This window comes from Sus scrofa, chromosome 9 (genome assembly GCF_054392235.1).
Source record: "Sus scrofa isolate SSC_HxYL_T2T_F1_AM1 chromosome 9, Sscrofa_HxYL_maternal_Yorkshire_Landrace_v2.0, whole genome shotgun sequence".
NCBI classification, from domain to species: Eukaryota; Metazoa; Chordata; class Mammalia; order Artiodactyla; family Suidae; genus Sus; species Sus scrofa.
This window is the reverse complement of record NC_139391.1, coordinates 86927869-87072047: the sequence shown is the minus strand read 5'-3', so window position 1 is coordinate 87072047 and position 144179 is coordinate 86927869. Positions and strand designations below refer to the sequence as shown.

General features: G+C 37.0%; 1 long non-coding RNA gene across 4 annotated transcripts; it reads right to left on the bottom strand.

Annotated features, from left to right (window-relative positions):
* Nucleotides 1-42172: 42172 nt before the first annotated feature.
* Nucleotides 42173-136087, bottom strand: LOC102165070 (uncharacterized). Of its 4 annotated transcripts, XR_014815889.1 has the most exons (6): nt 135894-136087; nt 129773-129876; nt 48470-48565; nt 46533-46625; nt 45454-46236; nt 43626-43903 (listed from the first exon to the last, which is right to left on the bottom strand). It is a non-coding gene; the product is annotated as an uncharacterized LOC102165070 (long non-coding RNA). The 4 variants fall into 4 exon arrangements; XR_014815890.1 differs by lacking the exons at nt 129773-129876; nt 135894-136087 and adding an exon at nt 80166-80264 and having other exon boundaries at nt 42173-43903; nt 45454-45532; XR_014815888.1 differs by lacking the exon at nt 129773-129876 and having other exon boundaries at nt 46153-46236; nt 135894-136032.
* Between the last annotated feature and the right edge of the window lie 8092 nt (nt 136088-144179).

Here is a 144179-nt window from a genome sequence, read left to right as displayed (position 1 = left end):
AAGCTGTAGCGTAGATTGCAGACGCACCTCAGATGCTGATGTTGCCATGGCTGTGGCATAAGTTACACCTGCAGACTCCAATTAGACCCCTGGCCTGGGAACTTCCATATGCCACAGGTGCAGCTATAAAAAGAAAAAAAATTAAATAAAAAAATAAATTCTTTAAATCCAGAAGATGAAACCAAAGTTTGTACAAAGAACAATCAAAGTAGAGTATGCATAGGCAATCTAGGGATCAGATAAGGCAGAACTGCAATGAAAGATATTTGGAAAGTAAGTATTATTTGGGCAACAAGTGAGTCTAGAGATTAGAATTGGCAGGTCAAAAACCAACCAACCAACCAACCAGCAACAACAATACAACAACAACAAAAAGCAGTGAAAAGGGGGTATCAGCATCTTAGCCTGAATTTTTTTTCAAAAATAAGACTTAATATGAATGCTTCTTATGGGTAGATTATTAGAAAATGCTATTCCAACCACAGAGGAGGAAAAAGAACAAATAAGTGAATAAATAACACATGGTTACCTAGTTAACCAGAGCTATAAGTAAGTGGTGATAAAATCTGGGGGACCCTTTGAGAACACACTTAGAAACATTATCTCAGAACTATCTGCCAAGGGCATGAAAACAAACCATCTATCCATTGAGTCCTTTTGCCATTAGTTCAAGGTAGCCACATGGGTATCAATTCACCTGGACTTCTGCAGTGCCCACACAGGGGCTGTCACAAGTTGCTGAGTACAGAAGTCCCTGAGGCCAGAAGTGAGAGAAGAGTATTCAGCAGAATCCAAGGCAAGGTGCTGTCCATTCACCTGCTCAAAGCTGGTTGAATCCTGGAAGGAACTGGCTAGGATGAGGGGTAGTGCCAACAGATTTCTGTGAGACACAAGAAGTGTTTGACAGAGCTAGAAACCCCAATCAGTAGCCACTGCCAGTTGGGAGATTCATCTGAAAGGACCTGATGGTTGAGTCTAGGTGAGACAAACACTGGGCTGGACCCAGCTGATGGCTAGCAGGTAACTGATCCTCACACTAAGAAAGGACCCACAGTTCTATGATACGCAGCTAACAAGGGTTGTATCCTCTGGGGAATCCACCTACAATGAAATATATGCTAATATGGAACCTCAAGTATGCCTGCTCTTAGATATTTAGAGTCTGGGGAAAAAACTGGGGCAAATAAGTATACAAAGAATATTCAAATAGAAAAATGCATGCATTAAATCAAATCAAGAATAGCTATACATTTGCATCATCATATGGATCTATGTAGCAATCCCAGAAACAGGAGAGAGCAAAGGACATTATAGAAAATAAACAGATGGTTCAAGTTCAGTGGGAAGGAGAAGAGAGGGGGAATACTTGGCTCATTTTTATTTTCTGCTTCAAATTGATGTTTAAGCCCTTGATCCAGGGACCAGTTAGGGTAACAACCTTGAGACTACGATGAAATTAACATCCAATTTACCTAATTAGAGCAATCCAACCAATTTGAATTATTAAAAACATTCTATGCTCAAGTTTTATAGGTGAGTATCAGGTATTAGCCAATTCCACAGGTAAGGTGACTTTTTTTTTTTTTTTTTTTTTAACATTTTCAGGGCCATACCCACAGCATATGTAGTTTCCCAAGCTAGAGGTCAAATCAGAACGGGGTAGCCACTGGCCTATGCCACCACCACAGCCATGCCAGATCTGAATTGCATCTGCGACCTACACCACAGCCCAACACCAAATCCTTAACCCACGGAGAGATGTCAGGGATCAAACCTGCCTCCTCATGGATGCTAATTAGATTTGTTTCGGCTGAGCCATGTCAGAAACTCTGAAGTGATTTTTTCTATTGTACTTTTGGTCAAAATGTCAACTGGCAGAAGACCAACATTAAGAGGCAATGGCAAAGGTGGGGCTGAGGAGCTTGGAGCAATCTGGGGACTTGCCAGAGCACTTGACTTCCCACTGCATCCCTCTGCTCTTGCTTGCCCCTGCAAACCCACAGGAGAGAGGCTTCTTAAACCAGAGCAGAGAGCTGGCAGGATTTTCCTCGGATCAGCCTTCTGACACTAGTTCTGCTTCCATGCAAACTTGCCTGCTTGCTCTGGTCTGCTTGTTTGAATGTCATGCCCTAACTGTTCCTTCATGCTAGGTTTGAGTGCCAAACCCTGCCTCATCCCCATGTTCTTGGAACTTGTTACTGTCTATGGTGGCTTTCCAACCTGCTGATGCCAAGCCAACTGAGCCCCTGCCTTACAACCTGGCTACACCTTTGTTTGTGCTGCATTCCTGGGTTGAACAGCTGGCAAATAAGGGGCATGATCATAATTAATACTTGTAACTGCTTTCAATTTTCTGCTTAAACTTGAAGAATTCAAGAGGAGTCTATTTGTTTCTACGATAAGAAAAACAAACAGAATTCAACACTACTCTGGTGCAGGAGCACTTACATACGAACAAAAAGTCCCTGTAGGATCTTAAACACCTACCATGACAAGAATTTAGAGCACCTTTAAATATGTACCTTAAGGTGTTGGATTTTACTTGTATTTGAGATATCTTAATGTTCCAAATGAGTTGGAATGTCAGTCCAACTTATTTATGAAGACAGAATTTGAATTATTTTCTTAGGAGAATGTCCTCTAAGTGGAAGCTTTTCAAAGCACTGTGATGTGTAAGGCCCCTAACTCTTGAGCTGGAACTCCAGACCTCTCTTTATATATTTTGCCCATTCTCTTTGCTGTAATTGTTGGTGGAAGTTGTCAGGGTTCCAAACTTTACTGCACATTGGTTTAAATCACCTGGGCCTCACCCTCGACTCCCACCCCAAGATACTGAATCAGTCCCAGGCGGCCAGGATTTTTCAAGCTCCATGGTGATCCTATGAAATAGCCAAGGTTACAAATCTCTATTTTAGCGCTTTTCCAAGTGTGTTCCCTTGGCCAGCATCACTGGCAACAGTGGGAATTCCCTACATGTGGAAATTCTCAGACGACCTTTCACGTAGCAATTGAGTCCATGAAGGTGAAATCAAGTCATCTGTGTTTATAAATGTGAACAGCTCAGATATAATTTACATGCCATACAATTCACCCATTTCAAGTACACAATGCAATGGCTTTTAGTATATTCACAAAGTTGTGCAATTATCACCACCATCTTAAAACATTTCCATCATCTGAAGAAGCAGCCTGCAGACTTTACCTCAAAATCCTTCAATCCCTTTATCCTCCTACCTGTAGGGAACCATACATCTATTTTCTGATTCTACAGATTTACATCTTCTGGACATTACGCATGGAATCAGACAATAGGTTGTCTTTTGCAGCTGACTTCTTTGCTTAAGCACCATGTTTTTAAAGTTCATTCATGCAGCAGCATGCATCAGGGCTTTATTTCTTTTTATGGCCAAAAAATAGTCCATTTTATGGATTACCACATTTATCAATTCATCAATTGATGGACAATTAGATTGCTCCCACTTTTGAGGTATTCTGAGTCAGGCTGCTATGAATGTTCATGTGCAAGTTTTTGTGAGGAGAAATATATTTATTCCCTTTTTTAAGTATACGTACCTAAGAATAGAAGGGCTATATCATTTAGTAACTGTTTTATCTTTTGAGGAACTGCACAACTCTTTCCCAAAGAAGCTGCACCATTTCACATTCCCACTAGATGTATAGGAGGGCTTTCATTTCTCCACATCCTTCCTGACAGTGCTAATCTTACTTTGTTTCTAGACATCCCCGTGGGCATCAAGTGCTATCTCATTGTGTTAACAATCAGCATTACCCTGATGGAAAATGGGGTTGAAAATTCTTTTCACATGCCTCGTGATTATTTTTGATGTAAAAAAACCTGTTTTTATTTGTATCTATTACCAATTAGATAAGCTTTTTAATAAAATAACTGAACCTTCTTTATGTTGATTTATTATGTACCAAGACAATTTATTAGCTATGATGGTTTTAATGTCACCTAAGATAATGAAAATACTTCCACTGGCATTTTTCATTAATTTTTTAAAATTTATTTTTGTTATTTCCCTCAACACATTTTTCCACTGTACAGCATGGGGACCCAGTTACACGTACATGTTCTTTGAAGAAACGTCTATTCAAGTTCTTTGTCCATTTATATGGATTGTCTTTTTATTGAGTTTCATTTATTTGTTATAGGCCTCTTATGTTTATTAGTTATTTTCAAAATGTTTACTATTTTGTGGGGTTATCTTTTCACTTTATAGTGTTGAGCCATAATTTTATTTTATTTTTTTGTTTGGTTGGTTTTGGCCATGCCTGCAGCCTATGGAAGTTCCCAGGACAGGGATCAAATCAGAGCTGCATCTGAGACCTATACCACAGCTGTGCCAGCACCAGATACTTAACCCACTGCACCACAGAGGGAACTCAGAAGCATAAATATTTTTAATTTTGGTAACATTCAGTTTCTTTTTTTTTTATTCCTTGTCCTTTTGGTACTTTGTCTATGGAACTATTGCTTAACACAAAGTCAAAAAGATAATGCTTTATTCCAAATGTTTTTATAATTTTACCACATATTTAGTTCATTTTGATTCCATCTTTATAAATGATGTCAAAGTAGAGGTCCAACTTGATTTTTTGCATGTGAATAATCAGTTGTCTTGGCAATATTTTTTGAACAATTTATGTTTCCATAAACCTTGTGGGTAATTCTGACACCTGCTCAAATTGGAGGGCCATTGTACTATGCATACTAAATCTTCTCTTTAATTACCATGAGACCCTTGTAAGCATAGCATGTAGAATGCTCTATTACAGAGAATGATCAATTCTCTCATGAAAACCATATAGGTCAATTATATGTAATGCTGTAATGCTATATTCATAGGTTGGAAAAGAAACAAAATATTTGAGCTATTAGTTCAGCATGTTTTCAAAGCTAGACCAAAAAATTGTACTTGGCCATATTCTTAGTATCATGTGTTTTCCAGATTTGAGTATCAATATGCATAGCAAGTCCCTGCCCAGCTGCCTCTGTTAAAAAATAGATTTAATACTCCTCAGCCAAATTGTCTTGTGAGACCACTGCAAGAGTGCTCATGCACGAAGACTGGACATGTGCAAAAATTCAGTTGTCTTCCACCCTACTCTTTCTTGTTACTTTTCAAAGAAAATGCTAAGTGTCTATTTTGTAATGCAAGATTGTTTTTGATATGAGAAAGATAATATATTTTCCCAAGCCAGCTCTAGTCTAGTTTCAATTCTGCCAAATTGAAAGTGAAATGTTTAAACTTAAACACTGCCAATGCCAAAGCCGTCTGTCAGGCAAGTGGGATTTTCTTGTAAAAACTGTTCCACATTTGCTGCAAACTTCAGCATGTTGGGGAAGCTTCATTTGGTGTATAGATCACTGAAGAATGTATCTTGTCCCATGTCTTTCAATACTGGTACCACCAAAGTAAAATTGTCACATTTAAACCTGAAAATTCTTTTAATCTAATAAAATTTTAGGCAAATTCCTTACTCAAAATTACTAAATATTGCTGCAGGTGCAGCCCTAGCAAAGACAAAAAGACAAAAAAAAGTATTAAATATGTGAATTGAATCTAAAATCAGTTACTATGAAGGGCTATATATTTCTGGCATTGAACTAATTTTGACACCATAGATATTTTTCTACCATTTTAAAAGTAAAGTACTGTAATTTATCTGGTAGTCACCCAGCTAGAAAATGATCAAGATTTGAACCCAGGTTCTTCAGACCCCCAAAGCCCAGATTTATTAAACTGCATAGTTTCATGTATGTATGTATACATAGGCAATCCAACTATATAAGTGTTGAAGCTAAAAAAAAGTCTAGTTTAGACAGCGTCTCCTTACAAATTCATTAGTTATTCAACACCATCCGCTCTGCAAATCTGGCTTCCATTCTAGACATATAATAAACACATATGGGAGTATACTTTTATTCCTTGAACTCAAAGTAATGATTAGAAAAGGAATTTACAATGATAAAATAAGAGAAATGTCTGGCTTCCATTTGGACAGAAGGTCAATATATATCCCATTTGTTTGCCTAGTTGCGGTTTACTTGTTTTGTCCAGCATAGTTATTAACAGCAGCATCTATACTCTCAAAAATGTCTCATTTATACTACAGATTACATGGTCACTTCTGATCATGGCTAGCATGAGCTACCCATCAAAGCACAGCCTCTCTCCCACATAACCCGGTAACTCTTTAGAACTATAATGCAGTGTATCCTAAGTACGTGCCTGCCTAATTCTTTCCCTCCTACCAGTTAACTGCACAAAGAAAGACATTAGAATTATTTCTTTAGGTGAAGACATTTTATCTTCAGATGACATGTACTGGACAGTAACATGGAATACCATCTGTTGCCAGGCCCTATTCCATCAGTATGAATTATTTATCTGAATATCAAACAACTGTGAAACTGATGAATAGGACTAGTGGCTGAAGTGACATGAAGCAAGGGGATCTGAGGGGAGCAAAGGGCTTTTCAGTAAAGCTCCCTGCTAATTCACAATTAGCTAAAGAAAACCTCTATTTCTGAAAGAAAGCATGATGACTGAAAGGGCAGGAAAAACATATGACTCTAGCTCATGAATGTCCAAGACTGTGGTATATTTTAAACTTAACATTGGGACCCAGCACCACCTCTACAATACTATAGTTCAATTGATAAACTAGTAATCAACTGACAATGCCTTTCTCCCAAAATATTCAATGAATTCGAATAGAAATGAATTTCCTTTTAGCAACCTGGTGACTTCTATTTGGATTCACTAATCTGGCTGTTTTCCCATTTCAATCTACCCTTTACAACCAATAGCTGACTTGGAGAACAGTTCCTGTATTTAGAAAATAGATTCCTTATATATTCCTAGCAACGTACTACACATTGTTCTCCACCATGGTGAAGGATTGTATATAATTATGCACACAGTATAAGAAAATAAATGTGATGGAGTTCCCGTAGTGGCTCAGTGGTTAACGAATCCAACTAGGAACCATGAGGTTGTGGGTTCCATCCCTGGCCTGCTCAGTGGGTTAAGGATCCAGGATTGTAGTGAGCTGTGGTGTAGGTTGCAGACGTGGCTCAGATCCTGAGTTGCTGTGGCTGTGGTGTAGGCCAGCGGCTACAGCTCTGATTTGACCCCTAGTCTGGGAACCTCCATGTGTCGCGGGAACAGCCCCAGAAATGGCAAAAAGACAAAAAAAAAAAAAGTGTGATAAATCTGTCTCTGCCCCGGTAGCCAAAAGAAATAATGATCTATCTTAACAGAGCTTTTACCACTAGAGAACAACTACTTTATGCATTATATACCTCGTAAAATTAGGTCAAGTTATCTCCTTTCCTACTTTGAAAGTCTAAGACTTCATTTGGGGGGTTTTTAGCTTAATTTTTTAGGGCCACACCTGCAGCATATGAAGTTCCCAGGCTAGGAGCTGAATTGGAGCTATAGCTGCTAGTCTAGCCACAGCCACACCGGATCTGAGCTACGTTTGTGAACTATACCACAGCTCATGGCAACGCTGGATCCTTGACCCACTGAGTGACACCAGGGATCCAACCCATGTCCTCAGGTATCCCAGTTGTTAACCCTAGAGCCACATTATTTTAATATATTCAAATACAAGTCTCACCACTAGAATTTTTTTATCCATCTTATCATTGGCTAATAAATAATAAATTTCATAAAATTATCTTACAAATCACAGTAGAAAAAGAGACATCATTTACCAGGGCTCAATGAATATGTCACTTTAATATTTAAGTACAAATAAAATACTAGTGTACAATTTTATTTAAATGTGTTTCGTGTAGCCAAGGAAAAGATTGTTCAGAAACAATGAAAATCTTCAAGAATTTTTACACCATGTCTTTCTTCTGCTCAACTCTGTGCCACGTACATTTTCCTTTTAACATTGTTTCCTCTGTCGTACTGTTACTAGCCAGTCTACTCATGCCTCATTCGAACAAAATGTTATCACTGAGAAAGCATATAGATATGCTTGATATAGAGAAAACATCAATAGTCCTTTATGTCATTTTAACAAACTTGAGAAAGAGTTGCTGTTCTTAATTTCAAGAATTTGTTTTGCTGATGAAATAATATATGGAAAATTGTTGTTGTTTTGTTTTTGTGTTTTTAGGGCCGCACCCATGGTATATGGAAGTTCTCAAGCTAGCAATCATATCGGAGCTACAGCTGCCAGCCTACACCACAGCCACGGCAATGCAAGATCCCAAGCCACATCTGTGAGCTATACCACAGCTCAGCAATGCTGGATCCCTAACCAACTGAGTGAGGCCAGGGATTGAACCCGCATCCTCATGAATACTGGTCAGATTTGTTTCTACTGTGCCACAATGGCAATTCCCTATGTAGAAAGTTTTTAATACTCTTTCAAATGTAGCATTTAAGCCTGAATTTGTAGTCAAACTGTAAAAGTAAAAAATGCAAATCATGGAAATAGTTTTATAAAGACAATAAAACATATTTCAGTAAAACTTTCTTAATATTTAACACCTGATTTCTCCCATTAGGTGTTTCATCTTCTAGTTGCGTATTGTTTTTCAGGAAACTTTATCACATGGTGACTTACTCTTAAGTAGAAATGAGTACATACCACCATAAAATTAATGCATTTTCATATTGTCATATGTACTGTTTGTATTTTTCAGAAAGTAAAAATCAGTAGTATAAAAATATTTTTTTTCAACTTTCCATCCGTGTAGTCACCTCAACGTATATTCCAGATATTTCTTAAATTAGTTTAATAATATAGATATGGTCTTTAGTTTCTCAAGATTTTCCTAACTAGATTATCTAAGTAGATTCAACATCAAGTTTAATGAGTGTGCTACACCATTATGTCATTTCAATGTTTACATTTAAATAATGACATAGCTCAAGTTCATGAGAGGTCTAGTTTCTCCAAAAAATGATAAATATAGAAATATTCCAGTCCTGAAGTTCCCGTCATGGCCCAGCAGTTAACAAACATGACTGGCATCCATGAGAACACAGCTTCAATCCCTGGCCTCGCTCAGTGGGTTAAGGATCCGGCATTGCAGTGAGCTGTGGTGTAGGTCGCAGACGTGGCTGGGATCCCACGTTGCCGTGGCTCTGGCATAGGCTAGTAGCTACAGCTCCAATTCAGCCCCTAGCCTGGGAACCTCCATATGCTGCGGGTGAGGCCTGAAAAAGAGAGAAAGACAAGAAAATAAATAAATAAAAAGAAAGAAATAGTCCAGTCCTGTGGACTTATCTCCCAAGCACCTTGCTTTCTTCTAGGAGCAAAACTGCCTTTCTTCTAGAGTCAAATACATTTCAGACTTTAATTCCTAAACAAGAAATGCCAAGTGATATTTTAGTAGCACTGGATCAAAATCCAATTATTATAAACTTTGTCACTCTATAAGACTGGGCTCAGATCTGTTTATTAATGTCACAGACATCAGTATTGCTGACAACAAGCATTTCTGCAGAAATAAGAATGCAGATCATTTATGTATGGTGTGCTTACTGGTCTCTACGTTTTCCAAGCTAGACTCACTTCTGGAGCATCAACCAAACACTCTTACAGAGTTTAGAATTCCACTGATCTTGCCTGCTTACAAATTAGCTCTCTACTTTGCCATCAAGAGAGATTAGAATTTTCTTTTTTCTTATCAAAATATCAGACATGCATGTCTAGCATTCTTTAATTGAATCAACAACCTCCATTTCTTCAATAAGTATTGCATTTTTTGAGCATGCATTCTGTGACAGACATTCCTACCACAGATAATCAAGATTAGTTCAGTTCTGAGAATTGTATTGAGCACCTCCTGTGCCAGATGTTGGTGAGGTACAGCCTACACAGAGGGAAGATGAGGAGTCCCTAGTCCCTGCACTGGGGGGTTATATCCAACTGTGGATTTCAGTGAGTAAAGCAGTGGTTCAAAGAGTGCTATGATATAAGCAGACTCAAAGTAGTGGGGGTTTACACAGCAGACTAGTAGAGGAGCTTGAAGTCATCTTCCTGGTCAGTGTGTATCTTTGAAGGAGTAAGAAAGAGAGAGGGTCTGGGAAAAGCAGTCAAGCAGATCAATGAGATAAGGAATTTGTGGTTAAGAAAAACACACGCATAAATGAAAGGAATGGCTTGTGTCACTCTAGGAAATAACAGCATGTTTCTTGGTAGCTGGAACTTCAGGAAGGTGGAGAAGGGAGGAGAGGAGAGATGTACCCCTGGAAAGGAGGGCAGAAACCATAAAGGGCTTCTGTTCACATGAGGTCATGTGAGGATCTGAAACAGGTCACTGAAATCATTCCATGTGAATTTGACATACTGGTAGTCATATGGAAAAAGGATTGGAGCAAGTGAGAGTGGGGAGGTGGTCACTGCTCTTAGCACCCCACATCCCACACTAGGTCTCACTTCAGAGCATGGCCTTGTATTACTTCTTCTATGGCACTTGTCCTAAGAGAAATTACATTTATAGACATTTGCCTAAATAGTTATCTAATGATGTGCTTCTCTGGGTTTTCTAAATCCTGTCCTTGAATTAAGATACATTAGAAACCATTAGTTGAACCCTCCCAGAAAAATCTCAACATTATAACAACAACAATGTACATTTGCTACTGAATTTCTTTTGGAGACCTGGTCATTATGCTGCCTCTGTCTTATACAAGAGCCCCTATTTTTTTAGGATTTAAAGTGAGGGGGTAAAAAAAAAAAAAAAATCATAGAAAGTTGAATTTCTCTTTTTGTTTGAAAATCTGTTTGTTTGAAAATTTGTTTATCAAGCCTAATTCTGTTGTGGTTACTTATACAGCTCAGAAGTACCAGTTTCATCCTCAAAGGACAGGTGCAGCATTTTTCCTATGTATATTTTAAGTACTTTCCAAATATATGTGGTTTTTACCGTAAATTAATTCATGTCCATTTTGGAAATAGCTATGTATAAACACAAAATAAATTATACCATCCTCACATTGATTAAACAAACAAAAAAGTTCTGTAGGAATTAAGATCTTTAACATGACAGCTTAAGTAATACAGCACAACAATCCAAAGAGATAGCTAGCTTCAAGAGCAAGTGGGCTACTATTTAAAAGATTTTCCTGCATGTACTTCCCAAGATGAAAGGTTTTGTCTGAAGCCTCAATGTTAGTGTCAGCAGCTATTTGTGGTCCCACTCCCAAAAAACTGAGAAATGGCTTCAAATGAATAGAGGTTTTGTTCTTTCAGCTTTAGGACTAATGTAAAAAGACGTTTAGTGAAAATGACACCAGACTTCCATTTGTCTATTACAATTAGATGATATTCCTAAGGATTTTTACATATTGTTTCATTTGGGGTTCAAAATAAACCTAGTGAGCTAAAACAGGCTATTATGATGCCCTTTGGGATGTGTAGTAAATGAAGGTTAAGTAACAGCTTGTTAGAAGCCAGTCATAGATGACTCTCATTTCATCACTTAAGGAAATGTATTAACTTGCTGTATTTACAACACTGGGTTTAGACTCATTTTAAGAATCAAAGAGATAAACAATGCTGCCCATCAATAAAACTGTAGTAATTGCCAGTTCACTTTGTTTTCTCTGAACGCCCCTCCCCCCCAGAAGCATTCACTGCTCTAAATGTGAATGGCACAAATAATTTAAGACATTCAACTTTTAATCAAGTTGTAATACTTCAATTACATTTGGATATAACAATATTTTTAAGTCAAAAGCATTTAAACATCGTGAAAACAGAGTTCTTGCCCACCTTTTATGTGCTAAAGAAACTGGAGAATATTCATGGAGATGATTATGGAGATTGGACCTTAAAAGATGTGAACTACACAATTAAGTGTCCTATAAACAAGACTCAAAGCCAGTAATTTACTATAGGACCTTCACATTTGATTCGAAGACTAGAGTTAGTAAGTCACTAAGTAGCATCATTTGGAAAATTGAAATCGTCCTTTGGTTCAATTTAATGTACTAGGAAATGGCCATATGTGACATCTCATTCTTGTAAACAATTTCATTTAGAAATCCTTGTAATCTCCTTCACAAATTCTACAATAGAACTATAGGTTATAAAAAGCCAAGTGAATAACCATGTAAAATTCAAGTCCTTTGACAAATTACATCATGTCTCTTCTTAGGAAATCTGTGCTGGGTTTCCTAATTTAATCATGATCAAAAGATTCCCAGTGGGTAAGCTTATTTTTAAGACTATGTCTCAAAAGTCAATTAACTATTTCCTCTGTAATATTAAGTAAATTAGATTACTATCATTTCATCACTGCCAGTCACCACATTCTTCAAAGTGGGAAAAAGTCTATCTCCATTCATAGACAACACAGAATGCTCTTTTATATTCCAAGAGATTTAAGAATATACTGAGGTGGAAACAGAATACTATAGCAAGGGGGAGGAACTGAAGCCAAATTGTTTCAACGTAACACAAGTTTGAAAAACACAACTTCTGAAGCTTATTTATACATGTCATTCACACTACGGGTGGTGACCCTTGACGGTACCCTTGTTAATGTACAAGAAGTTCACCATCATCCAGGAATGTGAGTTAATATCTTGTCATTAGGGAAGGCTAAAGAGAATTCCTTTCCACATGGCTGGTTGGCTACTGTAATTCCAAGAACAGAGATTTTTATCAACTATGTTCCTCTATTTATAGTAAACGTCCTGATATTTAGGTACTTGCAGGGGAGTTCTATATTCCTGAGGAATCATGACTTAGTTCTCTCATCACGAACTTCTAGTTCCAGTGTACATATATCTTAAGATTATCTTTACGCCTGGATAAGTAATGCAGTAATTCACTATTCACAAATCTCTACAGGTCACTTAAATGTTGGGGGATTCTTTAATGCTGTTAAAAAGAAAGCAGTAGTTACCTAGTTCCTGCAGCCATGTAGCGTACCCATCCTTAGTATTCAGATTGGTCAAGAAAAGGTTAACTACAAGACATTCACATCTGACATCCAGGATAGCACAGGAGCTTCCTCTCAGTTGCCTACTCCACCTGATAGGTAATGGTTGCCCAGAGACCCATGCTGAGAAGATTATGGGCTGCATCTAGGCTCAGCCTTAATGAGAATATATATACCCAATAGATGCATAGTAATCTTGTTTGTCAAGGTTTTCACAAACAAGGTTTTCAGCAGGTCCTATGGCAAGTACATGAAGATGTCTTAAATGATGTAGATTTATCACTTACATCAGTCAAACTCACTGAAAAACACAAAATCTTAATTTTCATATTTTTTTTGCTTATTTTGCAAGTTAGTCCACTGAAAGAAATACTTTTCCCTAAGTTTGCAACCTGCTTTGGAATATGTTCAAGAATCAAAGATAATGCTAAGGTTAATAATACAGAAAACATGTGAGTGGAAAAAACAGAATAAACTAAGTGTTATTTAAGGATTAAAAACAGAATGATATGGTACCATAGGTGGATTACTTCCCCCCCGAAATATTTAATAAAGTTTAGACTGCCAATAAAAAGTAATGTATGTATTCTAGGATTTACTCTTCAGCGGCAGTTATTGAACATGCTTTATTTTAAAAATTCCTAGAAGCTTCAAATATGTGAAATGATGCAACTCTGAAATTATTTTTTTAATTTAAATAATGCTATGTACTAATATGTCTGGGTTCAATGTCAATTTTATTTGCTTTTAAGTTCTTCTAATAAAAGTAGGACTACGAAGGCAAATTCTGGCTGTAGTCATCACTAGCTGAGACAGTGCGTAGAAAGATACAGGAGTAGAAGAGATGAGTGAGAGAACCTAGAAACAGAGTGAAGCGTCTTAAGTGTCTGTGTAGCTGGGTTATGAGGTAGTATTAACAGTAGCAGTGTTTATAATGTTCATGTTATGTTTAAGATATAGTGCTAAGTATTACTACATATTTCAATTATTTCTCGGACCAGCTCAGTATTAAGCTCGTTTCTTAGTACAATCTAATGGTTTTAATACATAGTGACAGTTATGACCAAACATCACAATGCTTTTAGGACATTTTTAATCACATCCAAAGAGAGGACATTCTAACAACTAGGACCACGACTTTCTCAAAGAATTCCTTTATACATTTTGCCTAACATATTACTTATGGCCTTTAGAATTCACCAGAAGGAGTTACTTAAAAAAATCAGTGAAAAGGAATTGTCCTGCTGGCAGGGCAAAGGTTAAACCAGACTATTCTACTGTGCAAAATCCAAGTATTGAGGCACTTTTAAATTGCTCCTGAATAGAAATGCTGTGTTCTCTTCTTAGAGCCAGGACTTCCAAAGTCAGTACAAAAAACAAAGAATGAACATATACTTAGAAGAAGAAATGAGGATCTGTCACTATAGAAATGCTAAGGCAATTCATTTATTCAATGGCATCAAAGACAAACAAATTGAACAAACATTTGTTGGGCATATTCTGCGTACTGTATTATCCATGTTACTAAGATACGGAAGTATTAAATGCATTGTACTAGATAGTGCACTATAATTGAGTCTTTGCAAGAGCACTATAATTGCGTCGTTGCGATGGAATCAATAGGGCTAGCCCAAAATAATTATAAAAGTTTCCGAATGAGACAAGTTGTGGGGTGAGGGGATGTACTGGGGGTTTGGGATGGAAATGCTATAAAATTTGGTTGTGATGATCATTGTACAACTATAAATGTAATAAAATTCATTGAGTAATAATAAAATAAACTGTTGGCACTAAAGAATTCAGTGGTGTTGCAGGTTGTAAAAAATCAACATTTTTATATACTAACAATGAAATGTTTGAAACAGAAATAAAAGAACATTACCCCATTTACAATAGCGTTAAAAACAGTGAAATGTTTAGAATAAATCTAACCAAGAGAAAGACTTTGTTCAATAAAAACTAAAAGATCTTCATGAAACAAAGTGAAGAAGATACACACGGAAAAATATCCCACATTCATGGATCAGAACACTATTAAAATGTCCAAATGCCACAAAGACATCTAAAAATTTAATGCAATTCCTATCAAAATTGTGACGGCATTTTTGAGATAACAAAATCAAACAATTCTAAAATATGTATGGAGCCACAAAGGACCTTGAATAAACGAAGTAGTCTTAAGAACAGCAAAGCCAGATGTATCACACTTCCTGATTTCCAGCTATACTGAAAAGCTATCAGATTTCAAACAATACGGTACTTGTATAAAAATGGACATAGATCCAAAGGACCAGAAGAGACTGTCAGAAATAAATCTCCACATATACGGTCAATAGAATTTGACAAGGGATCCACCAATACTTAATGGAAAAAGAATAATTTATTCAACATGGTATTGTAAAAACTACGTAACTACATACAGAAAAAAATGAATTTAGGGGAAGTTGTCTGGTAGCCCAGCAGTTAAGGATTCAGCCTTGTCACCACTGTGGCTGGGATTCTATCCCCTGTCTAGGGACTTCCACTTGCAGCAGGCATGACTAAAACAAACAAACAAACAAATGAACAAACAAAAAACCTGAAACCAGGCCTCTATCACACAGCATTTACAGAAATTAATTCAAAGTAAATCCAAGACTTAAAACAAGACCTGAGACCATAAAATTCCTAGAAAACAAATCAAGAAGCTTCTTGACATTGGACAAGGCAAGGATTTTTTTGGATATAAACATACAAAGCACAATCAACAAAAATAGAAAACAGGAGGGCTGAAATTAAACTAGAAAGCTTCTACGCAGTGAAGGAAACCAGCAACCAAATGAAAAGTCAATCTACTGAATGGTAGAAAGTATCTCCAGATCATTTAGCTCATGAGTGGTTAGTACTCAAAATATAGAAAATTTATGCAACTCAAAAAATCTGATGGAAAATGGGCAAAGGAACAGACTTTTTTTTTTTCCCTCAAGTAAGACATCCAAATAACCAATAGGTCTGTGAAAACATGTACTCAATCATGCAAGTTCAAACCAAAACCACAATTATGTAGCACATGACACCTGTTAGGGTGTCAAAAAGATAACTACCACCAAGCACAGAGACAAGGGGACCCTAGTATGGTGTTAGAGGAAGTGTAGATTGGTTCAGCCACCATGTGAAACAATATGGAGTTTCCTCAAAATTAAAAATATTAACTACTTTGTAAGCCAGCAACTCTACCTCTAGGTATACATCCAAAGGAAATAAAATCATTATCCCAAAGAGATATAAATGCCCCCATGCTTATTACAACATTCTTCACAATAGCCAATATATGGAAACAACCTATATGTTCATGTCTTGTATAAGAAGTTCAATAAGTGGATAAAGAAGTTGTGTATAAAGTTATTTATTTATTTATTTTTTTAAACAAGTGGCCGCACCTGCGGCATATGGAAGTTCCCAGGCTAGGGGTCGAGCCACAGCCACTGTAGAAGCAATGCCGAGTAGTTATGTTGTGAGCCACACGGGAAGTCCTAAAGTTATTTTATATGCATGCAACGGAGTATTTTTCAGCCATGAGAAAAAAAGGGAATCCTGCCATTTGTGACAACATAGACCTTGAAAGCATTATACGGAGACAAGTCAGACAGAAAGATTAAAAACTGCATGTCACTTACATATGGACTCTAAAAGAGCCAAGCTTGTAACAGCAGTAGAAGGATAACAACCAGGGTCTGGGAGGTAGGAGAGTTGGGGAGATGTTTAAGGGTACAAACTAGCAACCAGTATCTAAGAAAGTTCAAAAGATCAAATGCACAGCATAGTGTTTATGGACCATAGTGTTCTATTCTCAAGTTCAAAGTTGCTAAGAGACCAGATCTTAGTTGTTCCCACCACAAAAAATGAAATGATAATTATATGACAGAATTGAAGTGTTAGCTAACAGCACAGTTGCAATATATAAACATGTCAAATCATCATGCTGTACATTGTCAACTTACACAATGTGATACAATCATATTTCAATTAAAAATTGTGATTTGATAAAAACTACCCACAGTAATATAAGTATCAGACATGAGTAGAAAGAACTGAAGTGCCACGTGAATATCAGGGTTCCAAGACACTTTAAAATTCTACTTATTGTCATCCTACATTTTTCACATTGTTTTAAGTTTTTAGTCCAGCATACATTTTAGCATGATCTAAGATCCAAGCCCACTCATTTCTATTAATAAACCACACTCCTCTCTTGGATTTCTTACAATGCAAGCCACTAGCCATACAATGACTCAGTGGGTAAACATCTAATACCCAAGCACCTCTTGCGCTAAAGATCTTTTTTAGTAACATTTGTCTCACACATACAAACCTGTAGTTCTAGAAATAAAACGTAAGTTTTTTTTCCTGATGATTTTCTTTCACCTTGTTTATGTCTTGGCAGATTCATCATCTGAATTAATGGCTCCTAAAGTTAAGGTCAGAACCAATTTTCTCTTCCAAGGCTGTCCCCTACTTTACTCTCCAAGAACTTAATGTCAGTAACATTAACACCTCATCACCCTTGAAAAAGGTCAGATTGGGGATCAGTAAAAGTGAAACAAAATGACAAATAGGATACATTCTAGATCTTTGAAATGAAACCCAACATTAGGCTATTCTTAGACATTTACACAGAAAAAATTAAAACCAAAAGCCAAGAAAAGTCAGACACTTTTTTTTTTTTTTAACAAGAGGAGGAAACAGAAAGTGGTCTTTGCTCTGTAGTGCTAGCTGCCTAGAACATTCTCCCACACATCTTTCCTTCTTTTAACCATCTAGACCTTTCTTTTGCTTATGCTTCCTAAAGGTTCCCATGTCTAATACTTTAAAAATCAGAATGTAAAGTTGTCACAAAATAGTCCAATGAACTGTTATTTAGAATTTCTAACTTAATTCTAATTTATCACTTGTATTTATTATCCTGAGTTAATGTGTGTAACTACTTTTGTGTCGCTTTTGAGAATACAGTGTTATTTCTAGGGTCCCCCAAATATCCCAGGATTCCGAAGAATCTGAAATTTCTCATCTTTACCTACTACTGCTCAGTCATAATAACCCTTGGGAGTGGCAGTTTACATTCTTTAGTTTGTATCCTTACACAACAGAAGGAACATGAGAAAATACTTAATACCAGTCAGGAGAGAGGAAACATGGAATAGTAGACATTGAGAGAAAGCAGTCAGTGAGTTTTATGAAGTTTGCAATTATAGGGAGTTCCTGTCATGGTTCAGTGGAAACAAATCTGACTAGCATCTGTGAGGACACAGTTTCCATCCCTGGCCTCACTCAGCGGGTTAAGGATCTGGCATTGCCATGAGCTGTGGTGTAGGTCGAAGAGGGGGTTCAGATCTCATGTTGCTGTGGCTGTGGCGTAGGCCGGCAACTACAGCTCCAACTGGATCCCTAGCCTGGGATCCTCCATATGCCGCTGATGTGGCCCTAAAAAGACAAAAAATAAAAAAATTAAAAAAAAAAAGTTTGCAATTACAGAGAGATTCCAGGAAACATTACTTAGTATCCAGAATGTCAGTGACAGCAATTAGAGAAGACTGAAGTGTACCTGCTCAATTCCCAGTGGTGGGGGGCAGTGAAGGCTCCAAGTAGCTTTGGAGCAGCAGAGAAAAAAGTCTGTCACAGAGGCCGTCTCAAGAGAGGAAGTTAAAAAATAAAAAATCTAAAACTACACTCCCATTCTGTGAATACTCAATGAAGGGGACCCTCCAAAATACTGCATATAATTTCTGTTTAAGGAATACCATTAAAGAAATGTTCAGATATTGGAGCTCCCATCGTTGTGCAGTGGTTAATTAATCTGACTAGGAACCATGAGGTTGTGACTTCAATCCCTGGCCTTGCTCATTGGGTTAAGGATCTGGCGTTACGGTGAGCTGTGGTATGGGTCACAGATGCGGCTCAGGTCCAGTGTTGCCGTGGTTCTGGCATACGCCAGTGGCTACAGCTCCAATTAGACCCCTAGCCTGGGAACCTCCATATGCCTCAGGAGTGGCTCAAGAAACGGCAAAAAGACAAAAAAAAAAAAAAAAAAAAAAGAAAGAAATGTTCAGACATCAATATATTCTCCCCACAGTTCTCCACTTACTACAATTTTAACTAAAAACTTCTTACTACTTGAAATTTTCCATTAACTATAGGAAATTTAGCTACCAAAATTACAAAGAATCGTAACTCACCCTCAAATAAATTCACCCTAGAGCATGATTCCAAAATGGCAGCAACCATCTATTTTAATGTGTAAAATATAAAAAACCATTACTGTAGTAACTATATTTGACTATGTATGAGTGCTTCCTTAGCAGAATGGTGACTTTACAAGTGACTTTTTTAAAATTATTTTCTCTTTTAGAGAAATTATTTTCTTGGCATGAAAAAAAAAAAAAGACATTTGACCACTGAAGAGAGCAATTCAAGACTGATCGATCAGAGGTGGATTAAAATTTGCTGTAATATTTATCAATATGATGACAGGTCCCATATTTCCTCAATTATCTTTGAAATTTACTGATTTATCACAGAAAAAGTTAAATAGCACAATAATGAAAGTTAATATTAGATCTCTATTTCTAAGGCAAACATAGGTATAGGAAGTACAGCACATCCAATTAAAATTTGCTATATAATTTTAATGTATGTACAGGTTATTAATAAACACTATTCTACTTTTTACATTTTTGCTTTTATAACCTAAAAAAAAAAAAAATAGTAATACCTGGAGTTTTAAGCAAAGCAATTCCCTTTCTCTCACTCTCAAAAAAACTGGAGTAAAGATTTAGGAAAGGTAGCTTCTTCTAGGCTGAAGAAGTCTTTCAATTTCTATAGATTTAAATTGTGTTCTCTAAAATCCAAGGATTCCACAGGTGTGCCTCACAGTTTCTTTCTACTATTGTTTAATTTTTTCTAATATATTTATTTTTAACCTGTAATTCAAATTCTCAGTTAATATATTACAAGAAAATTTTAACATACCGGTGACCACTGTTCAATAATTTCTACTATCAGACTACTTGCCATTTCATATACATCTAAGTCTTATAAACATATTCTTTTTTGCAGTAATTATTGATTTGCAACAGGTGAGGGTTTTTTGTTGGTTAGTTTTGACTTTAACAATCAAGCCTGAGCTTATTTACACCCTAACTTAAAAAAACAAAGAACATGCCAAACAACTTCCACAGTGTTTCTTTACACGTCAAATATGTCTCAAGCAGAACTGTTCTTCCTATGTCTTTCTGATGTAGCAACAGCATGCAACATAAACATCCATCTTACTCCTTTATTATGAATAGTTTAGTACTTACTAGATTAAGGCATTTCTAGAGTGACTATAACTATTTTCTTCAATGAGATGAAATATTTCTTCAATTATTTTGTATTACTATACTCAAACAGCAATTGTTACCCAGAAAAGCACCAATTCTAGAAAGAGGTAACATTTCAAAAATGTTGGTACCAGTATATGATTTTATTAAGGCTAAGTCTTGAAAAGGAGGACTTTTCTGGGATAGTTATGGGCAATGAGTTTCAGAATTTATTTTACCATTTAAAAGTTGTTTATCTGAGAGCAAGCTGCCAGGGCAAGTGTTGTCAAATTAAATTAAGAACACTATTTTCTTTCTTTCTTCTTTTTTTTTAGTAGCAGTATTTTATTTAATTTTTTTAATTGTTATTTCCCCACTACAATTTTTTTCTACTGTACAGCATGATGACCCAGTTACACATACATGTACACATACATGTACACATTCTTTTTTCTCACATTATCATGGTCCATCATAAGTGACTAGACATAGTTCCCAGTGTTACACAGCAGGATCTCATTACTAATCCATTCCAAAGGCAATAGTTTGCATCTATTAACCCCAAGCTGTTTTCTGATAAAGAAGTACACCTCATGTTAGCTTAGTATCTCTCATTTTAACACTGCTCTGTTAGCTTCATTATCTTCCTATTAATTAGCATGTATTTTTTAAGACAAAGTCATAAAATCAATGTCACAGGTTAGACTTGTATATATTTTTTATACTTCCCAACTCAATTTGCAAGACAGAAAAAATTTTCAAATTTGTAAACATCTATTAGATGTAATGCTCATTTCACCACTAGGATGCAAAGTAATTTTTATTACTTGTTATGTCGTGTAAGTAGCTAGTTGTTTGACATTAGAAAAATTATGGGAAGCTTTAAGCTCAGTATGAAAGCAAAACAATTTGATTAGCTTGAAAATTAATGTTAAAATGATTAATAATTTATATATTATCTCACTCAGACTGCCCAATTCGTGAAGCCAAAGTTTTTTTGTTTTTGTTTTTGTTTTTTAAGAGTCAAGATGACTCTTTTTGAAGTGTAAGACTAGGCACCTTTGGACCTAAGCATTATATTCTGAAGGTTCACTTATTCATAGAAAAAAAAAGGTTGTGATCATGCCATTAGCTCGTTATTGTGGTGTTGGTTGATATTTGGGTCTACCTTCTTGGACAGAGATGCAATTTTGCAACAAACATTTTTTTCCCACTCTATTTCCTAAGTTTGTGATGGCACAGGATCTTATACCAAGGTTTTTTTATAATAGACTCACAGTACCAGTCTGTTGACGTTGGTAAATTCATGAAAAAGTTCTTCTTCAAAGGATTTCACGATGTACGTTTATTGCAAAACTTAATTCTGGAAGCAGCCAATCCATTTGCATGCTAAATATGCTGAAATTCATCATGTCTGTTTAGAATTCAGTTGTGTTTTCACAGATGGCAACAAGTAGTTATTTTATTCCTTACAAAAACCTTGTAAATGCTGGTGTTACTATCATTTAGCAAGGAGAGGCTCAGAACTGCCCAGCTCACAAAATGAAATAGCAAATGATGCATCTAGAACCCTGTAATCCTTGCTCAATTCCAATGCCATTTCTACTGTAATATACTGCTCACAGAGGCTTACATTCAGGTTTACAAAGAATTTTATCTAAATTCAAGTATGTTTTGCTAAGATCCTTTGTCTCCCCTTAAGAGATTCAAGCTATTAATACCATAAAAATGTCTGTGACATTAAGATACCTATTAGCCAAACTTAAAAGCATGGATATTGAATAACAGCAAAGATCCATGTGATTTTCAGATCTAGTGCCTATCATTAAAAACACATTCATTTCTGTAACATCTCTATGTTGATGAGTTTCAGGGAAAAAAAAAATTTAATGATAGAAGATTTCAAACATGGGAACTATCAAAAATTACCTTCCATGTATAACTAAAATGACAACTTTTTATCAAAAATTATGTGAAATACCACCCATTTCAGTTATTTTCTCCTAAGATTAATCTCATGCCATTTTTTAAAAAATTAGAATCTTTTTAACAAACGCATTTTATATAATGAATTCATTTTTCAGGTTAGTAATCATTATGTAACTTAAAACACCATTTTTAAAGCATTGTCTCTCTAAAGTAATATTCATGAAAAGAACATTTGCTCTATTGTACCAAACAGTGAATGAACTACTTATAAGTGATAAAAAGGGGAAAGAATGATTACTAGGGAGGCAACTCAATCTCAGATGGTTTGCTGTCTCTTATGATACATTTTTCTTCTCCTGAGGTTGATGATATTAGCATAATTCCTGTTACTAAGTATATATGTGAGTCTTCACATCCTCATTGGTCCCATATAAATGGGAGCATGGGGCGGGGGGGTACCTGCTCTTCCTGTGATATTAGATTTTTTACATCCTTTTACTCTTATTTGATAATCATTGTTTAAATTGGCATTGCACATCCATTATCATCTGGGCATAGCCCCTTATTTTAACCTGAAATCCTCGTCTTTTACTTTGGGGCACTTTATAGTCCTAACTGGAGAGCTTTCTTTCTTTAACATGTTCTATGCCTTTAAAAATGACTTTTCCACACACTAGGACTGTTCTACCTCCATCACTCCAGGCTGAGATTCTATTCCTCTTTCAAAGGTTATCACTTTTGACTCTGTACTAAGCCATCTCCACAGACATGCTAGCTAGAGAAAAAAAGGAGGCATGAGCAAGAATGGAGCATCTGTTGAGTAAGACATATTTGAAGCTATGATGCTGAACTTAGTGACTTATACTTATTAACTCAAAAAATAGCATTTTTTTTCTTTCTACGTTCTAGTTTAGTATGTTTTCCATCAGCCTTTAGGATTTCTCCTTATACATAGAATTCTGGGTCTAACTTTCAAGAGTTAACTAAGTTATCTCTACTCCTTGCAAACTATGCCCAGTTTCCAGGCAGATTTTCCTTCTCCCTGTTTGAACCCCATACCTTTATAATTAAAAACTCTGTTAAGAGTGGAATGTAAACATAATAGCTTCTATGAACTGAATCCTTTAAGTAGAAGCTCTAAGTGCTAATTTGGCCTTGGCCTAAAAAGGATTGTATGATATAGATATAATCTTTCCTCTTATTCTATACTTGGAGTAACTTAAGATAGATAGATAAACCCTTATCTAAGGTCACTTAGCCAACTAACCTGGTTTGTCTGGATCCTAAACATATGTGCTGAGAAAACACATTTGATACAAAGCCCTGGATTTGTCAGAGTTGGGAAGATCACAATGGCTGTGCACGGATCAGGGGCTCAGAAGCCCAGTGACATGATGACGACTCTCATGAGCCTGCTCACCCCTGACGGGCCTGACAGACAGTGCTCCTTGATCCCAGTGCTGGGTACAAATGAACCAATATTCCTCTTATATCCTAGTCATATCTTTCACTTGGTCAAAAAGATGGAACCAGTATACTTTTCTTCATCTTTTATTATATTGATTTAACCCAAATGCGAAACAGTTAAGTCTAGGAAAATCTATCTGAAAAGCAATGAAATGTTGCCTTATTTAATATTTAACTATTCTTTCAAAAATCTTGCTAAGATTATAAAGATTGATGAGATTGTGTTTCACAAAGAATTTTAATATTTCTAGATAAAAGCTTCAACTACAACTCATTTTCCCAGTATCAGGATATTGTTCTCATCTTCTAACATTTACAGAAAGCCTAGTGAGTGAAGGAAATTTGAATTTGTCAAAGACACCAACTCTACTCTTACTCTTGATTTTGTTTTTTGTGTTTGTGTGTGTGTGTGTGTGTGTGTGTGTTTTATCTTTTTAGGGTTGCACCTGGGCATATCGAGGCTCCCAAGCTAGAGATTAAATCAGACCTGTAGCTGCCAGCTTATACCACAGCCACAGCAATGCAGAGTCTTAGACACATCTGCAACCTACACCACAGCTTACGGCAATGCTGGATCCTTAACCCACACAGCAAGGTCAGGGATCAAACTCCTCACGGATACCAATCGAGTTTGTTAACTACTGAACCACTACAGGAATTCCAATTTTGTTTTTTTCACATGTATCATAGATGGTTATGGAAGGAGTTGATTACGTATTTCAAATTCATTCAAAAATACCTGGAAGCTGGGGCCTAGTCCTAAGGATGGTCTTTAAATACAATATCCATTTACTTTCAAGAGAAGAGATGTACAATTCAGAGTCACAAAGACTCGGTGTTTGAAAGAAAAAGTACTAAATCCACTGGTATGGTTGTAACCTACCTTCTGTATCTTGTCTGTAAGAATATGCATTCTGTTTATTGCTTTGTTTGCCCTCAAGCATGTCTTAGTGATTTTTATCATAGCCTTTAGTAAATCTGCCCAGGAATAAAGTGTTTGTTGCACCCCAGAAAAAAGTGGTATGTTTTTGCTACCCTGAATGCAATGAGAGTCAGGCTAGCCCTTGAGTTAAGTCTGGAGGTTGGAAATGTGGACACCTCACTTATCAGTGTTCCTCAGCTGAGGAAGAAGAGCAAAGCAGCTGGGATAGAAATAGGAAAGGAAGAATGATTATGCATGCATTTCATCCTAATTATGTAAAAGTTGATCAGTAGAATTTGTTAGTATATCAAGTTTTATTACTGCAAATAAGTTTTCCTCATGTATCTCACTGATTTTAATGCTGGGAAATTTAGAGAAACTTAAATGGATATATTATGATTATTATGGTTTTAATTCTCCTTTCAGAAATGACTGTCTATGCAACTCAAATTTATATAGAGGCTCCCCAAGTAGAAGGTATGAGTTCAACGTGAAGAGGCCTTTTCATTTAAGAAAAAAGCACAACTGCCAAGAAGGATGTATTATATTCAGAGAGATGGCTGTTTAGCACAATTAATACTTAAAATATTTCCTTCTTGTGTACCCTAACTGGCTTTATTCTCCAGGTTGATTTGACTAGTATGGTACTGTTTCAAAAATTAAAAATTTATATTTCATAGAGAATTGTATTTCAAAACTTGCTTCCTGAATTATGTCAGAACAGAGTCTATTGGACACTAAGAACTTTATTGCAAAGGATCTTATTTCTCCTTCACTTACCACAGCACCTACCATGTAATTACACTTAAATGTTGGCTGGAAAAACAAGTCATAGAACTATAAGCCTAACAGATAGAAGGATAATTAGGAGCCCATTCTGGGTGGCCTGTGTAGGAAACCATGTTGCATGTTGGAAAAGAGAAAGGTGCTTCCTTTCATACCCTAGTTGGAAGGTTGCAGCTAACTCAGCTTCCAAAGGGACCAGCAACTCCTCACCTCAGCATAAAAGGCCCCAACATCCCACTGGTACCAAGTCTCCTGCTCATAAGCAGCTAGGATTCCCAGATGACTTATTCAACAGCTGGTACCCCAAATCCCGACTGCCTATGTGTATTATCCCACAGATGAAATGATTCTCAGAACTGCACTGTAAGAAAGGTGAATAGCTCAAGCAGGAGTGAGGTTTAGCCATCAGAACAAATAGAACACACACCCACACAGCTGGGGCCCCATCCTCTATGTCTCTCAACCACATGATAGGAGGATCAAGGTAACTCGTGCTTTCCTTTCTCTGGATGAAATTTTCCTTTACCCCAGTAAAGCCTATTCCTTAACCTATACATTTTAACATAAGCCTATTCCTTAACCTACACACTATAACATAAATTAGTTCCCAACTCCTGAGATATGACAGATGAAGATCCATAGGCAAGGATTTTACAAGACAGATACCATCATCTCATTTTGTCATTTCAGTTCAATTAACATTTACTGAATATTTAATACGAAGCTGTGGATCAGACATTGTTTTGAATACAGCTATTAATACTTTATTTGGTAAGTTATTATCTTAATAAATTTAGCTGTGGAAAACTTTTGAAAAATCAATATTTAATTAGGTAGAAGAAAGACATTATCTATCAGAAGTACCATAGAGCAACAAGAAACTGATTATAAATAGTTGAGGAAGGATCTCTTGGAAGGCTTTGCCAAGGAAATGGATTTGAATTAAACATGAATTTTCAGACAAGAACTTCAGTCAAGTAAGAGCATTCTAGAAGTTATATACAACCTGAGCAGAAGCACAGAAGATAATTTTCCAGAATAGTTAGAAGTTGTGTGTGACTATAGATGAACATTTCTACAAAAATATCAAAGATCTGAGTGTGTAAATTGGGGTTATATGTTTTTATGTATATATGAGTTATTTATGTTTCATGTCAACAACGGTATTTTTGTATTTATCTCATTGAAAATGTGTTTACTCAGGAGGTTAATTGCTAGTATCTCATAGACTCTTAATACCAATGCAGCATCACCTAGTAACTAGAATGGAATCTTGATAAAAAAGGAACTTAACAGCATTTGGAAATAACACAGTGTTAAAGATTTTTTTCAGTACCAGAACTGTTAAGAAACAAACAATAGGCTCCATTCCCGAACTGGTATAGCTGGAATGTACTAAAATCCATTCTATACTGATTATTCAAGAATTTAGGAATTCCTGTTGTGACTCAGTGGTTAACGAACCCAACTAGGAACCACGAGGTTGTGGGTTCAATCCCTGTTCTTGCTCAGTGGGTTAAGGATCCGGCATTGCCGTGAGCTGTTGTGGTATAGGTCACAGATGCAGCTTGGATCCCACATTTCTGTGGCATAGGCCAGGGCTACAGCTCCAATTAGACCCCTAGCCTGGGAACCTCCATATGCCTCCAGTGCGGCCCTAGAAAAGACAAAACCAGACAAACAAAAAAAAAAAGAATTTTGCTAACAGTAGATCATCTCCGTGGAATGAACTTTATATAGAAGAAAAGACTGCTTATGTTTCTTATATTTGGGGTAAACCCGAATATGTCATTGTGGTATTTACTGCCACAACAGCCTGAGAGATAAGAATTTTGCATTGAATCTTAAGGTAATCGAACCCAAATTTAGAACGCTGAATCTAGATACAGGATTCCCTACAAAGCTGCCTCGTAGTACCTTATCGTATTACTCAAAATTGCTTAGCACTAAAACCATTAGCCACTTTTCACTGGACAGATTCTAAAATTGGAATCAGAGTCTAGTCAGAGTTTTGTGTTTGTTCCACCATCTATTTCAAAAATACACTATATACCTTTTTACATGTTCTCCAGTGAATTTATTTTCATGAAATATTGGTACATTGGTTTATGTTCTCCATGTTTCCCTGCCTGCACTCTTTTAAAAAAAAAAAAAAAATGTGAGAAGATGAATGGACTGCAAACCTGTTCAGTAGCATTAGTAACACATGGTTCTGAAATTTTACATTGTCATTACTTGAACTGACTGTTCCTCATTCATTATCGGAAAAGGCAGAGCCTCATTCCCTACTGGTTTCCATATGGAACACTACGTAACCATCCCCATCATTCACCTTCCATGCAGCAACAGGAAGATGTAGAATGAGATGTAGAATGACCTCCACTCCCCATCTAAGAAACTTACTATCACTGTTTCCAAAGCTGCCCGATTTATTGTAGCCTTAAGCCACTATCCACACAGGTACTAGATTTTACTGAGCCATTACAGTGGAAATATTATGGGAACTATTCCTGTCGATAGTATTTAAGTAAAAATTTGCAATTTATGTGTATCAGAGTCCTAAAATATATATAGATCGAATAGGCCACAAATACTTGACCAAATGAATTATTACTTGTATGCCCCCAAATAAAAGAAGTCACAGAACTTTTTTAAAGATAAAAATGGCCAAGTAAACAGTAAGAATATTATCAGTATATTACATAATTCCTTACAAAATGCTATTAAAAATTATGAATTATATTATAGCTGTTATAATGGTGTGTAGCATCCATTAGGCAAAAAGATTACAGGCACAAATCCATATAAATTTTTTAAAACACAAAGAAAAGGACATCCCAGTCATGGTAAACCCATCTCAAAAGGGCTTCCATGAATTGTATTTCAACTCAGATCTCTACTGTGTTGGAAATGGGTATTTGAACATCCCTATTTCCTCATGTTTACCTTTTCAGGTAATGGTTGGTATTTATCTCCACTGAATTAAAGTAACATCTAGAGAGCTATCTTATCCACGATGTCCCTATCAAATGTCAAGGAAATGAGCTGGCTGAGAAGATGGTACTCACCAGGATTCGTTGAACAGAGGTGAAGTCAACAAGCCAGCAAGACCTGCTAATTACCTTACTCTATCAGTTTTTAGAGCAGATTGCTCTGTGCCTTACCTGCCTCTCTGAAGACTTGATTAAAGAATTTTAAATTTTTTTTAAAAAGTGTTTTCATTACTATTCTTGATATTCACAAACTGTCACTCATTTTTTTACCATCAGAGTAAGTTTCTGCAGTGGAGCTAGACTGAGCTATGGCCATTATAATTTCAGTAAGATTTGTGCCAATTAAGGTCCATGAGGCCGATTGACCCTTGTAACATAAATAAGTTTATCTATTTGGAAAAATCTTTATGAAATGGTTTGAAATAGTAAACCCTAAAATATCTTTCTAGATTGAAAAGTTGACATTTTTCTAAAAGAAACCATAATACTGCAATTCTATTTCAACTACTGAAATCCTTACCACTTTTATATACATTAATGCTACAAAAAACAGCCCTTGACAGATTAAAAACATACATTTTTAAATTTTTATGCTATAGGACATAATTCTATAAAATGTTTACAGAAAATATTTTTCATTCCCTATCAAAGTATTAATGCTGCAAATTTATAGAGAATAAAACTTGAACTAAACCATAGATTGCCATGAATTAAAAAAAAAATTTTCTTGTGTGTGTGTGATCACACAGTGGAAACCTTTGTTAATCAAGAGTTTACACTGCATACCAATGCATCCCCTTCACACTGGCTATAGAAATATCTCTTTATCTAAGGGCACCCTCCATCATTTTCATATATTCGCATAATATAGTTTTTCCAATACTGTTAAGTTTTCAAAGTTTCGTTCCCATGTGGCACAAATTTCCCATTACACAGTTTATTTCCTACTTACCATATTATCAGTTGAGAACATAATAAAGAGAGACTTTGTATATGTAGGCTTTTAAAATTCCCATTCAGGGATTAAATGAAATTGAACCTATTTTAATGTATATGACCCATATTGAAATGTGTATTATTTTGAATATAATATTTTATGGAAGATGACTCTATGAAGTTGTCTCATTCATAAGATGAAAAAATGACATTTCATGATGTATTACTTCCTGACATTAAAGCTTTTATGTAACGGCTTAGCCTTTCGAATCTCCCAGTTATCAGGTTTCAACACATTGTACTGGTTGACATTCAAAGTCTCTACAAGCTCATGTGGCATTTCAAGCCCAACTGTCATTATCTGGTTGCCTGACAATAGATTTTCCTCTGGACTGAAACCCAGTGACCGAACTGACACCACCAAGAGAGAATGAATACATTACGTCCAAGTAGATCTAATAAACCTCATTAGCAATCCTTGAAAACATTTTGTTTCCCAGGAATTTTCTGTTCTTAATGATTTGGCTTTAATGTGAGATCATTCAGTTTCAGTTTCAATTCAACCGTTTCAAAGAAATCTAGTCCATTTAAAGCCATCTGCAACAATTCTATTCCTCCCTTCTCGGGAAAGCTTCTTAAGAAATTTGTTTTTCCCCTTATATCAGGGAACAAGTATTAAGGATGGCTTTATTACTAAATATCACCCAAGTTCCCTTTTCTTCATTCTGTACTACTACTGTTTACCCACTTCCATGTTTTTCTGACATTTCTGTACTTATCTCTTTCCCCAGCTCCATCCCAAATGACCTCCATTGTACCTCAGTTATTGCATTTAGTTCTTTCTTCTTCCTCCCACCCATGCTTTGTTTCTTTCTATCTACCTTAAACATGTCTTATAAAATCTTTCTTTCAGTGTCTCAAATATAGTCTTGTATGCAATTATTAGACTGAAGTTTATTCACATTTGGGTTTTGCTGACCTGTCAACTTAAGATTCTTAAAATCTTTGTCATAAGCAGTCAGGAAGTGATACCTAATAAAAACAACATACACTAAGTTCTTAATGGCAAGCTCTCTAATAATTGCTTTACATTTATTTTATGTTAAATGAACAGCAAGATAAGTGATTGATATAGGTACCTCAGATATGAATGGATAAATACAAAGATAGTTTTTTACACTACTATTACCTTGAATTATTTCACACCTGTTTGTTATTCACTTTTACTCCATAAACTTGGACAAGTTTTCCTATTATGAAAATTTTTTTGTATCACAACTCTTCTAGTTATGATAGGCATAGAATTAAACAGAGAAATCAATAATGTAAGATCAGCCTTTCTTCATTGAAAGGGAGCAAGAGAGCAAGAAATGCTTTTTGCCAAGTTATCTTTTTAAAGTATCTCCAACCTATTATGTTTGTATACCAACATCCTACAAAACCCCACATCCAAGGCCACAAAACAAGGCTCTGGGTCCCTGCACCCATGTCTCCTTCCATTCTGTGACCCAGGCTCTTCGGTCAAACAGAAAAGACCTAGAACTATGGAGGGAGAGAGTTCTTTTCTGGTGAAAATGGGAATCAAGTCTCTAATATGAGCCCGGAGATTCTTACTTTCTTTACTCAATGACTACTCACTGCAGCAAAGTATGTAACTGATACACCTCTCTTTAGTTAACTCAAAAACACTATAAGGTAGCTGACTAAATTTCTACCTCCCAATGCCCAGATCACTTTGTCAGCCATTGTCCTATGCAAGGAAATCGTAACTTCAAAGAGCAAATGGAAAAATGAGCTGCTAACCTAGTCATTTAAAGGAAGATTTCTGTTTCGCCTCATTTCCCCAATTCCTCCTGTATTTTTTAAGGGTGAAAGATTTTTCCATTTCCTCAAAAAAAAAGGTATGAAAAATGGTATTTAAAGAATATGGCACAGGTAAGATTTTACAGATAGGTTTTTAAAACTAACATTTAAAACCAACTTATATTTGACAGCTAATATTCTAATATACATCAATAGTCTCTACAACAGATAAACTGTATTTTTCTTACTTTAGAGCAAGGATTTTTAATCGTGGTTGATTTTGCTCCCTAGGGGACATTTGGCAATGTCTAGGAATATTTTTGTTATCTCAACTTCTCCAGGGCCTCAAGTAGGCTAAGGACAAGAGATGAAGAGTGCTGCTAATCTCCCACAATGCGCAGCAGAGTCTTCGACAACCAGAATTATCTGGTCCGAAGTTTCAACAGTGTGCAAGCTGAGAAAGCCTGCTACAGGAGGAAGTTTCTGGGACACGTTATTTTAATATTAGAACATGTGAAGAAAAATAAATGAATCCAGTGAGTAGTTCAACAAAAGATGTTAATACGTCCCCTTTTGTCTTTAAAAAAGATCTGAAGAAGCAAAGATAGAAGAGAGGAGGATAAATGGGAGAAGGCGTGGTTTATACACATCATGTTTATCTAATTAAATCCCCATGACAGCCCAATAAGAACGTAGGAATATCATTAAATGGTGGTTAAGGGCTTGAGCTTTGCAGGCAGCATTCTGGGTTCATCTTCCCATGCTCATGTTTTAGATATATAATGTCTGGCAGTTTAACCTCTGTTCACCTCTGTTCCTCACCTATAATACAAGGATAAGAAAAGTATCTAGGAGTTCCCATCATGGTGCAGTGGTTAATGAATCCAACTAAGAACCATGAGGTTGTGGGTTCAATCCCTGGCCTTGCTCAGAGGGTTAAGGATCCGGCATTGCCGGGAGCTGTGTTGCAGATGCAGCTCAGATCTGGCATTGCCATGGCTGTGGTGTAGACTGGTGGCTACAGGTCCGATTAGACCCCTAGCCTGGGAACCTCCATATGCCACAGGAGCAGCCCTAGAAAAGGCAAGAAAACAAAAAACAAAAAACAAAAAACAAAGAGCAAGTATATCATAATGTCGTCAGGATAAAATTACTTAATGTAAGTAGTATGTGTGGAGGAGGAGGCTCTAAAGCACTTACAGGTGTTTGCCTTTATTGGAATGATTATTTTGATTACCATAATTGCCATCATAACTGCATAGTTGAGAAAACTGGGGCGCAGAGTTCTTAACCTAATAGCTTATAGGTGGCACAGCGTGAACTGGACTGCACCCCCACCTTACTCCAAGCAGGGTGCATGAAATCACTCATCAGAGACTTGGCCAAAGCCAAGGCATTGCTCTCGTGTCTCTTGGAGGCTCTGTCTTGTCCAATTATTAGCCTGGTTGTGAAACTGTGTCTTTCCCTAAGCAATTCAGACTTCAGAACTTGATTATTTTTGTTTTCAAAACCCAAGTTTGTTTTGGATGCACTTGAGTTTATTTACCCATCAATTCAACATCTGAACAAAATAATGCTGGCGAAGAACCAGTGTGGCTTTAGCCCATGACAGTTAGTGCACTATCCTCTGAGCTTTCTGCTAACAGGAAGATTCACTTCACTTATTGCTAGCTGCTGCTTCGCCCTCCTGCTCTTCAAGTTTTCTCTATCCCTCTCCCTCTTTCAACTCCCACCCTTATTCTTCACACTCTGTAACTTCAAACATTCCGTAGGAAAAAATAAAGCACTAAAATTATTGGTCTCAAGTTACTAGGAGTTAATCAGTTCAATAATAAACAGAATAAGACCATTCCCACATATCTAACTTAGCTTTATCACTGTAAGAAAGTTTTTTTTTCCTGTATTTGGCATTTTCACCATCTTCTGCCTCAGAAACAAACACTGTATTATAAACTGTTAACCAATACTCAGTTTTTATCTATTTAGACAATTTGACACTTCCTTAACAGTCAGTCATTTCTGCATCCAGATATTCCTTAGTGATTGCACACCAGTTCCCACTATTTTGGTTACAGCAGCTGAATTGAGTTTCACTTCATGAATTGAGCATGTCCTTATTATGACATTATTGCCACTTTCAACTCCTAAACGTTCAACCCCTGAAAAGCCAACCAAGCCAACAAACCACACAATGCAACATTTCCAGGTCCTCATAAAATCATTTAGTCTTTTTCTTATCCTTAAGCCATAATGAAGATTTCTTTAACCTAGATTACTTTGTTTTCACTCTTCTATTAATGTTTTTAATTTTTACTTTTCTTTGCTTCCCTTTAACGTAATAATAGAATAACTCCTTACTGGCAACTATGAAAAAGTTTCAGGTTTTTAAAAATTAACTCTCTTGCACTATTTTCCATTCTTGCCAATCCATCACTTGATAGTATCCATTCTATTTTTTCTCCTAGGTTTACATGTAAATCAAATTCTTGCTCCCCAACAGCCCTAATATCACCATGATCAGCAACAAATATGACAAATAGCAGTGAGAACTTCATCTCACTAGGAGTAAAGGAGCAAAAATGGAGAAAGGGTCGAGAAAAGAGTTTGCTCACAAGCCAAAGCAGGAGTATTTCACAGAGTGCCTTTTCACATTCTTTATCATAAAAGCGCTTGAATTAGTTTCCTATTGTTGCTGTTACAAACTACTGCACACAGTGAGTGAAAACAATACAAATTTGTTAACTTACAGTTCTGGAGGTCAGAAGTTCAAAATGAGCTAAAAACAGAGTGTTGCCAGAGCTGTGTTTCTCTCTGAAGGTTCTATGGGAAAAATTCTATTTTCTTGTTTTTCCCAGCTTCCAAAAGCTGGTGGACCCTACCCCCATTTCTAAAGCCAGTAGCGGCAGGTTAGACCTTTCCCACACTGCCTCCTCTGATGCCACGCCCTCCAGCCTTGGTTTATAAGGACACTTGTGATTACATTGGGCCCAGCTGGATGATCCAGAATAGGCTTCACATAGCAGGGTCCTCTGATTAGCATCATTAATTCCATCTGCAACATTAATTCCCCTTTGTCTTGAAACATACCATACTCATAGTTTCTGGGAATTAGAATGTAGACATCTCTGGAGGAGGGATTACTCTGTCTGCTATAATGCTTATTTGTTGTGAGGAGTTTCTTTTGGTCAATTTTAAATCATATAAATTAGATAATAGTTAGAACTGTAAATCTCTCAATACCTCTTAAAATCCCAGCGTGCTCACTCTCAGAACAAAAGTTATAAGAAAACTTATGGAATAATTAATAGGCTTTTCATAAATTGGTAAAACAAAACAAAAACAAAAACAAAAATGCTTAATAGAACCAAACTGTCTTTAGCATTTAACTGATTTTTGTTCTAATAAGCATTTTTAAAACTTTTAGTATAAGTAATACATAAAAGAATAATATCGTTACAAATTAGCAATAGATATTATAAAGTTAAAATCCTTCCTAACTCCATTACAATGGAAAGCAGTTATCTTTTTTATATACATTCATTCAGACCCTATTATCATAGAACTATTTCTATGTCAGTAATTACATATTTAAAATTATGATGACTAAATAATACTTTATTATATAGCTGTATTATAATTTATACTGCATGTTCTGTGGGATTTGGGGCTACTTTCAAAAGATATGATAAATATCATTTATCACATAAAAGATACTCAGGCAACTATCTCTGAATATCTCTGTATACTGTATCCTTAAGACTAATTACTAAAAGTAAAATTGCTTGGTCAAAGATTATGCTCATTTTTTAGCAGTCATTATTTATGCATACTATATTAGTTTTTAAGAGACATATTCATGAACTATTAGTCTGGAAGTGAAGTTTAATTTTGCTCCATAATAGAAAGTATTTCAATTCTTCTAATTTTGTAATTTTAAGAAAACTTTTCATGCAAATGGCAGCATTATAAGAATGATTATTAGTAGTCAGCAAAGAATGCAGTGTAGTCAGTCCATGTTTTCTGAGTAAATGGATGAATGACCACTTTTGCTTAGGGTTATGTAGGGCTGCAAAATTTAATCAGCCTAGATGGCATGAGTAATCTTACAAGCATACCCTGAGCAGCACCAACACATCCACAGAGTTCCTTAATGTTTTTGTCAAATGACAGGTTGTATTGTTTTGGAGCAGTGACTCTCAACGTTGGCAGCACACTGCAGTCACCTGGGAAGTTTTAGAAACTACTGCAGAGTAGGCATTGATTTTAAAAGCTCCCCAGAAGTTCCCGTTGTGGCGCAGTGGTTAACGAATCCAACTAGGAAGATGAGGTTGCAGGTTCGACCCCTGGCCTTGCTCAGTGGGTTAAAGAGCCAGTGTTGCTGTGAGCTGTGGTGTAGGCCAGAGGCTACAGCTCCGATTAGACCCCTAGCTTAGGAACCTCCACATGCCACGGGAGTGGCCCTAGAAAAGACAAAAAATAAAAATAAGAAAATAAAAAAAAATAAAAGCTCCCCAGGTGATTCTGCTGTGCACTCAAGGTTTTAGATTCTACCGCTCAGGCTTTGAACCAGACTAGATGGTTAAGTCAGAGTCTCCAGGGGTAGGATGTGGACAACTGCACTATCTAGAGCTCTCCAGGTGAACGCCCTGTGCAGACCACATTGAGATCCAATCAGGGTCAGTTCTCCAACCCATGCATTTTACAGGTTCATGCTAATGAGACCTGAGCAACAGTCTCATTATTCTTCCCCCAAAGCTAAATGGCTGATTAGATGCCACGTTAGAGATCACGCCACATTTAGCCTAGAGATTCAAAGCACAGCAGAAACCATTTTAAAAGATAAGGCTATTTTTTCAGACTACCAAAAATAGATGAAAATATAGCATCATTTAGAATCTCCAAAGAACTAGCCAATTATACATGCATTATCTATGCACTGCTCCTGCACTCTCTGGTCAGATGATCTACTGAATTACCCAGGGTCATCTTGCACTCAGATGACTCTGAAATGCCTTTGAACTAAATCTGAGGAGACCATTGGGGTTATGAGTGTTACACCCCTGAGTGGTTCTATGTCCCAGTAATTGGTCCACTAATGTGTTAATGGCTGGAGTCTAACAGAATGAAAACAATAGGAAAAGAGAAGATATTAGCATTAGAGCACTGACTGTTCTGTGCAGGGTTTCCTGTGTGGAAAATCAAACGACTTGCTACTAATTGTTTGTGTGCAAAAGTCTTTGGCAAGAAAGCCAACAAAAGCACTGGATAGTGTGTCAGCTCAAAGCAAAACACGTCAAATTATGTATTCAGCAAGTCCTTATTATCAGAACCCTGGTCATGTGAGTCACTTGCTTTTTACTTAGGCTTCAGGAGGCCCTTCCTGTGAACAGAATGTCTGGCCTATTAAACGAGAGCTGCCAAGTAAGAGCCACAGGTGGCCAAGACTTGGCAAGTGATAAAACACCAGCCACACTGAAGACAATAAAAAACGGACAGGATTGTTCATCTGGTTTTCAATATGTACATACAGAACAAAAGAGTTTCTTGGGGAAAGCTGAGTTTTATGATTGAACAAAAACCTAATATATTTCCCTAATATATTACCAAGCCCCTACTTAAGATTTGTGAATTTTTTTATGCAAAGTCACTGATTTGAAACTCCATATAAAAAGAAAGTATTATAGCTGAATAATAAGTAGCTATATTCTATTACTTTCCCCCCTGCTTCTTCTTGTCTTTAAGGATTGTCTTTAATCCTTGTCCTAAGAATTCTCCATTGATATTTACATTCTCCTTTACCTTGGAGAAAAGGCACATCTGTGTTTACGGAGAACTTGCTGAGTCCATGGTTAAACTTCATCTTCTGTCTCACTCCTGGCCACAGTACATAGCCAATGGATGCTCACAAGATGTCATTCATGTAATTCTACAGACCTTTGCCCTTTCTCTCTTAACAGTTATGTTCATTGTATTTCTTATCAGCCTGATCCTTCAAGCCCCTGAGATACTCATGCTGACCCAAATCTTATTGCACAATAAGATTTCCATTTTACTCTATATTGTGTTCTGTATACCATCCAGTCTCAACAGTATATATTGACGTCCTGCAAATGAACATATGTATAATGAAGAGCATGTGAGCAAATCCTGGCACCTGCCTCTGGACATCTATTTGTTCCTCCAGTTCTCTGGGGTTATAAACTCCAGCCCCGGTTATGTAGTGACCGAAAACCAGGACCAGAGCCAGGGAAATTTTGACCCATTCCAGGCTCTGCCACTTTATACATGATTAACCAGAGTGAACGATTTCAGGGTCCTGTTTTCTTTATCCATAAGCTACAAATACAATTTTTACAGTATTTTCTTCAGAATGGTTGTTAAGGTCATGTAAGCCAATGAAAAGTAACCATCTTCAAAAGTCATATGATTAAAAATTTGTGTCAGAATTTCTATATTTCCAATTTTCTTATAGTTTGAAGAAAACTTAAAATGTAAATTGTCTAACTTACAATTAAGTGTAAAATTTCATTCTTGGAGTTCCCATCGTGGCGCAGTGGTTAACGAATCCGACTAGGAACCATGAGGTTGCGGGTTCGGTCCCTGCCCTTGCTCAGTGGGTTAACGATCCGGCGTTGCCGTGAGCTGTGGTGTAGGTTGCAGACGCGGCTCGGATCCCGCGTTGCTGTGGCTCTGGCATAGGCCGGAGGATACAGCTCTGATTGGACCCCTAGCCTGGGAACCTCCATATGCCGTGGAAGCGGCCCAAGAAATAGCAAAAAGACAAAAATAAATAAATAATAAAACTGTTATTAAAAAAAAATTCATTCTTATCTCTGGTAAATGGATATCAGTTTCTGCTTGAATATATTTAATGGTGGGAACGCCTTCTGTCTGAAATTAACCAACTCTAGTCTTAATAATGTGTATTTATCCATGAGAGTTTAAAAAAAAAGCACCATCTCTGGCAGAGCTTATAAATTGACAAGATTTTTACCACAGATATTAGGAAAGAGAAATAAATGGCAATTTGTTCCCTTGTTTCTTTTTGCTTCTTGTGATTATCACCAAAAGATAATTTACAATTATATTCAAACCTCTTATTTAAAAGAAAATTAGTATAAGTCAGAGAACAAGCATATAGACAATCATTTTCTACTCTCAAACTTTGAGTCCTGCACTCTGAGATATTAGAGGGTCCATCTTGCAGTGATTTTTAAATTCAACAAATCTAGGTTTAACTTACAAATAGATAACAATAAGTGAACAGTGATAAGAATATTAAGAGGCAGTAAAAGATTATGGGCCAAAAGGAATTTTTGTGTAATTGTGGATAACAAAGACTACTCCTATGATGCCAAAAGCATATGAGAAGCGCTCAAAACATTATTAGGGAAATGCAAATTAAAATTACAATAATGCATCAATACACAAGCAGACTTTTGACCAGGAGAATAACTGACAATACAAAGTGATAGTGAAATGCAGAGTGGGAGTTCCCGTCGTGGCGCAGTGGAAACGAATCCAACTAGGGACCACGGGGTTGTGAGTTTAGATCCCTGGCCTTGCTCAGTAGGTTGAGGATCCCGCGTTGCCATGGGCCGTGGTGTAGGTGACAGATGCAGCTCGGATCTGGCATTGCTGTGGCTGTGGCATAGGCCAGCAGCTCTAGCTCCAATTGGACCCCTGGCCTGGAAACCTCCATATGCTGTGAGTGTGGCCCTAAAAGGCAAAAAAAAAAAAAAAAGAAATGTAGAGACTAGAACTCTTATACATTGTTGGTGGGAGTGACAGTTGTAACAACCACTTTGAAAAATTATTTGTCTATATATTAAAACTAAAAATATCTAGGACCCAACAAATCTGAACCTGGGAATGCACTCAAAAATAACGAGTTCTTAGATCCACTGAGACATGAACAAAATGTAAATAGAACCTTTATTCATAATTGTTCAGAACTGAGTTGATTCTAATGTCCCTCAACAATAGAATGGATAAATCGTGTGGTATTCATGCTCTCCCTAATGAAAAAGAACAAACCGGTAGTACTACAAGCAAAGACTTAATGAATCCCACAGGCAAAAGCAGACAGACTCAAACGAGGAAATGCTATATGATTCCCTTTACTTGAAGTTCAAAAATGGGAAAAATGAACTCATGATGATAAGTTATAATAATGGTTACCTTTGTGTGCAGATACAGAGAAGGGCATAAGGGAACCACTTGAGGTGCTGGAGATATTTCATATCTTGATCCATTGGTAGTTTCACAGGCATCTACAATTATAAAATTTAATTTATTTGATAAATCTAAGAAGTGTGCATAGAAAAACTATCAGTAGAGGCTTATAGCTTTATAATATTATAGTTTAAAACATAAATTCATCTTTTTCCGTCTCAGCACCTTTAGAACACACCAAAATAATACTGTGTGCAACACAGTCAAGTTGGGAAGAGTTGCCAAGAGCTTAATTTGAATTAATTATTGTGTTTGAAAAGAAAAGCTGCCTTTATAATTGTGTATCTTGATAGTAGGCAAGTATATTTAGCATGTTGAAATGTCCTTCTGTTTACTTAATATAAGAGTTTACTAAAATGAGTTGCATAGTTTCTCACTGATGAAAGCATTCATGAAAAATAAATATATTTTAAGTAGCAGTTACTTTGTTTACTACAAAGGCAAATTAGGAATATCTGGGTCAAAAAATGGTTTTAACTGAGACGGATTTGTTATTTTTGGAATTCTATAGCAAAGTTGAACTAAAATGACTTTTACCACATCACTTTCTCAAAAAAAAAAAAAATGGAATTTGCTAAAGAAAGCAGTCACTTGGAAAATTGTTCCAATAGTTTACCCCGAGTATCATGAACTTGAGGATGCAAAATTTCTAGTCACTAATTCTCTGAGGCAAACACTTTGGGAAGAGAGATGTGATTCATCCTGACCATGACCTCCCTTCTCTGATAAATCTACAGCTGCCTATGCACCCAGGTTCATTCAATACTTTCACTTATTCAAACAATTCTAATGGCAGCTACCTCCCTTAAAGAAGAGTATGAGAATAAAAGTAATCTTACTCTTTCATTGGTAATAAGATAAACATTAAAAATAGAGAAAACCAACTACTTAAAACATCCAGTACTTAAATTAGGAGTTCGGGATTAGCATATACACACAACTATATATAAAATAGATAATCAACAAAAGCCTATAGTATAGCACAGGAAATTTTGTTCAATAATCTGTAATAACCTATATGGGAAAACAATCTGAAAGAGAATGGATGTATGTATATGCATAACTGAATAACTTTGCTATAACCTGAAACTAACATAACATAAATCAACTATACTACAATATAAAAATTAAATTTAAGAAAAAGGGTTTGCAAAAAAAAAAAGCAACAGAGAGAGAAAGTGTTCAGAGTAGAGAGAGAGCAGAAAATACCTAACTCCTTCATGAGAATTTTTTTTCAATTGAATGGAAAGAGAAATTAATCAGACAAAGGAAGGAGGGGAAAAGATCCATTATAGAATTGAATATCAAATGCTTATACCTTTCATAATGTCATATGACATTACCTGAGTGGGGTCTATGAAAATAAAGGGAACATTTTTGAGAAGGGTCCAGAAACCCTCCTTCTCGAGGCCCAAGCTCCCCAGAGAGCAAGCTTTCAGAGTCTCCCCTGATAGAAAGGGACTGCTCATCCTCAGCACCACCACCGACCTCTACTATCCTCTTAAACCCCTGCCTTCCAAATCCTCACCCTACACTTGTGTTTTCATTTTTTTTTTTAATTTATTGAAAAAGCAGAAACTATGGTATAAAATGCAAAGAAAATGTTCTAGTTTCTGGGGAATAGTCCAACTCTTTGGGCTTTAAAAAAAAAATATTCAATAAATTTCTACTATATTCAAAGCACTATAATAAATTCAGGAAAATAAAGAGTATTAAAGGAAAATAAAACACATTCTATGAAAGGTTGACATCAAATTGCTTAAAATCCTGCAGGGGGAACTGGAGTTGTGGAGCTGTTTGAGACCAAGGACGTAAAAGAGAGAAAGGATATCCTAAATGCATCATATCTGGAACAATTAAACTTTACTCTTTCATGGGAAATAAGGGCATTTTAGCTAGTGAAGTTCATTTAAAAATCTGATCCCCAGTGTCACGGTGAAAGTGGAGTCCAAGATGATGTTTAAGGATGGGAGGGTAGGACAGGGCTGAACTCTGTGAAAAAGTATAGGGTAAAACAATAATTCTGTTTTTAGGAGGCTAAGTACATGGAACTATTGCCAGCACTACTTACCTTTGGAAGCTTCAGAAATTCCTAGGTTGATGGATCTAGGGGAGTGATCTGGTTGAAGAAAGGTAAGCAGACTTGCCTTCAAGCTTAATTTTCATTACAAGCAAATCATTGTATTTGGCATGGCTTAGGAGAGGCCAATGGATAATGTCTGTCTTCCCATATTCTCCTTTCCCTCCCCCACATCGCTTGGTGCCTCCACTGACTGTGAGTAAAATTAATAGTAAAGAACACGAAGTGTATAGCACAGGGAAATTTACTCAATATTGTGTAATAACCTATATGGGGGGAAAAAATCTGAAAAAGAATGGATATATGTATATGTGTAACTGATTTACTTTGCTGTATGCCTGAAATTAGCACGACTTTGTAAGTCAACTAAACTACAGTAAAATTTTAAAAAAACAAAAGAACATGAAGAAAAAACAAGAAGCTAGTTCCTAATAAGTTTAAAGGCAAAAATTTAGAATAACCAGATATTGTTTATCATTTCAGAATCAAATGATAATTTGCATAGCTATCTACAGGTTGATGATTCTTGAATTTTTATTGGTTACTGAGGTGAGAAAAAGATAGTCTCTCCCTTCCAAAGTACCTATATTTGTCTACCCACACATACGAAAATTGTACCAATTTGGTGAAGAATATGGATCATATTTTGTGTTTCTTTTAACCCACTGAGGAATCTGTTCCCCTCAGCCTCCTAGCAGCCCACCCCGACCCCAAATGTTTGGAAGCCAGAGATTGTTTCTATTTTCTTACTGCTCACTTTATTTTTCCACACAAACATCCTCCACCATAAAAGGAAATACATAGATGGCTTGCAAATACAAATCCTATGAAAATCCAGGAATTTCTGTATGATTCTTTAATTTGGTACTCATTATTGTCGCTGATCTTGGATTTTTAGAGCAATAAAGAAATAATGGAGTTCCCCTTGTAATGAACCTGACTAATAACCATGAGGATACAGGTTCCATCCCTGGCCTCAGTGGGTTAAGAATCTGGTGTTGCTGACAGCTGTGGTGTACGTCACAGACGCAGCTCAGATCCCACTTTGCTGTAGCTATGGTGTAGGCTGGCAGCTGCACCTTCAATTCAACCCCTAGCCTGGGAACTTCCATATGCTGCTGGTGTGGCCCTAAAAAGACAAAAAAAGAAAAAAAGGATGAAGGGTTATTTGAGTAAAAATTTTGACTTTGGTGTCTGTAACAGACTGCCTTTATGTACTATAGCTTTTGGTATATCTCATTACAAATAGAAGTAAATTATCAAAGTAAAACAGCCCCATCCCCCAAGTGGAGTTCTATTAATAAAAAATGGAGGTCTGAAGCCATAGTAATAAAATGCTTAATGCTAATAATTTATTTGCCTTAATAACATCTATCAGGCTTACAAATGCAAACAAGACAAAAATATGAAAATTAAAATTTTTTTCTTCAAAATATTTTTTAATTCCTTCAAAAGAAATAGAAATAAATAAATACCCATGAAAAATAAAATTAATTTATTTCAATGTTTTTCTTTTGTCCCTCTAGGGCCACACTCGCAGCATATGGAGGTTTCCAGGCTAGAGGTCAAATCACAGCTGTAGCCTCAGGCCTACACCAAAGCCACAGCAATGCAGGATCCAAGCCATGTCTGCAACCTACACCATAGCTCACAGCAACGCTCTGCAACCTACACCATAGCTCACAGCAACGCTGGATACTTAATCCACTGAGCAAGGCCAGGGATCGAACCCACGTCCTCAAGGATGCTAGTCAGGTTCATTAACCACTGACCACAAAGGAAATTCCTATGTCAAGATATTAAATTATTTATAGCAATATTCCAATCCCTTCTGAAAATAATCTTTTGAACAGTCTCATGGACTAAAATTTTAAAAAGAAAAACAGGTTATTAGTCAGTATTTAATAAAATGTTGCTCCATATTGCTTTTGAGATTGTGTAGCTAGACGTACTAAAGAAGTGAATAACAGACATTAGAACTTAACACCATTAAGCTAATTAAGTAGATGGGTAAATAATACTTGCTACAGAATTTTGAAATTCTGGGCCCTGAAATGGTCAAATTTTCTTTTATAATACACAGCAATAATAATGAAGGAATTATAGCATTTTTTAGTTGTATGTGTTGCTGAAACTCAGCCCCTGTCCACTGCCCACTGGTGCCAGAAAGAATCACAGAGACAGAGTATTGGGTAAAGGAAAAAATATATAATTATTGCTTTGCCAGGCAAAGGAGGCCATAGCAAGCTAATGCCCAAAGACTGTGGTCTTCTAAAGGAGAAAGATAAGAATTGCATGTAGTTTTACAACCTAAAAGGAGGAAAACAGGGCTTCAGATAAAAAATCAAGGTTGGGGCAGACTTGCATTCTTCTTTCTTTGGGGAATCTTAGTCATCAAAGCTGGTGTCAGGAGATTTCAACATGATCCTTGTGGTCATCTTCTTGGTTATGGCATCTTGACTTTTCCTGGAATAACAGTTTTTTGCAAAAAGAGCATATTGATCAGAGATTAGACCTAGGAAGATTCCTGAAAAATATAAAGTGCTTGTAATGTTTAACCCACAGGCAATTGTGGTCACGGTGCCTTTAGCTCACAGGTGATTGTGTTTAGGGGGTAATCCAATGAGGGAGAAGCAGAGGAAGGACTCCAAGTTGTTCAATTTTAAAATATTCGTTTCTAGGCTACTCATTTCTAAATGAGCATAAGGAACATAACTTTTCTCTTAGGTGTATAAGATGCCTACATCATTATGTGTCTCCTTTGAGAGGGACCAGGATCCTGCCCTAAGGCTGTACAATTGCTGCTTAACTGTTCCTCCCTTGTCTTTACATCCCTTCCCTTGCCTGATTAGCAACTCTCTGAACCTGCCCCTTGGAAATTAGGAAAGGCCGTGAAGGCTAAGTGAGGTTCCTTTCCTAAAAATAAGAAATGGAGGACCCAGAAAGACTTCTGTACCCGGGAGCCACTCAGGTCCCTATTTGCTTTCACAAGGGCTTTAGAATTATTTATTAAATCCATGTTTTAAAAAGAAGAGGGAGCAGAAGGTATTCATATAAAATATGAATTTTACAAAATAAAAACTAAATTATTTACAAAATAAAAATGAACTGTACTTGGAGTTGGATTACTTTGATGCAGAATCCAGCCCTGCACCTTAATAGCGTATGTCCTTGGACAAGCCATTTAACCTGTCTAAGCTTAAGGATATGAGCCAAAAGAGATTTAACAGCCTAATAGGGTGTTCGGCCCCAGAGAACAGTGAACTTAAATAAAAATCTCCCTAGGAAGATGATTTATACTCTGCATTCCTTTCCTCAAATAGTGGTTAGAATTTTGAAGCTCTGGATCCTGAAGCTATTGAAGAGGTAGAACCAGGATCAGAGACAGAGGTTTCTTTCCCCTCATTTCTGGAGGTTTGCTTAGGGCACAGCTGTGTTGGGATCCCCCAGTTTTCTCAAAGGGCCAGGTGGGCCTGGGGGGCTCATGGCTCATGGGCTGCCCTGCTCTGGCTGAAGCAGGTGGCCTTTTTCTCAATGTTAAGTACAAATAAGAACTCTTATTGCACAGTTTCAAGACAAACACAGCAATATTTCATTAATGTGAACCCCTAGAGTAGCCCCAGTAGTGGATTGTCAGGACTTGAGAGTTTGGGGTAGAACAATCACAGAGTTCCAAGAAGGCAGTTGGAGCCCTTCTGCTACTGGCCAGAAACTGAGATGTGGTGCCCAATGGACCCAGGGAGGGCTTCTTGGTGGTCACAGAAATGTCCTTCTGGCTAGTTCTGTGGCAGCTGTTCTGTGATGCTGCTGTCTGAACTATGGACACAAGGCTCAAGTCTTTTAATTTTCCTTAGAAATTCTGATATGTACTGCTTCGATGGTTTATAAGGTAAAATGCTAGTGTACTCGGAGGGAAAATAAGCCAGCCAAAGATTTTCCTGTCCTAGTTGAAAAGTAGCATAAACCCAGTGGGAAGATTAGGCTCATTACAGAAGACTTTGGAACCCTGGAGTCACCTGTGATAGGCCAGTCCTTTGAAGTTATAAACTCTGTTTGACAGCAGTTAGTAGAGATGCAAACAGGTCCACCTTCTCCCTGGGGGATATAGTAGATAGACCTTTTCAACCAAGAACAGAAGAGTTCCTAAAATTTTACTTCATGGAGTGACAACCACTCATCTTGAAGGACAGACATAGCCATTCAAAAAGACATCAAAATCTCTCCAGGCCCAAGGGATTGAGGCCAAAAATATCTTCAGGGCATCTTAGAAAAATGCAGAAAAATATCAGAGGAAAATAGTTAATGGTTTTGAAGACAATGTTCAGGAAAACATACAGCTGCTTGCCCAAAAGGTATTAATGGTAGGATAAAGGAACAAGAAGGCAAGCCTATCTATGTAAAGCTGAAGGAACAGAAAGAAACGCTTGAAAATTTTAACACACAAGGTTGTAAATGATAAAAAGAACTGATTAAATTATGACTGAATCTGTGTGAAAATCACTCACCTGCTCTCTTTATGGAGGATTATACAGTAATACAACAGGAAATTAGAAAAAAAGGAGTGAATCACAAAGTGGAGACTGAGATTATAGGTCAGATGTTAATTTGAGTAAAGTCACTGATGATGTTAAGAGCTATCTTTAGAAACTTGAAAAAGAAAAACAAGGAATATTCTTAAAATTACGTGAAGAAAGTCAAATAGACAAATTACTTACCATTCAAATCAATCCAACATCCTCACCCAGGAGTTCCCACTGTGGTGTGGTGGGTTAAGAATCTGACTGTAGTGGCTCCAGTCACTGTGAAGGTGCAGGTTAAAGATCTGGTGTTGCCACAGCTGCAGTGTAGGTTGCAGCTGAGGCTCCGAGTCTGTCCCTGGCAGGGGAACTTGCATATGCTGTGGGTGCAGCCATTAAAAAAAAAAAAGGTTCCCCACCCAACCAGAGAAATATGGTGAAAATTCATAATTTTAAAATACGGTTCAAAGGTTTCAGTTAAAACCCCAGACACTTCCCAAACTATATCCAGAACATGAAATGCAATTAACATGTATAACATAATTACAAGGAGAAAATCAATGGAGAAGGGAATTTACCTCTTAGAAATCTTGGAGAAACTTCCCAGCATGTATGAAAACATCAGTCTCACACAGCAACATTTCATTCCTTACAGGAAGATGACCAAATACCTGGAGGAAAAAAAATTGGAAAGTATCATTTCCTTTAATCAAAACTGGATCAGCTCCTGTGAAAAAATAGCTCAATAAAATTGGTTGGCAGTTCTGTTGACCAAAATAAAGCTCAAAGATCTAAGGGGAAAAAAATCTTCACAGCAGGCAAAAATTGGCTGAATTTGAATTGTAAATCCAGCCTTTTCGAGGGAGAGCCCCTGTAGCAGCTATTCTGCACCTGGTCCTGGGCAGCAGCGCAACAGGATCAGGACATCTCTGCATCCTTAGGCTGCATGGAAACCGGAAGGTTGGGCTATGAGGACCCCTGGATGGAAGGCAAACTGCAGGTTTGATTCTGGTTTACAATAGGCACTCCCTCCCCACAGGCAACGGCCACAGGCACAGCAGGGTAACAAATGTGTTTTCTCTCTTTAAATTCATTCTAATTGATGCCCTTTTAGTTTAGTTACTTAATTGATACTACATTTGCACTCACTGAAGTTTTACATAATTATTTTAAGACAGTGTTTACAGAACATAAATGGTTTTAATATAATTCTTAATCATAAAATATTCCCAGTTCATTGGACCCTCTAGAATTAAATCTCACATGGATTTCATTTTAATTTAATTGACTCACTATTATTTAAACACAATTGAAGTTTGGCATGCCCTATAGAGATAAATGAAACATGAAAAAACATGCTAGAAGCTGTGACAAGAAATCTCTACAAGTAACCTCACATTTATTTCAGTAAAGGTTAATTAGGTTTAAAAACAAAACAAAAAAAATCAAATCAACTATCACATTCCTTGTTAACTTATTCATATTTTTGTTCATTTAGCCCTAAATTCATAAATTAGTTTTGTGGAGTTGACATTTGGTAAGCATCTGTTTGGTTTTTTTAAATTTTGTTACAATGTTTCTAACAGTGTATTTTAAATATTTCTAAGTTATTTACAGTCAAAATAAATTTTCCTTATGTAGCTTCTAGTTTTAATTTTCACTTGGAAACAATCTCTTTTAAGATTTTTAAAAATTATACTCTTTGGTATTTCTATAATTTCAAATTCGTACATTTAAAACTAGATCCCACTCTGTTTTACATAAGAATTTGAAATCTAGCACCCTTATCCCTGAACCACCTACCAGTTTTCAAATAAGATTCATAATTTATGTTTTCTAACTATTTGAAATGTTGCTTTCATCAGTTATTAAATGCCCATGTGTTTTCAGCTCTATTCCAGTCCTTCGTAACAGTGATCACCAGGACTTTAAAAACAAGGATATAGAGTCTCCTAGGTTTTACTTTTTTTTTTTTTCCCTAATTTTTCTTGGGCGTTTAATCCTTCAGTTGAATCTAGTAGCATTTGGTCCATTTCTCCACCACACTCCAAAATGCAAAATTTATAGATTAATTTAAGACAATTAGCCTTATCCTAATGTCTTCATATCTAAGAAAAAACATACTTTTATACCTATGTATGCTCTCATCCATATATTAGAGTTCTGCACCCTTGTATTGCATCTTTATATTTAGGCTTATTTGTAGGCATTTTAACTTGTCATAATTATGAGTATATGATGCTTAAGATCTTAATCTTCGATCTCTTCCTCCTGTGTCTACCTCTTTCTTTAATTATGCACTGAGTAAAAGACCTTAGGAAGGAAATATCATGGGAAGATAAACCAAAACTATGCAGAATATTCTTGCCTTTTATTTGCAAAATCACAAGCCCTAGAGCACAGTGAGAATTTAGAGAATGAAGAAACCATCTTGAAGGAAAAGATGAGGAAAGTAGGATATCCCCTCCCCCACCCACTGCCACACACAAACACAAAACACATGTACACACCTTACCTAGACTGTGCTAGAATCTGAGAAGAAAAACATGAGGGGGGCTGGATCCTCTACTATCCATGTTTTTCCAGCCTTATTTGAGACCCTAGAAAATTTCTGTAGGAAAAAGCATAGGGATCTAATGAACTGTGATGAATGAGACAATGTCTGTCACAAAAGATAAGCAGAAAAGCAGAGTCCCCACCCTGACTGACATTCTTGCCACTATGTGGCATACATCACCCCCTCCAAAAGCCATATAATCTTGTCTTCCAGAAAAATCATTAAACTCCCCAAACACAGTCACAGAAAAGCCACTTTCTTCTACGGTACATTTCCTCATTTCAGCATAATTTTTCTGTCATTTTGTGGAGATTGGAAAGTTCTTCCTTGATTTTGCCTTTTCAGCTGAGAAATAATAAATTCATATCATTTCCTGTTATTTTTAGAGAATCCTGAATGTTATTCAAAATTTAGAGAAATATGCTTTCTCTTGGACCTTTCACCTGATTTAGTTAATATTTCACTAAATTTGGGGTGTATGTTTCACAGTTTAAGACATAGTTTTGGTTGCTTCCAAGATTTGATTTTTATTTTTTTTTTTTTTGCTTTTATTCAGTTTTAATGTCAAATATAACTCACATACACACAAGTAAATAAACCATAAGCAAACAGTTACCTATAAATCACAAATTATCCCCTCTCTTACAGCACAGTGGCCAACAGAAATATCAGCAATACCCCCAAAAGCCACATTTCCCCCTTGCTTTGCAGAACCAAGACACTTGGACACATGAGATTTCATTTTATGGATATGAATCATAAATGAGAACAATATCCTATTCTTTTTTCATTTCTTCATTTAAAGCATTAACATACCATTGAAATACAATAAAATGTACCTCTTAAGTGAACAGTTCTGTGAGCACTGATAAATGCATACTCATACAGTCTTGCAGTCACCACCACAATCAAGATATAGCAGTTTCATCACCACCTCCCAAAGTAACCTCTTTCCCTTGATGTCAGTCTTTCCTCACTCCTCACACCTCTTCCCTATTCCACTAGGAGGGTGATTTCAAGAATGTCATAGAAATGGAAGCAAACAGTATTACAGCCTTTGAAATCTGACTTCTTTCACAGAGTATAGTGCATTTTGGTTTACCTCTTTTGTTGCGTGTGTCAGTTCTTCATCTTTTTTTCTTGCTAAGTATAGGTGCACCACAGTTTGTTTCTCTTCACCAGTGGGATGATATTTGGGTTGTTTCCAGCCTTGATGGTAAGTAATAAAGCTGCTATTCACATGTGCCTACAGGTTTTTGTGTGAACATAGGTTTTCATTTCACTTGAATAATTCCAAGTTGGATTGCTGGGTTCATAAGTTAAGTAAATGTTTTCCTTTATGAGAAACTGCCAGATTGTTCTCCAAAGTAGCTGTTCCATTTTTCATTGTACCATCAGTGTATGAAAGTTCCAGTTATTCAGCATCCTTGCAAGTGCTTGGAGTTGTTACTTTATTTAAAAACCATTCTAATATGCATGTGGTGATTTATCCATATGGTTCAATTTGCCAAGTGAGTAATGTTGCTGAGCATCTTGTCATATGCTTCTCTGCCTCCTCTATGTCTTCTATGGTGAAATATTTGTTCTAATATTCTGCATAATTTTCTGTTTTTGTCGTTTGTTTTCTTGTGTTAAGCATTGTTTATATATTGTTTGTATACAAGTGCTTTATCAGATGTGTAATTTGCAAGTATTTTCTGCAATTCATATGGCTTTGGTTTTCAATTTCTTAACAGTGTCTTTGACAGAGACTGTTAATATATATGACTGGACTTTCAAAGTTAAAAATATATACTACATGCATATACATATATACATATACACACACATATATATATAGTACACAGGCAGTATATGTGAGACATCTTTGCTTGACTAAAATTTACTCTTGATAGAAATACCAAAGAGGAATTTTTTTTAATTCTTAGATTGTTTCCAAGTAAAAAACTAAAACTAAGAAGCCATATAAGGAAATTTTATTTTGACTGTATGTAACTCAGAAATGTTCAAAGTACAAAGCATATAAAAAAGCAATATAACAAGAATTTAAAAAAAGAAACAGGAGTTCCCATTGTGGCTCAGTGAAAACAAACCTGACTAGTACCCATGAGGATGCAGGTCCCATCCCTGGCCTTGCTCAGTTGGTTAAGGATCCAGCATGGCTGTGAGCTGTGGTGCAAGTCACAGACATGGCTCAGATCTGGAATTGCTGTGGCTGTGGCATAAGTAGGCAGCTATAGCTCCAATTCTTCCCCTAGCCTGGAACTTCCACATGCTGAGAATGTGGCCCTAAAAAGACTTAATTAATTAACTGACTGATTAAACAGATGCCAAGAAAGAAAATGTCAACTCTCCAAAATTGATCTATGAATTTAGGGCTAAATGAATAGAAATATGAATAAGTTAACATGGGTTGTAATAGTTGACTTCATTTTTTGTTTTGTTTTGTGATTTATTTTCAAAACCAGTCAACATTCATTGACATAAATGTGAGATTACTTGTAAATATTTCTTGTCACACCTTATAGCATATAAAAATGCTTTTTTCATATTATAATTATTTTCATCAGGTCATGCCAAACTTCAATTATGTTTTAAATAATAGTGAACCAATTAAATTAAAATGCATAGAATGAACTGGGAATATTTTATGGTTAAGAATTATATTAAAACTGTTTATATTTTGAAAACACTACTTTAAAATAAGTTGTTATTTCTGTGTTTTTGTCTAGAAACATTTGGACTAGGTTTACATTTAGGTCTATCACCTATTTTGAATTAATATTGTATATGTTGAAAAGTGTAGCGTTTAGAAGAATGGCTATCATACTCATCAGCATGTAAGTATTTGTAAGTACTAAATTGTAACTACTTTATTAATACAGAATATATTACATACTTAATATATATTATATACCTAACATGTAACTATAAAAAGTATATTATATATTAAATATATGATAACTCAAATATTATATGAGTGCATATACAGGTAATCACCATATAAGTATACAACCACATTCTTTCTTCTATTTCTCTAGTTTCCAAAAAGAACTTGGCACTTTTCAATTTGAGAATAGCTGACTTAATTGGCATTCTTTACTTTAGAATCAGAATTTCAGAGAACCTAATACTCTTCCTTATCTATATAGAGTAATGAAAATAACAAAAGCAACAGCCACAACAAAACATTGCATTTCCTTTTTTCAAAGATCAAAATCACATTTTCATTCTATGTTTTAAATGAAATGGTTTATTCTAGGAAAGAAAGTACATATTTATGTTTCAATATAGGCCTTCCCTCATGATCCTGGTAAATCAAGGCTTTGTGCTTCTCTGATTTAAAATAAACATCTCCTACCTATTTCCACAGAACATATTGTTTATAAAAACCTTTATAAATGGCATTAGTATAATTAATATATATATTATAGTATATATAGAATGTTTATCACAGACGTAATTTCATTCTATACAATAGAATAGGCGAAACATTAGAGAACAAAATAGCACCAGCAAGTCTAATTACTTGCTTGTGATTATTTGAGGAGATATTTAATTTTCGCGCTTTATTTCATTGTTTCAAACATATAAACTTCAGAGCTGGTAACTTATAAACTAGTCTATTAATCAGATTCCTATTGGTTACAGGTGACAGAAACTCTAATACTAACTTAGGTAAGATGTGGATTATATTGGCTCCCTGATCAAACTATAGGCCTTGGGGCAAACACAACCAGAACCAGAACCATGAGAACCATGGAGGGGAGAGCGGTTAAGAAGGGGAATTCTCTGATTTTCTCCCTTCCTCCATTTCTCATTTTTTCTTCTCTTGCCCTGCTTATTTCATTCTCTCATACTACTTAATAAGGCTAGAATCATTGTCCCCAGCAGATTCCAGGCTATCTCCTCTCTAGGTTCACAGCACAACATAAAAGGAGCCAATTCCCATAATTCTAATTTAAATTCACCAGAAGACCTTTGATTATTTTGCTTGGTTCCTTGTGGGTTCGCTCCCTGGCCTCACTCAGTGGGTTGGGGATCTGGCATTGCCATGAGCTGTGGTGTAGGTCACAGACACGACTCAGATCTGGCGTTGCTGGTGGCTACAGCTCTGATTCAACCCCTAGCCTAGGAACTTCCATGTGCCGCGGGTGCAGCCCTAAAAAGGACAAAAGAAAAAAAAAACAAAAACAAAAACTACTAAGATTAGCTTGTTCTGGAAAAGGAACACACTGGGAAAGAACGATAGGTAAAAGGAGGATCAGGACTTGAACAAAAGCCATAGGATATATAACTTCCGGGGGAGCAAAAAAAAGGCGAAGCAATTAGTTTGAACTTGACACTGGCAGTTTGGGCACCTTGCAAGATACCAGGAAGGCCATTGTTGGATGCCATGCCCAGCAATGCCATGGTTGCTTAAGAGCTTGGGTTTACCCAAGTCTGCTGCCACACTCTGCTGATAAACCCACCCATCTAAATGCACAGCACTGGATGACAATGCCTTCTCATCAACCTCCTGCAATATGTGAACCTGGAGCAAACCATCACTGATAAAGATAGACTTTGGGAATGAGGGAGATAAGTACAGACAAGAATCATCCTCATTCTCTAACTACTTCTTTTATCTCCTACGCAAAAATGTCAAATGTTAATTATAAGTTACATAGACAACACACATCATCAAGATTTGGATCTTTGTAATGAAAGCCATAGCTCATGCTACTTCCAAAACTATCAAAATTTTTAAATCTGGCTCTGACTTTTTTCCTAAAAATTTTTTGTTAATAGAAACAAAAGAAATAGAAAAACACACAGGGCATAAATTAATTATAACAATAGACAACATTTGCTGCATACTCACTCGGAGCCATGTTACATGGATTATTTCATTCAAAGCTCACAACAGTAAAGTGGGATTAGTACTACTAAGTACCTGGATTTTCCAGCTGAGGAAATGAAATCTTAGAAAGGTTAGATAACCTGCCCTGAATTTGGACCTGATAGCCTTACCCCCAAGTCCTATGTTAAGGAGCACAGATGCTGCCCCTTTCAAATTAGTGCTGCCCCAAAGTCTAAGGAACAAGACTACTTTCCCAATAAAAGCAAAACACTCTCTAGGAAAGTACACTACTTACTATGATTCACCAACAATGACCTTAGGAGCCAATAGTTCAAGAGAAGAAAATTCTCTTTAATTTTTTTTATGGCTTATGAAACTTAAAATTAGCAGAGGAAATAGGGTCATTTCTTCTTTTTAATATTAATTCATCTGCAATGTGAATATCTGAGAGATGCCGAAATTGTGCCACATTAGCATAGAACATAATTCAAGGATTATTTTCCAGCACCTAATTTCAGTTAGCAAAAACCCCCTCTTTATCAGGGCTTTTCAACCTATTCTACAGTATGAGGGATGTACAGAATCTTCATTTAGAATGCATAATAGCTGCAGAAATGTTTTCAGTAGCCACCTAAGTAAAAACTCTGAATAACTCACAGCAGTTTTTAACCTCCAAGTAGAATTGAACCTTAAACATTTTTTTTCTATTTACATTTTCTATGGAAAAAAATAGAATGTCAGCACCAATTTTGCATTAGCTAAAGTACAAAAATAAAAGGATCAAAAAAGCACAAATATTATAAAACATGAAATGATAAATGAATTTATTCCATTTACTGGGTTTATTTACATTACATTTTAAATATATTTGACTTGGTGGTTATAATTCCAAGTACATATCTTTTGGCAAGTATATGCTGAAAAGCATTTTTACATGATTTCTATTCTGCTAGGCTTGGAAAATTTCTCTTGTGCTCTCCTGCTCTTCAGAGGTTATTTATCATTATCTTGGGTAATTGAGTCTATAGTTCTTTCATAAATTAATATGTTTTTTCTCATTTATGTATATATTAATTTTTTAATTGCTGATGTATGAATCAATTATTCTTCAAAAGGTAAAATTAATCACATAACTTCATGGTTTTAACTTTTTGGTAAATAACTCATAATCCCCTTTATCCCCTAAGCCTCTGTTCACTTTCTTTTTTTTTTTTGTCTTTTTGCCATTTCTTGGGCCACTCCTGTGGCATATGGAGGTTCCCAGGCTAGAGGTCCAGTCGGAGCTGTACCCGCCAGCCTACACCAGAGCCACAGCAACATGGGATCCAAGCCTCTGTCTGGACCCACACCACAGCTCATGGCAACACCGGATCCTTAACCCACTGAGCAAGGCCAGGGATCGAACCCACAACCTCATGGTTCCTAGTCAGATTCGTTAACCACTGAGCCACGACAGGAACTCCTCTGTTCACTTTCTTGAGATTTCACTCTCTTTAATAAACCGTCAGGTCATAGTATGTTAACCCTCATAGGTGATGATTGATATAATACAAGTTTCTGGAGAGTTAAAGGAAAGACTCTATTGTTGGGAATTTCAACCTGTGCAAAGTCTGGGATGGATAACTTCTTGTAGTGCCAGTAACTCAAATTGTGTTCTGGGTTCTAAAAAGAGAAAAAAAAAAAAAAAATGGAAAAGTAGAATTATTAAAGTAAAAAACCTGTTCTGTGCTATTTTTTTTTTTAAAGAATCATTAACTCCTTGCTTATATTCTTAAAAATAAATCCAACAATATTAAATAGGTACCTGTAAGGAATTTGTCTTCCTACTAGAAATGCAAACTAAAAACTAAAATAGTGTCTTGCTCTCAGGAAAGACCTAGAAGAAAGCACACAGCGGTCATTACAATGGTATTCTGCGTTCCAAATGAGGTGTGTGCACATGGAACAGTAAAGGCACAACTAGTAGAGGACAGAATCTTGAGGGAGGGGCAGAATGAGAAAAGTTGTGAGAGACTTCAGAAAAGGGAAAAATATTAAAAATGGATTTTAAAGAGTAAAGAGAAAATGTATGGTGACAAGGACTTCTGGTGTCCAGAAAGTATCAGGTGTCATAGGTCAGAAAGGCATGATGCATGGCAAATGAGTGAGATTGTGAGTGATTCAGAATAGCAAGGGATGCAGTTGAACTTGAAGGGTTAGAGAACAAATTATGAAATTAATTAAGTTCCATGAAAAGCATCTACTATCACCCTCTAATTAATGATGCACTGCTTCTCTGGAGAATCCCAACTAAAACAATTGGGAAACTACCAAAAAGTTAAAACCATGAAGTGACATGATCAATTTTACCTTTTAAAGAATAAGTCTGGCAATGGTGAGTGGAATTTCATTCTTTAGTTAATTTTCAAAAGGTGGGCATGTGTGTGTGTGTGTGTGTTTGTTAGGCATCGTGATGGCATTAAAATTTTAAACAAAAGATAAAATAAACACAACCCTTATCCCCATGGAGACAGTCAAAGCAGTGATAAGATACATTTATTAAAAGGAGATTAAATAAGTGATTATTGGAAAATCCCATCAAGAAATAATGAAAGTAGAAAGGACAGTAGTTATGACATGGACTGAGGAGATATCATTGGCAAGACCTGGCAAAACCAATGAATGTGTGGAGAGATGGTTTAAGAGAGAAAAATAACTTGAAGATGATGCCCAGGTTTCTGCTTTGGGAACAGCAGAGAAATAGCATTTAGAATGGAAGACAAAGCAATTCATATAAAAGGGTTAAACTTTACTGTATACAAATCTAGTCCCTTTGCATAAATTATTCATTTAATTCATAGTGCGATCCTACAGTGTAGGCATTATTATCTTCATGACTCCTTGAGGATAAGGAAACTAAATGTGGGGAAGTTTACCACCTCTAAACTGACATATTTTACAAGTAGCAGAACTGTGTTCAAATTCAGATAGGGCTGAAGCCAACTCATATCCTTTCACAGGCTGCCTCTCACTTGGTTCTCAGATGACTGAGTAAACAGAAAGATGCAAATTTAGAAGTTCCTTCAAAAAATGCAATTTTTTTTTTTTTTTACAGTACTATCCCTTCATTTAGACTTTTTTCCCCTTTTTTTCTTTTTTGGCTGCACCCACAGCACGTAGAAGTTCTCTGGCCAGAGATCAAACTCACACGACAGCAGCAACCCAACCTACAGCAGTGCTGACACCAGTTCCTTAACCCACTAAGCCACCAGGGAACTCCTAGACTTTTAAACAAAAAGTCTATAGATCACCATGAGCATAGTTTTTCTGTTTGATTCTCTGGTATGTGAGTTTAGCATGATTAATTAACAATCTTTTGAAAGCCATAAGTCTGATTGACTAATTTATTGAACTAGACAGTTTTACTTTTTTTTTTTTTTTTTTTGCTTTATTGGACCATACCTGCGGTATATGTAAGTTCACAGGCTAGGGCTCAAATCGGAGCTATAGCTGCCGGCCTATACCACAGCCACAGCAACTCCAGATCTGAGCTGTGTTTGTGACCCACACCACAACTCAGAGCAATGCCAGATCCTTAACCCACTGAGCGAGACCAGGGATCAAACCCGCCACCTCATGGATCCTAGTCAGATTCAATAACTGCTGAGCCATGAAAGGAACTCCTAGAGGCTTGCTTTTAATAAACTACTTGTAAACTGTTTGTCAAAGAGTTTCTTTGTACTCTTTCAGCCATGGCAAATGATACCCCTTAGATTTACTCACTGATGATATTCATGTATTTGGTTCTGATTTATAAATGATAATCCTATGCCAGGTGCAATAACTTAGGTATATTTAACATAAGTGTACTCTCACTACAGTTTTAAGTAATATCTTTAGGCTAAAAAGATAGTCTGTGCCACTTTTTCAAAAATGCAAAAAAAGTTCCTCAATGATATCCAACATTAATGTAGCACTGATGTGTCTGACACCATTGCAAGCACTTCATAGATATTAGCTTGTTCTTTTTTTTTTTTTTTTTTTTTTTTGGTGTGTGTGTGTACATATGTATTTATTCCATCTGCTAATTTGTTAGTCTGTCCATAATACAGATTTCAGAAGAAATTAAAAAGGCCTGTTGGGGACAGGGAGCATAATCATCTGAGCTAAGATCACCCATAGAAAGATTAGGGGCAGCTCCTGCAAGCTGAAAGGGTCTGTACAAATTATCTCTTTTCATCTAAGTTACTTAAAACTCATTGCTCTTTACATGGATTTTCTAACAATGGCAACAACAAAATAGCCAAACAGCTCCTGTATGCATTAAGCCACTTCTCTTCTTTTCTTTTCTTTTCTTTGAATGCACAGAAAAGTAGTTTATTAGGTTGCAAAGCTTTTGTAGCAACTCAATATCATTACGTTATTGTATCTATTTCTGACATTGTCTCTAATCTTGTACAACAACTGAAATGACCCTTAGTTGGGTGTATGCTATTTACCTAAATGCCATCCTGGCTAATGCATTTTTTTTAATGATTTTTATTCTTTCCATTATAGTTGGTTTACCATGTAGCTCATTCACTCTTGACAATGGACTTATGAAACAGATACTATTATTATCATTGTTGCCACTTTACAGATAGGGAAACCATGGCATTAGGTAATTTCAAGGTCATGGGGCTAGAAAGCAAGAAAGACGGAAGGAGGACCCACAGAGTTCAGAGTCGTGGCCTAACTACTGCACTATACTGCCTCTTACATAATGGGTCTTCATCTTTCAACCCCTAGTCTTCCATTTTCAGAACCAGTTGCATTTCTTCTGAGGGAATATTGAGAAGCAATATTGATGGAATTCTGAATCCTATCTAGAATTCTGAGTCCCTACAGTCTCTGCAGGACAGACTTGGAGGAGCCCTATGTCACATGGATCTCATTTTCTTTCCCTGCCACATAAATCCAAGAATTGAAACTTTGAGTGGACTTCATGGCCCACAATCCAGTAAAGATAATCTAGTAAAGTCAGGGGAGTTCCCGTCGTGGCGCAGTGGTTAGCGAATCCGACCAGGAACCATGAGGTTGAGGGTTCGGTCCCTGCCCTTGCTCAGTGGGTTGACGATCCGGCGTTGCCGTGAGCTGTGGTGTGGGTTGCGGACGCGGCTAGGATCCAGTGTTGCTGTGGCTCTGGCGTAGGCTGGCGGCTACAGCTCCGATTCTACCCCTAGCCTGGGAACCTCTATATGCCGTAGGAGCGGCCCAGAGAAATAGCAAAAAGACAAAAAAAAAAAAAAAAAAAAAAAAAAAGAAAAAGATAATCTAGTAAAGTCATGACGAAATTCCCTCCCTCTACATACCGACAGGGCCAGAGCAGACAAAACCAAATGTGACTGTGGCAGAGAAGAGAACGGTAACAGGGCTGAAAGTACATGTCACAGGAACCAGAGTCCCTGTTGTTAATTTAACTGCCAAATTATTAATATTGACTCTGTGCTTTTTGTTGCAAGCATCAGTTACTGGAAAGCACCTAAGTTGTGAATTTAGAGAAGCTTGGGGTTGAGGCATGGCCCTGCCATCTGCTCAGTGAGCGAACCCACAGAGCACATGTATCCTCCTAGAGACTCTGTCTTCTCATTTGTAAAAAAGAGGTTGAAATAATTTCATAATGTCGTTTGAGATAACAAATGGACGAAAGATATAAACCATAAAAGCACTACTCAAAGATTAGATATTATCATTATGGCTAAGCAACCAGAGTTTATTATGCTCAGTTGCTATGCATGTTATCCAATTGGCTCTGCCATTCTGATTATGGACTACTGGGTCAGAACACTTTTCTCTGTGGAACAGGCCATATTGCATTAGTATTTATATGCATAGGAAATACTTTGTAAGTGTATATTTATACATATAAAATGTTTTCATTCTGCTTTCTGAAATACTACTTTTAGATGATTTGGCAACTTTATCATATAATTCTCCTTAGTATCTTAACCCTTTTGACAAAACTTAATGATATCTTTTTCTGCAAGATGTAATAAATATGGGGATGCTGGAAAAATGGAAATACAGCACAAAAAGAAATATTTTTGGCGCGAAATTCTCACAAATATCTTGTTCATAACAAAATTGTTTAAATCACTTGATATTGATTATTATGGATCATAAGTGTAGGTATTCTGGGAAAACCTATACATTTAAAACTTCTTTCCTAAATTACTTTATAGAAATTATATTAATTACTGAATTTTACATAAGGAAATAACAGTGAGGAAAAGAATTCATGTACAAATGTTTGTCAGAAGAACATCTAAATTTTAAAAAAATAGATTTATACAGGTTTTATACTAGAAATTGAGTCCCTAATTCAGCAAGAAATGCTTTTTGTTTTAAGAAAGAAGGAAATTGTTGCAATTACAAATTTCAAGATTCAATTTTTTTTGCTTTTTAGGGCTGCAGCTAAGGCATATGGAAGTTCCCAGGCTAGGGGTCAAATCAGAGCTAAAGCTGTTGGCCCACACCACAGCAACAGCAATGTGGGATCTGAGCCATGTCTGTGACCAACACCACAGCTCACAGCAACCCTGGATCCCTAACCCACTGAGCGAGGCCAGGAGTTGAACCCACAACCTAATGGATACTAGTCAGAGTCGTTTCTACTGTATCACAGTGGGAACTCCAAGATTCTAATTTTTTTTTTTTTTTTTGTCTTTTTTAGGGCCACACCCATGGCATATGGAGGTTCCCAGGCTAGGGGTCTAACCGGAGCTGTTGCTGCCAGCCTACACCAGAGCCACAGCAACGCCAGATCCGAGATGCATCTGCTACCTACACCACAGCTCATGGCAACGCCAGATCCTTAACCCACTGAGCATGGCCAGGGATCGAACCTGCAACCTTATGGTTTATAGTTGGATTTGCCGCCACTCTGCCACGACAGGAACGGCCAAGATTCTAATTTTTTAAGAAAATATTTTCTAATGGCAAAGGCCCAGCATACTGAAAATGATTTACTTACTGTTTCAGAGAAAAATAATTTCCAGATAAAAGCAAAATACAGGTAATGACTTTAGTGGAAAATTGCCACAAACTGACCTCTCTGTAGGACTTGTGAGACCCCAAACATGAGCCCTAATAGAGAATAGAAAGTTCTGGAAGGAAACATAACAAAGTTCAAGATAACAGCTGCCTTGAGAAAGGGCAGAAAAGGGAATTAGTCCAGAGATGAACTTTATCTGCAATGGAGAAATTTCATTTATACTAATACAAGGACATTTTAAGTATGTTTATAAGATTTTTACCTTCATTAATTTTATAACTTCAATTTTAAATCTGTTTTGCTCCTAGTATTTTTGGAAACTGCTCAGATGCATAAACCTGTGTAAAGAAAGATAAAGATGGAGTTCCCGTTGTGGCGCAGCAGAAGCGAATCCAACTAGGAACAACGAGGTTGTGGGTTCGATCCCTGGCCTGCTCAGTGGGTTAAGGATCCGGTGTTGCCATGAGCTGTGGTGTAAGTCACAGACGAGGTTTTTATCTGGCATTGCTGTGGCTCTGGCGTAGGCCTCCGGCAACAGCTCCAATTAGACCCCTAGCCTGGAAACCTCCGTATGCCGCGGGAGTGGCCCTAAAAAGACAAAAGGTTGTGGCCCTAAAAAGACGAAAGGTTGTGGCCCTAAAAAGACAAAAGACAGGAAAAAAAAAGAAAGAAAGAAAAAGATCATGAAAAATCATATTTTTAATATCAGCACCAAAATAAATGTATCATTTTTACCATTCTTTCCTTCAAATGTAAAACACAGACTTTGCTTCTAGGCCATATTTAAAATGTGACCTATTTCTCATATACTTTCTATATGGGGAGATATATATGAAAATGTTTCAAATATAGAAAGATTTCTGAAGTGAAACAGTAAAACAAATTATATGATAGAGAACACTTTCACAGAATTGGTCTTGTCCCTTGACTGGGAGATGCTCATTTTTCTTTAAAGTTTTAAAGAGATTGCCCAGTGTCACAAAATGACATGCCATTTCATTTAATATTGTAACAATATCCCAGAGACAAATTCAGAGACATAGCATTTTCCTTCACCACAAATGCAGCTGCGAACAACAACAATACTTCACGGCAAACATGTTGTGCTCCTGGTGTAGTCACATAAATACCAAGATGAGAAAAACGAGGCAGCCTTTATTGATGATTGAATACTAATGTGACATCCGCTAATGTGAGTCTACTCAGTGATTGCACCGACCTTGTGAAAATGTACTCCAATAACATTACTACTAATCTGCTTGGTAGATTTTATTAAGGAGTGTGAACTTAGACCCAACACTGGTGGTTTTCTAAATTTGGAGATCAGACATTGGGAATATCTTTGCAATAGTAGTTGAAAATTCATATGCACTAAAAAAAGATCCAACTGAATAGCAAATTCTTTAAGAGTTATTCTTTACATATTAGAAAGAACTAGGTATATTTTAAATTTTTTCTAGCTACTGATTTTTACACTTACTTACCTGCTTATTAAAATAAGCAATGGAGGAGTTCCCATCGTGGAGCAGTGGTTAACGAATCCGACTAGGAACCATGAGGTTGCGGGTTCGATCCCTGGCCTTGCTCAGTGGGTTAACGATCTGGCGTTGCCGTGAGCTGTGGTGTAGGTTGCAGACGCTGCTCGGATCCTGCGTTGCTGTGGCTCTGGCGTAGGCTGGTGGCTACAGCTCCGATTGGACCCCTCGCCTAGGAACCTCCATATGCCGCGGGAGCGGCCCAAGAAATAGCAAAAAGATGAAATAAATAAATAAATAAAATAAAATAAAATAAAATAAGCAATGGAGTGACATCTAGCAACTCCTTCAAATACCATTAAAAATAATCTCTATGTTATATTTTGGTTAAAATCTGACCCCTAGATCTAGGAGAAAGCTATCATGAAGTACAAAGGTGAAAACTTAGGATATAAGGGTTTATCTTCTAAAGGGTCACAGTTATCTCTACACAAGATTTTGTTAGCAAATGAAAATTAACAAATTATGGAGTTCCCGTCGTGGCGCAGTGGTTAACGAATCCGACTAGGAACCATGAGGTCGCGGGTTCGGTCCCTGCCCTTGCTCAGTGGGTTAACGATCCGGCGTTGCCGTGAGCTGTGGTGTAGGTTGCAGACGCGGCTCGGATCCCGCGTTGCTGTGGCTCTGGCGTAGGCCGGTGGCTACAGCTCCGATTCAACCCCTAGCCTGGGAACCTCCATATGCCGCGGGAGCAGTCCAAGAGATAGCAACAACAACAACAACAAAAGACAAAAAAAGACAAAAAAAAAAAAAAAAAAAATTAACAAATTATGAAGTAATTATGATTACTCTCTAGGGCAGAAAGGGTAGTGGACTACGTCACCCGAAGATATGCCACTTTGTCACATTGATTATTTATTTGACTAAAGGCACTTGAAAAACATCAAATGAAGAAAGACACTCTCTGAGCTCCCCTTATCTGTCCGAAGACAGATCCTCCAAAAAGAACTCAGTTGTCATAAATCCTCTCCCTGGTAGCTTCATCAACCAGGAAAAAGGAACTCTGATCATAGGAAAGAGACAGAAGTCAATACCACCCCCTAACAAACTGCCACAAGCCATCATACCTCCCATGGTATTCTGCTAAATGCCCATTCATCTTTGCTAAAAATCACTCATTTAAAAGCCTAAATGTCCCCCCCTGCCCTTTCCCTATTAAGACATTTTGAAGCTTAAATTCTAAGCTACCTCTTTGAGTTACTCATTTTTCCTGGGTATCTCTTATGTATACATAAGTTGTACCTATTAACAAACTTCTGGTGGTTTTTAACTTGTTACTCTGCCTTTCATTACAGGGTCACAGCTAAGAACTCAGAAGGGTAGAAGAAAATTATTTTTCTTCTCCTATGACAGGACACCAGAAAAGTTATGAATATTAAACAACAGCATCACTTACATCAAATGAGGTATGAGCTGTATCTGACAGAGCCTCTGAAAATTTCATTATCGCTTCTATGTGGAAATAGGAATGGGAAAGTCATCTGATAGGAAATCCACATATGTCTTCATGAAACTTTTCATTATTTTCAGTCAGATTTCTGCAAACCTGCCCTAAATGGCAACTGCTAAAATTAAACTATAATTATGCTTTATTTACTGCAGGACAATAAGGGGTAAGTGCATATGATGTTTTGTCTTTTTTGGAATAATTCAAGAGCACATCAGGACCACTTTTTAATTTATTTTTTATAACAGTAAAATATGCTCATAGTAAAAATATCAAACTGTTCAGAGGGTAAAAGAAAAAGTTACAAGTCCCTCTTACCTAAAACAACCCTGCAGTTTGACTCTACAGAGGTAAACACTGTTTATAGTTTCCTGTGTATCTTTCCAAAACTCATAAATTGCATTAATTTTTAAGTCTCCACAAAGGGTATAATTATCTAGTCTTGGACTAAAATGAAAGGAAATCAGTAATGACTATTATGCAATTAATATATCATTTGGCAACTTTCTTATGTAGAATCTTTTGATTTTTTTTGTGTACACATACAGGCTATCTGTGCAAACAATCATATAGGAATGATATAACTATCACGAATGATACAAACTTTCCAAAAAATTACTATCCCCTAAAAAAATCTCTTAAATTGACAAAATAAAAAATCATTTAAAAAATTAAATTTTGAACACTTTGTACAAATATCTTTATTCTAAACTCTATTGGGGGAAAGGTAATAACAGCTGTCTGGGGATTGCATGAAATCCTGGCAGCTTTTAAATGCAATTTGTGGAAATCCTGGATGTCATAGATAAATGTTTGCCTACTGAGACCATCTACATCACTATTTAGAAAAAACTTGCAACAAATAGCAGTGTTCATTACAAAGCACAGTCTCCAAATAGGCCAAAGATTTCTGGAAAGCAATACAATCAGCCCAGACACAGGGAAATCTCTATACCGACATTAACGAAAATGTTCAAAAGAATAAATTTTTTATCCTAATGTAGGAAAAGAGGGCAAAGTATGATAAGAAAGAATTACGAGAACAGAATGGGCGGGATACCGATACATTTAATTATATCCAATTTATCTTTATGTGCCATATACATTAATTTAAAACAGTTCTTTATATTAAAATTAAGGATTTCTCAAACTTACTAATAACTCTTTCCCACAAATGCCCAAATAATAAAACAGAAGTTAATAGGTTTTTATTGACTTTCTATAGATTAAAGTTAAATTACTTGAGAATAAAGACAAAATGATAAATGATTAGCAGCGGTAAAAAGGTTTAATATATCCGATCCCCTGCTAAGAAAAAGAGTTACCAATTTTAGTAAGATAATGTATCTTCGAAGAATGTATATCAGGGGATCTTTTCATATCTTAGCCTGTAGGTTTTCTGCAACAAACACATTTATGATAGTTTTTCCTCTGTTAACTTTATAAAGAACATATTTGCCTATGAACATACAGATGTATATACATCCATATTCCTCTCTATTCTCCCTATTCTCTCTTTACGGAAAATTATTAATCACCTGTAAATGTTTGCAGGGGTGCATATCTACCCGGAGCCTTCAGAATATATCCTGTCCCCAGTAAAACACTTCTAGTCCAAGAAAAAATAAGTCCTAAAATAAAATTTAGATGTGGAAAAGTCAAGATATCCAAATCATGTTTTGCCTCTGACTTCAAAGGACTCCTATGAACTTTGTGAAATAAGAAAGAAAGAGAAGGATTTGGCCAAGAGAACAGAAGGACTGGATCAAAGTACAAACTTGTGAGAATGCCTGAAAAACACTTCACTACGCTCAGAACCCTTGGCTGTGTGCTCTGAACAAAACCAAATTCACATAGACTTGTCAACTAAGTTAAGAAGCAAGTGATGCTAATGATGGTATTTTAATTGTTTTAATGGAATGATTTAACTTATTTAAGCCTGAAGAAAGTTTCCTTTTCATCCAAAGCCAATTTAAACTGATGTATATATTTGAATACTGCAAATTTATATTTGCCATTAATTCTGAATGTGGGAATTAATTAATAATTCAAGTATACTTAATATAGCACCTGTTTGGATTTCCAAAAATAAATCAACACATATAAATAAGTAGTGAGAGGTTATAGTGAGAGGTTTTATTGATCTAACACCAAAATTTTAACACTCTGTTTTCCAAAGTACTTTATGAAAGTCTTCTAAGATGTTCCAAATCATGAGAAGGGAAGAAGTTGAGTGATCTGGATCAAACAAAATCAAAGAAGCTATAAAGATCTTAACTGCAGGACTTCCCAGAGTTTCAACAGCTAATTCAATTGTTACTTTCCAAAAGTGGAATATTTGAGGAGTTCCCTTAGTGGCTCATCAGTTAACAAACCTGACTAGGATCCATGAGGATATGGGTTCAATCCCTAGCCTTGCTCAGTGGGTTAAGGATCCAACATTGCCGGGATCTGTGGTGTAGGTTGCAGACACGGCTCAGATCCTATGTTGCTGTGGCTGTGGTGTAGGCCTGCAGCTACAGCTCCGATTCGACCCTGTGTCTGGGAACTTCCATGGGTTGCAAATGTGGCTCTAAAAAGCAAAAAAAAAAAAAAAAAAAAGTGGAATATTTGATTTGCAAAACGAAAGTCATTGGATTTTTTTTTTATAAAATCCTATAAATGTCCTGAATTATTCAAATTTCAAAGTATATACCTGTAAAAATATTGATTTAATCATCTCCCTGGTGTTGGGGTTTTAGTGTGTTTTGATTTGATTAACTATCGTTAGTAATTATTTCAGGAGTTCTCTTGTGGCACCACAGGTAAAGGATCCAGCATTGTCACTGCAGCAGCTTGGGTCACTGCTGTGGTGAGGATTTGAAACCTGGCACAGAAACTTCCACATGCACCAGTAATGGTTAAAAAAATTAATAGAAGTTATTATTTGATAAACATTTTTAGATACTCATCTTTGAGTATTTTTTTATTACTCCCTTTAAATAAATTCTGAGACAGAATTGCCTGGCCTATTCACATTTTTAAGGATTTGGTGCAAATCATCAAATTGCTCCTAAAGATTTTATCAATTTACATCCAGCACTTTCTGAGGCTATTTTCCATAAACTAAGCAATGTATATTATCATTCCTCAAATTAACTTTTTTTCCTACCCTATTGATTATCCACCTGGGTCAAAAGTCTTACATCTAAATAACTCTGATAATCTCTTATGTAACAGAGCACCTCAGCCTGGGAATAAGCCTGGGAATAAGCCTGGGAATAAAGGTATAAGAAAACACTGATCATTGGAGTCTCACAAACTTCCATGCCCTCTTCCCCTATCTCTTGCCCCATCACCACCACTGGCACTCTCTGTTTCCATCAAATTAATTTCTACAACACAGGAGGAAAGACAAACATGAAGGTCACACATGTCCAACTTACCTAGGTAAATGGTACCATGACAACACTGCAAAAAATAAAAATTAAAAAGCGTGTATTGAAGTCTTTCAGATCTCCTAACTTCTACCTGGTAGTTATACCTCCTCCACAAATAGTGCCAGAACAAATAGAAAATAAATCTTAGAAAAGAAGATAATTCCCCAACCAAGAATTCCCAATCATTGAGGGAAAGACAGTACTATGAAAGAGAGGCAACAAACCAAAGGAGTAGGAAAATTTTATCTAGTGAAATATAGGTAAAAGAGCAGGCAAAATACGATTTTGAAATGTTATTAAAATATAAAAAGAAAAACAGGAGAAAGGATAAACAAAAATAAAACCTGATGTTTTTCAAAAGGGATGTATAAATAGGCAGATCTAATAAGATTAATAAACAGAGAAGGTACAAATAAATCAAAAATAACATTTGGTAATATGGAGAAAAGTATAAAACCTTAGAATCATAAGAGAATAATATAAACAACCACATGTCAATAAAATTAGATGAAATGAATAATTAGCTAGGAAAATATAAAATTGACTCATGAAATAGAAAAACTGATTATACTTGTATCATTTCAAAAACTGAATGAGTAGACAAATACCTACTCATAAGAAGCACCAGGCCTACAGTTTTGTTTCACTGAATCTATAAGAAAAAAAAGTAATTTTTATATACAGTTGTTCCAGATTTTTTTTTAATGTAGAAAAAAGAGAAAAAGCTATCCCAAACTTCATTTTATAAGGCTTTCCTAACATTGGAATCAAAATCAAACAAGGACTATATAACAAAAGTGTCTTATGAACATAGATTCAAAAATCCTGAAGAAAATATTAGCAAACTGAATACAGCCACAAATAACAATATGACTATTTATAATTTATTCAAAGAATGCAAAGATGGCTTAGCATGAGCAAGTTTATTACTGTCATTGCTAATTAAAAATTTAAAGAAAATATTATCTTTATCACAGAAGCTGATGCAAGAAAAAATAATTTAAAATGCCTCAATATCAGAGTTCCCATCATGACTCAGAGGAAATAAATCTGACTAGCATCCATGAGGATGTGGGTTCAATCCCTGGCCTCACTCAGTGGGTTAAGTATCCAGTGTTGGTATGAGCTGTGGTATAATTCACAGTCACGGCTTGGATCTGGTGCTGCTGTGGCTGTGGTGTAGGCCAGCAGCTGCAGGTCCGATTCGAGCCTTGTGGGAATCTCCATGTGCCAGGGTGTGGCCATGAAAAGACAAAATAATAATAATAATAATGATAATAAAATGCCTTAATATCCATTCATAACAAAACTTAATATCCATTCATAAAAGCTCTTAGCAAACTAGGGATAATAGGGAATATCTTGTTTTATCAAAAACTTGCAGCAAACATTATAGGTACAGTGAGATAGCAAAACCATTTTACTTAATATCATGAGCAACATAAATCCTATACTGCTTACAAGTTTTTAAAATACTAGAATAACAACTTAAAAAAAAAAAAAAAAAAAAAACCCTAAACAAAGAACAGCTAAGAGAAAAGGGGACCTGGCACTGTCTTATATATTCTCTATGATACAGCCACAGTGAAATCTGCAGTGTCTGTTACAGTAAGAAAGTGTGCTCACTTTTGATTTGACAACTCTCTGTTTATCCCCCCCACATAAAAACAAAGAGGCCTATACAGGGAGGTAAAATGCAACACTGTTTAAGGTTGTTAAGAGTTGGAAATATCCTAAATGTCCAAAAATAAAGGAACTGATAAATCAACCATGATAGATCTACAGTACTACTAATGTAGAAAAATATCTAAGACATATATAGTTGGGGAAAAAAGAAAAAGCAAATAGCAGAAAATTATTTAACTATGCTATGATTTAAATTTTAAAAGAAGAATAAATAATATGCATTTTACAAGCATGTAAATATGTTTGTATGTGCCTAGATATAGATCTAGATGAATCCCCACCAAACGGGCAATAGCTGTCACGTCTGAGAAATGATTTTGGGAGTTCCCATCATGGCGCAGCAGAAACAAATCTGACTGAAACCCATGAGGTTGCAGGTTCAATCTCTGGCCTCACTCAGTGGGTTAAGGATAGAGCGTTGCTATGAGCTGTGGTGTACAGCTTGGATCTGGTGTTGCTGTAGCTGTGACATAGGCCAGCAGCTGTAGCTCCAATTAGATCCCTAGCCTGGGTACTTCCATATGCTGCAAGTATGGCCCTAAAAAGCAAAAAAAAAAAAAGGAAGTGATTATGGGTGTAGTCATGGAAGACTTCAGCTTTCATTGCAATGACTGAATGAGTTTATAGTAATATACTAGATATAAAATCATACATTGATACATTTTTAATTATCAGGGGCCTGTCGCAAGACATGTTTCCTTGAAAACTCCATCTTGTCCTTCTTTACTTTATCCCATCTTCTTGTCTTACTTTATCCCATCTTCCTTCTTGGAAAAACAGTCACAGTGCTGGTAAATGACTTAAGCTTAAGAGCAAAGACCTAAAGGCATAAGTGACTTAAGCTTAAGAACTGTTATGTGCCTAGAGGTCAGAGTAAGAGCTTAACCCTTTACCACCTAGGTGGCTTTTTAAATAGTAAAAGAACTTATATAATAGTAAACAAACCCTGTATCATCCACCCATAGCCACTCCTCACTTGATCTCACAATAAAAGCAGTGTGGTTTCTTGAGGCAGGGCGCTCTTGGTCCCTGAGACCTTGAGTCCCCTGGCTCCCACCTTTACTTAAGATAAATGTCTCTGTGTCTTGTTTTATGTTAACTATTTTTCCTTAAGTTCCACAGCACCCATTCTTCAGCCCCATCCTGCTGAGCTGGCCCCAGCAGGGGCCAATAAATAGTATTTCCCCAATTAATAAAACATGAAGTTTGCTACATGAATTTTTAAAAGAATTTTTTCACTATGACAGTAATCCCAAATTTCTTAGGGTCTAGATTTGTGATGAGACCAGAATTAGACTTCTGATATAAGGCTTAATACTAGAGAAATATGAAATACTAGATAAGGCCAGAATAAGTCTTAAAACAAACCAAACTGCAAAAAAAAAATTTAAAAAAAAAAAAAAAACCCACATCTTGGGAAATGGATTATGTCCCATGTCTTCTCTTAGATGGTATTTTTTTTTATTCCTAATGAATGGAGACTATGAATTCTAGAATATTTGTTATAGAACTTTTAGAGCCATCCCAATGACCATACATCACCGTAGCCCAGATTTAGGCACAGGATTCTCTAAGACAAAATGAGCTCATGGGCACTTCAGGTCCTTGGAGAAAAGCTTATCACCCGTTATCAGTGATCAACCAGTGTGCAAGTCAGCAGCCTTCTTTCTAGTCCCTGCTTTGCTCTGTTTCTTGGTCAATTCCTTTTTTTTTTTTTTTTTTTTTTTTTGTCTTTTTAGGGCTGCACTCACGGTTTATGGAGGTTCCCAGGCTAGGGTTCCAGTCGGAGCTGTAGCTTCCAGCCTATGCCACAGCCACAGTACAGCTGGATCCAAGCCACATCTACGACCTACACCACAGCTCACAGAAATGCCAGATCCTTAACCCACTGAGCGAGGCCAGGGACAGAACCCATGTCCTCATAGATGCTTGTTGGGTTCATTAACCACAGAACCACGATGGGAACTCCCAGTTACTTGGTCAATTCTTGAAGTTTATTTTTCTCCTCTAGAAAATGTAGATGCTATATCTATCAGCTCCCTTCCAATTATTTAATTCGGTGACTTTATTATTAATTAGTTAGCATGCACCTAGAAACAAAATTATCCCTTAAAACATTTTGAGACAGTATCTGTAATGCTAATGTCTGTGCCTACTCTCAAAAACTCTATCCTCTGAGATGTTAATCCCTAACATAATTGCTAAATGTGTGTTGTTGGAGAAAACAATAATATTGTGAAGTCACCTGATATTAGAAAGTAACATGAGATTAAGAGAGAGCATAGGCATGATTGGTCAAAAATATGCAACCAGAAGTAGCAAGGTTATTGTGCTACATGAACCTTGAAGCTTTTCCCCTTAGAAAAAGCTTGTATCAAAGCAAAGTTTCTCAGAATTTTGTAAAAAGTCCTTTACTAGATTTCTCAGGAAAAATTTTTGCACAAGGGTATGGGTTATTTAACTCTAATATAGCTGACCTTGGCGGAAAGAAGACTTGGCTTCCTGAAGGACAAGAACACACTTGTCCTAAAATAATTCTTCCAAGGGCTTGTCATGGCACCACCTCCCCTCTTCCCTGGCTCCAAATTTTCTTTCCTGTATTTAGTTCAAGGCTAAGAAAATCAGCATGAGCAACTGAAGGGCAAACATAGCAAGAAAATCAGTGTGAGCAAATGAAGGGCAAATGGAGTAGTGCTGAAATCATCCTTAGGCTGTCGGAGGACATGCGTGCTAAACAGTGAAAGGTCCCTCCAGGAGCATCAGGCACCCAACCTAGGGGATATGGGACTGGACTAGGGAAGGAAAGTAGAGTAGACTGGAGTGTTCAAGAGTAAACAGTTGGCAAGCTGAGTTGGACTGAAGGAGGAGATGCAAGTCACCTTGGCCTAGGGATAAACTCTTGTCAGAGGCTGTAATTAATTTTAGTCATTTCAGAAGCCGTTTTGCTAAATTATTTTTTCTTTTTTGCTTCACTAAGTCTTAAAAGTAGTGCCGACTCATCAAGATTAATCTACCCCTGGAGTTTTCTGATATTTTTTTCTCCTAAATGAACAAGTTAACGTCATGCAAAAGGGCTTAATATCTAAACATAATCTCCCTGTTGAAAGAGAGTAGTACAAACTTGCTTAAGTCCACACAAACTGGCATAATTGCATTTTATCCCCTAGTATTTTGAGCATAATCACTGCTTCCATCTCACCCTGTCTCCGTGACAGCCAGAGGGAAATTATAGCACTCTCCATAGTTACAATGGATGTAATAGCAGGATGGAAACTTCATGACTAATTATCGGAAAAAAATTAGATTAGCTAGATGAGAAAAAGACAGAGAGTATGTGTTGGTATGTATCCACCCAAGTTTACTGGACTAGTACCAAAATTGTAGGTTAGCTGTGACCAATAACTGAAAGGATGAAAAAGGATATTCAAGATTGAACACTAGACAGGTGAAAGCTAAACTAATTCATGATGGACTGCTGTTACTGGTTCAGTATCTTTGTGTTCCCTGGATAGCCATGTGGAATCCATGAAGACAACCGGACATAAATGATTTGCATAATATTCAATGAATTCTACTGACTCCAAGGTAGAATCCAATATGCTCAAATATAATGTAATTCACATGGAACTGCTTAACCAAAAATAATTTATTAAAGTTATTTTAAATGGCATGGCCATTGATGATTTGTGTTGATACCTTTAACTTATACAAATTAAATTTCATTTAATATTTTTTCAATAGTTTATTCTGCATCATTCAAATGTTATTACCCTTTTTCTTCAAAGTTTTGCACCTTAGTTTCCATTGAGTCCTAGTATCAATTCTGTTCCCCAGTGAAAGAAAAAAATATGTTAAAATTCACTAAATATACATATTTTTTCTTTTAAAACAATCTTGTTCTTTTTGTCAGTACAATGTTGGATCCTTTCAAATCTCTTGAGTCAGAATTTTTTTCTAAATTTAAAAGTTTAACCAATAAACCCAGGGGAAAAATCAAAGATCTAAGTAAACATAACTTTGCAAAGCAGTTAAAATTACATTCATTTTCATTTTTATTCATTCTTGCTATAAAGTTTCCTTATTGCCATTTGAGCTGAGAAAACTTTCAGAATAACTGGGCTCAATATAGGATTTGCCAAATGAGTTATTCTATGCACTAAAACAATAACTTAAAGGAGTTCCCGTCGTGGCGCAGTGGTTAACGAATCCGACTAGGAACCATGAGGTTGCGGGTTCGGTCCCTGCCCTTGCTCAGTGCGTTAACGATCCGGCGTTGCCGTGAGCTGTGGTGTAGGTTGCAGACGCGGCTCGGATCCCGCATTGCTGTGGCTCTGGCGTAGGCCGGGGGCTACAGCTCCGATTCAACCCCTAGCCTGGGAACCTTCATATGCCGTGGGAGCGGCCTGAGAAATAGCAACAACAACAACAACAACAACAAAAAGACAAAAGACAAAAAAAAAAAAAAAAAACCAATAACTTAAAAAGAAAGAGTGCCCATAAAACTTAAACATTTTTATCTCTGTAGACAATTATTGACACATCCTATGTCAAGACTAACTTTAGTACCTATAGAGATAATTAAAAGCCTCAGGTAATCTCATGAGAAGGCAATAACTTCCCTAAGTATCCATTTCCACGTTTTAAAATTATACAGAAATTCACATGATGAGAAAGAAACTGGACATCTACTTCACACCATTCAGGAAATTAACTCAAAGTGGATCATAGGCATAAATGTAAGAGCTAAAATTATAGATGGCATCAGAACCACAGTAATAAAAAAAAAATTAGGAAGTTCCCTGGTGGCTCAGCAGGTTAAGGATATGGCATTGTCACTGCTGTGGCTCTGGTTACTGCTGTGTGGCTCAAATTCAGTCCCTGACCTGGGAACTTCAATATGCCACAGGTATGGCCAAAAAAAAGAGAAAGAAAAAAGAAAAGGAAAAAATTTAAAATTGGACAAATTAGACTTAAATTTTAAAATTGTTTTGCTGCATACAATATCAAGAAAGAAAACACACAGAAAGGGAGAAAATATTTGTAAATTGTGTATTTGATAAGGACCTAGTACCTGGAAAATATAAGACTCTTACAACTCAATAGTTAAAGAAAAGATAAGCACCACAATTGAAAATTGGCAAAGAGATGGGAGTTCCCTTAATGGCTCAGCAGTTAAGGAACGCAGCTAGGATCCATGAGGATGCAGGTTTGATCCATGGCCTTGCTCAGTGGGTTAAGGGTACAGCGTTGCCAGGAGCTATGGTGTAGTTTGCAGATATGACTCGGATCCTGTTTCAGTGGCCTAGGTTGGCAGCTATAGCTCTGATTCAACTCCTAGCCTGTGAACCTCCATATGCTCTTGGTCCAGCCCTAAAAACCAAAAAAAAAAAAAAAAAAAAAAAAAAAATTGGCAAAGAGGAGTTCCCATTATGGCTCAGTGGCTTAGGAATCTGACTAGTATCCATGCAGATGTGGGTTTGATCCCTGGCCTCGCTCATTGGGTTAAGGATCTGGTGTTGCCACAAGCTGCAGTGTAGATTGCACATGCAGATCAGATTCTGAGTTGCTGTGACTGTGGCATAGGCCAGAAACAGTAGCTCTGATTCGACCCCTAACCTGGGAACTTCCATACACCTCAGGTACAGTCATTTAAAAAAAAAAAAAAAAAAAAAAGCAAATAATTTTAATAGACTTTTTTCTCTAAAACATATAAATGGCTAAGAACATGATAAAACTGCTGCACCATCTGTCATTGGGGAAATACAAATCAAAACCACAGTGATATACCATTTCATGGTCATTAACACAGCTTTTTGTCTGTGATAAAAAAAATAGACAATAAATTTTTCATGAGGCGGTAGAGAAGCTGAAATCCTTGTTCATTACCCTTGAGATTATAAAACGGTAGAGCCATTTTAGAAAATAGCATAGCAATTTCTCAAAATGTTACTACATGACCCAACAATTCAACGACTAGATAAGATACCCAAGGAAACTGAAAACATGTATTGACACAAAGACTTTGCACAAGAATGTTCATTGTGGGCATTATTCATAATAGCCCCAAAGTTGAAATAACGCAAGTGTCCAAAAACTGGAGAATGAATAAACAAAATGTGACATACTCAAATCCATAGAAAGAAATACTATTTGTCAACAAAAAGGAATAAAGCATTAATACATGCTACGGAATGGATCAACCTCAGAAACATTATGCTAACTAAAAGAAGCCAGTCAACATGTACTCCAATGTTCATTGCAGCACTATTTGCAATAGCCAAGACATGGAAACAACCTAAATGTCCATCAACAGAGGAGTGGATCAAGAAGATGTGGTACATATACACAATGGAATATTACCCATTAAAAGGAATGAAATACCGGCATTTTTAGCAACGATGGATGGACCTAGAAATTATCATGCTAAGTGACGTCAGCCGTATAATGAGACACCAGCATCAAAAGCTTTCACTGACATGTGGAATCTGAAAAAAGGACAGACTGAACTTCTTTGCAGAACAGATGCTGACTCACAGACATTGAAAAACTTATGGTCTCTAGAGGATACAGTTTAGGGGGTAGGGGCATGTGCTTGGGTTATGGGATGGAAATCCTGTGAAACTGGATTGTTATGATCATTATACAACTACAGATGTGATAAATTCTTTTGAGTAATAAAAAAAATTAAAAAAATAATAAAAGAAGCCAGTCATAGGAGTGACCATATATTTATGATTCCATTTATATGAAATGTTCAGAATTGGCAATTCTATAAAGACAGAAATAGATTAGTGGTTATGTAGAACTGGGCAGCAGTAGGAAAAAAGGTAAGGAAAGCGGGTGGTAGGAAGCAATAGCTAAAGCTCACATTGTGATACTGTGTTCTAGATCATACAATACTGCATACATGGAATTCAATTCAATTACATATCTGGTGTCCCTAAAATTTTGTCACTCCATCATACACAAATTATTCTACTATTCAACTATCAAGGAGAACTAAATTTTCTTGCTATAGTGCTATGGGGCAGAGAGGGAAGCTATGTTTATTCCTAAATTATGTGCCAAGAATATTGTTGGAGATAGATAAAGTAAAAGAAGATTAACAATGTTATGTTACAAGGAGGATTATGTTATAAGGTACTGCGGTGGTCTTTTTTAATCTCTCTAGTTACATCCTGCAGAGGCTTGTGGCTGAGGTAGCAGGAACGCTTTTGGAATTAATGAATGCAGTCATTTGCAAACAGGTACAGATGAACTTGCTTGTGCCAGTTGGCACATTGACATGGCTAAACCCCCGACTGGATCTAAATATGTCTGGGCTGATATATCCTGGCTTTGGGCCCACAGGGAAGTAAGAAGCTGTGTGGAAGAAATCCAAAAGGAAGAGGGCTTTCAGCACAGCAATTAACCTGGGAACCCAGTATAGGTCAGGATGGCAGAGCAAAGTACCCATGGTCTCTATCCACTACTGTGATTTGCATTCAGTCTCACCTTGCAAGAACCCATGTGTGACATCCATTGCAGAGAGTAGACTGTGGGTAAAAGCTGAGGAAAACAGATCTTTTTACCAAGAAGAGAATCACACATTCTGGTCTTATATCTTTACTTTCCTTATCTGTGTATGTCTTCCTTCAAACCATAGATCAGTGTGTACTGTTCTAACATCACTTGTGTGAAAATTATATTTATATTGTATTTGGCTCATTATACATAGAATAACTCTGAAAGGATTAACAAAATCTGATAACACTCATTAACTCTTATGGAGGAACTTAGGGGTCTGGGGACAGGTGTGGAGGTATGGAGAGAGTTTTTGTGATTTTCTTTTGAATATCTTTTGTACTTCTAAATTTTGAACTGTATGGATTACATTATCAATTCCAAAATAAATTAAAAATTAAATTAAATTAAAAGTGCTGGAGTTCCCGTCGTGGCGCAGTGGTTAACGAATCCGACTAGGAACCATGAGGTTGCGGGTTCGATCCCTGGCCTTGCTCAGTGGGTTGACGATCCGGCGTTGCTGTGAGCTGTGGTGTAGGTTGCAGATGTGGCTTGGATCCCGCGTTGCTGTGGCTCTGGCGTAGGCCGGAGGGCTGCAGCTCCAATTCGACCCCTAGCCTGGGAACCTCCATATGCTGCGGGAGCAGCCCAAAGAAATAGCAAAGAAGACAAAAAAATAAAAAATAAAAAAATAAAAGTGCTATCTATATGCAAACATATGTATACAGATATAATATATAATAATACAATAACATAATGGGTACATTAAATAGAGATACAGATATCTGTCTTCCCTGGGACAATTCTATCTACCTGAAATATAAAATAATTAACCAGAAAATTATTAGACTCTATATGAGAACTATAAAAACATGGATTTCCACTGATATAAAACTGATTAAGTACATAAATTAATATTATACCACTGTTAAATACAGTGAAATATATGGAAAAGAGTGATACGGAAAAGAATCTTCAAAATTGGAGTTTCCGTCATGGCTCAGTGCAAACAAATCTGATTAGTATGCATGAGGACACAGGTTCAATCCCTGGCTTCCCTCAGGGGGTTAAGGATCTGGCATTGGTGTGAGCTGTGGTGTAGGCCAGCAGTTACAGCTCCAATTCACTCCCTAGCCTGGGAACCTCCACATGCCATGGGTGCAGTCCCAAAAAGACAAAAAATTATATAATTAAATAAAGAAAGAAATACGGATCGCGCATTGCTGTGGCTCTGGCGTAGGCTGGTGGCTACAGCTCCGATTGGACCCCTAGCCTGGGAACCTCCATATGCCGCAGATGCAGCATAAAGAAATAGCAAAAAAAAAAAGAAAAAAAAAAGAAAAAAAAAAAGAAATAAAAATTAAGTGTTAAGTAAAAATGGCACAACATATATACATTTTTATGGTTAGCAGTTATTTGGTCCTGTCCAAAATATCCATAGATATTTAGTATGGACCTTTTGGTCCATACCTAAAGGTCCTTGAAATTTGGTCCTATCCAAAACATTCATGAGCATGACACATGTCAAGTGGCTCTTGACAGAAGCAAATATTAAGGACCTTTCTGCATGCATCAAATGTCTTATGGTCATTTTAAACAGGATCAAATGTCCTGCAAGGCATTTTTATATATACATATATACTGTGTATAATATATTTCCGTTGATGTAAAAATAGTTTAATGTATTTTTTCAGCTAAGCCATTTATATATTTTACATGTATAGAAAGTTCTGGAAAAGTGCACAAGGAACCAACCTTTAGCAGTGGTTGCTTCTGTGACTGGGATGGGTTTGGAAGGAGGTGGTTTAGGATATGTGGGAGTCTTTCTTACTGTACACATTTTCTAAATTTGAACGTTTTTGTCAAGTGTGTGTGTTAATTTAATTAACTATTTAAATATTAAATTAACTATGTATTAGTTATTTAAATCAATTAAATATTGATTAAAATAACTATTTAAAGATAAATAATTTATTATTTGAAAATGTAATGATATATATAATATTTGACAAAGAAATCTTAATTCTTTCCCTATTGCAAGAATTGTAACCTGGAGACATTTACTGGCAACCCACAACCTGCCATCAGCTATAATTTCTGACCATTGATCTGTTTTTATCTAAAGGTATTTGTGAGCAGGAAACAGATCTGATATTTTACTGTCAGTTTTTATCACCTCGAAGCCAGAAAGGCTAATGCAATTAATTAAGTTTGCCATGCACCAGAAACTGGAAGGCCTTGACTAATGTACCCCATTAGGTTTCTCTTTTTTTCTTTTTTCTTTTGTTTTTTTTTAATTTGGTGGATGCGCCCATAACATATGGAAGTTCCTGGGCCAGGGACTGAATCCAAGCCACAGATGTGACCTACGCTACAGCTGCAGCAACACTGGTCTTTTAGCCCACTACCCAGGGCTGAGGATCGAATCCACACCTCTGCAGCAACCCAGGCTACTGCAGTCAGATTCTTAACCCACTGCACCATGGCAGGAACCCCTCCACTAGGTTTCTGATTGTTTAAAAATTTATTACCCAAGAAAGTCCATTCTGCAAAATAATATGGAATGATTTAAAACTTACACTTACTACTGTTACTCATATTTATCTGGGAAACAAAGGGACACACAAAAATATTAAGTCCCTGACTGTACCTATTCTGCAATCATGTGTGCCTAGAGTCAAACTGCCTTCAGAACTATGCATGTGAAACATGATAAATCTTTGAGATCTAAATTAGGTGATGGGATTGTTCTGGTACCAAATGCAAGTGCAAGTTTAAAGTCCAGGTTCACATCCAAAGAGAAAAAAAGATCCTCAGTGCTTTTCCCAGAGCCATTTTATAAGAGTGAAAACATCAGAAACATCATTTCTAGAGACACTAAGTATTTGACCTTGCCTCCTCAGAATTTCTAGACTAACCAAGCAGTTTCTGAAATTACTGATATTTGACCCCTGCTCAGTATAAAACCAGCAAAGTCTCAGAGGAAGGTATCCTGATTAAAATAATATATTTACCATGAGAAATTAAAAAAAAAAAACATAACATTTATCTTTGAGAAAGTAAACTAGAATCTCAAAGTTGGGTCAGCAGGAGAATGTATTTTCATGGTATGCCCTGTTACCTTCTTTAAAGTGGTTTGATGTGTATGTAAATACACATTTTCAGAAATAATGGTAATAGTAAGCTTTTCAAACTTTAAGACAATCAAGAGTTGTGGGATGTTATGCCAAAAAGCACCATACTGAACTTTTGTTACTATTTCTTTTACATGCTTCTTCATTTCTTGATGGCTCTATTCCTATATTATTTAATTGTGAGCTGTGATGATTTACAGGAGGGTTAACTTAGAAATGCTTGTATCCCGTCTTGTTTTATACTTACTCACACAGCATAAAGGAGGGATATTATTATATCCCTCCATACAACTAGGTGCCAATCCATGCTTTGCCTGTTAGATAAACTAATGACTGAGTCACCCCAATTCTGATTACTGAAGAGCCCTACAGTTATCATTTACCTATGAGAGCTACTATCAAAAAGAAGTTACCACCACTACCATTAGCATTATTCAAAAAGATATAAAAAAACCTTATTTACTACTTGCTTACAACTTTTAAGTCAGCAAATGTTACTAATTTTCAAATCAAATACGCCTTTGAGCATGGATTGCAAGCTGAAAAACCCACTCCATGGGGTGGCGTGAGGTAAGGGCATATAAATGTATTTAGACACAATTCTGTGCCTATCAGGGCATTCATAGGGTATATTAAGTATTCCCACGGGTCACTTTGGACTCAGTAAAACCCAGATTAACACCATCTATTTAAATCAAGTCTCTATGTACCACAAAATATTCATCTCAGGTCAAAAATATCTAGATTCTTGTTAAAGATCTTGTTAATGGATTTTTAAACATCTAACTATAATAAGCCTCGATCACAAATAACTCTGCATAGTAGAAGGTTGATCTTTTTAAAAAAAAGGAAGCGAGTAAGGGAAATAATTAGCTCTTCCCCACTAAATGTAAAGTGCAGACTTTTTGTGTGTGGGAAAGTAAGCAAATAGTTTTAGGAAATAAATATTCAGTAAAAGAAAGAGTGACTGAGATGATCCTATTTTAACAAGCATTATTATGCTAGCTTATAAAACAAACATTTCTGAAGAGTTACATAGAAACTAATGTTTTCTCTTGAAATTATTTTGTGTTACCTGTGTGAACTGAAGTTTGACACTTGCCATCAGCCTCTACATGGAGTAAAACACCAGCCACTGCAGCTGCTGACCCGCAGCACCCCCTGAGCAGCACTCAGGGTGGAGACAAAGAGTGAGGCACTCTGTACTCTGGGAAAACTGGAAGAGCAGGTCTTTGGATAGCTAGATATTTTTAGGAGATGATTTTATGAGCCCAATTCTTGCATCTCCTCATATCTAGAAAAACACTAAAATCCTTCAATGATGACTGATGTCTGTGACTAGGAGTCACCTTCACGAGACTAGCAGTGAATTTCTATAAAATGTGTACATGGCTGCATGCACTTCCCGCTTCACCTTTAAGACTTTTATCTTGATATTGCCCGCTTTCTTCTTTGGGATAGCTCCGAAATACTGCCTCCTGGGCTGTAGTTTAGTGACAAAACAAAAGATGAAATGGCCATCTGTGAGAACAGCCACTCCCAAGGGTGGGCCTGTGAGCCCTGAGGGAACTCAGGAAAGAAACAAAGAAGACTGGCCCACAGCTGAGGTGTATATCAAAGGAGGGACGCCAGTAAGCCCAGACATTTACATCTTCCCATAGAAACTGGTTTTCTCTTTTTCTGTAAATCTGGTTTTCTATAAGTCTTCTGTTCCTACTACCTTACCTTTGTAGCAAAAACTCATATATTCCCCGCCTCACTTCTTCAGAATGGTTTCTCAGGGCTGAGATTCTGTCTCCTGAGTTTAAGTCCTAATTTCACCCCAAATAAAACTTAACTCTCAACTTTCAGGTTGTGCTTCTTCTTTTTTTTTTTTTTAAAGTCGACATTTGTCACACAGGACAATTGCTAATCCTATACTTCTGTTTTTACAAATGCACTTTAACTGCACTTCTTTGCTCTGCACATGCAATGTTTAGTGAGTTGAAACACTTCTTTCACTATAGGTTAATGCAACACCAGCCAAAAGTCAAAAATGTAAAATATTGCCAGTTCTCTGTGAAATATGCTCTGATTTAAGTTTATTATTACATTAACAGATGAGAAGATTGCCTGGGAATTGTACTCAATCTCTTGAAACAATTGCTTTCAAATGAATAATGTGAGTTAAAAAGTTATTTAAAGTTCCAATTAAAATAAAGTTTTTGAGCCCTGAGAAGAGCATAAATTGGTATTTTCAACACCGCCTAGCCATAGTCTTTTGATAAAGGGAAAAAGTTAAAAATAAGAACTCTTCTTTGACCCAATATATCTTTATTTTTTGGATTCTATTTTCATATAAAAAATAAGTTCTGTCTGAAGTCTAGGTTTTTAAGTTTGGGCCTAAAAAGAGACTCCGCATCTTGCTATCACTGACCAAGCCCAAGTCTGGGGAAAGTATGACCTTACATCAATGCCACCATCATCCCAGGCTCAAAAAGTTTCTTCTTCTATCTCATGTTGCTTCGCCAAATCTCTCCAAAACCAAATCTAAAGGAAAGAGATGCAACAAAAAAGAGAACTTACATAATTAGCAAATAGTGCCTTAACAGTATGTTTAGCTTCTGAAGAGTCTGAAGTGGAGCTTTTCTAATATCAAGCAGAAGACGTTTGGAGGAACTCTGTACACCAGAGTTCAGAGATATTGAAGGGAAATGTACCATAATTAGTGGCACAATTGTAAAGAAAAATCCAAATTTCTTTGAACAAATTTCTTTGAATATCTGCATGGAAATGCATGAGACACAGCTGTATCCTTGCTGTGTATTTCCCTCATGTTTTCCCCTCTGGTTTTGGATTCTGCTTCCCAAGCAACATTGATTAAACATTAAGCAATATCACTGAGGGGGTTTAAGGTTTAAACAATAATGATCATTATTCAGAGACCCTTTAAGTCAAAATATGTCCTAGAGAACACTCTATAAATTTTGGAGGTCTGGAACACAAACCTTGTTAACTCCCACCGTAGGAATTAGTCCTGTTCTTCAATTCTACTGTGTTTACTGGTATATACACCAGGATCCCAATGTGAAAGAGATGGTACACCCCATTTAGGAAACTTCAAAGACAGTTTATTTACAAAGGGACTATTTACAGAGGTATCCATGTAGGAGAATCACAAGGGGTAGTAAAGGAATGCTGAGCTTCATCCAAGCAGTTAACATCCCTAGGCCCAGGAGGACAAGGGGGAAGGAGCAAGCATTAGAACTGGAAGAGAATCATGCAGAGACATCTACCTTGAAAGGATGAGTGACTGTCCAAGGCATGCAGAGCTGGCCTTAAAGTATCTGTCAGGGAGGTCACTCTTTTCTATATATCAGCAGGAAGCAGTGAGGGGATGAGAGCTTGCGTGGCCCTAGTCAACAGTGCCACTCTCCACAAGCTATTAAGGAGAATGAATACCTCTGAATTTCTTGCAAGGGTTCACCAGCTGTCAAATTTCACCAAAAGCAGAAGGCACAGGAGCTATGTGATCAAGTATAAAAGAGTTGGCTTCCTGGGACAATGATCAGGATGAAAAAGTGGCAGCCTAATCAGAAGATACACATACACATGATGAAATGCTATACCTACGACACACTACTTAACACACACTTATACTAACACATATAAACCTCTGAAAGGAAACCTCTCAGAAAGGAATTTTCCCTGGAAATTCGCATAGTTTTGATGTCTTCTATGTTCAAATTTTCCATCAGGTACTTCAGAGAAGTAATACTGCTGATGATAAAATTTGGGGAGCATCGATAGTGAATTGGAAAGCCAAAAAAGGAAACAAACATTTTTGAATAGTACCCCCTGTACATATTTTATCTCATTTAATTTTCAAAATGACCCCATGAGTTATAAATGGTTATTATTTATATTTTAAAGATACATTGAAACTCAAATAGTTTAAAAATAATTTATCTAAAGTCACATGGAAAATACAAGGTGAATTACAGAAGCCAGGCCTGTTTAACTCTGAGGTCCATTCAGCTGATTCCCTCATGACATGGTTCATTGTTAACAGACTGAACTTGAGCACTTTAAGTGTAATATACTGTAATATTTTCCTAGCAGAATGTAGGGAAAGCAAGAGTCAACTAAAGGTATAAAAGGAGAAACTTCATGGCACATTGTCCAAGGTCTATCCAATAGAACGTGAAAGAGACAACCTTGAAGATAAAGGGAGTAGGGTAGTTAAGAAGGGGCTGTATGTCTAGGGAGAAAGGGAAATAGGAAGCGATTAAATACAATCTTTGGGTTCTTCCCACTCCCTTATCTTGCTGAGCCAGCCCTGCCACTTTTCAGTGCCTATGGACTTTGCACCTGTGGTTTACACCCTTTCACAAAGGAAGCATTTTATTATGTCTATACTGATGCAACACCTCACCCTAATAATAATTTTACCAGCATTCCATCTTCCCTGCTCCTGCCCACTGTAAGGCAATGGTGGGCAATGATCAATTGATTATAGGACACTACAATTACCCTCAGGGCCGGTGACTCCCTCAGTTGCACCTGCCTTTGTACATGTGTGCTGTCATGCCTCCTCAGCTAGGATGATGTTGTTCCCAATGGGTTTACATCTTGATAGGACTAGATGAGTCAGTCACTCCAGGCAGACAGGATGATTTCATAGGAAATCATAAAGGGAATGTGTTATCAGCAGACTCTGGGGATTAGTTTGCCTACAGAACAAGCAACATGGGTCCCAAATATGAGTGAGTCCTCTTTTGCTTTAAGGGGTCTGAAAGCATGAGTTGAGACCACAAACTCAAGAATCCATGGACCTGTGCTTTTTCCCATAGGTAAAAGTGGCCATTAAGAAGTGAGTGGTAAGAGAGATTATGGAGTTATGCTCTTTGCATCTTTTTCTAAAAATGGACTAAATGCCCTGATGGAGGCATTCAGTGTTTTCTTTTTAAGAACAGAGCTAGAAACCTCTAAAAACAGAACACAGAGGAATAACTTCCAGGGCTGGGCAGCCACTCCCTGAGTCAATGGGGAATCACCAGCAGTACTTTTATTTTTGACTCAAATTCCACAGTTGTCATAAGGCCATTCTCCTAGCTTCTTCGATTTCCACACTGGATTCTACAGAACTTATTTGTGAATATTCTGTTTACACTGTCAGCCTTCCTGCCTGAGCTGTGAAATCATTTCAGACAGCTAAATGGATAAAGAGCTTAAAATAAGGTGGCCTTTATTCTTTTTCAGCTTAAAATTGCCAGCCGGCAGCCAACTTGGGCTTTGGATAAATGCAGAAATGCTTTTGAGCTATTTATATTTTCTTTGCCATCCATGGAATAATTTAATTCAGAACTAATTTCAATAAAAGAGACTATATTTAACTCATGGAGTATTTTTGATCAAATATCTGATTAGCTAGGCCGCTTTAGATTACTCAAATGGTTTAAAAATTTACAGTTGGTAAATTGTTTGGAAGTTAAAGTACTATTTGAAAATACTCTCTCTCCATAAAATTCATATACGACAAAAAAATTATGCAATAGTTGTATTATGATCCATATATAGACATGTAAGTGTCCATGTGTCTTGATGGAGAAGCCCTAATTCATGAGTCAAAGACACAGGATTTAATCCATGTCTCTGCCACAAATTACTGGAAGATTCTGGTAATGTCACTTAAAATCCTCGGCCTCAGAGTCCCTCTCTATAAAATGAAAAGTTTGGATGAACACACAGTTTTCAAATAAAGATCAGAAGAGCATTCATGGGGTGACTGAATTGTTAGAGGTGGCAATGGAGCTTCCCACTCAACCCCCTCAACCCCATTACCGTCATCACAACAGCTCCATATTTTCCATCCTTATATTAGATTTTGGTTGACAACCACATTCAAAATTTTGGAAAGCTTTGCTACAGTATCTTTTTGATCAAGCTCTGACTCTGGATTTTTATTTCCATTGACATATAGGTGTGTCCCTTTGCAAAACAAATATCATTTCCCTGATGTATTTAATAAGTATAAAAAAAAATTGATGTACTTCACCAGATATACTGAGGATTATGATAGCCTTATTCCTTTGAAAATGGGCATACCCCTTGGTTTGGGAGTTCCCATTGTGGCTCAGTGGCTTTCAAACTCGACTAGTATCCATAAGGATGTAGGCCTCACCCAGTGGGATAAGGATCTGGTGTTGCGGTGAGCTGACATAGCTCAGATTTGGCACTACTGTGTCTGTAACATAAGAAGGCAGCTGCAGCTCCAGTTCAACCCCTAGCCCAGGGACTTCCATATGACAGAGGTGCGGCCCTAAAATAAAAGCAAAATAAAAAAGGCAAATTCCTTGGTTTGAATAGAGTTTTACAATTTTCCTTATATTAATACTTTACATTTGAACTGTTTGAAGAGACCTCAACAGATTTTTAAAGTTGGGACGAAACTAACTGGTTACTGGAAGAATGACCTCTCTCCTTGAAATGGCCAAAGTATGTAACTGATCCTTCAAAACACACACAAACAAACCACATATACACATCTCCTTAAAAATATGTCTTCATTTAGAGAACCAAATTCCATCTATGATCAAGAAAAACAAAACAGGGTGGTGGAAGTAAAAGAAGTGTAATTTTTCTGGTTCATCCCTCTGAGTTTGGAACAAAAAAGGGAGAGGTCTGGACCGCACTCAATTAAAGCTGCCTTGGAGGTCAGTGCAGATATGTGTGGGGTAGAGCAGGGAGAAGGAAGAGAAGGCTAAATCCCCAGGGAAGACCCCCAAGAGGCCTGCTTATGCTATCAGTCCCAGAACTGCTGCTATTAGAAGGGCCCAAAGCCAAAGGAACCCAGGAGGCCAATCCTCATATTGGAAACAAAGCAAAGAGTAAACTGCAAATAAAGGCGTGAGGAGTAGAGTGGCCTTGAAATCAAAGCACAAGAGAGGCGAAGGCTATAGGGAATGAATTTCCTAAACAAGGTTCATCTTTATATAGTATATAAATCTTGTGTGTGCGAAGTAGATGAAGGATGGAAGAGGCTTTTCCCTACAAGGTAAGAATCTATGTTAAATGCAAACATAACTTTTTCTTTCCTCCACTATGATTTCAATTACTTTGACAGTTAATGCTTTGGGTATCATAATAAATGTGTATTTTAACAATTGCATGGTATTTCTTTGGATAATAGATGTCTTCATGTTACACAAAACTAGAGAAAATTTAATAGTTATGGGACCTTATAGGCCCTTAGTCCAATTATAATACCATCTCCCCTAATATATACTATTTTTAATAAGATAAATATATTTTCTACTGTTTGAAATTTTTCTTGTCTATTTAAATATTCCACAAAAAATTTTCCAATGTACTGTTGATGAAATAATTACAGTTTTTTTTCTTTAGTGAAACAAAGCCGGAGCCAAAAGATCTACTCTTTCCTTAAAAATATGCTTTTGAGGAGTTCCTGTTGTGGCGCAGTGGCTAACGAATCCAACTAGGAACCACGAGTTGGCAGGTTTGATCCCGGGCCTTGCTCAGTGGGTTAAGGATCCAGCATTGCCTTGAGCTGTGGTGTAGGTTGCAGACTCGGCTCGGATCCTGCGTTGTTGTGGCTCTGGCGTAGGCCAGGGGCTACAGCTCCAATTGGACCCCTAGCCTGGGAATCTCCATATGCCACGGGAGCGGCTCTAGAAAAAGGCAAAAAGACAAATACATATATATATATATATATACATACTTTCTAAATAAGAAAAAAATTTGATTTCAGTCAAAATTTGTAAGTGAATGGAGCTTAAATTTAAATAAACGAGCTTTTTTTCCCCTCTCAAAAAGCACTTGAGAGGAATTTTTGCCCTCAGAATTGGATTTTATAAGCCTTTATTTTTGGCTTCTAGTAGTCTCATAAGTAAAAAGGAGGTCAGATGTACCATATATCTCAACTGTCACATATACAAAGGACCAGTCATAATTTTACAAATTAAAATAAGCAATAGCAGGTTTTGACAGTATACACAATTTGCCTAAAGAGGAATGTCATTATTCCTACTTCTATTAACAACAAAGTCTCTGGAAAAAAGCCATAAATCACTTTGACGTAAGAGAGGTGACAGGAAATTGACTAGCAACTGAGTGATCTATGCCAGGGGTGGAGCTAGCTTAATGTTTTGTAGGTACACATTTTCTTAGCCTATAAAGCAGAAACAACCTGGATTTTTATCTACAAAACCAAAGAAATGTTATTTCTCTCATGATTTTCTTCATTCAAATGTAGAGAGGTTTTTTTAAAATCATATAACTCCTCACAAAAATACTGAACATCTAATGACTCTAAAGCCATCACCGTCCAGATGATCAATATGTTTTCACAGGAGATACTCTTATTGTTTTTGGAGAATGAGAACACTGAACTATAAGGTCCCTTGAGTTAATTTTCTCCTACTATCTCAAGGCCTAAACTAGAACTTCTAAATGAACTATAAAAGAAACTAAACAGGGAGTTCCCGTCGTGGCTCAGTGGTTAATGAATCCGACTAGGAACCATGAGGTTGCGGGTTCGATCCCTGCCCTTGCTCAGTGGGTTAAGGATCCGGCATTGCCATGAGCTGTGGTGCAGGTTGCAGATGAGGCTTGGATCCCACATTGCTGTGGCTCTGGCATAGGCCAGCGGCTACAGCTCCCATTAGGCCCCTAGCCTGGGAACTTCCATATGCCAAAGGAGCAGCCCTAGAAAAGGCAAAAAGACAAAAAAAAAAAAAAAGACAAGATGAAAATCAGAAATTCAAATCTATTACATTGACAACTCGCATTTCAAAGTAAAAATAATGAGAGTATGTGATTGTTTTAAGTAAGAGTCCCCAAGAAAAGAAAAAGACTAAGGAACAGAAATGTGTGTATAGAAATGTTCTTGAGGAACGCCATGGGGATGAATTCCCTTTTAGGGAGTAAGAGAACCAGGATCAGGCAAAATTGAACTTTTGGGTCATAGAAGCTTCACAAGCTATTGCAATGGGAATGGAATAGCATTTCAGCCTTGTCCTGGATGAGTGTCCACTACCCCATTCCCTTGAGAGTCACTTGTCTCGGTCTAGCCATGGCGAGAGTGTGTAGACCTGAGTGAAGGAGTTCCCTTCAGCAGAAGGCAATGTTCTGAGAGGTATTCTGGTGTGAGCCTTCAGCGCATGCATACACACACACACACACACACACACACACACACACACACACACGCTTGGTGAAAATATTTAAATTTTGAAAATGTGTACAATAAAAAGAAAGTCTCCCACAGTATTCTAAACTACCTCCTTCTGATCCCATCCCAGTCACAGAAGCAACCACTGTTAACACTTGGTTCCTTGTGCATTTTCCCAGAATTTTCCATACATGTAAAATATATAAGTGGCTTACTTGTACAAATACATTAAAGTATTTTTACATCAACAAAAATGTATATAATATGTACATATATATATAAATGCCTTGAAAGACATTTGATCCTGTCAAAAACTGCTGTAAGACATTTGGCACATGCAGAAAGTTTCTTAATATTTGGCACAATGTGTGTTTTGATGAGAAAGGAAGCATAGGGGTAGCACACCACAGCATCCACTAGAGTGATGAGATTTTTACCAAGCCTAGGATTTTCAGACTATTATTCCAAAGAAAGTAGAAATTACACTTAATTTGGTAAACTAAATGGCTTACACTTTAAAATTTTAGCATCTCTAGAATAGCCACCATGAATATCTCTCACATAAAATGACATGAAGTAAAATTCAGAGAAAGGACTGACAGAATAAAGTAATATCTTAATAAAAGCAATTGCTAAGAAACTAATCACCTTTGGTGCTAATTTCCAGACAGTCAAATCTCTGGTCCTCTGAACTGTAAAACTATTCTTAGGGATTTATCTCTGAATCACCTGATGAGAAGAACCAATGAAAAAATAACATTTGCTTCCAAACAGGTTTTCCTTTTTAACCTAGTATCCTAATCTCCTCAATTTTGGAGTATGGTTTTGTTCTTCAGGTTTAAAAGTCCAAAATAGGGGAGTTCCCGTCATGGTGCAGTGGTTAACCAATCTGACTGGGAATCATGAGTTTTCGGGTTCGATCCCTGCCCTTGCTCAGTGGGTTAAGGGTCCAGCGTTGCCATGAGCTGTGGTGTAGGTTGCAGACGCGGCTTGGATCTCTCGTTGCTGTGGCTGTGGTGTAGGCCGGTGGCTACCGCTCCGATTCGACCCCTAGCCCGGGAACCTCCATATGCCACGAGGGTGGCCCTAGAAATGACAAAAAAGCCAAAAATAAATAAATAAATAAATAAAAATAAATAAAAGTCCAAAATAGATGGATGGTATGGGAGGTGGAGGGGTCAGGAAGAATATTGTGTACATATTGCACTGTGGCAGAGAAGACTCAAATATTCTCAAGATGCTAAACAATTTTTTCTAACTATTTTCTTTATTTTATTTTACTTTATTTTATTTTATTTTTTGGTCAGCTTGAGATGGAATGACAACTCTATCAGCTTACAAGCTGCTGTGAGTTCACTCTCCCCTAACACTATGCAGCACTAGTTAGAAGATTTTCAAGAGATGCCCTTTATCTTCCAGGCCCTAGAACAACTCAACAAATGAACTTTAAGAATAGATAAGAATAAATATAGGCCACTCTCTGAAAACCTTAGTAGGAGTTTGTACTTTATTTTTGAAAAAGAAATGTGCCTATTTCAAGATGACATTTAAATTTTCCTGGAATATTTTCCTAATCTGAGAAAAAACTATTATTTGTTGTAATCTGTGCTAAAACCACATAGCTCAATGGTGTACTTCCTATACATCATACAAAAACTTACAAAAATGAAACTTTCCAAAGGTCTGGAAGAGAACAAAAGGAAAAAAAAAACCAACAATAAGTGACTTTCATCTTAAAAGTTACAAATTGAGTCTTAGTAATTTCCTTGACAAAAAGTCTCTCCACTTTCATAAAATACTATGACTTAGAGAAAAATTAGTGCATTGCATAAAGAAACATTGAAACTGTCTAAAAATAGATTTTAGCGGAATGGCATTCTGTACATTCTGCTAGGTACAAATAGTTTTTCCATGAAATGATGTTTACCCTGGTACATACACCATAGTTCAAGATCTAACCTTTAGTAGTTTTGATTTTATGTTCCAGAGTGGCTTACTCCCAAAACACAGATTCCTACTAACAAAGTCACAATGGACTGGTTGTAAAAGGCCATACTAATAAAGTCACAAATAAACCAGGTTACAATAAAATAGGTATACAAAGTCTCAGCGAATGAGACAAATTACCCCCATTGAACTGACCAGAAGATCCTCTCTTTAGCAAAATTACATGGAAAGCAAAATCAGTGGCCAAATGAACACAGAATATTATTTGGTTATTTAGTGGACTGTCATTCTGATCAACAAACACAGACTTCATTCTAAATAATAGATGTTTCTGAGAAGTAATAAGGAAATTTACATAAGCTGAATCCTCCTGGAATAGAGAGCTCTTTGATGGAAACTGGCAGCAATTGTGTGATTATTCTTTTTCTATAATTCCATGGATAGATCCATATTTGGTTGGTATTAGAGTTTGTATAATTTGGTAATCCTTCAGGGAAAAAAGATATACAGGTATACAAAGATATATATAATTAGGTATAAAAGTGATTATTTAGAATGACAAAAGAAATCACATTTACAAATTTAGAAAGCTGGTAAATACCAAAAGCATCACAAAATCTACAAAAATTGTGTATTTGTATTTATATTAACTAACTGCCTAATTCACCATTTACTATTTTCCCACATATTTGAGGCCTTCTTCCTATGATTACCATTTTGCAATATTATTTTCTATAGAGAGAATAGAAAGATATTTTAGTCTTTTCTCCAGCATAGCATATCAACAAATCATAGCAAAACAAAATGTTTTTTATAGAGGCTTAGAAAAGTTTATTTTCACTTCTCAAGTTGTTATTATAATGTCACATCTGTATCTTCCTCCCTTGTTTCTTGCTTCAGTTGTGGGGAATGAATGGGGGAGGGGAGGAACACAGAGCGGAGTCCTTGGAGAACCCAGCCCTTAGATCTTGCTAGATCACAGGGCCCCCTGCTGCTGCCACTATTCCAGCAAGAATATCGGCCCTTGTCCCATGTCCCCAGTCACCTTTGCCCTTGAGTTCTTGCAGGAGGAACACGGACAAGAGTAGCCATGAAGCTGGGTTATGGAAGCTGCCAAGTCACAGTTTAGCTGCTGCTCCAGATCTTTTCCTTGGGGTCAAACTTCGTACTAGTATATTTCGAGATCCACCTGGGCCATTTGCTACCATCGTCCACACAAGTGAAAGTGGTGCTGGCAGCAGAGGCCTCACCCGGCTGAAGACCTAGCCCCACCCAGGTTAGAAGGAACCCCTCATCTCCAGGTTGGGCCAGAGGCTACTGCCTCATTCTGCCTCCAAAGAAGAGAACAAACACAAAGGGTCTTGAGAGGACCCTGGCATCTCATCAATAGTACCCTACCTCACTCAAGTTAGACACGTTTTTCTAGGGAACCTGACTCTCTTGAAGGGAAGGGTATTAAACACGTCGATTTCAGGTCCTTCCCCGTAGACTCTGTTCAGAATTTGAGGCAGGACTCAGACTGTATTTTTAATCACTGCCCCAGGTTTGCTTTTTGTTTTGTTTTGTTTCGTTTTGTTTTTTGTCTTTTTGCTATTTCTTGGGCCACTCCCGAGGCATATGGAGGTTCCCAGGCTAGGGGTCGAATCGGAGCTGTAGCCGCTGGCCTACGCCAGAACCACAGCAACGCAGGATCCGAGCTGCGTCTGCAACCTACACCACAGCTCACGGCAACGCCGGATCGTTAACCCACTGAGCAAGGGCAGGGACCGAACCCTCAACCTCATGGTTCCTAGTCGGATTCGTTAACCACTGCGCCACGATGGGAACTCCCTGCCCCAGGTTATTTTTAAGCAGTGGTACATTTAAGAAGCAGGGCTTTAAGGCAACGGAGAATATCTCAACTTTGATTTTTTTTTTTTTTTTTTTTTGGCCACACCAGCAGAACATGGAAGTTCCCGGACCAGAGACAGAATCCAAGTCACAGCGGCCAGGGCAGATCCTTAACCCGCTGCCCCACAGCAGAAACTCCTCAAATTTGAACCTTTTAAACATGACTTATATTTGAAATCTCAATAGGCAATCTCATTCCTCTCACCTCCAGGTTCCTAAGGCATGACTGTGTGAATGTGTATGTATGGATGGTGGTGTGTATGTGTGTGGTGGGGTGAGAAAGTGGGCTGCCTGCTTTTGTGTGGTTCAAGTTGTGTGTGTGCAGTGTGTGTGCGGGTTGTGTAAGTGTGTAGAGTGACATATGTTGGCTACCTGAAGAAGAACACCTTATTTGCACTGCCCTGTATTGTGTCCAGGGTAATTTGAAAATCAAGACTTCCAGGAGTTCCCGTCATGGCACAGTGGTTAAGGAATCTGACTAGGAACCATGAGGTTTCGGGTTTACTCCCTGGCCTTGCACAGAGGGCTAAGGACCTGGCATTGCCGTGAGCTGTGATGTAGGCCAGAAGCCATAGCTCAGATTAGACCTCTAGCCTGGGAACCTCCATATGCTGCAGCCATCGGCCCTAGAAAAGGCAAAAAGACGAAAAACAAAAACAAAACAGAAAATCAAGACTTTTAGCTGTACTAGAAATGCATGACTCTTTCCTGAGAGAAGTAATGAAAATTAATTTTTTAACTAGCCATTCTTATAAAAGTAATCTCTTAAATTGATACTTCTCCTCCTCACCTGGATGTCTACTTCTTACCAGGTTTCTCTGATATTGAACCATCCTAAATATGTTTCCTAATTAAGTTCAAAGAACAATACTTTTGATTGAAAGAAAATGTTGTGCTTTAAATAAAAGAATCATGTTAGAATGTCACTGTCCATAAACAACCATTTTATTTTTTATAGATATACTTTGATCTGATGAACCACTGAGCTAAATTAAAATTTTAAAAATAATAATAATAATCTGGCTTTATCTTTCTCTTGAGAATCTCTATTCTTACTAAAGATATTAGCCTGCGGCACTTGTAAAACAAACCACAAGTGGCCACTCTTTGTGTCCATTAAAGATGAAAAATAACTGGTAATAATTTATTAATAGCCCAGTCGGTCAGTGGCTGAGTCAAAAGCAGACACAGCTGCCCAAATGTCTATTTGGCCTTAGGCTCTACTTCTCTTACCTTGAAGAGAAAATTTGTGGGCTTTGGAAGAAAAGTAGCCTGTGTTTGAATCTTTGGTCCATCATTTCACTGAAATTTTGTCACATTCAATTTATAACTAATACCTACCTCATAGGTTTGAAGTTCAAGATGTGATAATAAATGGTAATCACCTGTCTATAATAATAAATGTTAGTAGGAGTTCCCATTGTGGAGCAGTGGAAACAAATCCGACTAGTATCCATGAGGATGTCGGTACAATCCCTGGCCTTGCTCAGGGGGTCAGGGATCCGGGGTTGCCATGAGCTGTGGTGTTGGTTGCAGACTCGGATTGAATCCGGCGTTGCTGTGGCTGTTGTATAGGCTGACCAGGATAGCTCTAGCCTGGGAACCTCCAAATGTGGGAACCTCCATATGTGGGTGTGGCCCTAAAAAGCAAATAATAATAATGATAATAATAGTAATAGTAATAATAAATGTTAGTAAATGTCTTGGTTTTTCCTACACATTTTTAGTGTTCTAGTCCTAACACTGCTCTCCATCCTTTAAATACCATGTCACAAAATGTCTTCACTCGAAAAAAAAAAAATCTTTCAAGATTTTTGTCAAATTCACATAACGTCAACATAAGATTGTATTTCTTTGCACATATATTTTTTTAATTTTTTTTTTTTTTGCTTTACTCATCTTAAGCAATAATATACATTAAATCATGGGTCTGAAGTTTAGTGGAATTGTAATACATATTAACATAAATTACGACTATTAAAAAATCTACACCCGCCACACCTTAAGTTCTGTTCTATGCTGCTAGAGTGAAGCATACTTCAGTGAGCACTGTCTCTGGATCTGTCAGTGAAATAGATGTTGCCCCTTCTGCTCATGGCCTGACCTCATGACCCAAGAATAGATGCCACTGGGTCTATCGCCTACATTTACCAGGGCCTCAAAGGCACACTGAAGGCCCAGAGTTAAGCCATTAAATATATTCTAAGCAATTCTTAAAGCTCTAGATAACTGCACTTGCCAACCAAATGCACCTGCATCTAACATACACAGAACAATATACATGAAGGCCTCTGGGCTGTGTGGCTTCTCTGTGTGAAAACACAGTCTTCCTATCCCAAGTCCAAAATTGTGCACCCTTTCAGTGCTAGAGTACAAAATAGTAGGAAAGCTGATGATATGTTCACAGAAAGAACAGTGAAAATTTATGGGATTTCCTTCTAAGGTTTACACTAGAACTTGTTTTCTAGACTAGAGGCACGTACAAATATATTAGTCTACAGGTTGCTTGGCACATGAACATGAAAGATAAATTTAGTAATTTTGGTCCATTATACAAATAATTTACTCTGTGTGTTCAAGATGACTAGGCATGTTTTTAAAGTACTGGTAGAGTTATAACAAGATACAGAATACAAGTTTAGCAAGACAGAACAATCAGAGGTGAAAAGCTTTTAAATAAGAGGGACAGAAGAATACATGGGTTTATCAGTGGGCTTGCTGGCCTTTGGTATTCAGCATCCTCAGAGAAGAACCAGAAGCCAGGTTGCAGCTGCTTCTGCATAGACCATAGGGAAAACGTGAAGGTGGAAGCTGTCATTAAGGTGATGACTGATGCTTTCAGGCAGGAGGTGTGAGGACTATCCTCAGATCTACTAAAGTCTGCAAAACACTGGGACCACAAAATTCCTTTGGGAAATAAGTTAATAGTTCAAAATAAATATGTGATACCCTCACACTATAAGAATTAAAATCTTTCGTAAATAGGAAAAACAATTTCATATTTAGAGATAAAATCGATATTATTGTGGAAAAAACACACGGAAACTGAGCTCAAAGAATTCCTTGGGAATATGACTGTGCTCTCTCTCTCTAATCAATTTCTGAACTGTAGTAATAGAATTGTGGAATAGAAATCAATTCCATTTGCCACACGGAAATACAAGACAGTGCTGAAGAATCTTCCAGCATGGATTTTTTCAACCCACTTCCAATTTGGCCCAAGAAAAGCCAAACATTTAGAAATTCTAACCAAAAACATGAGTAAAAGTAGGAAAATGTGTGCCATTTCAACACACTCTTGTTGTGCAGGAACCAACATTATTATCCTTCCTTTCAACAGAATTCCATGTGCATAAAAATAAAATTTAAATAAGTTGTACACTGTTCATTACAACAGTTGTATTTCTGAGAAAATGTTAGTCAAATATTTTAATAGAGAATGCTGTTTTACATGCACTAGGGTAGCGGGCCCCAGCTTTTTAGGTTTTATAACAATTACATTTTTAAAAAAATTTTATAAACTAAATTGGAATCAAAATTAAATAAAATATAAAATATATAAATTTTAAAATTTGCAAAGATATAATTTCATAATAAAGAATAAGGAGCTCCCACTGTGGTGCAGCAGAAATGAATCCAACTAGTATCCGTGAGGATGCAAGTTTGAAACCTGGCCTCACTCAGTGGGTCAGGGATCCTGCATTGCTGTAAACTGTGGCATGGATTGCATCTGTACCTCGGATCCCACATTGCTGTGGCTGTGGTGTAAGCCCGGCAGCTGTAGCTCCGATTCAACCCCTAGCCTGGGAACTTTCCACATGCCTCAGCTACAGCCCTAAAACCAGCAAAAAAAATAGAAGAATCTTTCTCAAGAAGGCATTTGGTAACCAACATATCTAAATCAAGAGCTTTTTAAAAAGTTTTAAATAGACAAAAATAACATCTTATGAAATTACATTGGAGTGTGTATTTTAAAAAATTAATTTTCTAAATTACTTGACCTATGTCATAAAATCTCTACCAGTTGATTTCTGTCTTATGCTTATTTTGCAATGGTATTATTTGGAACAGATAGTCAATTATTTTTTTAAACTACTGAATCATCAAACTTCCACAAGCAAGTTAATTAAACCACATTTTAAATACGGTTTAATTGACTTCCAAGAATTTGTTCAATAACTTAGACTTTGCAGCAAACTACATTACTAATATTTTTAACTTCTTATTTTGAAATAAGAATCACAGGAAGCTGCAGAAAAGGTACAGAAAGATCTCATGGACCCCTTCACCCAGTTTACCCCAATGTTAACATCTTACATAACTTCTATACAGTATTAAGACCAGGTAATTGACACTGGAACAAATCACAGAGCTTGTTCAGATTTTACCTATTATACATGCACTCATTCTTACGTGTATGTGTGTGTTTAGTTCTATGCAATTTTATCACATGTGTAGGTTTATGTATCCACACTACAGTTAAGATATAAAATAGTTCCAAAGTCACAAAACTTCTCTGTGCTACCCTCTTGTATCCACTTTCACCCTCATCCTTAGCCCTTGGCAAATACTAATCTGTTCTCCCTCTCTATAATTATACTATTTTACAAATATTTGTAAGTAGAACCATGGAGCATGTAACCTTCTGATATCAGCTTTTTTCACTTAGCACAATTATTTGAGGTTGATACAAGTTATTGTGTGTTATCAATAGTCCATTTTTTTTTATTGATGATTAGTATTCCATAACATGGATATTTAACGATCCACCCATTGAAGGTCTTTTGGGTAGTTCCCATGTTTGGCTATTATAGCTGCTATGAACATTCATGAAGAAATTTCTGTGTAAAAATAAGTTTTTGTTTCTCTGAGTTATATATCCATGAGTACAATGGCCAGCTGTACTGTGAGGCCAGTTTTAGTTTGAGAAATGCCAGACTGTTTTCCAGAGTATCCAAGTTATTAACAGCCTACCAACAATTTGTAAATGATCCAGTTACTCTTCAGTCTCACCAGCACGTGGAATTATCACAATTTGTTATTCTGATAGGTGTGTGGTGATATCTCACTGTGGTTTTCAATATGCAGTTTTTTTGTTTTTGTTTTTGTTTTTGTCTTTTTGCCATTTCTTGGGCCGCTCCTGCGGCATATGGAGGTTTCCAGGCTAGGGGTCGAATCGGAGCTGTAGCCACCGGCCTATGCCACAGCTCACAGCAACGCCTGATCCTTAACCCACTGAGCAAGGGCAGGGATCGAACCAGAAACCTCATGGTTCCTAGTCGGATTCGATAACCACTGCGCCACGATGGGAACTCCAATATGCATGTTTCTAATGACTGGTGGCAAACATTTTTTCATGTGCCTATTTGCCGTTTTTATATTCTCTTTGGTGGAAACTTGTGCTCTTATCTTTTGCCCATTTTCTAAATGGGTTGCTGTTTTTCTTTATATTTAATTTTGAATTCAATTTGTATATTCTAGATAAAATTTCTTGTCAGATACGTATATTCTCCCTATATGTAATCTGTCTTTTCATCCTCTTAAGAGAGGATTTTACATAGCAACAAAGTTTTAATTTTTTATGAAGTTCAATCTCTCTAATATGCTTTTAAGAATACTTTTTTTTTCTAGTTGTTACACAATGCACAATTTTCAGTTATGCTTTAAGTATGGAACATTTTCTTTCAATAAATAAATAAATATGTGTGTGTGCGTATATATACATATATATATATATATATATGTATATATACTTTTTGTTTTTTTGGTCTTTTTGCTATTTCTTGGGCCGCTCTCGTGGCATATGGAGGTTCCCAGGCTAGGAGTCGAAACGGAGCTGCAGCCACTGGCCTACGTCAGAGCCACAGCAACGCGGGATCCGAGCCGCGTCTGCAACCTACACCACAGCTCATGGCAACGCCGGATCGTTAACCCACTGAGCAAGGGCAGGGACCGAACCCGCAACTTCATGGTTCCTAGTCGGATTCGCTAACCACTGCGCCATGACGGGAACTCCTATTTTTTTGCTTTTTAGGGCCACACCCGTGGTATATGGAGGTTCTCAGGCTACGGGTCCAATTGGAGTTACAGCTGCTGGCCTACACCACAGCCACAGCAATGCAGGATCCTTAATCCACTGAGCAAGGCCAGGGATCTAACCCGCAACCTCATGGTTCCTAGTCAGATACATTTCTGCTATGCCATATCAGGAACTTCTCAGTAAATATTTTGAATTTTGTATTGAAGTGCTTAACTTTAGTACCTTGTAAATGTGATGGCTTCATAGAATTATTCCAGAGAATAATCCCATATACTATACACTCCAGGGATCATTTTTATTTACTTTAATAAACCTGAACTGATTTGTGAATATTGTCCTTATTTCTTTATGGACCAATTAAAGCTTTTCCATTTATTTATTTATTTTATTTATTTTATTTTTTTTAAAGCTTTTCCATTTAAAGGGGCAGGTGCTGAGACCAGCCCTGGGCAGCCACCACACTGAAGCTTCACTGAATTAAAGTCAGAAAAAGAAGACTGATTTGTCTTGGGTTACTATTTTGCCAAAGTGGTTCTTAGTTGTATCTCAGTTATGAAAAAAAAAAAAGGAAAAAATATAACTTACTATTTTGCCAAAGTGGTTCTTAGTTGTATCTCAGTTATGAAAAAAAAAAAAGGAAAAAATATAACTTTATATAGGTAAAACCTTAAGAATCATTTGACAAGTGTTTAAAAAAGAGACTAACCCACAAATTTATCTAATGCAAAGTTGAAGTTTTTATTTGCTAAGGGGAAACTGCTGGCACAACACAATCTCTCTAAACAAAGCAGAGAGCCCAATTTATGTCACAATTAGGGGAAGCAAGCAGTTTAGGGACTGGCTGATTTTCCAGAGTAAAGGCACTGAAGCAGTGCTGTCACATGGAGTTGCAGGACAGGTGAACTAGGGCTGAATTAAAATCTGTTCTATGTATGATTTAGTGCCAGGAACAAGGAATCAGCCTGTCCCTTTTATGAGATAAGAAATGGGAATCTTTTTTTAAATATGGAATCTCAGTCACCATGCCATACCTACTGAATCTGAATTTCCAATAGTGATGTGTAATATAGATATATTTATAAATGCATAACTGATATATATATCTACATACACTATACATGCATATGTAGCTATACATATACACATGTATCTTATACATCTACGTATATATATCATCGATTTATACATATACATATATATATAATATATATATTTAGAGAGAGAAAGAGATGGTATGTAGACATTCTCATTAGTTATGGATTTCCTGTTTAAGTGAAGAAACGTGAAGCTGAATTGGGTTTGTGATATTTGTGAGACCACTGGAAGCATCCTGAGGTAGAGCTACCCAAGGTGAGGAAACTCATAGAAAGGAAGCTACAGTATCTACAGGCTTCTTTTAGAGCCAGCAAAGGCACTCAGAGCATTAACTGGGGTGACTCCATCTATATATATCCTCAAAAACAAGGCCCCCTGTTCTTATATCCAATTCTTTCTTTTTTTCCTCCACAAAGGGCCTGGATCATGAAGAAGTAAAATCCTCTCAGAACATTTGGCCTCTCGTTTATCCCTTGGAAGAACGATATTAGCACATCATACACTTAAGTCACATACTTTGAGGTCAGAGTTCTTTTTGTTATTGCAAAACGAGAGCGTCTTTAGATAAATTAGGGTAATTCAACTCAGTTAATCTTTTACCAGACCCATCAGCTCATACTATAGTGCCCTTTGGGATACTCAGTCCTATTAGAACTTCAATCCTTGATGTTCAGACCGAATTAGCCCCATTTTCTGCCATCTGAACTCCCCACTTAATTATCTGCTCATTTATATTTGACCCCGGAAAATCTTTAACTTAGTTACTCTTTTCAAAATGTCTAACTCAGTATTCTATATGTGTTAAATCAAATATAGATGGTTTTTATTTAAAACTTTAAAAAAGCAAGAAAAATCTCTTATCTCTTGCCTCTCACAAATCCTCTGCCCAAAGGCAACAACTTTTAACTGGTTTGGGTTCTTAAAAATACTGCCACATTAATTTTTAAAAATATGATTACTGTACTAGTTTTTTAAGGCTGCTGTAACAAATCACCACAAACTAGATGGCTTAATATAAAAGAAACTCTTTCCCTCACAGTATGGAGGCTAGAAGTCCAAAATCAAGTTGTTGGCAGGGCCACGTTCCCACCGACAACTCTAGGGGGGAAAAAATTCTTCTTCCAATTACATCAATGCAATTTCTGCAAATATACACAGCTGAAAAAATGCATACTGCCACCAATATTAAGATTTATATCACTCAGAGACATTCCCTTGTGCATATCTGCATTCAATTTCTCCCACCCCCAGGCAGAGAAAACTACTTGCTTTTGCTACAAATTAGAGCTTCCTTTTCTGTAATTTCATATAAATGAAATTATATAGTCTATATTCTTTTGTGTCCGGCTTCTTCCCCTTAATATAATACTTTTGATTAAAAACCTGGAGCTAGACCTGCATGCTTTTTGGGGTTTTTTTTGGCAGGGGGCGGGGGTTTGGTACAAACTTGACAAACTCCTTTTCCAAAGTAGTTGCAACACGTTACAACCGTATTAGTAAATATGAGAGTTGTAATTACTTCACTACCTTTCAAAAACTTGGCATTAACACCCTTTTAATTTTAGCCATTCTAATGGGTGTGTGGGGATAAATCACTGTGATTTTATTTTGCATTTCCCTGATGACTAATGATATTTAAAACCTTTTCATGTGCTGCTCATTGCTCATTTAAAGATCTCTTTCTGTGAAGTACCTGTTTTAAATATATTTTTGCTCCTTTTAATTGGGTTTATTGTCTTACTAATGAGTTGTAAAAATGTTTCAAGTCTTTTGGATATAGTCCTTTGTCATACACTAATATTGCTGGAGTACATTCTAATAATGCTTCCTAAGAAAGGATAAATACAAAAAAAATAAAAATAAAAATAAAAATTTTGGAGTTCCCGTCGTGGCATGGTGGTTAACGAATCTGACTAGGAACCATGAGGTTGTGGGTTCGATCCCTGGCCTTGCTCAGTGGGTTAAGGATCCGGCGTTGCCGTGAGCTGTGGTGTAGGTTGCAGACCAGGCTCAGATCCTGTGTTGCTGTGGCTCTGGTGTAGGCCAGTGGCTACAGCTCCGATTCGACCCCTGCCTGGGAACCTCCATATGCTGCAAGAGCGGCCCAAGAAATGGCCAAAAAAAAAAAAAGGATAAATACCACAGTTCTTGGATGCCTAAATAGCTTTATTTTCCCTTAGTCATATTTAAATTTTTTACTAAGTATATAATCCTAATATGGTACTATATTCATCCTTAGGACTTTGAACAATGTCTTCCAACATTAGGGTTAATGTTGAGAGGCAAAATACCTATCTAATTTTTTTTTCCTATTTTTAGATATGCAGCTATTGTTGATTTTCTTTTTCCCCCTTCAGAAACTTTTAGGTTTGTTATTTTTCCTTCATGTCATAAAGTTTTACTAATTTTTTGTCTTCTTGTTGAGCTTTTTTCAGTAACTGAGCTAAGCACTTGGTAAGTCCTGTCAACTGATGTTCTTTGCTAATGGTTAAGAGCATAGCCTCTGGTGTCAAACTACTACCATATTAGTTTGAGGCCACTAGAAATGGCTTATAATTTATCCAATATGAGGATTTAATTAGTTAATATAGTTAAGTAAAATAGCAAGACATTATTACTATTAGCAGTAATATTTGCATCTCTTTGAAAGCATTCTCCCATTTGTTTTCTATTTCTGTAACACTAGTTATTGACATTCTAGGCACCTTGGGCTAATTCTTTGTATCTATAATTTTTTTTCTTCCGTGTTTTTGTTATATTATCTGGGTAATTTCATTGTTTTTCTTTCAACACTAATATTAATATATTTGTCAATTATGCTTTTAGCTTTTAAGGGCTCTTGTTCTTCACACCATTGTTTTTCATTTCATTCTGTTCTTGTTTTATGGATGCAATTCTCCTAACTCTCTCTAGGAATATATATTAAAGTTGGGGGATTTGGTTTTTTAATTGCTTATTTGTTTTTGATATTCTTTTGTTTTATGTATTTTTTGTACTCCAAAGTGATTTTTTAAATTTGTTTAATTTGGACTTTCTCTTTTATTCTGCAAGCACTTATCAAATATGTAATTATATTCTATTTATACTTAATGCAGCACTAGACATATTGGCAATGAGCTCTGGATATATAATAGAACTTAACAACACGTCTCATAAACTGCATCACTTCATGCATATTCTAGGTATGATCTACACTTTCATACTTCATCAAGTGCCCCTTTTCCAACATTTTCTAACTCCAAAAATCTATAGGGAAAAGTACCATGTAGATACATTCCTCACATTCACTTCATTTTTGAGTTTATACCCCAATGTATTTCTTCATTCTCATTATGATGTGTTCACAAGAGGAAGCAATTATAAATATGTGAACTCACTTTACTATCTTCCTGGGTACCTATTCTTTGCTATTTGTTTGCTTGTTTATAGAAGGTGGTGTTATTTATTTGGATATTTTTAATGTTCAAATCCAGTAAAAGTTGAAAAAGGGGTATAACAAACAACTTCACTTCCATTCAAAGATGTGAAAATTCTAATAATCACCTTTTTCCCTCTATACATGAATACATACTTCTCTTTTTGCCAAACCATGTGAAAATAGGTGATATACATCTTGACATTTTTCCTCTAAATACTTCAGAATGTATCTTCCCCAAATGAAGACGTTTTCCCAAGTGACCACACCAGCACTCCTAAGAAATCATCATTAATCCAGATACATTACCCCACATTCCAGATCATCATGGAGTCTTCCAATTATCATAAAAATATCTTCAAGCAATTTTTATGCAATGCAAAGGACTGGTATATCTCTTTACAACTCCCAGCTCAGAACATTCTGCCAGCTTCCTTTACGAAATGTAATCCTTTAAAGGCTCTAGTCTGTCTCCTCTTTAATAACCTCTTTCTCTGTGGGCCTACTTCCCTTCCAGGAATAAGAACTGGTGGCAATTTACTATTCTCCATTCTGAAATTTTCAGTTATCTTTTTTCTTCTTTTTGCTTTTCTTTAAAATTCCTCCAACTAGTTTTCTCCTAGATTCTCAGAGCAGCTCCTTTGCCTTATTAAAGCACACTTTTTAAAGGATCCTCATTTTCTCTAAACCATTGTTTTAAACATCCCCAAGACACTTCACACTACATTACTTGCAAATATTCTGAACCACAATCTTTTTATCATTCTTCCTATGTAAAGTGTTTTCTTTGTATAAAAAAATTAGAGGCGTGCTTAAAGTTTATACCCAAACAAGTAAATGGACACATGCTTATATTCTATTTATGGATAGGAGTCTTTTACCTCATTATGCTTTAAATAAAAGTTTTCTTTTGGTATCTAATGTGTATTTTATTCATATTTCAAATTAATGTTTCAGAAAATGTTAATGATCTAATAATTTAAACAGAACCAAGTGTAACTTTTTTTATTTGATAATCTCAACTCAAATGCAGAAAAAAAAGAAAAAGAAACAGAATTGCATTCAGCATTTGCAAACTGAAACCATTTATGAAATATAGCATAATAACATGTCATAATATAATATTTCCAACTTTAGGCATAGGAAAATGAAATTCCCTATCCTGTAAATAAAATACACATCAGAGATGAGATTATAACTAATTAACTAGCAGCTTAACTATTTAAATAAAACTTTTGATAAAAAAAGTTGTTCTCCGCCTTTCCTTTACCCCATTAAAAATAAGTCAGTGGTGATGTGACTCTCAGTCAATTTTTAGAGATCTAATCTAATATGACTAATAATCTAATAAAATTAGATTTTCTAGTAGGAAGATAATTTTTTTGAGGCATAAAAAATAGGTTGTGTAACATACACTTCTGTGAGACTGGTGGCCAGACACAGTTATAAACTGTGATACTCTTTGGTTCATACATGCATTTTTAATTAGGTAAATGAAGTAATTTAGGGACCAACAGGAATAATTTTATGACTATTAGGCCAGGTCTTGAGGGAAATTTACAGTAGGATGGTCAGAGAATTTGGCATTCTGCGCCTATTATAAGAATTTGCATCTTTGTATCTTAGTAAAGCTTATCCTTTCAAATATTTACTTTGCAACTCAAATACTCAGTGATTATAAGGGTTTGGTGAGAGAAAAAGCTGACTTGTATCTGTGAAGTTAATTAGTAATGTTTACTTTCTTTCCTTCAAAATAAAGCCATAGTCACATAATGTGGAACACAACGGCCGCCTACAGGATTCACCAGTATATAGATTCATTTGGTCTCTTGATATGAAATTATGCTCTTAAAATAATAAAAAAATAAGTGTACATACCAATGATATCCAAAAAGATTTCTAAATTCTAAGTATGTCTGTTTACCATAAGTAAATAGTAAACCAAAGTGTCAACAAGCAAAATAAAATATACTTAGAGCAATAAGAAAATCACAGCATTTTATAAACATGTGTGACCTGAAGGAAACAGCTGATCACCATGCTGACTGCAGTCAAGTCTTTGCTCCACAGAACCACACCTGAACCAGGTGAATGCCTTTCTCCAGCCTTGGTTAGCCACAGGTTCTGGCTTGCCTAACTTTTGAGCTAATTATGACCCAAGAGAAGCAGGATATACCAACCTGAGCCCAGGCTGTGTCCAGGGTACCTCCCAGTTTGCCCAATCTAGCTGACTGGTGCAAGGCCTTCTCCAAGGCTAGAGCCCTGGCTGAACCGCCAGACCATGTGACACCATGACACAATGCCTAGAAAAGTCTTCTGGTTCCTGCTTCAAGGGCTGTACATGGCTCTTACTGCAAGCTCTCCACTCCAAAGTACCAGGAATGCTCACCTCTCTTCAATAGCCACTACTTCCTACAAATTTGTTGCCACAGAGCCTCACCCTGACTATGGATTGTAATGTCTATCTGGATCTAGTTCTTTGCATGTGTTTTTGGACTCTTGACTGCTGATAGAGAGACAATCTCTACCCACATTAGACTCCAGAGCTTATGGAGTCTACCTACACCCCAGCTTATGGTGCTTTGGATCACTGGTTCTTAACCACCTAAGTTTTGAGATGCTTTTGAAAAAGATTTTTGCAGTGTCCTCACACCAGAGAAATGCACAAATGCACAGACACTTGAAATGCCCCAGGCTTAAGAATCCTTGCTACAGTTCAGGTGCATTAATATTTTCAGCTGCACATGAACCTCTAATTCTAACTACTCATTTTGCTTCAATGCAAGAATCCCCTAGTGAACAACTGTATTTCATTTTTCTCAGGGTAAAGTTTAAAAACTACATAGGTAAATTTTTTAGAAAAGAGGCAAAGCCCTACTTATAATATTTAATATAACTTAGACATCTTATTACACATGTTTAAAATATTGTTTCCATATTATGATGCCATTGTGCCCAATTCTCCATGTTTCTCTTCCATATCATTTACATGCCTCTTCCATTCAGCACTAGTGTTTCATGCTGAATCATCCATGAGTTTTCAATGGCAGCTGTTTTTCACTTCTGTTCAGATTTTCAAAATATAGTCCTTTTAATCCATAGATGATGGAAACTATATATGATACTAGAAACTAAAACACTAAGCCCCATATTCATCCTGAAAATAAGTACATATGGCCTTCATGATAGAATCACTTGCTTTTTGAAATGATCTTGGGAGTTCCCATCGTGGCTCAGCAGAAATGAATCTGACTAGTAATGCTTGTCTACAGACACCAACACCTGCATTAATGAGATAATATCACTAATCATTAAAAGCATATAGGTGCAAAATATCACTGATGAAGACCAAAGAACTTCACTGAGTACTTCTCTTTATGTTAGATCCCTTGGATCTTTGTGGGACCCCTGGGAAGGGACAGCCCATTAGCAGCCCTAATAAATAAGAGCTTTGTATCAAGTTAAATTTGACTTGAAGAAAATAAAGACATATACATCCGAGATTCTTATTTACCACACCTGCTATCTACACATCCTTCTTTTTTTCTCTGATATATCAGGTCTTGAAATCTCATCTGTAATTTCTACATCCCTTTAAAGAAAAGAAACAAAAGCTCTATAGTCTCATGTTCCTTGATTTTTCAAGTACCATTGTCCTACATTATCCCTCTCTGAAAATCTGCTGAGAACTATTCTTTCTTCCTTAGAACTTTCCTTACAATCACAAGCAAAGCAGTCTATTTGTTGGATTCTCTATCTAGGTTTTATTGTGACTGCACTAGAGAATACATTGTTGAGCTAATAACACTATATTTTCTGCTACTCTTTCCATTTTACTTATTTTTAGCATGGTGAAATGCAAAGATGGTTACATAGAGGCATAAATTGAAAACAGACAATGTAATAAGACAAGTTCATTTTTGATCAGTCATTTCATGGTCTGTGGCAGAGGCTGCAAATTAGGTGGGGAGGATGTGTAAGAAAACAACACAGCTCTTGAAAGCAATACAGTTGATCAGCTCTCCAGACTGGCCTAACATTCATTCACTGTCACTGTAGAAGATATATTCTCTGACTACAGTTGTGTTGAAAAGATTTTATAGACATTCAAGACATATTGACTTGTTTCATTGGATCACTATTCTTTTTATTAATTTGTTTTTTTTAACATTTATGCATCAATGTGAAATACATTTGGTTTATTAAAAGAAGATACACACTTTAAATATCTTAGTCTGTTTTAAGATTTTTGTACAATGTAAAGTAAGCTTATAGGGCCAATCCTTGGCACAAATGAAATCATTTTTGTTTTAGTTGTTTTTAACTGAACATGTTGCGATTATCAACATTTAAAAACAAGAGGTATCAGATAAAAATCTAGGTATCTGGCTTCCTTTGACTAAAGAAAGCTAAGCATGACTAGACTGATATTCCCTTGTTTCATGTTGCCCACCTGCCAACAACCTGCTCCCTGTTTGTACACAGTCTCTCAAAATTACACACTTGGTCCACTTCACTCAGAGTAACTTGGGTGGCTCCTGAAGACATTTAAATTAGAAAATATGGCTTACATTTTCTTTGTGTAATCATAAATGGACTACAATACTTTAAGATTCTTTCATAATTCATAACAAACAATACTACCCCATGTAGTTTGCTTTCTTTAAGCTAGCATTACAGGGACTGAATTGAATAACTAAATACGTCTATCTAAAATTACACCTAACATGTCTTTGTTCCAATAACTGCAGCATGCCTCTTGCTCAAAAATAAATCTCAGTATTGGATGTGGATGGCTAATTACCTAACTTTTTAGCCTAATATACTTTGTGATCTTTCCCTGGGACTAATGTGAAACCGTATAGAAATAATATGAATAAGAGAAAACAATATCTATATTATATCAAAATGGCGGTCACTCATGCTAATGGGATTACAGCTCAATGCACTGGAAAGTGAGACTGCTCTGGACCCTGGGGGGTTAAGCTTTAAAGGAATTCATTTTCCTATCACCACTGAGAATTCTTTCTGTCACAGAATGAGAGGCACTAAAACAAATTGGTGAAAGGAAACCTCTCTGCATATGGTGTTTGCTCAGAGGGTGAGGAGCCAGAGAGACTGCCAGTCACAGCAAGTTGGGCCCTCTCTGGCACTCTGTCATGGCAAGGGCTGCCCCTGACAAAGTCTCAGGCTTCTGCGCCCATTAGGCTCAGCGTGAAAAGTCTTCACTCACTTGCCAGCTGGCATAGTAGACTGTTATCTAAAGATGTATACAGCCTCAGCGCTGGCCTGGCTGCAACTGGAAACCAAAGTGACAATTAATTATGGATGGAATGCGGCCAGGCAAGGCTGCAATTGTAATCAAATGAGACCACACTGAGGAAAAATAACATTTTATCCTGTGCTGGGTACCTCACAGATAGATTTATGACTACACTGCCAGTTGGAGATAAAGTAAAAATCAATCATATTATTCACATGAGTAACATAAGCAACTACTGATGAAACAAAAAATATGCTTCCTATGATTGTGCTGCAGATACTTCATTTATACAGCTTTATTCAGCAGAATCGCAGATTCTCATTTTTTTTTCTTTTTTAAATGAAAGCTGAGAAACACGCTATCAGCTGGCACTGTAATGAAGAGATCTGGGAACTTTCTACATTCAAAACCTTAGCTGCAAAAATATATTGCAGTATTTTCTGCTTTACTGCCTTGCTCATATTTCATTATGATAACTCTATTGCATTTTAAAATGTGGAGTCTGGAAGCTATAGAATATCCACAGTCAACAAATAGAGAGGTTTGTTAATTACATCCATGAATAATCAAAAATAGGAAAAAAATAATGCTAATTCTTGCAGTAAAGAACTTATGTTTCTTTAGAACCACAATTTATTTATGGGGTTTTTTTTTGTTTGTTTGTTTGGCTGCATCCGCAGCAAATGGAAGTTCCTGGGCCAGGGATTGAAATGGAGCCACAACTTCCACCCTTGCCAGAGCTAGGGTGATGCTGGATCCTTAACCCTTAACCCTGTGCTATGCACCAGAGATCAAACTTGCTCTGCCACTGACAAAACGCCAGATCTTTAACCTGCTGCGCCACAACAGGAACTCCTAGAAGCACAATTTAAATCTCAGTCTTGCTCTGTAAAATGAGCACCATTAGCTGAACATTCCCTAAAAGGGAATATTGTCCTCCATTGTTTTTGGAGGACTAACCTGCCAAGCTAAACAGAGAGATGCTGCAATAAACCACAAGTTAATGGGGAAGAGTGTCTCACGGACTAAAATTAGTTACAATCTAACAATTTTTTAATTAAAAAAAAAAAACAGCCATCTGTTGATGATGCACTTATCCATTAGTGGCAGAAGTGCTACGTCTTTTTAAAAAATCCCTTTGAATGTGACTGCTTTACATAGAAGTTTATGTAACTTTGGCAATTAAAATGAAAATAATAGCTATTTAATCCCCAAACCTGTAAAGCATCTGGGCAACTGACATCTTCAAATCTATAATAGCCTAGGAGATTTTATATAGAAATTGAATCTGTCTGTCCAAATCTTCAATTCCACCTCACTTTCTACCCCTTTCTATGACCTGCCAAATTATCTGTGCAGTGAGTGGGGTGACCGGAGGGGAGCCAGGGGTTTCCAGCAAAAGAAGAGGGAAGTAGAGAGCAGCAATGGCAGAACGCAGGCTGGATGCCCTGTGCACCCACCACCCTCCTCTCCCCCTCCCAACCGACAGCAGCCAAAGCCAAAATATCCAGCGACTATAGGTTCTATGGGGTCATTTGAAGAATTGCTTAACCAACATAGGTCTTCTTAAGAAGTGGAACATTAGGCATTATAATGCAAAGGGGCATGATCGATGATAAAAAAATAAACCTATAATCCAAGAGCACGGTGAGCACATTTGTGGGGGTCTTTACACCCATCACTCTGGAGAGGGCTACAGTTTGGGTGTAACTTCTAATTAAAACTAAACAATAAATCCCGCTACAATGACAACAGTTTTTTTCACAGTAGTCTCTGTTTAGTATGGCCCCACTGATTTGGCTTTTCTTGGTTTCCTTGTTTCTTTGAATTAAGCAAATACACACATTTGTTAAAGATAACTGTTTGCTGTGACCCATTTGAATTCAGGATCAATTAACAAGTACATCATAAAGAATTCTAGGAAGCAGATGCTTCAAAGGTTGATGGGGAAAAGCACCATCTGCAGAGTATCTTGTAAACATAAAGGTTAGGGTGCCTGTTAGCAAGAGTCCCCCCACCTTCTTTATTGAGCCAAGGTCCCCTGCCCCACCCCCACTTACAGGTGAGTAAAGCTTCAATTTGTTTTCCTGCAAACTGGCTTCCTTCTTTCTCTGACACAGAATGACAGACAGAACACTGGGGCTCAGTCACTTGTCATTTTTTCCTGATGTAAAAAGCGAGACAGAAACAGAATTTTCAAACTGCTGAGGAATGTATGAGAGAAAGAGAGTATGTGTGTATGTCAAAGTTTTCAGGGTTAGAAAAATATATATCACTATGTTTAGAATGCAAAAATCTCCTAACTTCTGTCATACTTCTGCATCATGTCTTGATTTTTTGGAGAAAACCTCATCTCCCTTCAGACTGGGTTTTGTTCTCAGGCCCAGGCTAGGGTATGTGTTTCCCACCTGGACCTAAGAAATTCTTTTTAAAATCCCAGAACCTGTCACCTTTGAGAGGATCCTCTTCCTGCTCAGCAGAATAGCTCACCTACCTGTGTCTCTATGCTGGAACTATATGTACATTCACGTCATTGAATTTTTGGCTATTTCTGTGGGCATTGCCCCCCTCCCCCGCCCCAGTCTCCCACCCACGATTCCCCTTCCCCTTCCCCTCACTGCTCCTAATTCTTAATTGCACTGAGACTTATTTGAGGCCAGGAAGCACATCTTATCTGCTTTGGGATCTGAAGTGCTATGCACAGAGCCTGACACCTAATAGGTCCCCATTATAGTTTGTCAGATTGGATCGAGAATTCAAAATATATCTGAAGAACTGCTATAAATGCATAACCTCTTTGGGTTTATTTTCTTCCACCTTAGAAAATATATTTCAAAAGACATTTTAATCTATCTAGTCTTACTCTCTTTTTGGTAAAGTCATAAAAACAGCTGTCATATATGAGAATCCTAAGTGATTAAAATTCATACATATTTACTCAAAAATCTGTAAAGTGTCTGGGAAACCAGTATTTTCAATCCCACAGCTGAGGAAATTTTATGTAGAAACTCGTCTGTGTTCTCTGCTCAGACCTTCTGTTCTCCCTGACTTTCTACCCCTCTCAGTAAATAAGCTCTCTGGGCAAGAAGGTGGGTGAGTGGAGGAGAGTCAGAAAATTCCAGGCAAAAGAAGAGGGGGCTCTTTTGAAAAAAGGGCACTGTTTTAATGCTCCACATACATTATTTCATTTATTGCCAAGGGTGAGCATTAACATTATAGTTTTACCCATTAGGAAACCCAATATTAAGGATTTTCAGCCACAAAAACAAGTAAGCAACAGAGTCACAATTATTTTGATTTTAAAGACTATATGGCTTTTTCTGTGACTTTACACATCAAACAAACTATTGCATTTTTTTTTTTTTTTTTTTTTGGCCACACCTGCGGCAGGAAGTTCCTGAGCTAGAGATTGAACCTGCACCACAGCAATGACAACGCCAGCTCCTTAACCCACTGAGCTACCAGGGAACTCCTATTGCATATTTTCATTGCATTGCTTTAAAAAAAAAAAATCCACAGAGTGCCCTGATCTCCAGAAACATACTAGGAAAAAAGGCAGAAATCTACTAACATGTTCTTTGTTTCTCTACCAAAGGTGTTTCATAATGAACATTCCAGAACCAGAGGAGAAAATCTCTTACAAATTTGCATTTAGGTCCCCAGCTGCGACTTGAGTCTCTATTTAGTAATTTAGATAAAGAGTGATTTGGATCAGTATATTTAGTCTATTTATATTTTCATTTTGAAAATTAGCACAGTAATATTTGTAGCTTGGTATATTAAAACAATATACATTTCTTCTCAGTAGTATATTATCGTAAAGAACATTTTATTGAAAGTTTTTGTATTCTGTTTTTATAACAAAGCCTAATAGAAATTTTGCATGTGCCTATATTGTAGCTGTACAGACTAATTCAAAACAACAAAATCCTTTGCTTTTAGCTTACTTTTGAGCTTGAAAAGCAAACCCAGTGCCTTGCCCTCTTTCCACATGTTTCTCTTTTCCTGCCTTTTTGTCATCATTTTGCTGCTTCTTGATTTTTTTCCCTCAGAACAAACTTCCACCTAAGGTTCTTTAAGCTGAGATCTATGGAGGCTTAAAGCCTCTACGGGTAGAATTTTATTTCTTTATGCTCAGTTTCTTTTGTAATGCTATACATTTTATTTCATGTTTAAGCTTTTTTTTTTTTTTTTTTCCCCTCAAAAGGGGCTCACGTCACAAAGGAGGTTAAGGGAGTTCCTCCTTTACATTCCCACATTGCTGTGGTCTCATTCCTAGATCAAAATGTGCTGCTGTTGTTTTTTGCCTCTGATTAAAGGGTGGAAGCCTCAAGGCAGGGAAGCAGCTGTGTTCACAACTGTGTTCCCTCTACCCACGCACCACTTGTATGTAGAAAAGGAACAAGAGATATTTGTGGGAGGATAGATGAGCTATATCAACTCAAAGTGACAACCCTGGCTATGTTCTGCTGCTCAGCACCATTTGAAAATTGTAGATAAATAAAAATGGGGGCATAAATTCTGATTAAATGCTATTTGATAGAAAAGAGCAGATTATGATGTGACTAACACACTAAGACTCTGAAAGTGGTCTTCATGCCTCTGGTACTATGATGTTTTCTTCTACTGCATCCCAGCTCTGGCCCTAAAGAGGACAGATATAAGGGAAGACTTGTAGAATCCAACTCTTTAAAATCACTGCCCTCCCAGTGACAGGATGAGAATGCCCTTGTGGCCAGGGCAATAACAGGCCCCTGAACTTGACCAATACTCCACAAATCCCTGGGTTTGTTTTACTGTTCTCAGTTGTCTCATTGTTATTTGAGAAAACTTAGTTTAGAAGGAAAAGAAGGTAGTAAAGGGAAAGTGACGTAAACTGCATGTGTTACATATGTAAATATTATACCATAGGCTGCTAGGGACAGGTATCATTCCTTTTAAATCTTTTTTTGTTTGTTTTTTTCAGGCCACGCCCATGGCATACAGAAGGTCCCAGGCTAGGGGTTGAATCAGAGCTGCATCTGCTGACCTACGCCACAGCCACAGCAATGCAGGATTCTTAACCCACTGAGCAAGGCCAAAAATCGAAACCACATCCTCATGGATACCAGTCAGGTTCATTACCATTGAGCCACAATGGGAATTCCCCTAAATCATTTTTTTTTTTTAATTTTTTTTTGGTCTTTTTGCCTTTTTCTAGGGCTGCTCCCGCGGCATATGGAGGTTCCCAGGCTAGGGGTCTAATCAGAGCTATTGCCACCGGCCTATGCCAGAGCCACAGCAACGCCAGATCCGAGCTGCATCTGTGACCTACACCACAGCTCATGGCAACGTGGGATCCTTAACCCACTGAGCGAGGCCAGGGATCGAACCTGAAACCTCATGGTTCCTAGTTGGATTCGCTAACCACTGCGCCATGACAGGAACTCCTCCCATAAATCATTTTTAAATGGTAAGTAATTTGTCCAACATTATGCAGAGATTCAAATGAAGAGTCTGAGCTTGACCAAAATCTGTGTGCCGTAAAAGCTAGTCTTTCTTGCTCAGAGCAAGAGTCTAGCATCTGGGAGAACTGAAGTGATCAAAAGCAGATAGTTGTATAAAGTGGGAAATGAAAACTGATACCACAGAAATAAAAAGGATCATAAGAGACTACTACAAGCAACTGAAAGACAATAAAATGGACAAGCTAGAAGAAATGGACAAATTCTTACAAAGGTAAAAACTTCAAAGACTGAATCAGGAAGAAATAGAAAATATGAATAGACCAAAAGTAGTGAAATTGAAACTGTGATTTAAAAACTTCCAGCAAACAAAAGCCCAGGACCAGATGGCTTCACAGTTGAATTCCATCAAACATTTAGAGAAGAGGTAACTCCTATCCTCTTAAAACTCTTCCAAAAAAATTGCAGAAGAAGGAACACTCCCAAGTTCATTCAATGAGGCTACCTGTACCTTCATGTCAAAATCAAAGATAGCACCAAAAAAAAGAGAAAATTACAGGTCAATATCATTGGTGAACATAAATGCAAAAATCATCAACAAATCATTAGCAAACTGAATCCAACAATACATTAAAACAGTCATACACCATGATCAAGTAGGACTTATCCTAGTGATGCAAGGATTCTTTAATATTTGCAAATCAATTAATTCATACACCATGTTAACAAACTGAAGAATAAAAACTATATGGTCATCTCGAAAGATACAGAAAAGGCAAAATTCAACACAATTTTTGATAAAAAAAAATCTCTAGAAAGTGGGCATAGAGGGAATCTACCTCTACATAGTAAAGCCCATGTATGACAAATCCACAGCTAACATCATTCTAAATGGTGAAAAGCTGAAAACATTTCTGCTAAGATCAGGAACAAGATAAGGATGTCCATTCTCACCACTGCTTTTCAACATAGTTTTGGAAGTCCTAGCCATGGCAATCAGAGAAGAACAAGAAATAAAAGAAATCCAAATTGGAAAAGAAGTAAGATTATCACTGTTTGCAGATGACATGATACTATACATAGAAAGTCCTAAAGATGCTATCAGAAAACTACTAGAAAGCATCAATGAATTCTGTAAAGTTGCAGGACACAAACTATATAATACAAAATATACAAAAATCTCCTTCATTTCTAGATACTAACGATGAAAGAGAAAGATCAGAAAAAGAAATTAAGGAAACCATCCCATCCATTTACCATTGCATCAAAGAGAATAAAATGCCTAGGAAAAAGTCTACCATAAGAGGCAAAAGACCTGTATTCTGAAAGCTATAAGACAAGACACTTATGGAAGGAAACCAAAGACAGCAGGAACAGATGAAAAGATATACCATGCTCTTGGACTTGAAGAATCAATGTTATCAAAATGGCTCTATTACATAAAGCAATATACAGATTCAATGCAATTCCTATCAAATTACTAATGGCATCTTTCACAGAACTAGAACAAAAAAGTTAAAAATTTGGATGGGAAGTTCCTGTTTTGGTTCAGCAGTAACAACTCAGTTAGGATCCGTGAGGATGCAGGTTCAATCCCTGGCCTCATTCAGTGGGTTAAGGATCCAGTGTTGCCATGAGATGTGATGTAGATCACAGATGCAGCTTGGATCTGGCATTGCTGTGGCTGTGGCATAGGCTGGCAGCTAAGGCTCCAATTCAATCCCTAGCCTGGGAACTTCCATATGCCATGGGTACAGCACCCCCCCCCCAAAAAAAAGACAACAAAAAAAATGTATGGAAAAACAAAAGACCCTGAATAGCCAAGGTAATCTTGGCAAAGAAATACAGAGTTGGAGGAATCAAGCTCCCTAACTTCAGACTATACTACAAAGTTACATTCATCAAAACAGTATGGTAATGGCACAAAAACAGAAATATAGATCAGTGGAGCAGGATAGAAAGCTCAGAAATAAATCCACACACATATGGTCAATTAATCTATGACACAGGAGGCAAGAATACACAATGGAGAAAAGATAGTCTCTTCAGTAAGTGGTACTGGGAAAACCAGGCAGCTATATATAAAAGAATAAAATTAGAACATTCCCTAATACCATACACAAAAATAAACTCAAAATCGATTAAAGACCCAAATGTAAGTATAGATCCTATAAAACCCCTAGAGGAAAACATAGACAGAATATTCTTTGACATAAATCACAATAATATTTTGTTTGATCCACTTCCTAGAGTAGTGGAAATAAAAAAAAAATATTAAACTTAAAAGCTTTTGCATAGCAAAGGAAACAATTTTTTAAAAAGAGGAAAAAACAACCCACAGAATGAGAGAAAATCTCTGCAATTGAAGTGACTGACAAGGAATTATCTCCAAAATATTCAAACACCTCATGAAGCTTTATATCAAAACAAACAACTCAATCGAAAAAATGGTCAAAAGTTTTAAATAGACATTTCTTCAAAGACATACAAATAGTCAGTAGGCACATGAAAACATGCTCAAAATCACTAATTATTAGAGAAATGCAAATCAAAACTACAGAGAGGGAGCACCTCACACAGTCAGAATGGCCATCATCAAAAAGCCTACAAACAATAAATGCTGGAGACGGTGTGAAGAGAGAGAACCCTCCTACACAGTTGGGAATACAAATTTGTGCAGCCACTATGGAGAAGAGTACGAAGATTCCTTAAATAAACTACATATAGAAGTACTATATTATATACAATCCAGTAATCCTACTCCTGGGCATATATCTAGAGAAAACCATAATTCAAAAAGATACATGTACCCCAATGTTCACTGCAGCTCTATTTACAATGGCCAAGACATGGAAATAACCTAAATGTTCCTCAACAGAGGAGTCAATAAAGAAGATGTGGTTCATATACACAATGGAATATTATTCAACCATAAAAAAGTATGAAATAATGCCATTTGCAGCAACATGGATGGACCTAGAAATTATCATAGTAAGTGAATAAGTCAGACAGAGAAAGAAAAATATATGAGATCACTAATATGTGGAATCTAAGTGTAGAAAAAGATAAAGAAAAATTTTTTACAAAACAGAAATAGACTCAAAGATTTTAAAACCAAACTTACAGTTACCAAAGACATTGGGCGGAGAAATAAAATGGGAGTTTGGGATTGACGTATACACACTACTGTATATGGAATGGATGAGTAACAAGGACCTAACGTATAGGACAGGAAATCTACTCAATACTCCGTAGCAACCTACGTAGGAAAAGACTCTGTAAAGGAATGGATATATGTATATGTATAACTGATTCACTTTGCTGTATACCTGAAGCTAGCACAACATTGTGAGTCAAATATACTCCAATAAAATTAAAAATAAGGTAAAATAAAAATAGTCTTCCAGCTGCTGGCAAAGAGGTTGTAGCCCAAAGACAGCTCTTGGAAGACAGCTACAGGTGACTACTATTAGAAGCCCATAATAAAGGAGATCCAGGGTAACCAGGAGGACAGCAACAGCAACAGCATCCACGACTTGGCACATCTAATGTATGAGTAAGACATGGAGGCTGATTTTAATGTGTGAGCTGTGGAATCATATATTTCATATATCTAAAAGGAACTTAACTGTATTTTGATCTAAAACAATAATCATAAATGATCAGAGAATTCTTAACTTTTAGTAACTTCTATTAATGCATCAATTATAGGTAACTTATTGCCATTTATTTATTTATTTATATTGCTTTTTAGGCCCATACCCAAGGCACATGGAAGTTCCCAGGCTAGGGGCCCAAATTGGAGCTACAGCTGCTGGCCTACAGCACAGCCATAGATGCAGGATCTGAGCTGTGTCTGTGACCTATAACAAAGTTCACAGCAGTGCTGGATCCCCAACCCACTGAGTGAAGCCAGGGATTGAATCAGCATCCTCATGGATACTAGTCAGATTCACTTCTGTTGCACCACAATGGGAACTCCCTAACTTTACTTTTTCTGGTTCTTAACTAATGGACATCTTTAAGAAACATTATATAGATATTCAGATTATATGCTGGACAATCTATTTGGTTGCCTTGTTATATAGTTCCAGGTTTAATAAGGCAATCTTGCTTCCTACAGATTAGCTGTACAATTTACATCACTGAGTTCAAATATATATAGCCATTAAGAGTCCAAGAGTCTACTATGAACATTTTTTAACTTGAAGGATGTAGAAATTGGATATAGAAATTATATATTTCTATTCCTTACTAAAGGATGCATGGAAATTGGCATTAAAATCCTGGTTATTAAAGATTCACTTTCCTAAAAGGGTATTACTGAGTAGGCCTATAATACTCTAGCCTCTGGGCAGGGTGTGGCAAGAACGAAACCAGGAGAATGTGTGAAGTCACTTTCAAACACACAGAGGTGAACTGGATCCAAGAGGAATAAAAGAATCAAGGGCCAAGCCAAGGTCAATTACAGGGTCGGGCTAGAAGATTCCAAGTAATGAATGAATAAGTACCTGAGTTAATTGTCATGGATGAAAGCCAGAGGTAAAGTGAAGAAGCAGGAAATGGGGGCACAAGGAGAACATTCAACTTGATTTGGGCAAAGACTGTCTTGCTGACCTCAGGTTCCTTTAAAAATGTGAAGACACTCTTCCTCTGTTGTACAGAGGTGAGAGGCACTTAAAAGGCACTGTCTAGGCCAGGATATGGTGATGTGTGCTTGGTTGAAGTACCACAATGTCTCACATGAAGTTTTGATTTCTCATATTATAAGAGACAGTGATTCAGAATCTATCAGTGTATTTCATAAAAACACACTCCACCTGGTATTCAAGAGCCACAACTAACTGCCCTGAGAGCCTCTGATGAAAGAGCTGAGATCTGTTAAACTCTCACTTCTTGGAGTTTTCCTTTGGCTTTAATACCATTCTTAAACATCACCTATTTAATAGACCACGGAAGAATTTTTGAAAAGTGTTAATGAGAACGTAGTTCATTGTCATCTCAGTTTCTCAGTGACTAAGTTATATGACATTTATTTATGCCCTTTGAATGACAACAGTCATGCCAGCTGCTGGCTGAAAGGGAATTTTTCAGCATCACTTAAACAGATTGTTTATCTTCATTAGTTCTTTGCTAGAATTCACTGTGAACAGACATGGAGGCTGTCATTCATTGAATTCTACAGCAGCCTTATGCCTGTTTTAAAGTTCTGGGGTCTGCTTAGTTATATCTTGTTTGATTATCTGTTTGATGTTTAAAATTTTAATTTATATTATCAACCTGTTTTAATACATGCCATACATTAATCTTTATCTAAATTTAATGTATCTACATTTTTATCTTAAATTTATAACCACCATAGACTTGCAACTCATTATATATTCTAGTTCAAGAAGACAAGCAGAATAAACGGTAGGGAAGTATCTAGCTAGAATTCATGTCACATTCAGATGCCTTTGTTGATGTATTACAGAAGTTGTCTATAATCTTTCCTTAGCATGTAAAACAGTAAACTCTCAGAGATGTTGCTTGAACAACAGGCTGGTATAGTCATTAACAATTTCCCTGGGTAACGTTCTCCATTTACAACTTTTTTAAAAATGGGTATCACTATATTTAAATTGAGTAATCATTTTTGATAAATGATATGTTTTCTATCATTGCACAGAAAAAAATGCAGAAGTGACTAGTAATCAAGATTTCTAAAGCATGAATTTTAACATAGAGTTTTCCACGCACAGATGTATGAATTTCAGACTTCAAAAAGGAGGTAACAGTCTCCCAACCTTGAAGGATGAACTGGTACTAAGATGAGTCAGTTTCAAGCAAATGAAAAAGATAATTGGGAAATAAAAAAGTAAAGAAAAATGTATTTCCAGAGCTGTTGAGATGAATATTAATCACAAAGTGCCCACTGGGAATTCCTGGCCCATAAAACTCAACACCACGTTAAAGAATTCTTTCCCCCTTTTCCACTAACAATTTTATTCACATTCTTAAATACATTTCTAAAGGTGGCAATTTTAAATATTGCTTTGACTACTGTATGTAACAAATGAATGAGGTATTTTGTTAAGTTAGTTTTCCACAGCATATGATCAGAAAGATACCTCCATGTCACTAAATAAGTATTGTTTACTACATACCTACCATATTTGAGGAACTGTTAAGTGTGTACTGTCCTAAAATTATTTCCCACTTCAGGGTCTTTGAATTCGTTGTCCTCTCAGCCTAGAAGGCTCTTCCCCAAATGAATAGCTGCCCCTGGCTCTCCTTTTAAGTTTTAGCCTTTTCTAATAACATATCAAAATTAGAACTCTCAGTCTTATCTCTACCACATTAACCTGTTTACTTCTTTCAAATTGCTCTTCCAAAACTGTGACTAATTTACTCATTTATCTGTTAACTTGTTTATGTCTACCTTCCCAGTCATCCAATGGCATTTCCATGAGGGCAGAAACTTTGTCTTATATACCTCTGAATTTTTTACCCGGGTACATAACAAATGCTCAAAAAAATAAAGATCAGTGTTCTCATCGTGGTTCAGCAGTAACAAACCCAACTAGTATCAATGTGGACGTGGGTTCGATCAGTGGGTTAAGGATCCGGAATTACTGTGAGCCGTGGTGAAGATTGCAGACGTGGCTTGGATCCCATGTTGCTGTGGCTATGGCGAAGGACAGCAGCTACCACTCGGATTTGACCCCTGGCCTGGGAACCTTCATATGCCGTGGGTGTGGCCCTAAAAAGACAAAAAAAAAAAAAAAAAAAATAGAGATCAAGCAAATGTGTAAATGTTTCCTAAGCATTATCTCATTTAATCCTCCACACAATCCCATGGGATCATTTCAAATTAATCAAAGAGGCTCAAATAGATTAAGAACCCTGTCTGAGGTCCCTTGAAGATTAAAGTTATACTCTTTTTTTTTTTTTTTTTTTTTTTTTTGCTTTCTTAGGGCCACACTTGTGACATATGGAGGTTCCCAAGCTAGGGGGGGATCTAATCAGAGCTACAGCTACCAGCCTACACCATAGTCACAGCAACACAAGATCCGAGTCCCATCTGTGACCTACACCACAGCTCACGGCAACGCCAGATCCTTAACCCACTGAGTGATGCCAGGGATCAAACCCTCGACCTCATGGTTCCTAGTCAGATTTGTTTCTGTAAAACTATATTCTTAATCTGTGTGGATTTTTCATCTCTTATACTAATTTAATTAAGCAGTATTGCCATCTTGCAGCACTTGTGCTAGAACCCTGACATCCACTCCAGTCTTCCTTTCTTTTGCATTCCCACCCAACCAATTGTTTACCCTAGGTCCATCTGTTCTCTGGATCTAGTTCTCCTCTCCATCCCCATCTATACAGCCTTAGTTCTGGTCTCACCATGTTTCATCAGCATTCTCCTTTGCCTCCTAAATCATCTAACTGCTCTAAGTGACTTCATCCAGGATTACAATACAGATTTAACATTTCTATAGAAATTGTTCAGTGGCTTCTCCATCTTTAGGATAAAATTCATACTCCTTAGCTTGGCAAACCCCTTGAGGACTTGGCTTCTACCTTTGCCATTATAACCCATACTCAATGCTTAAAACACTGGCATTCTTCCATATCCCTCTGTTCTTATATTTGTTTCCTCTGCATGTGTTTCCTCCACTTGTCTCCTGATTCACACCTAATCATTTTCTAGGACACAAAACAAACATCAGTCCTTACATGATCTAACCCCTACGTGACCGTCACCACTAAGTTGAGACACACCCCTGCTCTGAACTGCCATACAACCTAGAACAAGCCTCAAACACTACATTTCACAGCATGTAGGAATTGTCACATTTCACTGTGTTTTTCTTTTGTGTTATTTCATTTTTTAAAAATCTGGCATTTCTTGATGGACTCTCTGAGGGCATGTCTCTAGCATAATACCTGGTGTGTAATGATTATTCAGAAGTCATTTGATGAAAGGATGAATTGAAGAGTGAATACATTTTTTAACATAATTGTAGTTAAGTTCAATTAGGAAAAGAAAGTGAAGTACAAATTGTGCCACGAATTTATCAAATAGTGTCAACAGTTGTATGCGGGGTATTCCGTTTCTGACTGCAGCACCAAAGAACCCTATGTGGAGAACATGGTGGGTGCTCTGCACTACATCAACCCAGTCCCCAAAATAGCTTCAAACCGCTGTGCTCAGTACAATGGAAGACACATAAATAAGAGAGCCTGTTTGGAACCTCACAAACCAATGAGAGAGGCATCGTTTTCCAAAGGAATTCACAGGAACCCCATGTCTTCCTTTGACTCAAGACATGTGACCTGCAAATGCATCAGAAATCATTTGGCCTGGTCTGTATTTTTAACAAATTGTTTCAAAATGTCAGATTTCCTCGAATCATTGATTCCATTTATTTGCTCTAAAACTCTTTTCTTTGAGACCTATTACATTTGAAGAGCAACTCCATGTCATAAATTCAGTGACTGCTTAAATGGATGCTTTATTATACTTTTAATCTCATTGTATTAAAAAAAAAAAAAACCCTCTGGGTTTGAGCTCACCCAAGAAATAACTTTATAGTCATACTCACTAAATCCTATTTTGCAGATTTCAGAGAGGCATAATGCTATATATAAATTTCAAACAGGGATTCCTAGAGAGTAAGGACAGTGCCAGCTGGCTGAACTGTTCAGGGGACACAGAATTGGAAACAAAAAGCAAAGGGGGGATTTTTTTTTTTTTCTTGTGGGCCTTGAAGAATTATTTTGCTTTGCCTTTGTCCGGGTTTCCATGGAAACTCCACTCCTGGAAATGTGCAGTTCTTCACAGCTCTCACCAATGCAAGCAGAAGAGAGACCTGAAGCCGTACTCTATTTTAGTGCTGCCATGAGTTGATGAAATCAAGCAATAATTGTTATATTCATAAAGAAATCAGTCAACATAAAAAATGAGTATAATAAGTATAATGACCAAACACTGGTTTCAGTACTTTCAATTTTCCTTCTTCCTTTGGGTAAATATAATAAGGGCTATATAAGATTTAGGTTTTTTACTTAATACATGAAATAATGGAAAATACAATAGCAGTGAGATACAAAAGAACCAATAATCAACCTAATCATTCCCTTATCCTGTGAACTTAAGTGAAATGAAAGAAAAAATTCAAGATAATATAAGTAGACCCAGAAATCACCTTCTTATATATAAGAAACAACTCAGGAAAAAAAAAAAAAATCCCATTAAGGACAGGTAAAAGCAGTTAGCAATTACATTTTCAGTCCAGAAAGAGTTTGACGTTGACAAAGGCCCAGGCTACATATGAGTAGCACCTAGGAAGTGGTATAAACAAGAAATATGCCATAATACCACATGTTGTAAGAGAAACGCAGAAATTTCCAAAAGTAACAGACAAATAGAGCAAGGGAAAGAAAATTGTCAGGTTCTGGGTATGAGAAAGAAGGGAAGCAACATTTATTCATAGTGTACTATGTATTTAATTAATAGTGTACTCTGGTTTCCTCCAGTCAGCACAGAGTTAAGGATGTGATAGGCCTCTGGGACAGCCTGGTAAATAGGAGAAATGTGGTTCCTTCCTTCAGGAAACCTGTTTCTCAGCAGAAGCCAGAGGACATAAACATAAAAGACCTGCTCTTACACTTACTGAATTACAAACTGCAAAATGTGCTATAAAAAGAGATGGGGGGAGCTCCCGCCGTGGCGCAGTGGTTAACGAATCCGACTAGGAACCATGAGGTTGTGGGTTCGGTCCTTGCCCTTGCTCAGTGGGTTAACGATCCGGCATTGCCATGAGCTGTGGTGTAGGTTGCAGACACGGCTTGAATCCTGCATTGCTGTGGCTCTGGCATAGGCTGGCAGCTACAGCTCCGATTAGACCCCTAGCCTGGGAACCTCTATATGCCGCGGGAGCGGCCCAAAGAAATAGCAAAAAGACAAAAAAAAAAAAAAAAAAAAAAAAAAAAGAGAGATGGGCGGGGTTCCTTGAGAGGATACAAGGAAAGAACCTAGCCTTATATGTTACCTCCTTCACAACAATTCCTTAAATTAGATGCTGTAATCCTGTTTCACATGAGCTAACAGAGGCACAGAGAAAGGAAGAAATTATCCCCAAGGTCAATCAGAAAGTAAATATTGGAGCCAGTTTCTGAGGCAGTGTTGATCTGCCAGAGTTCATGGTCTTCTTCCTATGCCACAAGACTTTGTGAGTGGCTGTCTCAATGTATTCTAATTATTGAAGAGAGAGATGAACTTTATTTCTCAGGAGATGCTAGAATTTCTGTAATGTCCAACTCTTTGAATCATTTTTTTAGTAAGCACTGATGGACTCTCTTTTAAAGAAACCTCTGGGACTGCTCATTCCATCATAATGACTGTCATTTAAATATTCATGAATTTGCCTACTGAAGATACAGACACATACCCAGTTAGGATTCCCAAAGCCAACCAAGTGGGTGGGCTGGGAAGTCAGCATGTTGACATCACTATACTAGCATGGAAGTTTGGAATCTACAGGGCTACACACTCAGCCCTCATGGAGATCTTCTCTCTGATCCGCCACTGCCTCCTCTCTCTCACTTTATTGTCCTGATACATGCCTGTCACTCTAACTGAACTACAAACAAGTTTGAATGTATAAAACATACTTTACTTATCTCTGCACCATAGCGACAAGCAAAGTACTTTATCATGGTAGGTATTCAATTGTTAAAGAAAATAAATAAGCTAAAATGCTCTCTTTCTAATATTTAATGGTAATACTTTTATTAAATATTATTGCTTCTAAGCTGGAGGTATAACCCTCCCAGATTTCAGATAATAGTACAGAGCTACATCAATCAAAACAGCATGATACTGGCACAAAAAAACAGACATATTGAACAATAGAACAGAAGAGAGAGCCCAGAAATAAACCCATACACATATGGTCAATTAATCTATGACAAAGTAAGCAAGAATATTCAATGGAGAAAAGACAGTCTCTTCAGCAAGTGGTGCTGGGAAAACTGGACAGCCTCATGTAAATCAATGAAATTAGAACACTCCTTCACTTACTACACAAAAACAAACTCAAAATAGTTTAAACAGAAATAAAAGAAAAAATAAACAAATGGAACCTAATCAAATTTACAAGCTTGTGTGCCAGTGGAAACCATAAACAAAATAAAAAGATGACCTATAGACTGGGAGAGAATATTTGAAAATGGTGAGACCAAAAAGGTGCTAATTTCAAAATATACAAAACAACTCATACAACTCAATATCAAAAAAGCAAACAACTCAATCAAAAGAATGGGCAGAATGGAGTTCCCATTGTGGCTCAGCAAGTTACAAACCTGACTGGTATCCGTGAGGTTGTAGGTTCGATCCCTGATCTTGGTCAGTGGGTTAAGGAACTGGCGTTGCAATGAGCTATTGTGTAGGTTGCAGATGTGGCTTGGATCTCGAGTTGCTGGGGCTGTGATGTAGGCTGGCAGCTGCAACTCCAATTTGACCCTAGCCTGGGAATTTCCATAAGCTGCAGATGTGGCCCTACAAAAGCAAAAAAAAGGGGGGGGGCAGAAAATCTAAATAGACATTTATCCAAAGAAGACACACAGATAGCCAACAGGCACATGAAAAGAAAGTCAACATCACTAATTATTAGAGCAATGCAAAACAAAACAAAACTACATTGAGATATCTATCACCTCACACTAGTCAGAATGGCCATCATCAAAAAGTCTACAAATACATACATGAGAAGGTATAGAGAAAAGGGAACACTGTTGGTGGGAAAGTAAATTGGTGCAGCCACTATAGAAAACAGTATGGAGTTTCCTTACAAAACTAAGAATAGAACTATCATATTATCCAGCAGTCCTACTCCTGGGCATATATCCAGAAAAGATGAAAACTCTAATTCAAAAAAATACATGCACCTTAATATTCATAGCAGCACTATTTACAATAACCAAGACATGAAAGCAACCTAAATGTCCACCAACAGATGAAAGGATAAACAATACACATACACACACATATACACAATATGGGATACTACTGAGTCATAAAAAAAGAAATACTGCTATGAAATATTGCTATTTTTAGCAACATGGATAGACCTAGAGATTATACCGAATGAAGTAAGTCAAAGACAAATATTATATGGTATCACTTACATGTAGAATGTAAAAAATAATACAAATGAATTTATTGACAAAACAGAAACAAACCCACAGACATAGAAAACAAACTCAAAGGGGAAAGAGGTGGAGGAGGAATAAATTAGGAGCATGGGATTAACAGATACACACTACTATATATAAAATAGGAAATATATTCAATGTCTTATAATAACCTGTAATGGAAAAGAATATGAATATATATTTATAAAACTGAATCACTTTGCTATATACCTGAAACACAATATTGTAAATCAACTATGCATATATACGTGTATATATATATAATTGCTTCAACTACATATATACATGTATGTATATAATTGCTTCAACAAGACTCAAGGTTCACATAGAAGATTCACACTGTCAACCAATTTTGAATTTTTTTTCCCAGGAGTATCATTGCTGAAAGAAGCTTATTAGCTACTACTGTGATGACATTATTCTGAGATTTCATTTGGAATGAGTCAAATTTTCTTCTGCATGATAAACTGGAAGAAAGAATGGAATACCAATCCATTTGACATTATCCCTAAATCTCAGAATTCCCTGGAAATAAAGGATTTCATAATTTTTGCTTAGTTGTTCTGCTAGTTTTCTCCTCCTTTCCTGGAACTGTAAGCTTTGTAATCTTAGAGGCATCCTCCCCTCACATCCTGCTGTAAACAATGAAGACTACTGTTTGGGCTTTCATTTTTTGACTATGTTTGGTGAAAGATGATGGTAAATGCCTTAAAACATCAATGTCAACAAAACATCCTCCTCCAACAATCAGTGCTCCCTTGACCCTAGATTACCCATCCAAGGAAGAGAAGGGGGCTGTGAACTGACTTTTGGTTAAAAATAGACACTGTAAAGAACACAACCCATTACTCATTTCTTCAGATCCTCTTAGTCCACATCAGTTCAAATGTTTTCTAAGCACCTGCTACATTCCACTTGCAGTGAGTGATGCTGCCAATGCAAAAGTGAATCAAGGTGCACACTCTGCCCTTACTTTCAGTGGGAGGAGATAGACATAGCAATGGATAATACCATCTAGTAGGAGAGGAACAAGGTCTCTCCTCCCATACTCACCCCACCATCCTCAACCACCTCTCCCTATAAACAACTCTTTTGCCCTCTATGAATTCAAGCAGGAAAAACTACATAAATCTTTAATGATGTATGGACAACACAATGACTGTATCTGATCATACTCTTCCTCGTCCCATGTATATTTTCTGAAAATGTCCCCCCATAGTCTCCAAATATTTCCGGTCTACCATTCACCGTGAACCAGAAATTTAAAAAGATTTGTGATTCCTAGAAATCCCTGGATATGAACATTAGGAGTGCAAGTAAAATTACCTAGTTTGTAGAGCTTCTGCTTCTGAAATCTTTAAACTTCTAAAAAAAGGAAACCCCCCCAATATCACCAAAGTCCACTGATCTCTTTCTTTGTCCATCTATTGATTTTTATAGGTATCTTCTGACATTTTCTAAAATGCGTTCTTTATAACGCTACTCCAAGGGACAATTAAGAAAAGAAAATGGTTGTTGAGGAGAGGGTTCTGAGGTCAAGTGAACCAGAGAACGTCTACATACTACTTATCTTTTAGAGATTAATAAGATATATTAAGATAAAGCCTCCGAGAGATCTTGCAATACAGAAATGCCATTTTCTTTAACTCTGCAGTTCCCCAGCTTATATGGTCAAAATACTCTTTGAGCTTAAGATATATCCTGAGGAGTTCCCGTCGTGGCGCAGTGGTTAACGAATCCGACTAGGAACCATGAGGTCGCGGGTTCGGTCCCTGCCCTTGCTCAGTGGGTTAACCATCTGGCATTGCCGTGAGCTGTGGTGTAGGTTGCAGACGCGGCTCGGATCCCGCATTGCTGTGGCTCTGGCATCCCGCGTTGCTGTGGCTCTGGCATAGGCCGGTGGCTACAGCTCCAATTCAACCCCTAGCCTGGGAACCTCCATATGCCGCGGAAGCGGCCCAAGAGATAGCAACAACAACAAAAGACAAAAAAAAAAAAAAAAAAAAAAAAAAAAGATATATCCTGAGAAATCAGTTTTTCATAGAACACATTTAAGAAACTCTTTTGTAAATTGATACCTTTGGAGTTATTTGGCTGAGTTGGAAGACTTCCATTCTCCAGATCTAAGATCTTATAATTCATTCATTTTTTTTCAGCAAATATTTGAGCATCTACTATCTGCTAAGCACTTAATTTTCACTTGTAGTTTAAATCTAATCCAAACTTCAGAGATCAATCAAGTCCCTAAACATGTGAAATGTAAAGAGCCTCCATAGAGCTCTGGAGTGAACAACAAATACACTTTGTTATTAACCCTGTTATGATGACATTCCCTTTGCAATAAATTGGTATTCGGTCACATAACTTTCACCTAGCCCCAACCGCAGCTCTGCATCCAGGTATGAGTTTCCAGACTGTCCTAAATATATATGAGTGTCTTCTTTGGTTTCCTGTCTAGTTCCTTCTGGACTGAGTCCTACTTATGCTCACCAGGGCTTCCAGGGAATTGGAACCAGGCTTCTGAGCAGTAGTGTTCACATTTTGCTCCCTGATACCTACTGTCAAGCACCATAGCCAGGCACTCATGTTAGTCTATGTTTATTTCTTTCAGACCTTCCAAGATTTACAACTGTGACTTCCTATGTCTGCCTCCTGGATCCCAGCCATTTCCAATTTCCTCTGTCCTACATCTACCAATCCCTAAGTGTAAAATTCTCTTCTTTAGATCTGTGTGGGCCTATTTTTTCTCCTTCCTCTCTGAATACTCTTTTGCCACTTCTTTCATGAGTTTCATTTTTAGCTACAGTTTCTTAAACATAGTCTGCTCAGGCACAGTCCCAGGCCTTGTGTTTACTTTCTCTTCACTTTCTCACCAGCAGCCCATTTACCCTCAACACTTCCACTACTGTAAAAAATATGATCAATTTTAAAATTTGACTTATCTTTCATCTTTTCTGAAACTTACAAACTTGTGAAGAGGAAATGTAAATCTCTGAGTGAGGCATTCATAAAGAGCCCAGTAGACACTTCAAAATAGCAGTATCAAAATACTTCTGTATATCGGGAGTTCCCCTCGTGGCTCAGTGATTGGTGAACCTGACTAGCATCCATGAGGACACGGGTTCGACCCCTGGCATCACTCAGTGGGTTAAAGATCTGGCATTGTCACGAGCTGTGGTGTAGGTCACAGAGGCGGCTCAGATCTAGCGTTGCTGCAGCTGTGGTGTAGGCCAGTGGCTGCAGCTCTGATTCATCCCCTAGCGTAGGAACTTCTATATGCCTCCAGTGCGGCCCTAAAAAGGCAAAAGACCAAAAAACAAAAAAACAAAAAACTTCTGTGTATCAATACGTAACCAGAGAATAGAAGGCAATGACCACAAATATTATTTTTAAGTTGGTATCAAAATTTAGATCGGCCTTTGTTTTCCAGCTATTTTGAAACACACATTCCAAAGTACCTACTAAATCTTTTCTCCAGAAGATAAAAAAAAAATTTAATTTCTATTCTATCTAGTGTCATTAAACACTCATCTCGAAAGACATTAAAATAAATACTCCTCCCTCTATCATTACTTAACAAATGTCTTAGGTAAAGTAAGAGCTGATATTGTGTCCATATATGAAAGTGAAATTCCTTGACTCATTAATAGAACAATGGATTCTCTTTTTCAGAAATAATGATAGATGGTTAAAATAATAATACCTTATATTTGCAATGTGTTATACCCCTCAAGTATATCTATCCCTGTAGATGTCTATCCCTGGTAGATTCCACTGAGAAATGAGATATGAATTAGAAGCTCCATTTTTGCCGTTGTTGTTTAGATATTGGGTCACAAAGAATTTAAGTGACTTATTCAAGATAATATAGATAAACCCAAACAGAATCCAAATAAGAAAACCAGTATTTCCTCTTCCTTAGTGCAAAACTCTAAAAATCTCCATATAGTTTTTTATAAGCATTCCTGAGATGAATAATATATTTGAAAAAAAAGTAGTGTACCACAGAACATAAATATTAGATACTATCCCATTTCACAGGTAAAGAAAGGTAAGACCCAGAAGTGTTATGACTTGACCAAGTTCAGAGAGATATAAAAATCATTGCACAAACAAGGTTAAAGAAATATGAAATCCATTGCACAACAGATTTAAACTCTGAAATTTCATTTGTGTGGTAATACAAAGATAGATAATGTGATTATATTTTACCCTTTCTAGTGTCTTCCTGAGCTTCTGAACACATTTTCTGGTTCATTTTTCATCTTTAATGATGAAGTTAAATTTGTCCTCTAACACTCTTCGGAGGTAATTTCCTGAGAATAAAATGATGTTAGGTGAGCTACTAAATGAGGTCAATCACTTAATTTCTTGTACTATTTTGAGGTAACTGGGCTAAAAATGACTTTTTAAAGTCTGTCCTTCATAAACCTTTTTTTCCCCTTTCATAGAACTATTGTTGTCAATACACTAATAACAGTTGAAATGAACATAAATTCATGAGTGGGTATATCCTGCCAAATCAAAGACAATCTGATATTCTCTGTAAAAAACAATACTACAGTTTTTAGATGTGATAATACTTGAGAATAGTCACACATTATATTTTTATATATATCTATATATATAATCTATACTATTACATGTAATTGATGTAACTGATATGCAGTATATCTATAAAACATTTCAGATCTTTGACTTTAATCTCAACTCTTTTCAGTGTGTATGCATACTAATTACTTCGGCTTACTTAAACCTGGCTTCTGGATTTTTTAATGGCTGACTGAAACATAATACAGATACAGTATGAAAAATTTCCAAGGATTTAAAAGTATGTAATACACTCATCTCACAAGCAGCAATAATGCAAAATATGGAAATGTGATAGAGAACTGATGAACCAGTTTTCAACTTATATATTGACATATAAATAAATATATATTTGGTTTTAATGTAAATTTATTCTGCGGCTTTTTAAAAGTTAGAAAATTAAACATGTATGTGACTTTGAAGTAGTAAAAAGGTTGGAGCCAGATCTAAATTTCAATCCTGACTCTGTTAACTTGACTAAATTATTTATATCCTAGCTTCAATTTCTTTAGTAACCATTAAATCTGCTAATGATAAAATATGATAATAAATTAAAGGTTTCCTAGCATAAACATGAAAAAGAATAGATATCTTTTATTTTCTTTCTTACTCTATCATTGCTTTTATACTTCTCCAAGTAGAACCATATTTATTCAGCTTAAGCAACTTAAATTTAAATGCACATAATGAAATTTCTGCTTCATTCCAGTGTAAATCTTGTACAGGTAAGAACCCTAAACTCATTGCTTCAGTTTTAAGGACAAAGAGTATGTTTTTGGTTTGTTGTTTTGTTGGACCTAAGAAAAAGCACTTCTTAATTTGTCATCTTCCTGAATTATATCTCACTATGTTCACGATCTTTTTCATATTTTTATCTAAAAATGGGAGTCCTTTTCTAAACTTTAATTTACAGTCATACTGTCCCATTTAGGCATTTACTCTATATATTTCAATACCCCATATATTCTATAGCATGACACTAAATGTTTCTTGCAGTAATTCACCTCATGTGAAAGTTCAACACAAAAGAGATCACAGGCATCCACTGTCAGGAAAAACTAAGATGTTTATATCTGTTCTCATCCTAAAATTCTACAAGCAAATGGAAATCATGGTTCTCACTGACAGTTACTATTTCCTCTCCTAATAATTGACATCTTTCTTTGAAAATCTTGCCTAGAGCACATACTGTTAGAACAAAAAATCACAAATGACCCTTCACTTGGGACACAGTATTCAAGGATTTAACTTTTTGATGAACCACACCTTCTCTTTGGGGCCCAGAGATGGTAAAGCTCTACTGTGGCCCTTTTGTGGTTTCCTGGAAATGAAAGTAGCCCAATCACTTTGTGGAACACAGGCCCATTCTACTTATTCTGGAGTACTTGCTCAGCAGTAACTGGTTAATTTCCACAATTTAATTCCACATTTTTCAAAGGGCATGTTGTAATCTAATAGTGGATCTTGAAATCAAATTAGAGTGTTATTTTTAAAAAGTGTTTTAAAAAGTGAAGGAGAATAGAGTAATATGGAAGGTACTAAAAGAAAACACATTGAAATTGAGACTATCCAAAGAACATCACAAATAATAGGGACAAATGCTAAAATATTATTTTATAAAACCTTTGTTTTATTTACGTGTGCTTGTGTCGTCTGGAGTATGTGCCTAATGTGCCTGTGCCTGAATAGTAACATAAGATGTACTTCATACTGTGGACCATAGTGAAAAATCTCTGAAAGTCACTGAACCAGTATAATGGATGGAAAAATCAGCCTCCCAGTTGTCACTTCTAAGAAGGGCTTCTTGTCCAGGTGCTGAAGTACTGTGATCAGACATCTTCAGTGATCAGACTCTTCAGCGATTACCTCTGCAGAGAGCCTCCTCTCCTCTCAGATTAGATCTTGCCCTTCCCAGGGGATCCCAACTCCAACAGTTGACACAGGGGGAGAAAGACTAGACTATTCTGTTCCAAATCAAGACAACTCTGAACACGTTAATGCCATATTCCCCTTTGGGATCAAGTGAGACTGTTGTTCAGATTTGCATAGCACTACAGCCTCTCCCTCTACCCAGTCCTATTTTCTCCCTCTTTCTTCTATTGATGCTGATTCCAAGGCACTACGTAATAAACCTACCACATGCTAAACTCCACTCCAGCATCTGCTACCCAGAGAGCCCAACCTGTGATACCTAGTTGATGGAATAATAATTTTTGTGGACCAAGTCAGTTGAGAAGATCAAATATATAAGAAGCAAAATATATAAGAAGCAAAGTACCCTTTATAAAATACAATGCTCATTTTTTTCAATGGGACCACAAATTCAAAGGCTAACATTATAACCACACTCTGCTTATTCTCATGGCTTACTGCTGTCTTTGATCAAAATGAGCCCATCCATTTATTAATAATGGTTTTCAGAGTTCCCATCGTGGCGCAGTGGTTACCAAATCCGACTAGGAACCATGAGGCTGCAGGATCAATCCCTGGCCTTGCTCATTGGGTTAACAGATCCGGCATTGCCGTGAGCTGTGGTGTAGGTCGCAGACACGGCTCGGATCCCCCGTTGCTGTGGCTCTGGCACAGGCTGGCAGCTACAGCTCTGATTAGACCCCTAGCCTGGAAACCTCCATATGCTGCGGGAGAGGCCCAAGAAATGGCAAAAAGGCAAAAAAAAAAAAAGGTTTTCATTACCATCTTTTTCCTTATTGTCCTATTTCAAAGAAATATGCTGAAGTGGCTAGAATAGCAATTCCTTTATTCCCTTGTCTTCATCCCATTTTAGCAGCTCTTTGGTTACTCTTGCCATCCTTTGTCTTACAAATATGCCTACATCAATGCAGCAGAAAAACAGTGACAAAACCAACAATGTCACCAATAAGGAGGGGTGGGGGCAAGGGGAAATAGATGCTGTTTATAGTGAACCATGCAAGTTATTTACATTAAGTATTATCCAAGGAAAAATATTCAGAAATCTTTTAATAATTGGGCTATATGTTCTGTGTTTTCTGAGCCAATCAAATAAAATTCTTTCCTTTTCTTTTCTTTTCTTTCTTTTTTCTTTTTTTTTTTTCTTTTTTTTTTTAGGGCATCACCCATGGCATATGGAAGTTCCCAGGGTAGGGGTCAAATCAGAAGTGCAGCTGCTGGCCTAAGCCACAGCCACAGCAATGCCAGATCTGAGCCACATCTGTGACCTACACCACAGCTCACAGAAATGCCAGATCCCTAACCCACTGAGTAGGACCAGGGATGGAACCTGCATCCTCAGGGATAGTAGTCAGGTTCATTACTGCTGCCACAATGGGAACTCCTCAAATAAAATTCTTATAGCAGACAAAATATTCTCAAAGAATGTTGGTTTTCTAAAATAGAAACATAAACAATAGAGCCTGACTCAATTATTCTGACCAACTTGGTCAGAATAGTTCAAAAACAAAAAAAAAAAAGACATTGGTTTGGGGTTTTTTTAATTTATTTTTAAATTAAAATATTTGTGTTTGCTCAGCCATATTGCTGTCTGCTGTCACATAAGATTTGTCTAACATCTTGCTCCAACTCTGAGACTTCCTGTTTGTTTTCTTCCTCTAATATATTTGGATGTATATCCTCTTGATAGAAACCAATGCTGGGAGGTGGGTCAAATATAAAGGGGAACATTTTTTTAACAAAAAAAAAATGAGTAAGGCAAAGAATTTTTAAGTAGAAAAATCCCCAAATAAAGACATAAGCAACATGTATGTAAACTTGATAAAAATATCCATTTAACTCTTTCTCATTTCTTTCCACTTTATTTCCAAAAGAAAATGATGGTCATTTTCTATAGTCTTTGTTTCTTAAAGTTAGATATACAGAAAGACTGATAAGTAGCAGTGAATCTGTTGTGCTTTCACTGAAATAAAGTTTATTTTCCTCTATTCTGGTAATATATTCAGAGAGGAGATGGAACATCAGGTAGGTTTGAATAAAGGGAATGGAGTAATAACCTTTGACCTAAGCTCCCATCCACAATATAAATGAATTAGAGGAAACAGCTGCTACCTAAGGCCTCTCAATAAAGCAATGCAGGGATTTTGTGTGACCTGGCATTCACAGTGTCTCAATGGTCAGCCAGATTTCTTTGTTTTGCATGCATTTTCTAGCTTTTCAGTCTCCTCCCAGATCTGTCACTCCACTTTGGAAGTGCAGCAACTATGGCTGCCTGAAATGGTGACAACAAAACAGGGCCCCCATCTGCCTTTTCTTTCACACCATAAATAAAGCTGTTATCTCTTATAAAATGACTGAAGAGGCCCAGAGACAGATTGAGGGTTGAGGGAAGGCCCTTCAAAGATTCACTTGCAGATGGAGTTATGAACTGACTTGCAAGGCTAGACAGCCTCTAAAAGGTGAATTCTTCTCATTGGAAACCCAGGTCCTGTGTGCCTGCACTCACTGAGAATGAGAGAGAAGTGAGAATTTTAGCATGACTGGACTAAAGCCATATTCATACCCATCACTTGTCCCTGTCATAGCCAGAGGAAACACATTGTTGCAGATGAAGAATGAGTAGCACCTACTGTATTGAAGGTCTGACCTCTAGATCACATATGCAACTTCAGGTTTTCTCATAGACATTTATCATAAGACCTTTTCATTTACTTGAGGACTTGGATTTAACAAAGCAATCAAGAAAATTGAAAATTATCTGTTTCTACAGATAAATACCTACACTGAGGATAGTCAGTGTTTTCACAGTGTCATTCAATTATTCTAATGACAATAAATGAGTTTCAGGGGAAGGAAGGCTATTGCTGCTACCTCTTTCAAAGTATAAATTTTAAGTCACTCTGTGTGTCAAGAGAAAAATGTCCAGGATCCTCACAGGTACCTGTAGATACTCAAAAATAAATACAAAGAGAAGGAGACAATCTAAGCAAAAACTGCGTAAATAATTCAGTCATATTAACTCTAATCACACTATCTGAAATAAATTATGATGTCCTATCAATGAATAACGAAACATTCACACACTGGCAGCTATGAAAAGCAGCATTATAGATAGAGGCAAATTCATAAACAACAAATATTTTCTGCTGTGAGTTAAGTTAGAAACAATTTGGCACCAGGTCTGGTATAAAGTTATCATTCTGGCTTTTGGTCATATTTACACTCTTTTTACATTTTATCTAGATTCCAGTCCTCGGAGTCTTTCACTGCTTTTCTTTAAGTGGTTTCCAAACAGTTTAAATTAACTATCCTCTTCAAGAGAGAAGAGTTTAATCCTGCTCTAATTATATGACCTGATGGTGAACTGTGAAAGTAAATGATGTTAATTAGTAGGACAGACTGGGAATAAAAGAGGCAAAAGAAATCCTTTCTTTTTTTCTTTTACCCTTTAACCCCCATTAGTCACTTTCTTGTGAATACTTTAGTTTGTCTCTCAAAAGGACTTTCAAAGCATGGGATTTCTCACTTTTCTACTTCTTTAAATGGTAAGCATAATCCAGGCTGGACCATTTCCATTCTCTCTGTTATTTAAAGAAAGAAGGAAAGAAAGAAAGAGAACTAAAGCTTCTCAGTAATATTAGGACAGTTTTCTTTGTTTACATAGTATAACAATATTATATAGCTCAGGAAAACTATCATGAAGGTATTTGTTTTATATTAGTGTATAACATATTACTCCAAGTCTTAACAACGCAAAACAATAAGCATTTATTACCTCATACATTTTCTGAGGGTCATAATGGAAGTGTCATACCTGAATGGTTCTGATTCAGGGTTGTTTAGGAGGTCGCAGTCACTGCCTAGACAATGAGTTTCAGTCATTTTAGGGCTCCACTGGGGCTGCAGTGGCTCTTCCACATGGCTGTTGGCGGGAGGTCCCAGCTCCTCACCACATGGACTTCTCTACGGGGCTGTTTGATTGTTCTTGTGTCATGCAAGATCATTTTCCTAAAGTGAGCATACAGGAGAGGGCAATGCCTTTAATGCCTAGTCCTTAAAGTCACATACCATCATTCATGCAATATTCCCTTTGTTAGAAGCAAGTCAGCTAGTTCAACACACACTTAGGGGAGGACACTCAGGTTCCATACTTTGAGTTTGAGGACATAGATTCAAACTACCATAGGAAGAAATCCTATGGGAAGATCAGCTATCTCATCAATCTCATGTACAATTTCTGGAATCTCTATCCCAAAATCATCACACCCAAAAAGGCAAATATATTATGCAACCACAAAAAAGAAGGAAATCCTGCCATAGGCAGCAATATGGATGAAACGAGAATATTACTAATTGAAATAAGCCAGTCACAGAAAGACAATTACCACGTGACTCCACTTACATTAATAGTATAAGTGGAGTAGTCTAGCTTAAAGAAGCAGAGAGGAGTTCCCGCCGTGGCACAGTGGTTCAGGAATCCGACTAGGAACCATGCGGTTGTGGGTTCGATCCCTGCCCTTGCTCAGTGGGTTAACGATCTGGCGTTGCTGTGAGCTACGGTGTAGGTTGTAGACTCAGCTCGGATCCCGTGTTGCTGTGGCTCTGGTGTAGGCTAGCAGCTACAGCTCCGATTCGACCCCTAGCCTGGGAACCTCCATATGCCACAGGAGAGGCCCAAGAAATGGCAAAAAGACAAAAAAAAAGAAGCAGAGAGTAGTGTGGTTGTTTCCAGGGGCTGGGGGAGGGAGAAATGAGGAATTGCTGTTCAAAGGGCATAAAGTTGTGTGATGAGTAACTTCTAGACATCTGCCATACATCATTGTCTATTGTATGCTTAAAAATGTGTTAGGAGGGTAAATCTCATGCTCAATGTTCTTACCACAGTAAAAATATAATTAATTTAAAAAGAAAAAGTTGACAATTCACAAGATACTCTGCTTGGGTTTCCTGTGGTTAAAAACGGCTACATGGAGCTCCTGTCATGGAGCAGTGGAAACAATCCGACTAGGAACCATGAGGTTTCAGGTTCAGTCCCTGGCCTCGCTCAGAAGGTTAAGGATCCAGCATTGCCATGAGCTGTGGTGTATTTCGTGGATGCAGCTCAGATCTGGCATTGCTGTGGATGTGATATTGGCCAGTAGCTACAGCTCCAACTCAAGCCCTAGCCTGGGAACCGTCATATGCCACGGGTGCAGCCTTAAAACACAAATATATATATATGGCTACAGGTAACTTATTACATATGTCAGCACTTTCCAATGAGTACATTTTTTTGAATTTTTTTTTATTCAGGTTGTTAACTTGACCTGCCTCTTATGAATGCAGTAGGAGGATTTTTTAATGAAAATTCCATTATACAGTGGTTTATACTATACAAATACATTAGTTTCCTGTTGCTGCTATAATGAATTACCACAAACTTAATGGCTTAAAACAACAAGCATCTGTTACTTTATAGTCTTACAAATCAAAAGTATATCAAGTAGGTCCACAGGATTATGCTTCTTCTGGAAGCTCTAGGACATAATCTGTCTCCTTGCCTTTACTGGCTTTTAGAGGCCACTTACATTCTTCGGCTTGTGACCCCTTCTCTTCTATCTTCAAAGCATCTTCTCCCCTCTTGACCTCCTGTCTCCCTCTCATAGGGATTCTATGATTACATAAGGCCCACCCAGATAATCCGGGATAATATCTCCATCTCAAGATCATTAATTTAATCATACCCACATCTGCAAATGTCTTTTTGCCCTTGGAATATTCACAGATTTTCAGAATTAGGACATGGACCACTTGGGGAACGGGGCTGGTCATTATTCTGTGTACAGCCAACTGATTTTAGGAGGATGTCAGAGTTCAATTAAATTGTGGAAAATATAATATATATAATATATATAATAACCTGACAGATTTGGTTAATAGCATAAGAAAAAGACTTAATTTGACCTATTTGTTTGCACACAACTAGTGACCAAAGTGATAGACTTTTATGTACAGAGAACACATTTGGCCTTTTTTTCAAAATCAAGCCTTAGGAGGCTGGAAAATTGCCTTTACTTTCAGTAGTTGTGTATAGTTAACATCCTGGATAAACTCGAATTGAAGTCTGAAATATATGCATGTAATACTCTCAACACTCTCAGTTTCTTTCACCAGTGGTTCTAATCCCATGTTCTTATCTCAATCACCCCACTAATGATGAAGGAATACAAACCATACAGAGAAAGGTTCATGTTGAAACATGAACTTTGCCAAAAACTACTCTTGGCAATATCTTTTGAGACTGGAAAACAGCTTTCCATGCACATAGAACCATAGGACTTACAGATTAATGGGACCTAGGAAATTTTAAATATAGCTCTTCTCCATGCTCAATGCCCATTCTACAGCCCTCATTTTAAATATGAAGATGCTAAGAATCGGAGAGATTGTAACACTTATAACTTCTTAGTAAAGCTAGTAAGTCACAGATCTTGTCCTAGAGGACAGGTCTTCAGATCCCTGACCCAGTGAACGTATTTTTACTTTATCACATACTCATCACATACCTAGATTTATTCCTTGTATTAAAAAATGCAATGTAGGGAGTTTCCATTGTGCACAGGGGAAACAAATCTGACTAGTACCCACTAGTACCCATGACGATGCAGGTTCAATCCTTGGCCTCACTCAGTTGGTCAGGGATTCAGCATTGCAGTGAGCTCCAGTATAGGTCACAAACGTGGCTCAGATCCCATGTTGCTATTGCTGTGGTGTAGGCTGGCAGCTACAGCTCCGATTTGACCTCCAGCCTGGGAACCTCCAAGTGACACAGGTGCAACCCTAAAAATGCAAAAAAAACCAAAAAAACAAAAATGCAATGTAGCATGTGAAGACTGCATGGCATGTAGCCACGGTAGGCATGACTATCAGGTGATGAGAATTCAATGTCTTAATAAGGTGACATTTTTGCTGGCTTCTATGACAGACACCTTTAAATATGTTACCTATCTATATTTTATCTCAGCAGGGTGGGAAGCATTACTGCTCTTTCTAAAGTGAAAAATGAGATAATGATTTTCAGAAGGGTAAAAAAAACCTGACTGAAGCAAGAATGCTAGGATGTGGTCTGGGACTTTCCTTTCAACAAAGTTCACAAATAAATTCTCACTTCAGTTCTGAGGAAAAAATAAAGAACTATGCAAGTTGAGGATAGAATTTCAAAATGCCTATGATATAACATTATGAGAAGAAATCCATGCATTAAAAATTACAAAACTCTACATGGTCAACAGATACATTTGTTCATTAAACAAACATTCATTGAGTATTAATTACATACCAGGTACAGTGTAAGATGTGAAAAAGATACATTGGGTGCCACTCTTATTTAATAAATAAATCATAAAAGTTTAGGTAGTGATATATCACATTTTCATTATATTATTATTATTATTATTTTTGCACTTTTTAGGGCCGCACTTGGGAAACATGGAAGTTCCCAGGCTAGGGGTCAAATCGGAGCTGCAGCTGCCAACCTACACCACAGCCACAGCAATTCTGTTTATGGCAATACCAGAGTCTTAACCGTGAACATGCATGTGCATGGATTCTAGTCGGGCTCATTACTGCTGAGGCACAATGGGAACTTTCAGATGTCACATTTTTAAAGAATCATATAATTTCAGAGGGGTAAAAAGGGAACAGAAAGTTGTAGAGGAAAGATATCTTAATAAGGTGACACGAGAAGCAATCTGAATAATGTGAAGGAGATAGACATGAGGTTTTGGAAAAGACTATGCAAGGCAGTGGGAAAAGCACTGTAAAGATACAGGCAAACCTGCCTTCCTCATGGCAGCAAGAAACCCAATATGAATTAAGCTAAAGGGTAAGACATTAGACAAGGTCTTGTCCATGTACAGTGTCATGGATCATTAAAAACAATTTGGCTTCTCTGTGAATATTTTGGAAAGTCTTCTGGAACCATTGATAAGGAGACTAAAATTGACTAGATTTATAGTATAAATAGATTGATATTTTCATAGCAAGAACACACTGTACATGGGCAAATATGGAAGTAGAGTGAGCAGTCAGGGAGGTTCTGCATAACCCATGTAGAAATAGCAGTGCCTGAGAGTTGATAATGCTGGAAGGTAAGACAACTGGTTCAAATCAGAACGTAGTTTAAAGGTACAGCCAAAATAATAGCTGGTAGGTTGAACGGGAAAGAAAAGAAACTAAAAATGACTCCTAGATTTTTAGCCTAAATACATGGGTGAAAATAAGTACCATATACTGCAATAAGGAAAAGCTAGGAGATTTTGAGTGAAAAGGTGAAGTTCAAGAGTCATATTTTTCATATATTATTTTGAAAGTCAATTGGATGCCAAAATAGATATAAGTAATAAACAAATATACAAAGAGGCGTGGGACTCACAAGAAAGGTCTGGTAAGGAGATTAGAACAAAGGATTTATCAGCATTAAATGGCATTTATAGTCATGAGAAAAAATGAGGACATCTAGTTAAATTGAATTCCAGGTAAATACAAATAATGTTTTAGTAAAAGTAAGCCCCATGCAAACTGTGGGGCATATTTATTCTAAACAAATCATTAATTGTTTACCTGAAATCCAAATTTAACTAGGCAGCCTATGTTTTGATGTGTTAAATTGGCAACTCTATAAAAGGGAAACTATCGGACAGGAAGCTCATATTATTATCTGCCATAGAATCTGTGCAAAATTTCTCCATTCCTGGTTATAATGTTAGGCATTCTCTTTTTAGAGAATCTAACGTCAGAGATTAAATAGATGGTTTTTATTATTGCCAACCGTGATGGTTACTTTTATGTATCAACTTAAATATTTGGTAAAATACCAGTCTGTGAAGGTATTTTTTAGAGGAGATTAACATTTAATTCAGTAGACTTGGAATAAAGCAGATTACTCTCTGTCATATGGCTGGGCCTCAGACAGTTAGTTGAAGGCATTTAGAGAACACACCAGGTCCCCCAAAGTAGGGGGGATTCTGCCCAAAGATGTCTTTAGACTCAAGCTGCAACTTCATGTCTTCTGTGGTCTCCAGCCTGCCAACTTATTTTATAGCTGTTGCCCTTGACAGCCTCTACATTCCTGTAACCAGTGTCTTCAGATAAATAAATCTCTCCATAGACAGACAGATAGATAGATAGATAGATAGATAGATAGATAGATAGATAGATAGATAGATAGAAAGAAAGGTGGGCATGCATACATCCTTTTTGTTCTGTTTCTCTGGAGAACTCTGATGGATATACCAGGTCAAAACATTGAAGAAAATATTTGACTGAAGAAGTTTAAGAGTGTGAGCAGGCCTGTAAACAGCTGAAAAATCTGCAGGCTGGATTCATGGACTCTTTTTATGTTAAAATAAAGAGATGATAATTAGGTAATAACCAGCCACTAACTAGTTTTTCCCCCACTGGATTAAAATCTCCTCTTGAAAACCTCCCTTGCAATAACAGCTGCTGGTGAATTTCTTCATTTCTTTTTAATCTATTCTTGTTTTATAATCTAGTCATAATAGATGCTTCAGAATGCTCAAATTCATGGAGTTCCCATTGTGGCTCAGGGGGTTAAGGACGCAACTAGTAACCATGAATATGTGGGTTCAATTCCTGACCTTGCTCAATGGGTGAAAGACCTGGTGTTGCTGTGAGCCACAGCTCTGATTAGACCCCTATCCTGGGAATTTCCATATGCCAAAAATGCAGCCCTTAAAAAAAAAAAAAAAAAAAGAATACTTGACTTTGCATAATTGTACCCACTTTAATAACTTTTTTACTCCACTAAAATGAGGTCTATAAACTTCCCCACCCACTTAATCTCCTAGTGGGAGTCACAATGCCTTAGAGTGAAGACGAGTAGAAAGTGTTATGGCCATTTTTAAAAGTTTATATCAGTGCTATCATATGTACACATTTTCTAATATTTTGCTAGACCTTGTACTCAATGAAAATATCTTTTTTTCTATAAAAAATAAATTTCTAACACTAGTAATGTGTTGATTTCCCTTTACCTTAGAATGTGTCTGTGGTGACAGTTTATCAGTATTTTTAAGAGACTTCCTGGGTGTGGCCGGAGAACCTGTCATTCTTTGATAAGGAAAAAAAGAAAAAAAAGTTCCAGTGAAGGACAAAAGCAAACCTCTTATTTTCATTCACTCTCTTAGGTTTATTAAAAAAGAAAAAAAAATCTCTGTGAATCTAACTAGTTTCAGATAGTTTCTCTTAAAATTCAAAACATAAAATCCAGAATTACTGATATTTTAGAACATTTTTTTCTTCAGAATGAACCATGTTAAACTCTAAACAAAATTTAAAAAAAAAAAAAAGAAGAAAATGGACATACAGTGGTGTTCCTGCCATGGCTCAGCAGTTAACAAACTTAACTGATATCCATGAGGCCCTCGGTTCGATCTCTGGCCTTGCTCAGTGGGTTAAGGATCGAGCATTGCCATGAGCTGTGGTGTAAGTCACAGACATGGCTCAGATCTGGTCTTGCTGTGGCTGTGGTGTAGGCTGGTGGCTACAGCTCCAAGTGAACCCCAGCATGGGAACTTCCATATGCTACAGGTGTGGCCCTAAAAAGACAAAAAAAGACAGAAAAAGAAAAAGAAAATGAGCATACAGTAAGAATTTGAGGTTTTTTCCAATATATTTCGTTTGGAAATTTTTATGCAGAAGAATTCTAGAGTACTCTGCTTAATAGGCCAAACCCAACTTCTGCCTAAGTTCAAAGTTTAGGGAAAGCTGTGCCTAAAATTTGCAATTTCTTTTCTGCACTCTGCTCACCCAGACCTCTGTTCACTTATAGAAAACATACTCTGCCTTACCCCAACCATGCTGTTTTCTCCCCCGTGTGTCAGCACTGCCTTTCCTCTGCCTGACTCATGTTCACGTGATAGAAATAATCTAAACTGGATGTTTTTGCAAAGCCACAGGGAAAGCCTTAAATTGAATTGATACACAAGTAAACACAAGTTGTTGTCACCTGAGACTCATCAATCCTCCCCAGATGCTCACCCTTCACTCCAAACTCAATCCAGCAGGCCCTACTAGTTTTTAAAAGGATGAGGTAGACACTTGCTCTTGAAAGGTGAAGAGAAGAGAAAGGAGGAGGGTGATAATGAGTAAATCTCAAAGAATGAGTATTTCTCCCACTGGGAAACAATGGCAGGGAGGCATGAACACAAACATGGGGATACTGGAAGATTGGACCCTGGTTTCCCATTTTGCTGCTATGGTGCCCACCTGGGGCCTCTATGCTGTTTCCTTGCTCTGTACTGGGAAGGACGGGAATCTTTCTTCCAGACCCTCACCAAACCTCCCAGCAAAACCTAAATTCTTACAGTGTATTCCAGGCCAGGCTTATAGCCTCTCCCTATCATTCAGTGTTTGCAAAAAGTAGGTTAAAAAAAACAAAGGTCACGGTAGACAGGTGCCATTTGGTGCAAGGAGGACTGTACTTGGAGACACTACAGACAGGAAAGTTGTCCTAGGTCTGTCAATTAGAAGCTGTGCAATTTTAAGCATATAGTTTTTTTGGTGCTGTGGCTTAGAGTGAAAATGAAAAGAGAATTCCCCACTCTGAAGTTCCCTGGTGGTCTAGTGGTTAGGATTCTGTGCTTTCACTGCTGGGGCCCGGGGGGTTTGATTCCTAGGCTGGGAACAGAGATTCCACATCAAGCCAAGGCCAAGAAAACCATACACGAAACAAAACCAAAAGTTCCTAACTCTGGGGTGAGGAGACAGTGGTTAGGGGTGGGAAGGAAGCAGTGTTATGAGGTTAAATTATGCATGGAAAACACCCACGCAACCTTGGCACGTTATGTTTCAATGAGTCGGTGATTTCCTTCCTCTTTCCCTCTCTGAGAGAATTCCCTGTCAGGGCTGGAAATTCAGACTTCTCCAATGGTCTGTCCAAGATCCCCACCTTCATGGATTGAACATTCTAGCCATGGTGGGGCTTATACAGAGGAGTAACTGAAATAACATATGGTAAACTGATTTTTACATGTGTTCGTTGTTTTTAAATTAAAATATCCCCTTCCCTCAAAACTATAACTTTACACTTGTATATTTA